The following is a 113618-nucleotide window of genomic DNA, read 5'->3' as shown; positions in this document are numbered from 1 at the left end:
TATAAGCGTACAAACTAAACTAAACTAAAATAAATAAATGAATAAATATATATATATAGATAAATAACTAGCTAACTAACTAACTAAATAATAATAATATAATTAAAAAATAAAATAAAATAAATAATAATAATGATAATAAAATAAATAAATAAAGAGACAACAATGATGATAAATAAGCAAATAAATGTAATATATATATATATATATATATATATATATATATATATATATATATTAGCCCACGAACGAAGAAGAAGAAAGAAGAAGATAGAAAGCTCATGCTGTGTTGTGCTGACATTAATTTTGCTCCAGAAAACCTCCACTTAACCATGTGACGATACGCCCTGGTTTAAGATCAGAGAGAAAAGACCATTGTCCACATACAATGAGCGAGAAAAAGTCCAAAACCCATCATGCCATGTTGTGCAAGCTGTCATTAATTGCTCCAGAAAACCTCCACTTAACCATGTGACGATAAGTCCTAGTTTAAGATCAGAGAGAAAAGACCATTGTCTACATACAATGAGCGAGAGAAAGTCCAAAACCCATCATGCCATGTTGTGCAAGCTGTCATTAATTGCTCCAGAAAACCTCCACTTAACCATGTGACGATACGCCCTGGTTTAAGATCAGAGAGAAAAGACCATTGTCCACATACAATGAGCGAGAAAAAGTCCAAAACCCATCATGCCATGTTGTGCTAGCTGACATTAATTGCCTCAGAAAACCTCCATTAAGATAATGTGACGATACGTCCTGGTTTAAGATAAGAAAGAAAAGACCGTTGTCCACATACAATGAGCGAGAGAAAGTCCAGAACCCATCATGCCATGTTGTGCTAGCTGATTGACATTAATTGCTTCAGAAAACCTCCGATAGATAGTATGACGATATGTCGGGGGTTAAGATCAGATCAGAAAAGAAAAGCCATTGTCGACATCCAACGAGCGAGAGAAAATCCAAAACCCATCATGCCATGTTGTGCTAGTTGACGTTAATTGCTTCAGAAAACCTCCAATAAAATATGTGACGATATGTCGGGGGTTAAGATCAGAAAGAAAAGCCATTGTCGACATCCAACGAGCGAGAGAAAATCCAAAACCCATCATGCCATGTTGTGCTAGTTGATTGACGTTAATTGCTTCAGAAAACCTCCAATAGATAATAATTATGACGATATGTCGGTGGTTAACGTCAGATCAGAAAAGAAAAGCCATTGTCCACATCCAACGAGCTAGAGAAAATCCAAAACCCATCATGCCATGTTGTGCTAGTTGACATTAATTGCCCCAGAAAACCTCCAATAAAATATGTGACGATATGTCGGGGGTTAAGATCAGAAAGAAAAGACCATTGTCTTCGTCCAATGAGCGAGAGAAAATCCAAAACACATCATGCCATGGTGTGCTAGTTGATTGACATTAATTGTTTCAGAAAACCTCCGATAAATAGTATGAGGATATGTCGGGGGTTAACGTCAGATCAGAAAAGAAAAGCCATTGTCCACATCCAACGAGCTAGAGAAAATCCAAAACCCATCATCCTATGTTGTGCTAGCTGACATTAATTGCCCCAGAAAACCTCCAATAAAATATGTGACGATATGTCGAAGGGTTAAGATCAGAAAGAAAAGACCATTGTCTTCGTCCAATGAGCGAGAGAAAGTCCAAAACCAATCATGCCATGTTGTGCTAGCAGTCATTAATTGCTTCAGAAAACCTCCGATAGATAATATGACGATATATCGGGGGTTAAGATCAGATCAGAAAGAAAAGACCATTGTCCACGTCCAATGAGCGAGAGAAAGTCCAAAACCCATCACGCCATGTTGTGCTAGCAGTCATTAATTGCTTCAGAAAACCTCCGATAGATAATATGACGATATATCGGGGGTTAAGATAATATCAGAAAGAAAAGACCATTGTCCACGTCCAATGAGCGAGAGAAAGTCCAAAACCCATCAAGCCATGTTTTGCTAGCAGTCATTAATTGCTTCAGAAAACCTCCGATAGATAATATGACGATATATCGGGGGTTAAGATCAGATCAGAAAGAAAAGACCATTGTCCACATCCAATGAACGAGAGAAAATCCAAAACACATCATGCCATGGTGTGCTAGTTGATTGACATTAATTGTTTCAGAAAACCTCCGATAAATAGTATGAGGATATGTCGGGGGTTAAGATCAGATCAGAAAGAAAAGACCATTGTCCACGTCCAATGAGCGAGAGAAAATCCAAAACCCATCATGCCATGTTGTGCTAGTTGACATTAATTGCTTCAGAAAACCTCCGGTAGATAGTATGACGATATGTCTGGGGTTAAGATCAGATCAGAAAGAAAAGACCATTGTCCACGTCCAATGAGCGAGAGAAAATCCAAAACCCATCATGCCATGTTGTGCTAGTTGACATTAATTGCCCCAGAAAACCTCCAATAAAATATGTGACGATATGTCGGGGGTTAAGATCAGAAAGAAAAGACCATTGTCTTCATCCAATGAGTGAGAGAAAATCCAAAACACATCATGCCATGTTGTGCTAGTTGATTGACATTAACTGCTTCAGAAAACCTCCGATAAATAATAATTATGATGATATGTCGGGGGTTAACGTCAGATCAGAAAAGAAAAGCCATTGTCCACATCCAACGAGCTAGAGAAAATCCAAAACCCATCATGCCATGTTGTGCTAGCTGACATTAACTGCCCCAGAAAACCTCCAATAAAATATGTGACAATATGTCGAGGGGTTAAGATCAGAAAGAAAAGACCATTGTCTTCGTCCAATGAGCGAGAGAAAGTCCAAAACTCATCAATCAATGTTGTGCTAGTTGATTGACATTAATTGCTTCAGAAAACCTCCGATAAATAATAATTAAGACGATATGTCGGTGGTTAACATCAGATCAGAAAGATCATTGTCTACAACCAATGAGCGAGAGAAAGCCCCAAACAGCATCAAACTGTTGTGCACGTCCACATCAACTGCTCCAGAAAACCTTCGACAAATAATGTGACGATAATGTCGGGGGTTAACTCACTCAGTACGGCCAGTCCTCTCTTCTCCTCTACACAGACCCCTCGGATGTCCAGTGGGTGTCTGAATGACCCAACCTTTAGCTTCCGTCGTCAGAATTGTGGAATCTTTGTCAACATTCACCTCTTCAGTATAAGAGCCTTCCGTTTGCAATATTTTGATGATGGTAACTGGGGTGAAACGCTGTTAACGTCGTCTCTTTCGCCGTTCGTATGGAGAGAGTTAATTAAGATCAGAGAGAAAGCTGTTTCCCACATCCAGTGCGCGAGAGAAAACCTATTGAAACAGCATCATGCAGTGTTGTGCTGACAATAATTTATTGCTACAGAAAACTGCGGCCTCCCAAAATAAACATTGTTACGATGTGTCGTGGGGGGAGGCGGTGGGGGTGGGTGGGTGTGGGGGTTAAGATCAGAAAGAAACATCCCAAACTCGTTTTAACATTAGCAGTGGTGAGAGAGAGAGAGACAGAGAGAGACAAAGACAGACAGACAGAGACAGAGTACGAATGTCTATTTTGATGAAGACCTTGGCCCCATACCTGAGGTGTTTGCACATGTATAACGCAAGATATAGTGTGTGTGTGTGTGTGTGTGTGTGTGTGTGTGTGTGTGTGTGTGTGTGTGTGTGTGAGTGTGAGTGTGTGTGTGTGTGTGTGTGCTTGCCGTGTTGAGTGGTCAGAGAGAAGATCCAGTTTCAGTTTCAGTTTCAGTTTCTCAAGGAGGCGTCACCGCGTTCGGTCCAAACCATATACGCTACACCACATCTGCTAGACAGATGCTTGACCAGCAGCATAACCCATCGCGCTGGTCAGGCCTTAGGGTGCGTGCTTGTATATTTGTGTTCCTATCAGAGTGGGTTTTGTTTTGTTTTGTTTTTTGTTTTGTTTTTTTTAACAGAATATTGCCAGAGGACAACACTCTCGCTGCCATGGGTTCTTTTTCAGTGCTGCACGCGGGACCTCGGTTTATCTAGACGCAAACTTTGATTTTCCAGTCAAACTTGGGTAGAAAAGGCGAGAGCGGGATTCGAACCCACATCCTCACGGACTCTCTATATTGGCAGCTGAACGTCTTAACCTTCTTCTTCTTCTTCTTCTGCGTTCACTCGTATGCACACGAGTGGGCTTTTACGTGTATGACCGTTTTTACCCCGCCATGTAGGCAGCCATACTCCGTTTTCGGGGGGTGTGCATGCTGGGTATGTTCTTGTTTCCATAACCCACCGAACGCTGACATGGATTACAGGATCTTTAACGTGCGTATCTGATCTTCTGCTTGCGTATACACACGAAGGGGGTTCAGGCACTAAGCAGGTCTGCACATATGTTGACCTGGGAGATCGTAAAAATCTCCACCCTTTACCCACCAGGCGCCGTCACCGTGATTTGAACCCGGGACCCTCAGATTGACAGTCCAACGCTTTAACCACTCGGCTATTGGAGCGTCTTAACCATTCTGCCACCTTCCTCCCAAGAAGATCCACGAGGTTCGTATAACAGTTATGTGTCAATGTTTTCTGCGTCCTTTCTAGCGCTGCCCAGGGTTTGACAGTAGCGTGGGAAGGGTAGTGACAGGAGCAATGACAACGACAAATGATTCAACGAACCAGGTCACACGCCCATGTCATGGGGAAAACACACACACACACACACACACACACACACACACACACACACACACACACACACACACAATGAATGAATGAATAAAATTATTGTCGAGAAAATATGTGTTGTGTGTATTATAATGACAACGAAAAACAAACAAACAAAAAACCACAAAATATCAGAATTATCATTCAGTTAAATGGACCAAGTAACGTGCCCATAGTTCATGGGGAAAAACAGAAGCCCTCGTTAAAAGAAAAAGAAAAATGTAGAGAAATTATATTGTGCATAATCATAAATCCATGACAAACACAAAAAAATAATCATAATAAACAGTTGGTAGTTTTCTTGACATTTGTTGAAAAGTTATCTCATAACAATCACGTTTCTGATGAAGACATCGTGACATTAATCTATTCTACGTATCCTTTTATTCAAACTGAAGATGAGTTCGTGATATGAAAAGCTCTGTGGAAGAAAAAGTAAAACAAAACAAAAACAAAAACAAGAAAAACTCATGCAAATTTTCTGAGTGTTCCTGCATTTGGAGATTCCATAAACCTTGTAAAATGGGACTGCCCAGCACCTGGGGCCGTATTCAAGACAAAATTCATTTTGCCTTCAGGCAAGTTATCTTTGACGTGGTTGGGACCTGCGGGTACAGTTTACCTTGAAGGATAAGTTATCTTCGTATTCAAGACACACGCAGTTGGCTCAGACAGCTAACCCATCGTCTCTTTTTTTTTTTTTCTTTTTTCTTTTTTCAGTTTTAAATCCTGACATTCCCGTCTGCGCATGCTCTCAGTTTCACTTCTCTTTGCACCACAGCTCAGAACATTGTCGAGAGAGTTTGCAAAACACGTGCTATCCGTAAAGCACACCTGTTTTTCCTTTAAAGAAAAAAAAGAAAGAAAGAAAAATGCTGCAAATGGATCCACCATATTTACCTCTCCCACGCTTGGCAGGTAGTAAGGGTACATTGCTCTCGGGGTTTGTAGACAGGTGGGTAGACTCTCGTGTTCATGGATACTGGATATTGCTTACCCTTGGGTAGTTTGCCTTGCCTCAGTGCAGATTACCGGCAGGTACATACTTATCCTCAGGCACGATGTTCTCTTGAATATGGTCCCTGGTGTCATCAGGTTTGGGTTTTTTTGTTTGTTGTTTTTTTGTGGTTTTTTGTTGTTGTCTTTTTTTTCTTTTCTTTTTTTTTTGTGGCATCTAAAACATAATTTTTCATTCTCTTGTTCACTAGGACAGAAAGGGCAGTCATTGTCTCAGACTTCAAAATTCATACCATAACGATTTTTTTCTCTCTTGTGTTTTCGTTTTCATATAAGTTATCACTAGTATTACTCTTGACAATATTTCTTCGGAACATTTTTGGAAGATCACATCTTGATAAATGTCTGGAGTCACAGAACTCTTGAATGAATGAACTGTAAGTACTGAATCTATCTTTGGAACTGACATGTACAAAGCATTTTTGACAGAACACATCTGTGAGACTGTGGTGTGTGTCCATCGAGATCGATAATGACCATCGTTGTCATCCAGCTGGGGGATGGGGGGAGGGTGGTGGTGGGGTGGGGGGGAGGATGCTCATGAATCTATCTGTGAATGCGCAGATGGCTGAATAGTCCAATCTGCGCACGAAATGTTCGCTGACAGTTGGGGCAGACAAAGACAGGCATACCATTGTCAGGGAGCTTGTTTGCCCGTGACTTTCTGGCCTGCCTCTTCTGAACAGCTGCAGCAGTCCTGTTGGCCTCGCACACATCTGTGAGACTGTATGAGTAAGGTCAAGAACGCGTGCGAGCGAGAGAGAGAAAGAGAGAGAGAGAGAGCGACTGACAAAGAGTTTCAAGTGAACAGAACAAAATCAAAATATTTTCTTCACCCATTATCGTCGTCATCACCACTGTGTATGTGCACATGTGTGTGTGTGTGTATGTGTGTGTGTGTGTGTGTGCACATGTGTGTGTGTGTGTGTGTGTGTGTGTGTGTGTGTGTGTGTGTGTGACGTGTTCTGTGTGTGTGTGTGTGTGTGTGACGTGTTCTCTGTGTGTGTGTGTGTATGTGCTTGTGTGTGCGCGCGCGCGTATAGATGCGTTTCTTCCTCCAAAATGTATGTCATGTATGTCTTAACTAAACACTAGGTTTGGACATTTTACATTATACTGAGTACAAATACCAAATGCTAGTTATATTTGTATTAATTACATGAAGAGGTTTCTTGAAATAAACGCTTTTTCTTTTTCTTGTTTTGTCTTGTCTGTGCGTGATGTGTGCGCGAATGTGTGCGCGCGCGTGCATACCTGTGGGTGCATGCATTGAGAATGCGTGTGTGTGTGTGTGCGTGCGTGCGTGCGTACACGAGCGTGTGTGTGTGTGCGCGCGCGTGCCCGCGTACGCGAGCGTGTGTGTGTGTGGTTGTGTGAGGCACACAACCTGAGTAGAAATGCACCCGATTAGGAAGCGACTGGTCACGGGTCCGAATTTCCCCCGCATCCCCCCCCCCCCCCCTCACTCCCCTCCCACACCCCCTCCACTAGACTTTGGCTGGTGTTCTGGGAGCTAGTCTTTCGGATGAGACGATCGATCCAGCTAGGTTCGTCCTGGTTGCAGAATGTATTCAGAGAACGTATAAGAACCCATTGCAACGAAAGAGTTGCACCTAGGAAACAAATTAATACTGACGAAAACCAACAACTCTTGAACAGTAGAGCAAATTCACTCGTAGACAGAGAGGGAACGTGTGTGTGGTTTGCACACTGAAAGACGCGCACTACGTGCGGGAAATCTCTTGTGACAGAAAGTAATTCAATGCAATGCAATACATACAATACAATCTGTCATTCATCAACACCAACTCAATACAATACAATGTAATGCAATGCAATACAATACAATACTATGGAATACAATACAATGCAATGCAATCTGCCATTCATCAACACCAATACAATACAACAATACAATACAATCTGTCATTCATCAACACCAACCCAACACAATACAATGCAACGCAGTGCAATACAATACAATACAATGCAATGCAATACAATACAATACAATGTCAATCATCAACACCAACCCAACCCAACCCAATGCAATACAATACAATACAATACAATACAATACAATACAATCTGTCATTCATCAACCCAACAACCAACCCATCACTAGCAACAAAGCAAGCGAGTAAACCAGAACGTCTGGAAATTAGCAGGCAAGTAATCTAAAACAATAATTAATAAATAAACAAATAGATAAAACACACAAGTAAGCTTTAAAACGTTTTGTATTTAGTGAAGACCACAAACAGCACCAAAAATACACGCATGTCAAATGTGAAAACACACACACACACACACACACACACACACACACAAAACATAAAAAACAAATACACATATATCTGTTTATTAGATATTGATACGATGGAACAGCATTATATCTGCAATGTGCATGCAATGTAAGCGTTCTTGAATTCTCGCGTAAGAGCAAGCAGACATGACAAATGCGCACAATGATTTTACCAGAATTATTAATCTTACAATGATCAGTTTAAAAAATAAATAAAAACCTGTGAAAATATATGGCTCAAGGTTGCAGCTGGGGGATGGGGGGGGCGGGGGGGGGGGGGCTATCACTGGTAATTCCTGGTTGTTCTTGTTTGCTTTTGGTTTCTGTGTGTGTGTGTCTGTGTATGCGCGCGCACGCGCGCGTGTGTGGCAACATTTGCAGCTGAAGCTCTTGACTCTTGAGATCCAGACTGAGTGTGTCATGGTTTGTGCTTCACGGAGATTCTGTGTTGCACAGCTAGCATGAGTGAGAATCAGTTCTTCGTACAGAGGATGTAAAGCGAGATAATGCTACACACCGTCATGATTTACACAGTTTGTCATCATGGTCTGTTCTAAAGCACCTTTCTCATCATAATTCTGTTAACAATAAAGTTTTGAGTAAAATACCAATAATATCATCATGAAAGTGTGCATGAGACGATGGGGAAAAAAAAACTATAATGATTTTAAAGCCCACTGATGACAGACATTAAACAAGTGATCACGAAAGTGTTCTTTGTTTATTATTATCATTATTATTGGTGTTGTTGTTGTTGCTGTATTATTATCGTCATTATTATTATTGTTATTATTAACATCATCATCATTGTTTATTTTGCGTGCACATACAAGGTGTGTAGGAACTAAAAGGTCTGTGTCGCCACCAGCCCGAGCGAACAAGCGGTCTTCAGGACCAACTATAATATGTTTGCCGTTAATACCTCTGTGTATTTGTATTTGTATTTCTTTTTATCACAACAGATTTCTCTGTGTGAAATTCGGGCTGCTCTCCCCAGGGAGAGCGCGTCGCTACACTACAGCGCCACCCATTTTTTTGTATTTTTTCCTGCATGCAGTTTTATTTGTTTTTCCTATCGATGTGGATTTTTCTACAGAATTTTGCCAGGAACAACCCTTTTGTTGCCGTGGGTTCTTTTACGTGCGCTAAGTGCATGCTGCACACGGGACCTCGGTTTATCGTCTCATCCGAATGACCAGCGTCCAGACCACCACTCAAGGTCTAGTGGAGGGGGAGTAAATATCGGCGGCTGAACCGTGATTCGAACCAGCGCGCTCATATTCTCTCGCTTCCTAGGCGAACGCGTAACCTCTAGGCCATCACCCCACATGTGTGTGTGTGTGTGTGTGTGTGTGTGCGTGACCAGTGTTCCTTACAGACTGCATGTATCAGAGTGCGCGCGGAGCGTGGCTGGCGCGCGCAGGCTGGCTTCCACGTGGTCCATGTTTGTTCTGGATTAGGTTCTATAACGTGCCCTCTATATGTATCTTTCGCTACATGCTTTTCCACATTCTATCAGTGTTAATGTTTTACACAAACCTTGGGTTGGCTGCCTCTCAAGGCATGGTCAGCGCAATGGACTTGTGATGCGAGGATCAGGCATTTGCTTCGTACAGACACCCGAAGAGCTGATGATGGAAGTTCGTTGTCTTTGTGTTCTCTTATTCGGCGCAACAGATTTCTCTGTGTGAAATTCGGGCTGCTCTCCCCAGGAAGAACGCGTCGCTACACTGAGAGCGCCACCCATTTCGTGTGTGTGTGTGTGTGTGTGTGTGTTTCATGCGTGCAGTTTTATTTGTTTTTCCTATCAAAGTGGATTTTTTTTTTCTAATACAGAATTTTGCCAGGAACAGCCCTTTTGTTGCCGTGGGTTCTTTTACGAGCGCTAAGTGCTTGCTTGGGACCTCGGTTCATCGTCTCATCCGAATGACTAGTGTCCAGACCATCACTCAAGATTTAGTGGAGGGGGAGAAAATATTAGCGACTGTTGCCAGCATTAGCCTTCCAACACGCCATTGTAAAAGATCCCACAGCCTCCTTCCAACTAGTCATTGTAAAAGATCCCACAGCCTCCTTCCAACTAGTCATTGTAAAAGGTCCCAGTCTCCTTCCAACTAGCCATTGTAAAAGGTCCCACAGCTTCCTTCCAACTAGTCACAGTAAAAGGTTCCAGTCTCCTTCCAACTAGCCATTGTAAAAGGTCCCACAGCCTCCTTCCAACTAGCCACTGTAAAAGGTCCCACAGCTTCCTTCCAACTAGACATTGTAAAAGGTCCCATAGCCTCCTTCCAACTAGACATTGTTAAAGGTCCAATAGTCTCCTTCCAACTAGCCACTGTAAAAGGTCCCACAGCCTCCTTCCAATTAGTCATTGTAAAAGGTCCAATAGTCTCCTTCCAACTAGCCATTGTAAAAGGTCCAATATAGTCTCCTTCCAACTAGCCATTGTAAAAGGCCCCATCGCCTCCTTCCAACTAGTCATTGTAAAAGGTCCAATAGTCTCCTTCCAACTAGTCATTGTAAAAGGTCCAATAGTATCCTTCCAATTAGCCATTGTAAAAGGCCCCATCGCCTATTACGGCCAGTGACTTCAAACCCACTGTGACTAGAGCTCGGTATAGTATTAAGGCGCGGCCCAATTATTCTCTCTCCTTCCACCGTTTTAACCCTTCCCCAACCGAAGTCAGGTACCCACCCATTCACACCTGGGCGGAGTGAGGAAAATCGGGAGTAAATTAAGCGTCTTTCTCACGGGCACACAACACCGTGTCGAAGCAGCAGGCCCTTGACAAACCCTGGCTGATCACTGGTGAACGCTGGATTAGAAGTCCAACGCCTCATCGACTCGGCCACTCCTTGACCACAGTGTATCACCACCACAAAATGGCTGCACCCACAGCTCCCTAGCAGGAAGCAGGGCACTGTCTGAAAAGACTCTAGAGACGAGAGCCGGTGGTAAAGAACGAGTTAACCTTCATGTCTCTTCGCAGTTATGGATATCAGACCAAGCAAAGCATCCCAGTAGTACTTTGATATGATATATGGTATGATATACGATACGATACAATACGGTATGATATATGTTGAGGATACTTATACTAGCGCCTAGCCTCGGTCAGAGACCATGCACTCTAAGCGCTTTACAAACACGGGGTTGTCTGCACAACAGGCTGCCCACCTGGGTTGAGCTGACTGATGGCTGTCATTGGATGCTCATCATTCGTTTCCTGTGTCATTCAGTCGGATTTCAGGTACACACACACACGCGCGCGCGCGCGCGCGCGCGTAATATTTTACATGCATGACCGTTATGTTTATTCACCCCGCCATGAAGGCAGCCATACTCTGTTTTCAGGGGTGTGCATGCTGGGTATGTTCTTGTTTCCATAACCCACCGAACGCCGACATGGATTACAGGGTCTTTAACTCTCTCCATACGAACGGCGAAAGAGACGACGTCAACAGCGTTTCACCCCAATTACCACCATCAATATATTGCAAGCAGAAGGCTCTTATACTGAAGAGGTGAATGTTGACAAAGAATACCACAATTCTGACGACGGAAGCTAAAGGTTGGGTCATTCAGACACCCACTGGACATCCGAGGGGTCTGTGTAGAGGAGAAGAGAGGACTGGCCGTACTGAGTGAGTTAACCTGAGTCTTTGAACTTCTGCGTGCGTACACACACAAAAAAGGTTCAGGCACAAGCAGGTCTGCGCATAATTGTTTGTATGTTGATCTGGGAGATCGAAAAAATCTCCACCCTTTCCCCACCAGGCCCCGTCACCAAGATTCGACGAACCCGGGACCGGCAGACTGAAAGTCCAACGCTTTAACCACTCAGATATCTGCCATCTGATCATACAATCATCTGTGCTATCTGAACAAAGCAAATAAAAGTGCCAGGGAGAATGCTGAATTTGTTCTTGGTGTTGGTGTTTAATAGACAAGAGTTGTTAAATCTTTTCCATGTTTAATAATAACGACAACAATGATACCTAAGTAATTAAAGCAATATACATGAATAACCAGACCAATACGTATGTATACATACACACAGAAAAAAAAAACATGGAGTGCAGTGACTTCAGTCAAAGAGCAGGCATTATACAAAAAAAGAGAATGTCCAGAACAAAATAAATGCCACCATCGGTACCAGTTTTGAACTCTGTGGTTTGCTTTCATGAACCTCAGATCCATGAAGCACTTTGCTCTGTCTCTGCTACACACACACACACATGGACTTCTTCATAGGTTCTTTATGATACAAATACCAGATATGTTCCCTCCCCGCACCCCCCCCGATATAAAGCATACATGGTCCCTTTCTTTTTAAAGACAAGTAACACAACACTTATGATGTCAATAGTAATAATACCACCAACTTACCAACAAAAACAACAAAAAATTACATGCGGCAATATTATTAACATTCACTAATTAACTTGCAGAAAAAAAAAAAAAAAAAAAAAACAAAAAACAAACTGTACTTTTTCTTTCAGCTTGAATACAAGCTTCGCATGATGACACTTATAAAAAAACAAAACAAAAAAAAACAACAACAAATAAATGAAGACAAAGCAAAGTCTCATAGTTCCGTAGATAGATCACTTCACACTCTGACAAACACTGATATTTCAGATTCAGGAGTGAGAAACTCAATATCGATCCCAAAGTATCTTTTTTTTATAAAAAGAAAAAAAAGAAGAAGAAAAAGAAGAAGAATTATTACCTACACAAAATACAAGCAACACAACACTTACAATGTCAATAATAGTACCACCAACTTGTCAACAACAACAAAATAACAGGTGGAAACATTATCAAGATTCACTGTTTACTTGCTGAAAAAAAAAGTGCTTCTTTTTCAACTTGAATGCAAGCTTCACATGATCACATTTATATGAAAAAATAAACAAAACAAAAAAAAAAGCAGTCCCATAGTTCAGTAGATCACCTTACACTCTGACAAACAGAGATATTCCTGAACCAGGGCTGAAAAACAAAACATCAATCCCACAGAATCTAAAAAAAAAAATATATATATATAAAATATAAAAAAAAAAGAAAATCAGACAGAAGTAAGAGTCCAAATAACCTGCTGACTAGCTGACCTCACTGACTGACTGACCAACTGACCAACTGCTTCCACAAGAGCAGACGACTGGCGCAATAACTCTCTGATAAACAAACCCGCACAATAACAAAGATGTGTCACAAACGGGCGGAGCAAGAAACGGCGATCAGAAAAAGAAGAAGAAAGAAAGAAAGAAAGAAGGAAGGTGGACAACGGATATGCACAACAACTGAGCAGGAGTATTCCTGCCACCACCACTCCCACCCCGCCCCCACCCCCCCCCACACACACCCCCACCCAAAATGCTGTCCTGTCTTCAACAAAACAGTAAGGCGGAGATTCCCTGGTCAACATTGCTTGTTCTGATATGTGCTTTATTCATCTTTGTAGGATGGTTGAATAACTGTGAATATTGATCCTGTAGAAACTGAAACACACACACACACACACACACACACACACACACACACACAAAACGCACCTAGAAAAAAAGAAAATTAGCCACAAGCATGGTCACACTCATGTGCATGTGCTGGTGCACTGCCATAGGAGAACGAAGAAGAAATATCATGGCTACATATGTACACTTCTGAACAGTGGCACCGTCACAAAACAAGTGGGTACATTATCTGCACATTACATCAATTCAATTATCATCAGGTTTTATACGCTCTTATGTTGTTCCAATATAGAGGCACTCACATAAGTATTCACAGTATGCCAAAACTAGGCACAAATAACAAACAAAAACAACCCGCCCCCCCACCACCCCCACCCCCAACCAAAAAAAAAAAAATCAATGATATGTATTTCTGTCATCATGATGTTTTTGGATTAAAAAGATATTCTTCTGCTCCAACAATGATGGAAATCATTGAAAAGAGAATGGAGACATTGATACAGCGTTCACATTAGCATATATGCCACATTCACACAACCGTACATACCACATTCACAGAGCTATACTACAGCTTCACACTGATCATGGTATTCACTGATCCTGAAAGTGATAAACGATAAAACCATGACGAGCACACGCACTGTATTCATAAGAGATCGGTATATCCACAAATTACAGCTAAAACCATGAGAAAAATAACCTGCGTAGACTCTATACACAGATCAACAATATTAAACAATTGATAGAAAGAGAGAGAGAAAAAAAAAATATATATATATATATATATATAAAACACCACCATAAGCACAAAATAAAAGCATTGACTCTATGCATTGATCAACAATATTCAACAATTCATAAAAACACCAAGTAAAAAAGATTATCTATATACATACATACATACATACATACATATATATATATATATATATATATATATGACACCACCAAAAGCTCATAAACTGTATTCATGACACTCACAGATTCACCAAAAAAGTCCCAAACAATAAGCCAGCAAATTCCTTCCATTCACAGCTGTGGACACTGGCGGACACACAGTCAACATTGAAGCACACAGGATAGGTCAGTAGCATGTGTCAGTACACGTTCCTCAGTCCCTTCATACACTTGAATACCTGCTGTTGGTGAGCACTGAGCAGCTGTTGAACGTCTACATTAGAGAATGACTACCGTGTTCTACTTCCATGAATAAATCATGCTAAAAATGGTCTTGATTTTGTAATACACAATACTTTGGCATTGTGGCTTTGCATAAATCACATAAACCTTAGTCATTGTCTATACTTCTCAACAAAAATTAATGTGTGCTTGTGTATACATGTGCACAGTGTAACGCATCAATTCGAAATATTCTGTTGTTATTGAGTGTCCATATTTAACATACTTAACCCTTTCACCACCAAGTTTCTGTGTGAAAAACGCCCCCCCAGCGCAAAATGTTTTTAGAAAGGACGCTCTCAGTCAAAGGCTTCGGGTTCATGTCAGAACAGCACAATGGACTTGTTCCCTTCAAAATCGGTCAGGGTGCAAAGGTTAGTCATTGTTCTACTGGCGGTAGACTGACTGCAGCTGTCAAGCTTTGTTACAATGTGAACAAGAGAGGCAAGGCCTTCAAGACTCACTTGTGATAAATTAAGTCCCCTAGCATTAATTACAGAGTAATTTCCCATTTTTACTATCTGCACCAAAACGTTTGCAAAATAAATAAAAATTCCATGCTTAGCAAAAGAAGTTCCTGTTTGAACAAAAAATGATAATAATGACTCCTCTTGTTGTTGTGTCAGAATAAGAGGTCAAAGTGCCAAGTTTAGAGAATACAAAAAATATAAATATAACAGTAAATGCAGTTTGCATATAATTAGGCTTCATTTTTTTCTTTTTCTTTTTTTTGTGCCCATCCCAGAGATGCAATATTGTTTTAAACAAGATGACTGGAAAGAACTGAATTTTTCCTATTTTTATGCCAAATTTGGTGTCAACTGACAAAGTATCTGCAGAGAAAATGTCAATGTTAAAGTTTACCACAACACACACACACACGGACACACACACACACACAGACAACCGAACACCGGGTTAAAACATAGACTCACTTTGTTTACACAAGTGAGTCAAAAATGGTCTCATCAACATGACCCCTCCATGTCGACAAAAGTCCCCTATGCTGGTGCACTGTCTAGTCAACTAAAGTCGCCTACGGTGGTGAAAGAGTTAACTATAGCATGATACTGTGCCCCTTTCTTCCAAATGTTATTGAAGCATGTTTATGGCTGTGATTGCTGCGTGTGTAGATTACCTCGAGTTAATATTCAAGTACTGTTCATGTGCCTTACACCCCAACTTAATTTGACTTATTGGAGAAAATAAAGTATCTTGTATTATTAGTGTTGTGAGAAGGTGTGTGTGTGTGTGTGTGTGTGTGTGGGTGCGTGTGGGTGCGTGTGTGTGTGTGTGTGTGTGTGTGTGTGTGTGTATGTGTGCGTGTGTGTGTGTGGGTGGGTGCGTGCGTGTGTGTGTGTGTGCGTGTGCATGCATGCGTGTGTGCGTATGTGTGTGCATGTGTGCACTTGTAGAAACCACAGTGATTGATCTTCTCTGCTATCTAATAACGACTGACCTGTGACCAGAAGAGACAGACATATGAACAACTGCGTGACCAAAACAGCCATCACCATCAAAACTCGCACTGAAGACTGATGTGATTTACATCAAACAGACTTGCTGAGATTCTACAACTGGTTTGTTTTGCATGTGTGTATGAGCACACACATATGCACATCCTCTCTCTCTCTCTCTCTCTCTCACACAAACAGCAGACCTATTTGACTAGACAGAAGACTGGCACAGTGTGGAGACAGACAACAGTTATCACCACTTAACACTTCGAATCCCCCTCTCCAACCCACCCCCCTTCCCACCCACAACCCTAATAACCCTCTCCTACAACTCCAGTTGAGAAACAAAAAAAACAAAAAAAGCTTCTGAGAAAATCAATCTTCTTCTTCTTCTTCTTCTTCTGCGTTCATGGGCTGCAACTCCCACGTTCACTCGCATGTACACGAGTGGGCTTTTACGTGCATGACCGTTTTTACCCCACCATGTAGGCAGTCATACTCCGCTTTCGGGGGTGTGCATGCTGGGTATGTTCTTGCTTCCATAACTCACCGAACACTGACATGGATTGCAGGATCTTTAACGTGCGTATTTGATCTTCTGCATGCATTTACACACGAAGGGGGTTCAGGCACTAGCAGGTCTGCACATATGTTGACCTGGGAGATCGTAAAAATCTCCACCCTTTACCCACCAGGTGCCGTCACCATGATTCGAACCCGGGACCCTCAGATTGACAGTCCAACGCTTTAACCACTCGGCTATTGCGCCCGTCAGACAACCAGACAAAATATATCATTTTCTTTCAGAGTTCCAGAAGAAAAATTCCTTTTCCAAATGCGATTCTATTCTTAAGGATACACACCAGCATGCACACCCCTCACCCACCCCCACACCCTCCTTTCTTAACATAAGACCATTTTCTGAGTTGAAATGAATAAATGATATATCAGCATAACTCGAATGTGTAAGTATGTGTGCATGTGCAAATGCGAGAAAAGAAAGATATGCATGTCTCTAAGTGTATGCATCCACGTATACCATATCAACATAATGTCACAAAAGCAATCTAATCTGACTTTCCTAAAATTTTGTTTCACTGTCTTGCCTTCCTTTAGTAAGTCTTAAAAATAAAAAAAATCATGATATTAATGGATACTTCTATAGCACTGTATCCAGAAAGCTACTCTAGGTGCTTTACAAAACACATTATATCATACAAACCACATTGTAAGTCTTAGCTGATAACTCTTGTGTTTTCTCCCAAATGAATCAGAATCCTGCAGATTTCTTGGCAGAGATTCCACAACACTTTGGAATGGTCCAGTCCTCTGAAGGTTTTCACCTGTGTACTGCACCACACCTTGCCTCAGTCACAAGGTGTTAATAACTGTACCACAAAAGCTCTGATATACAGACCAACTTCAAACAGCTTAAATGACTTATATACTGCTGGCAAACTGCGATTCCATCAGTATTTGTTACACCGCTTGGGAATTGAACTGCAGTGATATTGGTAATAAAGTACAAAATGAAAATCTGACATACAAAAATAGTTGATGCACATGATACATGTGTAATACAGAAACATAAATTTGTGGAAGTATACGGTTAAATGTGTAATTATATAAAATCAACTGAGTAGTACAAAATAAAAACCAAACATAAATCAGGGGAGATACCCATGCTATGTGTGTGAAGTACTGTGTAACAAATGGTTTACAGAACAAAAAAAATATTAGCCCTGGAACTGCGTACGTCTACTTGTTGCCTTCACATTATATAATAAATACCACCTCCACCAACAGTTCTAAGACCGACAGTTGTAACAAAAGTCTTGACATACAAAAATCACCATTCAATGACAGGCAGTCACTGCAAAAACATGACGACTATCTGTGCAACACTGACTGAATAACACATACCCACAGTGACTGTCATTATGACTGGTGCTATCCACAACACATGTCATCACCACTGACCGCTCACTGCTCAAAATATGATTGCAAACATCACTTCTTCTTCTTCTTCTGCATTCACTCGTATGCACACGAGTGGGCTTTTACGTGTATGACCATTTTTACCCCGCCATGTATGCAGCCATACTCCGTTTTCGGGGGGGTGCATGCTGGGTATGTTCTTGTTTCCATAACCCACCGAACGCTGACATGGATTACAGGATCTTTAACGTGCGTATTTGATCTTCTGCTTGCATATACACACGAAGGGGGTTCAGGCACTAGCAGGTCTGCACATATGTTGACCTGGGAGATCGTAAAAATCTCCACCCTTCACCCACCAGGCGCCGTCACCGTGATTCGAACCCGGGACCCTCAGATTGACAGTCCAACGCTTTAACCACTCAGCTATTGCACCCACTGACATTCACTGCTGGAAAAAAAAAATTGATTGCATGACTGATGCTCAAATGTTTGTTACATGATGGGCACTCGCCCCTAAAAAAAAAATTACTGTTACATCACAGACACCCACCACTCAAAAACTGATGAACACCACTGATACTCACTGCTAAAAAATAAACTAAAAAGACTGTAAAACATCATTGACACTCACCACTCAAAAACTGATGAACACCACTGATACTCACTGCTAAAAAATAAACTAAAAAGATTGTAAACATCACTGACACTCACCACTCAAAAACTGATGAACACCACTGATACTCACTGCTAAAAAATAAACTAAAAAGATTGTAAACATCACTGACACTCACCACTTAAAAAATGATTGTCACATAATTGGCGCTCATCAATAAAATACTGAATAACACCACTGAGAATCAATGCTAAAAAAAAAAACTGAATAAAAAGATTGTAAACATCACTAACATTCACCATTCAAAAATGATTGTTACACAACCAACCACTCAAAAAATTATTGTTACATGATGCACACACAACGCTAAAACCATAAGAAAAGATTGTCACATGATGGACACTAATTACTGAAAAAAAAAAGACTGAAAGATGACTTACCATCCCCACATCAATGACTGCTCTACTGCAAAAACGACGGTCATCATACGGACATTCTCACAAATGATTACTGTAGGATTGACACACAAAAGACTACTGTAGGATCAACAATCACCACAAAAACGACTATTGTAGGATTGACAGTCCCCATACAAATGACTGCTCTACCGTACAAAAGACTGTCACCAGACTGACAATCACCTCAAACATGATTATTGTACAACTGACTGTCACCACACAAATGGCTATTGTAGGATTGATAGTATCCACACAAATGATTTTTCTATCACAGATACAAGACTGTCAGGTTGACAAACACCACACAAGCGACATCTGTAGGACTGACAATCACCACAAAAGCGACTAGTGTTGGACTGACTATCACCACACAAGCGACTAGTGTAGGACTGACAATCACCACACAAGCGACTAGTGTAGGACTGACAATCGCCACACAAACAACTAATGTAGGACTGACAATCACCACACAAGCGACTATTGTAGGACTGACAATCACCACACAAGCGACTATTGTAGGACTGACAATCACCACACAAGCGACTAATGTAGAACTGACAATCACCACACAAACAACTAATGTAGGAATGACAACCACCACACAAACGACTAATGACCAATCAATAACCATGAGCATGGCGTTGTTATGTCTACAATCATCAACACAAATGTTGATTGCATAACAAGAGTTGGCTAACGTCACAACCACAGCAACCTTTTGTCACAAGCTTGCTATGTTCAAGGAATGCTGTCAAGTCTCTAACAGAATAAAACCACACAGAGCCAGTGCATGGCACAGCTTGGTCCATACACAACCGCACCGCTTTCTATATGTGCTGATCAAACAATCTGCAGTTTCACATCAACAGAATACTGAACCGCAGTATTTCATCAGTGGTCAACAGCCAATACAGTGTGTACTGTCGATCAGTGTCAATAAACATCACAAGTCAACGCTGACTTCATTTTATATCATGGTGTGTGTGTCACCTCCTCACAGTCACAATGTCACCTGCTTTATTCATAATCTTTTCAGTGTCACAATATCAACGAGCAAACAACAAATGTCACAGTCACTAACCAACACATCAATAATAGCCTACATGAAAATAGGCGGAGCAAATGAAGTCTCTCAAAGGAAAGTAATATATTTGAATTGATTTATCTCCCTTTTTTTGGAGGGAGGGGGTTGGGCAGGAAGGGGGGGGAAGAGGGTGGGGGGGAGTTATTTGCACAATCCTTTAACTAAAAATGTAAAAAAAAAAACCTCAAAGGATTACCTTTCAATTAAAAAGAAGAAGAATTCATTCGTCAACATTTTACATTTGAACAAAATACAACAGGATATGTTGGTATCTCAGGCACTTGCTATAAAAACAGCCTTTTTTAAGGCATGTATATTCGTGTTTTGAATAACAGCTTTGTGGACTTTTCTTATGTCAAAAAAAAAAAAAAAAAAAAAATAGAGACAGTCAACACAATTTTCATAACAAAAGTAGCCAAAATATTTGGGTTTGGTTCAGCACACTTTGGCTCATTTCACACCAATTCACCAGAAAACCAAAGGGCCATTTTAAAAATGAACTGGCTGGGAAAGAACACACACCTCTTCCTCCCCCATCCACCACCCAAGCTCTCAAAATATTTGTAATTTCATTTGTACTTTGTCTGTCACACTCTTTTGTATGTGAAGCAGTTTAGGTGTGTGTGTGTGTGTGTGGTGTGTGTGTGTGTGTGTGTGTGTGTGTGTGTGTGTGCGTGTGCATCTGTGTGTATGTCTGTATGCGTCTGTGCGTATGTATGCATGCATTCAAAGTCATGTCAGCCCAATTCAAAGCTCTTAACCAATACATCATTGTCATATAATACACAACATAAATGTATACATATAATAAAATATATTTTGTAATATCACTTTTAATGCTATGAAACAGAAAATGTGTTTCTTTCACTTGAAAAAGCTAGACTGTCATACAGATCTAATGCCACACTGATTTGAGTGAGAAATATGCACAGAGATCTAATGTCACAATGATTTCAGTGAGAAATATGTGGACTATCCTGCTGATTGCTGTGGAATGTAATGCAGAATTAAATTAACAGGTGAGGTAAGTGCTAGATGTAGAATAACCATGTAAAGATAACTAACGATCTACAGCAACTTCATTAGATATGTAGAATGTCATATTGAGTTTTGCCCACAGATGTAGAATATAAACCATCTCTAGATGACGAAGGATCTACAGTGGGTTAGTCATACTGAGTTAACCCCATGGATGTAGAACAACGAACCATCTCAAGTTATGGATAAGGAATATCATAGTGAGTTTGGCAGATACCAAATTAATAGACATGGCGAGCATTAACCATATCAACCTTGACACATGGAATATCATTAAAAGGTGTGGATTGTCATAGTGACCTACCTGACAGATGTGGAATATCTGACTGAACATCAACCATTGGGTACTTGTTACTCTGTATTTCTGGTGCAACAGCCTCAAATACCACCCCCTTCTGGGTTTTACCCTGGGGTTTTTCTGGACTAGCCTCATATGATGCTGGAGACGGTTGTGACTTGTTGAAAATTTCCCCCCTTTCTATGGGTTTAACTCTTTCACTGCCCAGTGTTTGTGTGAGAAAATGATGCTCTCAGCCACAGGCTTTGGTTGTGTCGAGACAACACAATGGACTTGTTCACTTCAAAACTGGGTCAGGAAGTAAAGGTTAGTGATTGCTCTACTGGTGAGGGGGGGGGGGGAACTGGCTGCAGCTGTCAAGCTTTGCTACAATGTGAAAAACAGTCCTTTTAACATGACTCCTAGATGTCAACGAAAAGTCACCTGTAGCGGTGCACTGTCTAGTCGACTGAGGTCGCCTATCACGGGTGAAAGAGTTAATCAAGATACTGACAAAGGAAGGCGTGCGAGTTCTGGACAAGCCTTTCCCTACCCCACCCTCTCCCTCCAGTCCTCCATCTCCTAACTATTACTTATCCAAAGCTAACACAGAGGAGCTTTACTCTGACAGCCTGTATTGATACTGGCTGAGCCAACTTTACCCTCAGAACTTTACCCTTAGGGGTCAGTTCAAGCTAGCTGAAATTGACCCCCCCCCCCCCTACCCATTATAAGGGAGAGGGGTAGCTTAAAAAAAACAACTGGGGAGGTTCAGTTCGGACTAGCTGAAGTTTGCCCCCAAGGGTCATTCCAGGCAATTCTGACGAGCGCAATGGCCGAGTGGCTAAAGCGTAGGAATTTCAATCTGAGGGTCTGGGGCTTGAATCTCGGTAACGGCACCTGATGGGTATAGGGTGGAGATTTTTCCATTCTCCCAAGTCAACATATGTGCAGACCTGCTAGTGCCTGGACCCCTTTCATGAGTGTATGCACGCAGAAGATAAAATACATACGTTAAAGATCCTGTAATCCATGTCAGTGTTCAGCGGGTTATGGAAACAAGAACATACCCAGCATACAAGTCCACGAAAACAGAGTATGGCTGCCATCATGACAGGGTGAATAAACAAAACAGTCATAAACATAAAATGTTACATGTCTGTCTCAGTGTGTATGTGCGTGCCTAAAATCTGACTGAATGATACAGAAACAAATGATGAGTGCCCAGTGGCAGCCGTCAGTCGGCTCTACCCAGGTAGGCAGCCTGTTGTGCAAATGACCCTGAGTTTGTAAAGCACTTAAAGCGTGGTCTCAGACCCAGGATAGGCGTTATATAAGTATCCATATCATTCATTTATTCATGTCTGCACAGGGTTAATCTGGGCAAGGCAGATTTGACCCCAGAGTAAAAAACCAACAGGGGAACAGACAAGACTGCTACACCAGGAGCAACCATCAGAAAAATCCTGAGGCTGCTGACATGAGAAGCCTGAAGTCTGATGGCGATCTAACATGCTGAGCCATGAGAAAGCTGAAGTCCGATAGTGATCTAACATACTGAGCCAATCAGATAAAGGTCGGCAATAACCAAATTGCATACCACATGTGTAACAAATTGCAGATATTCTTTTAACCTGATCACAGCAATTCCAAAAATATAGAATATTATCAAAGTAACAGAGGAATGTTGATAAACAGGACAGAAAACAGTACATGTCGTAACAGCTGCAGACCAGAAAACAATAAAGCCAATAAAAACAGCAAATACTTTAAAGATGATGTTCCCTGACACAATGCAAACGATAAAATCCCATATCTGAAAGTAACAATGTCCATTTACAACACCTTTAACTGCAGCCTGTTAAGACATTCTCCATCTTCCTCTATCCCTAAGCATCACACACACACACACACACACACACACACACACACACACACACACACACACACATTCAGCTAAATAATTTTCACAACAGGCGCCATATCATCTTAAATCACTACATAAAGTATTGGCACTTAAAACCCAGTGGCCTGACGGACTCTAACAGTAACATGGATAAATATAAATAGTTTCTCTTTCCATATGTACATGTTGGCACCTACAGCAATGCTTGACAGATCAAAACAATGGTCTGAGATAAACTGGTATAAAGTGGTCTTCTTTCTGTATATAAACACCAACACACTCACACAAGCTGCTTTCTTTCCATACGCATATACCTACCCACTCACACAAACTGCTGTCTTTCCATGTCTACATACCAACAAACACACACACACACACACACATACACACACAAACTGCTGTCTTTCAATTTCAATGTGTATCTTCACCTCTCAATACAATGGATCACGAGCAACAACCTAAAATGCACCCACACAAATGTACCAAACCCTAGAAGTCCTCATTCGGTGCAGTGGTACCTCCATGAGATGTGGATTGGGTACAGGAGTACTCATAACCTCCAGAACATGAGGAAAAAAAAAAACTGCCTGAGGAAGCAGTCAACATACAAAGACATTCTCAAGGAGACAGGATTTCTTTGATTCAACCACTAAGTGAGACGTAGCATCCAGGATAAGCTGACAGTCACAGTGATGAATAAAGACAGAAACAAACATCAAGCTGATTGATCAACACATGAATATGTCATGTTATGTCACTGAGAACGTCTTGGCATGAAGGATATGTCACAATGTGGAGTGATGGCCTAGAGGTAATGCGTCCGCCTAGGAAGTGAAAGAATCTGAGCGCGCTGGTTCGAATCACGGCTCAGTCGCCAATATTTTCTCCCCCTCCACTAGACTTTTGAGTGGTGGTCTGGACGCTAGTCATTTGGATGAGACAATAAACCAAGGTCCCGTGTGCAGCATGCACTTAGTGCATGTAAAAGAACCCAAGGCAACAAAAGGGTTGTCCCCGGCAAAAAAAAAAAAAAAAGGGTGGTGCTCTCAGTATAGCGATGCACTCTCCCTGGGGAGAGCAGCCCGAATTTCACACAGAGAAATCTGTTGTGACAAAAAAGAGAAATACAAATAGAGCTGTGTGTCAGGGACGAACCAGAGCTGGGACACACAAGCAGAAACACTCCGAGGGAAACGCTTCAAACGTCTTCCAACCAACATAGGGCAGAACCAGCACCTGTCACAAAGCAGCTGCCATGGCAAAGTGGTTAGTGTCACAGACTAATGACGCAGGCTGTATTCCCAGCGGAGGTGGGGGGTGGGGGGGTTTCCGGCCCGCAGCCCGCTCTTACCTGGAGTTGAGTGTGCTATGGGCTTAAATGGGAAAACTGGGGCCACGCAGTCAAGTATCATCCACTTCATGGATGAGTCTTCACAGATGAGTGTGTTGCTCTCATTTCCTGACCCACACTGCAACAGTGTCTGCATCTCTTGGGCCTGGTTAACATGGGGATACCATCATGACAGGAAGCGTAGAGTACAGCCTTATCCTGTAGTCCCAAACCTGAATGGACCTCCATAACAACACTGTCATCATCATCATTGTCCTCCTCCTCCTCCTCTATCATCTGTAACGAAAACGAAAAAGTACCTGTCATAAAAATCACCCACTCCCCCCACCACTACCATCTACGCCAAACATGTTAGAAACATGTATCTGGGCACTGTCCACACCTAACATGCTAGAGGCAAGTATCCAGCCCATCTTTTCTAACTGAGTGCCGCCACTGACATGGAGTCACGAGAGATGTGTCATGGGATTTCTGATCAGGGGAAATGTCCATCAGTTCACCTAGGACAGCTGTCCCTGTCGTCTGAGGGACAGACGTGCCATGGGTCACTGGTTCACAGGAATCAAGACATGCACAAACACACTGTTTCTGACAAATGCAACCAATGGCATACATTAAACACACTGTGATGTATACACACACACACACACACAAACACACACACTGTTTCCAACACACACAACTAATGACATACATTATACACACTGTGATGTATACACACACACACACACACAAACACACACACTGTTTCCAACACACACAACGAATGACATACATTAAACACACTGTGATGTACACACACACACACACACACACACACACACACACACACACTGTTTCCAACACACACAACCAATGACATACATTAAACACACTGTGATGTACACACACACACACACACACTGTTTCCAACACACACAACCAATGACATACATTAAACACACTGTGATGTACACACACACACACACACACACACACTGTTTCCAACACACACAACGAATGACACACATTAAACACACAGTGATGTATACACACAAACTGTTTCCAACACACACAAACCAATAACATACAATAAACACACTGTGATGTATACACACACACTGTTTCTGACACACACAACCAATGACATACAATAAACACACTGTCAAGATAACATAAGACCCAAGAAGAAAGGAATGCATGAAAATGTGTACATGCAACACCTTTCACCAACCCCACATAATATACACACTCACAGCACCAGACAAAAAAAAAACAACAAACAAAAAAAATCATCACAAGGCACAGTCACAGATCCACATGATAAAAAACAAGAGAGGCAAAGCCTTCAAGACTCACTTGTAATACACTTTAAAAAAAAAAAATCCAAGCTTTTTATGTATTGAGTATAATTTCAAAATGTAATGTTTAAGATGAGAAAGATCAGTTTAAAGCGAATTAAGTCCCCTAGCATTAATTACAGAGTAATTTCCCTTTTTTACTATCTGCACCAAAACGTTTGCAAAATAAATAAAACTTCCATGCTTAGCAAAAGAAGTTCCTGTTTGAACAAAAAATGATAATAATGACTGCTCTAGTTGTTGGGTCAGAATATCAGATCAAAGTGCCAAGTTTAGAGAATACAAAAAATATAAATATAACAGTAAATGCAGTTTGCATATAATTAGGCTTCTTTTTCTTTTCTTTTTTGTGCCCATCCCAGAGGTGCAATATTGCTTTAAACAAGATGACTGGAAAGAACTGAATTTTTCCTATTTTTATGCCTAATTTGGTGTCAACTGACAAAGTATTTGCAGAGAAAATGTCAATGTTAAAGTTTACCACGGACACACAGACAGACAACCAAGCACCAGGTTAAAACATAGACTTGCTTTGTTTACACAAGTGAGTCAAAAATCATCACAAGGCACAGTCACAGATCCACATGATAAAAAAAAAAACAACTATGTGCAAAGGACTATCACAAAGCATGCTTCACAACACTGTGGCAAACCTGGCAGTGAGAATCATAGCCTGTAAAAATGGAAAGACGACACAATACTCAAGGATGTTGGCAGCGGGGGGGGGGGGGGGGGGGTTCACACAGCACACCAACAGACAGAATGCAGGATGACAAACTACAAGCTGTGCAATACAGTCACCTGGCACAAAAGGTAGAGCAATACATGAGATAACTGACTGATCGGGGTATCATGTCCCGTAGCACAAACCTGGCCTTCCACCCTGACTCGACGTGGTAAAAAATACCCCCCTCCATAATAATGACCCCAGCAATGTGGTAAAATCAATGTGGCAAGAACAACTCCGCATCACATGACTCTGATGACATGGCAAAAATAACATCTATGATGTGGTAGAAATGACCCCCTCTAAATGACCCCATAGCCCCCTTTCATAACCATGGCGATGTGGTTAAAAACAAGCCCCTCCACCTGACCCCAACGTCATGGTAAAAACAACCTCATCACATGACTCTGATGATGGAGTCAAAATAACTCCCCGTCCAAATGACACCTGTGATATGCTAAGAATAACCCCCTCCACTTGACACCATGATGTGGTAAAAACAAACCCCCACACGGCTCCAGTAATGTGAAAAAAATACCCCCCCTAAATTAGCCCGATGACATGGCAAAAACAAACCCCCTCCACCACATGACCCCAGCGATGTGGCCATTACCCTACTGACCCCCGTGACTGAGAGATGCGACACAAAGCGGAAGGGTGCGTTCAACAATCCCGTGTCCCTCCATCAACGTAGTAGTATAAAAAGATGACGGTTCATGTCCATGACCGGGGGAGGAGCAGTAATGCGATGACACAGCGATGTGACGACACAGCAATGCGATAACACAGTGACGCAACGACACAGCGATGCGACGCAATGCACATGACAGCCGATGCCGATGATGCAGAGAAGCGACACAACGCCTGTGCCAGCCACTGCTGATGTGCACAATGCGGATGGCAGTTAACGCTCCACGTTGACCCGAATGACCCAGTCTGCACTAGGGTTGATGTGGTACAGCTGTAGCATCCTGGTCTGCGGATCTAGGCAACGCTCCCCTGCAGCACCACATCAAAGTCAGACAGGATTACTAGGATGAGACGAGACAGGATAAGACAAGAAAGAACAGGATACAGGATACAGGAAAAGACAAGACAGGACAGGATAAGACAAGACAGGACAGGATAAGACAAGACAGAACAGGATACAGGATAAGACAAGACAGGACAGGATAAGACGAGACAGGCAAGGATAAGACAAGACAGGACAGGATAAGACAAGACAAGACAGAACAGGATACAGGAAAAGACAAGACAGGACAGGATAAGACAAGACAGGACAGGATAAGACAAGACAAGACAGAACAGGATACAGGATAAGACAAGACAGGACAGGATAAGACAAGACAGGACAGGATAAGACAAGACAGGACAGAACAGGATACAGGAAAAGACAAGACAGGACAGGATAAGACAAGACAGGACAGGATAAGACAAGACAAGACAGAACAGGATACAGGATAAGACAAGACAGGACAGGATAAGACAAGACAGGACAGGATACAGGATAAGACAAGACAGGACAGGATAAGACAAGACAGGACAGGATACAGGATAAGACAAGACAGGACAGGATAAGACGAGACAGGCAAGGATAAGACAAGACAGGACAGGATAAGACAAGACAGGACAGGATAAGACATGATGAGACAGGATAAGACAAGACAGGGCAAGATGAGACCAGGTGAGATAAGATGAGACAGGATAAGACATGATAAGACATAATGAGACCGGATAAGACAAGGCAGGGCAGGACAAGACATAAGACAGGACAGAATAAGACATGATGAGATAGGATAAGACAAGACATGATAAGACAGGACAGGATAAGACAGGATACGACATGATGAGGCAGGATAAGACAAGACAAGACAGGATGAGGAGGATGAGACCAGGTGAGATAAGACGAGACAGGATAAGACATCATAAGACAGGATAAGACATAAGACATGATGAGACAGGATAAGGCATGAAAAGACATGATGAGACCGGATAAGACAAGACAGGACAGGATCAGACATAAGACAGGACAGGATAAGACATGATGAGACAGGATCAGACATGATAAAACATGACGACAGGATAAGACATGATGAGACCGGATCAGACATGGTAAAACATGACGACAGGATCAGACATGATGAGACAGGATCAGACACGATAAAACATGATAAGACAGGATAAGACATGATGAGACAGGATAAGACAAGACAGGACAGGATAAGACATGATGAGACAGGATCAGACACGATAAAACATGATAAGACAGGATGAGACAGGATAAGACAAGACAGGACAGGATAAGACATGATGAGACAGGATCAGACACGATAAAACATGATAAGACAGGATAAGACATGATGAGACAGGATCAGACATGATAAGACAAGACAGGACAGGACGAGACCAGGTGAGGTAAGATGAGACAGGATCAGACAAGACAGGACAGGATGAGGAGGATGAGACAAGGTGAGATAAGACGAGGCAGGATAAGACATGCTAAGATAGGATGAGACAGGATAAGACAGGACAGGACAGGATGAGACAGGCTGATATATACAAAGTGTTAAAATGTTATACAGTATATACCCATGAAGATGAGCCCACCTCCAGCAAACTGGTATGTGACAATATATGATGTAGACACCTATACAGCACCAAATCCTCGGTCAGAGAACAAGTTCAGAGTCATCTGCACAACAGGCTGCCTACCTGGGTAGGGCCAATATACAGCTGCCTTTGGGTGATCATCATTCATTTCTTGTGTCATTCGGTCAGGTTTCAGTGACACACACAAACATTCGCTCACACAGACATGTAACATTTTTTTTATGTGAATGACGATTTTGTTTATTTACCCCGCCTTGCTGGGTATGTTCTTGTTTTCAGAACCAAATGAAAGCTGACATGGATTACAGGATCTTTAACCCTTTGAGCCCTGAGTTCCTGAGCAATTTTAACCCTTCTGCCTGAGCTCCTGAGCCAAAATTTGCAAACAATTGGTATTTAATGTGTCACTGCAGATATAAAAAGAGTGCCCTGACCACCACTTTACCGGTGGTAGAGAAAAATGACATAATGCCTAGACACCGGTTGAGCGGTGCGTAAACACTTGTGTCGTGTTTTGCTACTGGTTGACTTATATTGAAATCGATCTTTTTTATCCAAAGCACATGCACAAAACACAGTGAAAAGGCGCGGCCATGTTGGTACTACGTTCGCTGACGTCAGAATATTACGGTTTTTCTGATTGACTCTTCAATATAAGTCAACCAATACACGACACAAATGTTTACGCACCGCTCACCTGTCTCATCATGTACTCAATAGCACATACCTATATTTCCTCCAATCTCATACAGGTACGCCTTGTCGTCAGCAAACTGGGCAGTGTGCGGGTTGTTAAAGGGATGGGAGCTTCCAGACTTCTTGGTCTCCTGCTGGTGAGCATCACTGAAAACGTAAATCCATTCACTTCTTCAATCAATCAATTAATCAATCAACTCACAGACCAAAGTGATTCACACAAAAAAGCATGAATTGAAGTCATCTAGGAGGGGTGTACGGGGGGTTGGGGGGGGGGGGGGGGGGAAGAAGAGAAACAATACAAATGCAAGACAATTCAGAAAACCTTCATTTATCCTTTCTTTGAATTAAAAATGTGGAAGAAAAGTGAGAACAAATAATTCTGCTGTCTCTGCAGCACATGTCTGTGCAGCCGTGCAGGCTCAGTACCATTGCTCTAACCTGACATAAACATGTAAATTTATCTTGTTGAGATAATAAAGTATTCTGTGCCTTATACCCTGTCCATTTTTCTTTCCCCTCTTCTTTCTGATGAAGCAAATCTATCAGTCAGCATGCTGCACCTCCACACAGCAGCACAATGCCTACCTGTGATCACGCTGCGAGGAAACACAGTAGTCCCGTCGGAACTTGGCGACGATGTCGCCAGCGGTGATGTAATCGTCCAGCTGAATGAGGCAGGAATTTTTGGTCAGGTCAGGGGCCTGCACTCTGATCATCCCTTCCTGGTTCTCCGACTGAACAAACATGACATCACTTACATTACCTCCCTTCCTTGGCTCTTCTACTGCACCCACACACACCGTCACTCACTTGACCTCTCTTTCTGGATCTCCAACTGCACCCATACACACCATCACTCAAATTATTTTAACTGATATGGATACTTTGATAGCACCTATCCTCAGTCGGAGACCAAGCTCTAAGCGCTTACAAATACAGGGTCATTTGCACAACAGGCTGCCTGCCTGGGTAGAGCCAACTGACCGCTGCCACTGGGTCCTCATCATTCATTTCCTGTGTCATTCACATTTCAGGCACGCACACATACACACACAGACAGACATGTAACATTTTACTTGTATAACCATTTATTTATTCACCCCGCCATGTGGGCAGCCATACTCTGTTTTCAGGGGTTAGCATGCTGGGTATGTTCTTGTTTCCATAACCCACCGAACACCGACATGGATTACAGGATCTTTAACTTGCGTATTTGATCTTCTGCATGCGTATACACATGCAGAGGGTTCAGGCACTTGCAGGTCTGCACATATGTTGACCTGGGAGATTGGAAAAATCTCCACCTCTTACCCACCAGGCGCCGTCACTGAGATTCGAACATGGGACCCTCAGACTGAAAGACCAACGCTTTAACCATTCAGCTATTGCACTATAACTCCATTTCTGGCTCTCTGACTGCACTCACACACACCACACTCACATCAGGTATTTCTGGATCTCTGACTGCACCCACACACACCATCACTCACATTTGGTCTTTCTGAATCTCCTACTGCACCCACACACACCATCACTCACATTAGGTCTTTCTGAATCTCTGACTGCATTCACACACACCATCACTCACATCATCTCTCTTACTGACTCTTCTACTGCACCCACACACACCATCACTCACATTAGGTCTTTCTGAATCTCCTACTGCACCCACACACACCATCACTCACATTATGTCTTTCTGGATCTCTGACTGCATTCACACACACTATCACTCACATCATCTCTCTTACTGACTCTTCTACTGCACCCACACACACCATCACTCACATTAGGTCTTTCTGAATCTCCTACTGCACCCACACACACCATCACTCACATTAACTCCCTTTCTGGCTCTCCGATAACACCCACACATATCATCACTCATATTACCTCCCTTCCTGGCTCTCCGATTACACTCACACACAGCATCACTCAAATTACCTCCCTTTGATGACCTCCTGGCTAATGACATTATAGTGTTGCCTCCCTTCCTGGCTGACTGCACTCACACACACCATCACTCAACATTAACTATTACTTACCTCATTCAATTCAATATTCTGTCAATGTGTGGTGTGAGGTAAACGCATGTATGTGTATGTGTGTGGAGGGGCTGGTGAGATGGGTGTGGGGGGATGGGTTTATGTGTGCAAGCATAAGTGACTTGTAGTGTATGTGATTAAAAAGGATGTGTGTAGGATGAACTGGTTAGTAAAAAAATGGATATATGCATCACACTCAGTGTGTGTGTGTGTGTGTGTGTGTGTGTGTGTCTGTGTGTGTCTGTGTGCATGTCTATGTGTGCGCACATGTGCATGTGCATGTGTTTTAACAACTGGGCAGGTTTCAGTTCAATTCTTGTTCTACAATCAGTCGATGCTGTGCAGACAAGACAATCCATGTACTAACCTCTGAGGGAGATTTCTTGTATGCTTCTGATTTGTCCTTCCTCCTCCATGGCCTCTGATACACACACACACACACACACACACACACACACACACACACCAAATGCCCAGACACACACACACACACACCAAATGCCCAGACACACACACATACAACACACACACATACACAACACAAACCACACATACAGGCACACACACATACACAGAGTTCATTGTTAAAAGAAATATTTCTTTGATAGTACACTAATGACCTAGAGAAAAGAAAACATGTTTTGTGAGTCGAGCCACCCACCCACACACACACACACACACACACACACACACACACCAAATGCCCAGACACACACACACATACAACACACACACATGCACACATACACACCACAAACCACACATACAGGCACACATACATACACAGAGTTCATTGTTAAAAGAAATATTTGATAGTACACTAATGACCGAGAGAAAAGAAAACATGTTTTGTGAGTCAGGCCATAACATGATATAACCCCACCCTTCAATTCAAAAAACAAAAGAGGGAAATAATAATATAAAAAAAAGAAGACAAACACAGGAAATAAATGAAAATGCCAACTTAAAGTTAAAATAAGGTGAAAATAAACCCAACAAACAAACCACACATATTTGCAATGACATAAGCATATATGTGCAGGCACACATGCACACACACACACGCACGCAAACACACACACATGCATTAACACTCGCATGCACTAACACACACACACACACACACACACAGAAATGCAAGCTCATGTCAGCAACAAATTCTAAGCCTCATGTCTCACCATTCTGGCCTTCCGACTGGCTTCAGTTTTGTACTGATGACGCACTTGTGTCAGAAAGGAAGAGGGTATCTGCAAGTGACATTGTCTAAGTTACACAAAAATATGCGTAAAAAGTCATGTAGTTGTGTTGGGTGAAATCTGCTCACAAAACAGTCATGAGTCACACAAAAAAGTGTGTAAAGTTTTATTGTTATGGCATAAAACAGTTACGCAATGAAAGATACATGTAAGTAAGCCATCAAGTTAAGGCATAAATATAGGGCGGTATCTGCAATCAACAGTCTGACTTACACAGCGTGCGTGTGCTGTTTTCTTCACTTCTGCAGCCCTGCATGTGTGTAAGTCTGTATGTATGAGTGTGTGTGTGTGTGTGTGTGTGTGAGTGCGAGTGTGTGTGTGTGTGTGTGTGTGTGTGTGTGTATGTGTGTGTGTGTGTGTGTGTGTGTTTCCTGTTTGCAATTAAAAGAAAAAAAAGAAAAAAAATTCTGGACAGAACACATACAGTGACACTAACTACACCATCGACGTGTTTACTGCATATAGATGTTGTACAGTGGGCACTGAATGAACTGGAACGAAAGTAAAAGAAAAACTGAATCGATCGCTTCTTTCAGTTTCAGTCCACCTGAACATTGCAGACCAGTTAGTGCACAGAGAGAGAAAACAGCTATGTGTTGCTGTGTGCTTGAAGTGATAGCAACATCTTCTTTACCGCCAAATTAAAAGAATTCCTGAAATAATCAAGATTTTTAAAAACACAAACAAAACTTGATTTAAACGGTGTTATTACGTCAAATACAATCACATATTTATCGCGTAAAGAAACACACAGCTTTCAATATCAAATCTGGTCAAATGACGTAAGATGCACCATAGCAGTGGGGATGAGACTGCATCCTCCTGAACAGAACATAAATGGTTCAATCCAGCTTGCGTGCTTTTTTTTTTTCTACCAGGTTTATAAATACATATATATTAATATATATATCTAATACAGAACACTTTTTAACCATTTTTTAATTCTTTTTTTTCTCTTGTCATGATTCCTTTACAGGATAAAGCGAGTAGCACAAGTGAGTCTTGAAGGCATTGCCTCTTGTTTTACTATGATTCCAGACCTCTGGGACACCTGTTCTATTCTGTGTGTAGACAGTGTATCCACTCACCATCCAGAGGACGTGCCTGTAGTGGATGAGCATGGCCACCACACTGGAGGTGTTGGCCGCCTTGGTCAGCTCCAGCTGTGTGTGTATGTGTGTGTGTGTGTGTGTGTGTGCTTGTGGTGTGTGTGTGTGCTTGTGTGTGTGTGTGTGTATGTTTATTTGTGTGGTGTGTTTTTGGTGTGTGGCATGTGTGCATGCATGCATACATGTATATATGTTCATGTTCTTGTGCATGTGTTTTGTTCGCGTATGGGAAATGGTATCAGGCATGCTACATTCTCCAAAGTGTGATTCGGGTTCAACCCTTCAAATGGGGGGCTTTGGCCTTAAAGAATACAATTCTATTGCACAGGGAGTCCCAGAGTCTTGAAATCACAGTGATTTCTTTTATTTTAATTTTCTTTTCAGAGTGATGAAGATGACTCAAGACTACTGAGCAATGTATCAAGTCTTTAGGGAATAACAGAATCGACTGGATGTGTAAAAAAAAAAAATAATGGAGTTATTTTGAAAAAAAAAATTAAATAAAACAATAGGGGTCATTTTGAACATGTTCTCATTTGAATACATTCTATCAAAACGTTACTCATAAATGTCCATTTTTTTCACTGTGAATTCCAGACCTCTGGGACACCTGTTCTACTCTGTGTGTAGACAGTGTATCCACTCACCATCCAGAGGACGTGCCTGTAGTGGATGAGCATGGCCACCACACTGGAGGTGTTGGCCGCCTTGGTCAGCTCTAGCTCTGTGTGTGTGTGTGTGTGTGTGTGTGTGTGTGTGTGTGTGTGTGTGCGCGCACGCGCACACTTGTGGTGTGTGTGTGTGTGTGTATATGTTTATTTGTGTGGTGTGTTTTTGGTGTGTGGCATGCGTGCATGGTGTATCCACTCACCATCCAGAGGACGTGCCTGTAGTGGATGAGCATGGCCACCACACTGGAGGTGTTGGCCGCCTTGGTCAGCTCTAGCTCTGTGTGTGTGTGTGTGTGTGTGTGTGCACGCACGCGCACACTTGTGGTGTGTGTGTGTGTGTATATGTTTATTTGTGTGGTGTGTTTTTGGTGTGTGGCATGTGTGCATGGTGTATCCACTCACCATCCAGAGGACGTGCCTGTAGTGGATGAGCATGGCCACCACACTGGAGGTGTTGGCCGCCTTGGTCAGCTCTAGCTGGCCCGTGGTCTTCATCTTGCCCTTGGAGGCCGGGGCCACAAACAGGTTGGGAGCCATGATCATGGCCACGTTGCTCAGGCCCATCTTGTTGATGTGGGCGTGCGACACGATGTTCCCCAGAAACTCCAGCAGTCTCTGGACACACAGGACATGGGAAGGATTTAGTTTCCAAAAGAAAACAAAACAAAAAACCCCACAAGGGGCTGTATGAAAAAAAAGTAACACACAAAACCATGTCAGATTTCAATCAATGGGCGTGTAACACAATGTTCCCAAGAAACTCCAGCAATCTCTTGACGCACAAGTTAAAAAAAACAAACAAACAAACCAAAATAACACAAGGGGGCTACATGAAAAAAAAAAACAAAGAAGAAAGGTGGCAGGATGGTTAAGATGCTTATCTGCAAATACAGAGAGAGAGAGAGAAAGAGTGCGTGCGTGCGTGCATGTGTGTGTGTGAGTGAGCATGAAGAAAAGGGAAATGTACAAAGAAAGGACAAGACATGAGGAATTTATCTTACAAAAAAAAAAAAAAAAAAAAAAAAAAAAAAAAACAGAAGAAGAAAACCCACACTGTGTGAACACCTTGCAGGAACACAGCCTGTGAAGAGTTACCTTCAGTAAGTCCTGGTGCTCTGTTGGCAGCAACAGAATGAGCAGGTTCAGGGCCTTCAGCTGCTCCAGTTTCTTGTTGATGTCTGCAACACACAACAGCAAGTAGATGGCAAACTGATGGGCACAACAGCTGAATGGTTAAAGCGTTGGACTTTCAATCTGAGGAGTCCCGGGTTCGAATCTCGGTGACGGCACCTGGTATGTGCAGACCTGCTAGTGCCTGAACCCCCTTCATGTGTATACGCACACACAAGATCAAATACCCACGTTAAGGATCCTGTAATCCATGTCAGCGTTTAGTGGGTCATGGAAACAAGAACATACCCAGCATGCTCACCCCGAAAACAGAGTATGGCTGCCCACACGGCTGGGTAAATAAACAAAACAGTCATACACGTAAAATGTTACACATCTGTCTGAGTGTGTATGTGTGTGCATGCCTGAAATCTGAAACGAATGATGAGCACCCAGTGGCAGCTGTCAGTCAGCGGTACCCAGGTAGGCAGCAGTCGGCTCTACCCAGGCAGGCAGCCTGTTGTGTAAACGGCCCCGTGTTTGTAAAGCGCTTAGAGCTTGGTCTCCGACTGAGGATAGGCGCTATATAAGTATCCATATCAAAAGAATGGTTGAGACACTTATCTGCCATTACAGTACCCATGAGAGTTTGGGTGGGAATCCGGATCTGCTCTTTTCTCTCAAATTTGACTGGAAAATCAAACTGAGCGTCTAGTCATTTGTACGAGGTAACAAACCAAGGTTCTCTGTGCAGGACACACTTGGCGAACAGAAAAAGAACCCATGGCATCATAAATGTTGTCCTCTGGCAAAATTCACTGGAAGAAATCGAAAGTGATAGGTACACTAATATAATTCATATGCATGCCCTCTAGGCCTGACAACTGTGAAGGGTTTAGCTGCTGGTCAGGCAGATGTAGTGTTATGTATATGGATTTGTGAACAGCATTTTGAACGACTTTAATCATACATTTGGTGCACCATGGAAGCTGAGGCCTTATAGTTTGTAAAATACAGAACCACCTTTCCAGCACATCCGTCCTGCTGCTTCATTCAGTCACACTGTAAACATCAAAAAGATGGCAGCATCCATATACCATTACATCATTCACATGACCACCTGCTTTGCATTACCACTTGCGTTTCCTTCAAAATCATCACACCCAACTACTGCCAACATTTTTGTCACGGTTCTGACAAATGCATGTCACGAAATCAAAATTCATTACGCTTTTTTGATTGCTATATTCTAAATTATGCCTATTTTCCTTTTCTTTTTTCTTTTCTTTTTTTTTTTACCCTTGTTGTTGTTGTTGTTGTTGTTGAAAACTGCTGCATTTTGTAACGAAACTGCAAAACAACACCAACAAAACCTGGAACAAAACCCCAACCTCCCAACACCTTACACACACACACACACACACACACACACACACACACACACACACACATACATACAGTATGATACAAACACACATACACACACACACACACACACACACACACACACACAAACACACACACATGTATGCAGAGCATTACAGATGCTGACAACCCCATCATGCAGAACAGTGTTCACACACACACACACACACACACACACACACACACACACACACACACACACACACACACACAGGGCATTACAGATATCGATAAACCCATCACACACAACTAAACAGACAATGCCGGTCACTTACGTTCCACCTGCGAAAAGGCCTCCAGGTACTGGTAAGAGAGGATAGGGACAGGCAATTCTCTCAGGAACTGTTTGAGCAGGGCGGCAGAGTCGTGGGGCATGACGTCTGTCCAGCAAAAGGTGCCCTGGTAGAACTTCTCCTCAATGTCCTGTCGCAGGTTCTGCAACAGTGTTATCACGCCATACAACTTCCCCTCCGCATTGTATTGTATTGTATTGTGTTGTATTGTATTGTTCTTCTTCTGTCACAACATATTTCTCTGTGTGAAATTTGGGTTGCTCTTCCCAGGGAGAGCATGTTGTTACAATGAGAGCGCCACCCTTTTTTTTTTTTTTTTTTTTTTTTTTTGTATTTTTTCCTGTGTGCAGTTTTTTTGGTTGTTGTTGTTTTTTTTCCTATCCAAGTGGATTTTTCTACAGAATTTTGCCAGGGACAACCCTTTTGTTGCCATGGGTTCTTTTACATGTGCAAAGTGCATGATGCACACAGGACCTCGGTTTATCGACTCATCCGAATGACTAGCATCCAGAGCACCACTCATGGTCTAGTGGAGGGGGAGAAAATATTGGTGACTGTGCCATGATTTGAACCAGTGCGCTCAGATTCTCTCGCTTCCTAGGCAGACGTGCTACCTCTAGGCCATCGCTTCACTCAATGATACTTTATACAGCGCCTATCTTCCGTCAGAGACCAAGCTCTAAGCGCTTTATGAACACAAAGTTATTTGTATGACAGGCTGCCTACATAGGTAGAGCCGACTGAAAGCTGCCTTTAAGCGCTCATCATTCGTTTCATGTGTCATTCAGTCAGACTTCAGTCATGTGCACACACACACACACACACACACACACACACGTGTATATGAGAGTGGATTTTTTCTTTAGAATTTTTCCATGTATAACCCTTTTGTTGCCCTGGGTTCTTTTACGTATGCTAAGTGCATGCTGCACATGGAACATCAGTTAACTGTTAAGGTCAAGGCCACTACTGAGCTGAAGGTGAAGGTATGTCCAGCCAAAGTCAGCACAACAACAGGTAGCCACACTTTCTCTCCACATCCACAGAACTTCTGCTGTATCTATCTGCCTTACCGTCCATATACCAGTCTTCTCAAACTCTTCATTCTTCTAGGAAAAAATTCTTAAATCTTCCAAAACGCAAAACGAAGTGGGGAATGTGGTTTTAGTTTCACTGCCCCAGAAATTTGAAACTTGCTGCCATCCAGTCTGCATTACATTGAATCTCAAGACATTTTATTTTATACCCAACTCAAGTGACTTTTTATTTTACACCTGGCTCCAGTGACCCAGAAGCTCTACGGCTGTGTGGAGGACCTGCAATGTAAAGCTGCCTTCATCGCAGAGACTGAGGTGTCTATCTAACGGACAAGGAGAAGAAGAAAGATTTGTTTCACCAAGCATTTGTTTTGATGGCAGTTCATGAGTGTGTGGTGTTGGTGCACGATTTGTGTGAGTGGAGTGTGTACAGCTCTTTGTGTTGCACTGTGCAAGATTATGCACTATTTCACAATGATTCACTAGGAAGAGTTTGCAAGCCCGCTTCCGCGGCGGACCTTTCATCGCTTGCAGAGTGAGAGGTAGGTCATATGATGTCATGGGCAGCCCACCACCGTAACTAGCTTTTCTGAGTTTGCACTGCCCTTGTTCGCACAACTTTTCGGCAAAGTTTATAACTGGATCAGTTCGTATATGTAATGGCAGAGATGTGACAAGAAACACGCTCAAAGTAAACATGGAAGACTGAAGAAAATAATGGGTGTAATTATAACACCAAATGTATCTGGTAAACTTGCAAACACAGTCAACAAAATTGTTCAAAATTCTTTAGTCAGGACAGCAATTTCCATGATGAATTTTTTGCCTTTCGGTGGTCTGGAAAAAAACAGGAAATGGGAGATGTGCATGCAGTTTTCACTCAAAAATACTGACGGATCACCCACGAAAATCAGTTAAAAATGAGTTTGCAAACCCTCCCTATTAGTAGTAGTAGTTTTAGTAATAATAGTAGTAGTAGTAGTAATAGTAGAAGTACTGTATCTTTTTTCATTGTTATTAATTAGTATTATCATCATTATTATTTTAATTATCATAATCATTATCATCATGGTTATCATAATCATCATCTTTATCATCATTACCATTATTATCATCATCATCATCATCATCATCATCATCATTATGTGTACAGACTGACAGCAGCCATGAAAACATCTGACCTTCACCCTGGTGACGGACCCTGGGACACGAAGGATTCCCTCCATCTTCAGTGCCTCCTGCTCCAGGTGATTCACCAGCTGCACACACACACACACACACACACACACAATGAAGCCGCCTTCTGCTCACCCTCACATGCTTTGAGTAACTCTTTCAGCCCTGCGCCCTGAGCAATGCTCTGGCGTCAAGCTTTGTTTCAACACAACGGTTTCCATGTTCGTACATAATGCATAAACTGTAAACAAAGGGAGGTAACTTCTACAGCATTTCCAGCTGTGCCCGAACATGTCAATTTGGAGGGAAAACCATTTGATTTCAGTTTATTCCCTGCGTTTTCCCCTGGTTGATGTCAGTATATCACCTGCGTTTTTACCCTATCAGTGTGACAGGGAGCCCTGCTGAGGCTGTAAACTCAATAGGACTGAATGAGTTAATTGTCCAACAGTCCACATGAACCAAAAATACAAGCAAAGACAAGAATGCATCAGCAACCATAAAGATTATACTGTGCTCACACATTTCGCTTTCAATACAACCATAAAGATTATAATGTGCTCACACATTTCACTTTCAATACAACCTTGCTTATATTGTGCTCACACGTTTCACTTTCAATACAACCTTGCTTATATTGTGCTCACAAGTTTAATTTTCAATACAACCTTGCTTATATTGTGCTCACAAGTTTCACTTTCAATACAACCTTGCTTATATTGTGCTCACACGTTTCACTTTCAATGCAACCTTGCTTATATTGTGCTCACAAGTTTTGCTTTCAATACAACCTTAAAGCTTATACTGTGCTCACATGTTTGACTTTCAAAACCTGGCTTATATCGTGCTCACACATTTCGCTTTCACTACAACCTTAAAGCTTATACTGTGCTCACATGTTTCGCTTTTAATTTCAATGTGAAATAACTTATTCATAAACAGCAAAAAAAATAAATAAATAAATAAATAAATAAAAATCAAACATAGAAACAAATACACATTAGATAACCAATAATGCTGCTATCAATATCACATGAAAATTTAATTCATTGTCACACGCTCATGCTCAGACGATACTCACAAAGGTGATAGTGTTGTTTTCAGTGTCTGGTGTACTGTACACACAGTGGATACAGGTTTTTTCGTCACAAAATTTTAAAACTTCTTACAAACCTCTAAAATACCAAAACCCAAATTTTCTGCAAAAACTATCGCACTGGAAACCCCAGTGAAAGGCATGGTATTTTGACTATCAGCTTATGCCACTCTAAAGAATATTCATCTGCTTCACAGACGAGAACCATGATTCCAGTTGGAAAAATAGTTCTGTGACCAGTTTTAAATTTGATTTCTGACAGAACATCTTGTCTGTGCTTCATCCCTGACACAAACTATGTTTGTTTGTTTTTTGTTGTTGTTTTTTGTTTTGTTTGTGGGTTTTGTTTGATTGCCTGTTTTGTTTCAACTATATACAGTCAAAAGGAGAAGTTTGTACTATACTCCATGTTTGGTGATACATATACTTACCATGTCAAACTGATACAAACTAGGCCTATCGGTTTGCTCTGCTTGGCCAAATTTCGCGCAGTGAAAAGACGACCCATCTTGCCTGGTCCGCTCTTAGCCAATCAAACTACAAGCACTGAATCATTCCGTGTCGAATTTTTTTGACAAATCTCAATAATTTTGAAAGGACTTTTCAGGACTTACGAAAGCATGAAATTATTTTTTTACAAATTCTTGAAAACTTTTAACCAATTAAACCTTGGGGAATTTACTGCCTCAGTAGGCTTCAATGACATATTGATGCGGAAAAAAAACCGCATAGAAAATGTACTGTTTTTCCTCTAATTTACATGAAGACATATCATCCAGAAATACTGCAGAAGTTAGTTCCCTTCCCTTATGGTTTATGCATAACATATAGGAACATGAAAACCATTTTAATGAGATGAATTTCTGTGCCAAAGCAATGCTGGGGTGCAGGGCTCACTAAGTCAAAACTTGTACGAACCCTGGTGCTCTGTTCAATGTCTGATTCACAAACTACATAACACAACAATATAAAGGATTCTGTTCAATAACTGTGCAAAGAGTGGTGACAGTGTTGGTATGGACTGGTTCCAAATGCATCTTTAAAGTTATTGTGGGGAAGCCGTTTTGCCATTTGTGTCTGGCTGGGTGCTTGCAAGTGTCTATGCAAATGTGTGCATGTGTGTGCATTCATGAGTTTGTGTTGCACGGATGTGTCTTCTACAGAGTGTCGTGTACAGGTGGGTGGGTTGTTCAATGGAGCTACTCTGCGCAAGTGTATTCTAGCACATATTTCTGTGGTGGGGTGGGGGATAGAGATATGGAGCAGGGAGGACGGAAGAGGGAAGAGGATGAAATGTAAAATGCTTTGAGCAGTACTTCTTGAAAAACGCACTACATAAATATCCATTATTATCATTATTATTTGCATCATTACCATACCAATGTTGTGTTCAGCTCGTTCATTATCTGACTGCCTGCATTACCAAAGACCATTAAGAGAGAGATAAAACTGATTTTTGTTTCCAAAGAGACGGGCTCAATAGCCGAGTGGTTAAAGCGTTGGACTTTCAATCTGAGGGTCCCGGGTTCGAAGCTCGGTGACGGTGCCTGGTGGGTAAAGGGTGGAGATTTTTCCGATCTCCCAGGTCAATATATGCGCAGACCTGCCAGTGCCTGAACCCCCTTCGTGTGTATATGCAAGCAGAAGATGAAATACGCACGTAAAAGATCCAATAATCCATATCAGCATTCGGTGGGTTATGGAAACAAGAACAAACCCAGCATGCACACCCCCGAAAGCAGAGTATGGCTGCCTACATGGCAGGGTTAAAACGATCGTACACGTAAAAGCCCACTCATGTACATACGAGTGAACGTAGGAGTTGCAGCCCACGAACGTGGAAGAAGTTTCCAAAGTGCTGTTCCAGTAAATCTGTATGGCATTTTTATTCAACTAGAGAGATAGGGAGTGAAGACAGACAGAAAAATTGAGACAGAAAGAGAAAGAGAGAGTGAGCGTGACAGAAAGAGAAAGAGAGAGAGAAGAGAGAGCCAGACAAGCACACACAAAGAAGAGAGAGAAGTCAATCAATAAACTGTCAATCAATCAATTTATAAAAACTACCAGCAAGGCCTGAGCAGTGCATTGGATTCATGCAAAGGTCTGGAATCTGCTGCTTTTTAAAAAAATGTTTGTTGGTTTGGTGGTTTTTGTTGTCTTTTTTGTTTGTTTTTTGGGGGAGGGGGGGGGTTTACTAGCAGATGTGGTGTAGCATGAATGGATCAGTCCACACCCTTTGACACCTCCAAGAAACTGAAACTGAAACAAGCGGCAGCAAAGTTCAGAGCAAAGGAAGGGGGGGAGGGGGGAGGGGTGGGGGTGGGGACAAGGCCCGACTGACCTGCTGGAAGAAGATGGGCACTCTGGTGCCCGGCACTCGCTTCTGGTCCTGCTCCAGCAACACCTGGATGGGCACGCCAAACAGGCCGTGTTCTGCAACACACACCCAAAAACAGAGAATCCGTGAGGGTGTGGGTTTGAATCCCGTTCTCTCACCCTTCCTCCCAAATTTGACTGGAAAATCAAACTAAACGTTCAGTCTTTCGGATGAGATGATAAACCGTGGTCCCGTATGCAGCACGCACTATGCGCACTGAAAAAGAAGCCACGGAATCAGAGTGTTGCCCTCTGGCAATATTATGTAAAAAGAAATCCACTCTGATAGGTACACAAATATGTAAGCATGCACTCAAAGCAGATGGACTAGTTTCGGTGAAACGACAACAGATGAGGGACACAAGATCTGGTTCTCTGGGGAAGAAAAGAAACATGAGTACGGGGTGGCCTTCATTGTACGGCAGAGAAAGAGCTGGTCCAACAATGTCAAGGAATGGACCAAAATGACGATGCCAGATCTCTTCACGACAACTGCCAACAGAACGGCGCGGCGAGCTATGACATCTTCCTCATGTCCCCCCAACGACCCCAGCGGTTGAGGGAATGAGTGAGTGAGTGAGTGAGTGAGCACTCAAAGCCGGACAAGTGCACTGGGTCATGCTGCTGTCAGACATCTACCTAGCAGATGTGGTGTAGTGCATATGGATTTGTCCAAATGCGGTGACGCCTCCTTGAGAAACAGACACAAACTGAATTCTCCACTACGATGGTAATTAATTAACAGCTTAGTCTTTTGTGAAGGACTATAACTCTACAAGTTCTGCAACACACATGATTTTAATGTATTATGCAATGAGTTTTTTTCCGCTGCAACAGGATTTCATTCATAGCTTAGTCTTTTGTGAAGGCCTGTGACTCTGCAGGCCGTGTTCTGTAACACACATCATTTTACCGTATTATTCAATGGTTTCTCTGCTGCAACAGGGAATGGTTTACAGCATAGTCTTTTGTGAAGCACTGTGACTCTATAGGCTGTGTTTTGCAACACAAACTATGTTATTATATCAGTCAATAGTTTCTCCACTGCAACAGGAGCTTGTTTACAGTTTAGTATTTTGTGAAGGGCTGTGACTCTAAAACTAAGAGGCAAGATTGCACTGGCTCTTAGTGCTGCAGCCTTGGGGGCTGGTTGGCCTTTGGGAATCAAGGTCAACTGTCCTAAAGCCCTCTAGGCTGAGAAAGCGGGGATGTAACTTGGGCAAGACACTCTCCTCTTTTATCAAATTCTAGCCCAGACAGTCAGGAGAGCATCTGCCTCCTATGCTGTTCTGATAGTCATGATTAGAAGCGACTGTCATACATTATACTGTATTGTATCGTATAACTATTTGTCACAAAAGATTTCACTAAAGTGTGGACTTCAGGCTGCTCTCCAAGTGAAGTGCATTACTACCAGGTTGCAGTGCCACCATTTGTTGTTTGTTTCTTTCTTTCTGCCTGCAAGTGTATGTATTTTTCCTATGAAAGTGGATTTTTCTACAGAATTTCGCCAGGGACAACCCTTCAGCGCATGTTCTTTTACATCATAAACACTTAGGAGTGGTTAGACAGCACTGTATTCTGTCACAGCACACAAACTTGGGATTGGTTAGACAGGAATCCAGCACAGACAGCCCAGTTGTTGTTTTTTATTGCTCAGTATATGTTGCCATCTGCAGGTATGATGAGCAAATAACACATAATTATTGACATAGATACCATAACCCCAGGTCTAGGATGCATGAGCAATCGTTTCAGTGTGAGGTTTGCTTTGCGTTATCCCTTTAGCTTCTGAACTATCTGTAATTTTTGCAACAAAACAAAAAACACACCATCCTCTAAAAAAAAAAAAAAAAATCACAAAAATTAAAATGATGCTCAAAAGTACGTACAAGTATATGTTTGTTCGTTTTTTTAAGGAAAATGAATGGAGAATATAATTATCAAAGTTGACAGGATGAGATAACTCCAAACAAGGGAAAGATAACAACTAAGTGTTTAGAAAAAAAAGAATACACAAAATATCTTTTTTCAAAAAGAAGAAAATTCATGTCTGTGTATTTTCTGGGTGGAAATGGTGCTAAAATATTAGCAAATGTATTTGACACAACAACCAAATGCAATTATGTTGTTTTCCTCCACAACGATGTTTTCTAAACATAAACACTATACATAAACATTCACACGCATCCAAACACACCCCCACAAACATAATCACACAATATTTCAACAAAAAAGCTCACTATAAACAATATTTGGCTTGAAGCTTACATCTGGAGGGTTTCACAGTAAATGGAAACCCCAAAATGAAGGTGTAAAGCTTAAATATGGGGGGTGGGGGGTGGGGGGTTCTATGCCCACTTCCAACACAACCCCACACCCTACCTGTCAATGTACTTTACAACACAGTTTCTGTGAACACAATCACACAATGTGATACATATGTGGTTGACAGTATGTCTAGTGTTCGGTTCTCCAGTTTTTTGTAATTTTTTGTTGTTGTTTTTTTAATATAAAAATGTTGTCAGCAAATAAACAGAGTGAAGTCATGTTGTCACGATAAGACGTGAGCTTATTTTTGTGTACATAACAGGGGCTGGAGGGGGTGTGCAGTGAGTGAGAGAGAGGGAGAGAGTGTGTGTTGTGTGTATGTGCATGCTCTGAATAATCTACTATGTGCATAAAAAACAATGTCAACCATACCACCATTAAAAAAAAAAAAAAGCCTTTATCAAAAACAAACAAAATCCGCATCAATGCACAGGTCGCTTAGAGTTGTTAATGCCTACAGTTAACGTTTCTCTCTCTTGAAACATGCTCCCGAAGTCCAGATGGTTAAAAGCGCACAGTAGCAAGCCCTCTCCTGCAAAGTTCACTTCACGTGTAACACACCCTGGGAACACTGTGTATGTTCACAGCACACTTTCCACCATTTCACACCTGGTTTTTTGACTCACTTGTGTAAACAAAGTGAGTCTATGTTTTAACCCGGAGTTCGGTTGTCTGTGTGTGTGTGTGTGTGTGTGTGTGTGTGTCCGTGGTAAACTTTAACACTGACATTTTCTCTGCAAATACTTTGTCAGTTGACACCAAATTAGGCATAAAAATAGGAAAAATTCAGTTCTTTCCAGTCATCTTGTTTAAAACAATATGGCATCTCTGGGATGGGCACAAAAAAATAAATAATGAAGCCTAATTATATGCAAACTGCATTTACTGTTATAATTATATTTTTTGTATTCTCTAAAATTGGCACTTTGATCTGATATTCTGACCCAACAACAAGAGCAGTCATTATTATCATTTTTTGTTCAAACAGGAACTTCTTTTGCTAAGCAAGGAAGTTTTATTTATTTTGCAAACGTTTTGGTGCAGATAGTAAAAAAAGGGAAATTACTCTGTAATTAATGCTAGGGGACTTAATTCGCTTTAAACTGATCTTTCTCATCTTAAACATTACATTTTGAAATTATACACAATACATAAAAAGCTTGGATTTTTTTTTTTTTTCAGTGTATCACAAGTGAGTCTTGAAGGCCTTGCCTCTCTTGTTTTTGTTGTTGTTGTTTATTCTTTTCGTCTTCTTTTTTCTTTTTTCTTTTTTTACTGCTTCCCTCACACTGATATGCCCTACTGATCAACACCTGTTGCCAGTCATGAGACATGAGCTTATTTTTGTGTACATAACAGGGGCTGGAGGGGGTGTGCAGTGTGAGTGAGAGAGAGGGAGAGAGTGTGTGTTGTGTGTGTGTGTATTTGCTTACATACATTCATGAATATGCATGTGCATGCTCTGAATAATCTACTATGTGCATAAAAAAAACAATGTCAACCATACCACCATTAAAAAAAAAAAAAAGCCTTTATCAAAAACAAACAAAATCCACATCAATGCACAGGTCGCTTAGAAGAGTTGTTAATGCCTACAGTTAACGTTTCTCTCTCTTGAAACATGCTCCCTAAGTCCAGATGGTTAAAAGCGCACAGTAGCAAGCCCTCTCCTGCAAAGTTCACTTCACGTGTAACACACCCTGGGAACACTGTGTATGTTCACAGCACACTTTTCACCTATTTCACACCTGGGTTTTTCGTTGTTGTTGTTGTTTATTCTTTTCGTCTTTTTTTTTTTCTTTGTACTGCTTCCGTTCACACTGATATGCCCTACTAATCAACACCTGCTGCCAGTCATGAGACTGTTCACCTTGAAACACCTGTGCCCTGGTAATGATATCAATCGCTGGAACACCTGAAAGAATTTTCCCTGTATTAATCAACAGCACTCCGCTGCAAAGCTACTGATCCCCTGTATTAGTAATGACCTCTTTTGTCTCTTAGTAATGACGTCCACTTTGTCTTCGTATGTAGCCCTTTATATATCCACTGGTGAAGGTGGCAGAATGGTTAATATGGAGTGGAGTGATGGCCTAGAGGTAACGCGTCCGCCTAGGAAGCGAGAGAATCTGAGCGCGCTGGTTCGAATCATGGCTCAGCCGCCGATATTTTCTCCCCCTCCACTAGACCTTGAGTGGTGGTCTGGGCGCTAGTCATTCGGATGAGACGATAAACTGAGGTCCCGTGTGCAGCATGCACTTAGCGCACGTAAAAGAACCCACGGCAACAAAAGGGTTGTTCTGGCAAAATTCTGTAGAAAAATCCACTTCGATAGGAAAAACAAGTAAAACTGCACGCAGGAAAAAGTACCAAAAAAAATGGGTGGCGCTGTAGTGTAGCGACGCGCTCTCCCTGGGGAGAGCAGCCCGAATTTCACACAGAGAAATCTGTTGTGATAAAAAGAAATACAAGTACAAATATGCTTATCTGCCAACACAGCGTCCGTGAGGATCTGGGTTCCATTCCTGCTCTCGCCTTTTCTCCCAAGTTTGACTGGAAAATCAAACCGAGCGTCTCGTCATTCAGATGGGATGATAAACCCATGTTCTGTGTGAAGCAAACACTTGGCACACTGAAAAGGAACCCATGGCATCAGAAGTGTTGCGCTCTGGCAAAATTCTGTACAAGAAATCCACTCTGATTGGTACACACACTCAAGGACTCATTGGGTTATGCTGCTGTCGGGCATCTGCCTGGCAGGTGTGGTGTAACCTGTATGGAATTTGTCCAGGCGCAGTGACGCCTCCTTCAGATACTGAAACTTGCTACTGGTGAAATCATTATCTGTCACTGACTCTTTTGTCCATTGTCTATAACTGTCTACTGACTCCTATCCATTATCAAGGGCCTTTGACTATTATTCTTGTCTATACGTCTCTAGACATGAATAGTCATTTTGTCTGTTACTAATTATCCTTTTTCCAACAATAACCCCTTTATTTCAAATTGTCCTTTTCCCATTAATGACTCCTCTGTCTAATACAAATGGTCCTTTCCCATTAATGACCTATCATAAATGGTCCTTTTCCCATTAATGACCCATCTGTCTAATATAAATGGTCCTTTTCCCATTAATTAACTCTCTGTCTATCATAAATGGTCCTTTTCCCATTCATGACCTCTCTGTCTAACACAAATGGTCCTTTTCCCATTAAAGACCTCTCTGTCTAATACAAATGGTCCTTTCCCATTAATGACCTCTCTAACACAAATGGTTCTTTTCCCATTAATGACCTCTCTAAAACAAATGGTCCTTTCCCATTAATGACCCCTGCGCCTAATACAAATGGTCCTTTTCTCAAAAATGGCACATGACCTTTTTACTAATGATCATTTCTCCATTGACTCCTCTGTCTATTACCAAAGACTCTTTCCCCATTTATGATCACTTTGTCCATTGCAAATAATGATTTGTTTATCAGTGACTTCTCTATAACTACCGACCCTTCTATCACTGAAGATCATTTTGACTGTAACTAATGATTTTTTTTTTTTTAAATGATGATCATGGTGTCTCTTAGTAAACACCCCTTTTCCACATTAGTAGTGACCCCTTCATCTCTTGACCTCTCACCTCTCAATCGGGATTTCCTTCCAAATCTGTGACCTTGAACATACACAGCATGGCCACACCAAGCATAACAAACTCAGATCAGTCATCATCAAACACAGGTGAGCGACCATGCATGCATTAATGAGAAATTCACAGTGTCTGTGCTGAATATGGCCATCATGTGTGGGGAGTGATGGCCTAGAGGTAACGCGTTCGGCCTAGGAAGCGAGAGAATCTGAGCGCACTGGTTTGAATCATGGCTTAGTCACCGGTATTTTCTCCCCCTCTACTAGACCTTGAGTGGTAGTCTGGACACTAGTCATTCAGATGAGACAATAAACCGAGGTCCCGTGTGCAGCATGCATTTGGTGCATGTAAAAGAACCCACGGCAACAACAGGGTTGTCCCTGGCAAAATTCTGTAACAAAATCCACTTCGATAGGAAAAACAAAAAAAAAACTGCATGTAGGAAAAATTGTTCAAAAAATGGATGGTGCTCTCAGTGTAGCGACGTGCTCTCCTTGGGGAGAGCAGCCCAAATTTCACACAGAGAAATCTGTTGTGACAAAAAAAGAGAAATACAAATACAAATACAATACATGCAGGACTGAACCTGCATTCTGTTTTATACAAAAACTTGTCATGTTCATACAGAACAAGTAATTTGCATGAAAATTTATTGTTCTAAACAAAGAGTTGCTGTGGTTATATTTATGAACCAGTATAGTGCAAGAATAATGTAAACAGTGCTCTCCCCTTACTGAGCAATTTTGACGAATCAGGAACTACCACTACTACTACTACAACTCCTACTACTACTTCTTTTACCACTGCAACTACTAATAATAATATAAAATAAATAATAATAACACAAAAACTGCAGGAGGTACAGAAGAGAAAGTATATGTTCTGTGAAGGAAAAGGAAAAAGGATTCTGAACATAGGGGCTTTTTTTCCACAATCATTTTGACCTCAGAGAACTATTCAGACTGTGAATACCACTCTGGCGAATCTGCAAACAAGACAAGTTTTATACTCCAGACACATCAAGCTAACTGTTCAATATTTTTGTGCTAACTAAACCACACTCAGATAAATGAAAAATCGGAACAGATGCTGGGTGGGACATTAGCGGATGGCTTTGTGGCACTGGGGAAGCACTTTGTCTGCACCAGCGACTGACGGTGTATGGGCAAAGAACTGACTAATGGCACACACACACAGGACCTGTAATCATAACCATCAGCATCATCCCCACTACTACCCCTATCATCATCATTATCATCATCATCATCGACATCATCATATTCATCCCAACCGTCACAAGACGTGACGCTGTGTTCACCTTTGGGTTTCTTTTTCCGTTTGTGCCGGGTGTAGGTGATGTCGTAGAGGTCAAAGAGCGCAGTCAGTTCAATCAGGGCCAAGGATCTGATCTTTGGCATGTCCACGTCAGAGAGGTCACCAATCAGTGTCACTCCTAGCGGGTCGTTTTTGGCTTCAAACAGCTGTAAAACAGCATCGTGCAGACTTCAATTAAAGAGTGTAGAACTTCATTTTTACCTTCTTTAAAATATCATTATACAATGTCAGTGGATTAACTTTTTTTTTCTTTTTTTTTTAAACATACATTTTGTAATACCACAGAATGGCATATACATGTATTATACATGCTGGATTATTAATTCAAGATTAAGAAGCATGCTTGCTGACATGCTAAGAAGAAAATTGGAAATCAAGCATATATTGTACTTATATGTACATTTGTACATATATGCCATATTATAAATATCATCATCATACAAACATATCCACATAATGTGCATACATACAAATATACAATCATAAATAAATACATCTACATATATACAATATAAACATCACTGTATACATATATCCACATCATGTACCAAGTTTCCGAGATGTGTAGCACAGAACTTTATCTGTTGTACTCCATATCAAGTTGCCAAAATTCATGAAGTACCGACCTTTTCTCTTCCTCAGAAATAACTTTCTTTTCTTTTTTTACATTTACAATCTTAACACTGCCAGCAGAGACAGGAAAGGCCTACAACTCACTGGCAGATCTTCTGACTTTGGATCAAGGTCAGGCTGGTCTTTGCCTTGCTGAGACTGAAAATCAAGAACAAAACACTTTGCCTCTGACCCATTGTCCCACTGTGCGAACATGCATGCACACACATACACACATACACACATGCACACGCACATGCACACACACACACGTGCCCGCACACACACACATGCACACACACATTCAACATATCCACACACAGACAGCACACATATTTACATGTCAACACACACACACACACACACACACACACACACACACCACACACACACACACACACACACACACAAATGTATGCATGTACACATGCCCACACACTGACAGTGTACGTATTTACATTTACATTCATACACATACAATTTTTTTTTTCTCCATGCATTTCACAGTGCCATATTATCTACATGAAGGGAAAAAATAAAAACATGCACAGACATGAGACAATGCAATTTGCATCCATGCTCATGCACAGATGAGAAAAAAAACAAAAGGCTTTAATGCATAGACACATACAAACATGCATTCCCATGCATGTACAGATGAGAAACAAAGCGAAATGCATCCACGCCTGTACACACACACACACACACACACACACACACACTCCCATGCATGAACACAGCGACCTCCTACCTTTTGAGAATCTTTCTGCTCCAGGTGAAAGTCAATGGAGATGTCAGCATCAGAGATGGCGGGAAGAGAGGACCCGATGGAGCGGTTACTAGGGGTGCGACTGTAGGGCTTGTGCAAGGACCCTCGCTCTTTGAAGCTGAGGGCTTCCACCCCTGCACACACCAGTTTCAGTTTTCTCAAGGCGGCATCACTGTGTTCGGACCAATCCATATACGCTGCACAACATCTTCTTCCATGCAGAAGCCTGACCAGCAGCCTAACCCAACATGCTAGCCAGACCTTGTGTGCAAATACATGTCAATACATGGACGGGCACAATAGCCGAGTGGTTAAAGCATTGGACTGTCAATCTGAGGGTCCCGGGTTCGAATCACAGTGACGGCGCCTGGTGGGTAAAGGGTGGAGATTTTTACGATCTCCCAGGTCAACATATGTGCAGACCTGCTAGTGCCTGAACCCCCTTCGTGTGTATATGCAAGCAGAAGATCAAATATGCACGTTAAAGATCCTGTAATCCATGTCAGCGTTCGGTGGGTTATGGAAGCAAGAACATACCCAGCATTCACACCCCCGAAAACGGAGTATGGCTGCCTACATGGCGGGGTAAAAACGGTCATACACGTAAAAGCCCACTCGTGTGCATACGAGTGAACGCAGAAGAAGAAGAAGATGTCAATACATGCACATTTGTGTATCTATCAGAGTGGGTTTCTCCTACAAAATTTTGCCAGAGGACAACACTTATGTTGCCATGGGTTCTTTTCCAGTGCGGCAAGTGTGTGCTGCAGTCAGGACCTTGGTTCATCATTTCATCCGACACTCGGTTTGATTTTTCAGTCAAACTTAGCAGAAAGGGCGAGGCCGGGAATTCAAAACCAGAGCCTCACAGACAATGTATAGTGTATTGGCTGATAAGCGTCTTAAGGCCAGACACAATAGTACAAAAATGTATGAAATAAACTTCAAGTTTATGGTTTTCTGTGACATGGTATGCAAAGATATTGGACTAAACATGTCTAAAAAGGTCATTTTGTGCCATTTGTCATGACGGTTTCCATGGAAACGAATCCAAAATGGCCGACAATAAAAAAAATTTAAAAGCTTATAACTTCGGTACCTTCATAGATATGTCATTTCTGTTTGTTTTATTTGATTTATTTGTATTTGTTCTTTATTATAGTGCAGTGGAATTTGAATAAATACTTTTTTGTTGTTGTTGTTATTGAAATGTGTATAAATTCCTTGACATAATTTTTTTCAAATGAGTGTATATTCATTCTTTTACTAGTACTATACAAACCACTGCGCTATAATAAAGATGAATACATAAAGAAAGAAAGTACCAAGTCTGAACATGCAATCTTTTAAAGTTTTTGAGCATTAGCATTTTGAAAAAATGGTATTACAAGGACAAAACACAAAACTGAGAAAACAGGAAAAGAAAGAGATGTGCTTGTACTCACAAGAAATCACACATGTTGGTGCTGTTTGAAGCTTTATTTAAGTGAATATAGTACCCAGGTGAAACCGGATATAAAGATTAGATGTTGAAGAAGCAAATTATGCGAAAAAACGAAAATCACAAAAAAAATCATGATTCTGGTCAAAATTTCACTACTGTGTCTGGCCTTAACCGTTCTGCCACCTTTCCCTGCACGAAGCAACAAGGTGTCTAATGACGGTTCAAGGATTCTCACTCCAGTGGGTTCTGAGGTCACTGTTTCACAATGTAACACATTTAGCGGGAATCAGACAGCATAGTACTGCTAAGCAAGCCATGGATCCTGAGGGGTGTGGCTGTGCTGTACGACTTGTATTGACCAGTGAGTGTGTTTGAAGGGAAGGGAGAGAGAGAGGGAGGGAGTGTGTGTGTGTGTGTGTGTGTGTGTGTGTGTGTGTGTGTGTGTGTGTGTGTGTGTGTGTGTGTGTGTGTCTGGTTTTCCTGTTTCGATGAAGCCAATACAGATGTCTGATAAGTCAGGAAAAGAAAAAGATGTCTTAGCCACAGGTTAGGTTTTGGACCACAAAGTATACCTGATGTCGCAAAATAACAACCACAACAGTTACAATATTCATCAGTTGTGCTGGTGTTGCAACAAGAGAAAGACAGACAGAGACAGAGAGAGGGAAACACAGACAGAGAGAGGGACTGAGAGAGAGAGAAAGGGAGAGAATGAGAGAAAGAGAGAGCAGGAAAGAATTCTTCAATGACAAAATAGACAGTGAAACATGTGTCCAAAGCAGCAATAACAGAAACACACACTGTACTGAATTATCACTTCTTTTTTTTTGTCACATAAGATTGTACAGTTTGAAATTTGGGCTGCTCTCTCCAGTCTTTTTTTCTGCACTTACCTTCCATCAACTTTGGTGGCTCTGTGCTGACATTCTCAACATTGTATTCTCCCTTGTGAGGAAGGAGGGATGATCTATCTGGGACCATAGAGTTGTCTTCCCCTGATGACATGACAGGTTCGTCCACCATGCTGCCGGGACTGGGCGGTTCCTGCACAGCGACACCAGCGTAGTGTCACACTGATGTGAATTTTGTCAACAATAACCCCTGTTACATAGCAACTTCCACACTACTGAGACCTGGAACCTTTTGTTTTTTTGGTCAGTACTGACTCCTGAGACATTCTTTCTTTGTTAATGCTAACCTTTTAATCAGTACTTGGTTGCAAATTAACCTTTAATACATTAATACTAAAATTTCAACTCATTAATTCTGATCTTTGACAAATTATCAGCACTTGGGGTGCAAACTAGCCTTTCATACATGAATATTAATCTTTTCAGTTTTGACTCATTCAGTCTGATGTTTGACACTAAAAACTGATCTTTGATACATGTGAACTTTCCTAGTGTTGACATTTCCAAAGCATGGACCTCAGGCTCATTATAACTTCCATGGTATGGAGCCCTGACATACCCTTGATAAACTGTCAGTGTCTACATCACTGATCCTTCCTTCAATAGCAAGCGAAATGCAAGAGCCATCACACCTGTGAGCGTGAAGGTATCACTCCTGCACAAAAGTGACAGCAGGAACATGGCCACACCAACCCTCAACTTCTATCACTACTATCAATCTGTTTCAATGACAAAATAGACAGTGAAACATGTGTCCAAAGCAGCAATAACAGAAACACACACTGTACTGAATTATCACTTCTTTTTTTTTGTCACATAAGATTGTACAGTTTGAAATTTGGGCTGCTCTCTCCGGGGACAGCATGTATGCTGCAGTGCATAAGCACCCTTCTTTTTTTTGTCTCAACATACTCTCTACGATCGGCTTCAGATCCACTCTGTTTACACATATCCAGACTCAAACATTCCACTGTTGGATGCCGTTCTTTCTCTGTCTCTGGACCTTGCATTTGGAATGAACTTTCTCTTTCGCTTCTTCAGGTCTCTGCACTCAGTTCTTTCAAGTCTGGCCTTAAAACCCACCTCTTTGCAAGATAGCCTCTCTTCCTTGCCTTCAGTTTTAGAGTTATGCATGTGTGTGAATAACTTGTGTGAAAGCGCTTAGATTTGTCTCTGCACAAGATTCAGCGCTATATAAATACCATCATTATTATTATTTAACATGTATTTGTTTTACTAACCAAGTGGATTTCTCCACAGAAGTTTTGCCAGGGGCAACCCTTTCATTGCCCTGGGTTCTTTTAATTGTTCAAAGTACATGCTGCACACAGGACCTCTGTTATCGTCTCATCAAAAAAACACACACATAAACACAGTCACAGTCACAGACACACACAGGCACACATACAAACACACACACACACACTGACACAGACACAGACACACACACAAACACACACACACAAACACACACACACACACGCACTCCCTCTCTCTCTCATACACTACCTCTCTTCTTTCTGTATAATAACACTTCTAGTGAATAGATGTTAAACTGAAGATCTCTCTCACTCACACACACACACACACACACACACGCACGCACAAACACATCATGCCCCTCCACCCTCAGGACACATACAGGGGAGCTGTTGTCAGGGGTGGGAAAGATGTCCTTGACATGCAGCTTGCCCGCTTTCTTCCTGCGCAGAGTGGTGCTCAGCGAATTCACGCGGCGTTTCACAGCATCCGCCTGGTGGGGGGTCAACGTGGAGGTCACCGCCTCCAGTTCATCGTCACTCAGGTCACGCCCATCTGCCGTCATCACATGTGTATCCACATGACACGTTACCATGCCAGCGCAAGCATGTAACAACTTAACACATAACACTGACATCACCCACATCATTTTCAATAATATGATGTAGAAAATGTGACCAAAGAAGCGTCTGCTTCTATATAAAATATACTGTTTTTAAAAACTTTCAGCCAAAAAAATATGCCCCCACATTCACACTAAATCTGCCTCTTGATTTTGGATAATGAATTGCAGCCACTTTCACATTTGATAAAGATGACCACAAAAGTGTGTTGGTGACAGAAACATAGCTTATTTCATTTACCACAAAAACAAAAAAAAAAAAACAAAATCCATTGAGAATAAACCCAAATCTAACCAACACCTTATTGGATACTGAAGCAATAAGGAGACAATCACTGTGTGATCAGCTTGATTGTGGCTACCACTGACTTTGTTGAACCTAGGAACAGTAACAAAACCACTGCCTTGGGCAGAGGTGCCATCCACCATCTCCACTGATTTATCTATGCTGCTAATAATGAATATCAGGCACTTACACCAATCCATAAACAAACTCAAGTGGTCAATTTAAAGGTGTACATTTAAAGACGTTCTGTAAAGCTAATGCCTCCAGAGACAGAGAAAAAGAGAGAGAGAGAGAGAGAGAGAGAGAGAGAGAGAGAGAGAATGAGATCGTGTCTACCTCGCCTCTTTCAGACATTGTGCATGAAACTACCCTGTATGTTATTTTATATGTTGTATGGCCTTGACAATGTTTGAGCATGACAATGATAAGAAGACAGATTACAGGGGGAAGAAAGAGAGAGAGAAAAAAAAAAAAGAAGACAGAATAAAGAGATGAGAGAAGAAAAAAAAGAAAGAAAAAGAAAAGACAACAGAAAGGAGAAAAATTATGACGGAAGGAACAAAAAAAAAAAAAAAAAAAGAGAGAGAGAGAGAGAGAGAACAAAAAAAAAGAAGAAGTGGGAAAGAGCCTTCCAAGGATGCTGAGACTATCCTGCTCATTTGCAGAAATTTTACGCATCCACTGATTTCTCAAAAAAAAACCAAAAAAAAATGAATATCAGAATTTCACTACTTTTTGTCAAATTTATTATTTGGTATGCATCACCATTTTTATCAAGTGTGTAACATCTGCTGGCAGCAAAAACAAGTGTAACTATGAATGTTGACATGGGATGAAGAATGATAAATTGTAAGGATCAACTCATCCATTTAGCTCTTAATCTTGTCTTGTAAAATCAACACATGCTCCATCCATTATGGATTATAAAGGTGAAAAATGAGATCAAGTGGTACATCTCACCTATGTGGATGACATTTTTCTTTTATGCCAATGCACTGGTGTACTTCTGTGCAAGAATAAAGAAAATATGGATGCCAAACCTAACACTTTTAATTATTTCCAGGTTTGTCAGACTCATTTTGATTTTAATACTGCCTTTCTTTTCAGCACAAACAATGCAAATGGCTGACCTTGCATGCTATGACTGGTTTAGATCATGTGCCACAGGATTCAAACACGATTAGTCATTTTCCGCGGTAACAGTCCATTACACGGAAATTAAGAAATGACAAAAATTAAAAAAAGCAAACATTTGACAAACCCACCAAAATACTGACTAAATGAAACAATGTCATCAAATATTCACCAAAATACTATTGGTCAACAAAACATATTCATTTCAGTCAGGTCACTTCACCATACTTAAAATATGGCAGATCATTATAATAGATGGCACCTCTGGATGTCAGCTGTACTCACCACTGATCACTGGCCCACCAACTTATCTCTGTCCTGTGTCAGTTATACTCATCATGGAACACTTGACCAACAACTAAAACAAAATTCTGCTAATTACAGTTATGCTTACATATACTAACATGTCACAGAAGATAATGTGTGAATATGCAATAATATATGAAAACATAGACTTTGATCAAACATACCTTGGTTAGTTTGAGTTCACAATGTCAATATCACAGCGGCTATTTATTCACTCCCAATGCAAGTTTGTTAAAATAAATAAATAAATAAAATAACAAATCCACTTTAAAAAGCAACAGTCAAGAACTGAAGTAGTGAAAAAGGTATCTTCAAAGGACATTTTCTATCAATTAAATGAAAAAAATTTGTGGAAATACTCAAAGATTTTTCATGTTTTACAAAAATGAAAAGCTACAAAACAACATAAGAAAAGAAACTGGAAGCTTATTGTTCAAATACAGAGGCAGAAGGATCTCAAAATACAAGACAATCACAAAATTATTTTTGCGAACAAAACAAAAAGAAAAGTTTGTGCTTGTAGCAATGTTACGCCTGCAGCACAAACATGGTAATACACTAACAAATTACTAAAGTCTAAAGACATAACATGGAAAGCAAATAATGTCTAAAAGCAGTCTTGTGATCAGAATCTAATATTGTGGGCTATGAAATACAAGAAATGATGATTTTCCAACCTCTCAGCTGAAATTTCAATATCACCACAAAGGAAAATCAGAAACAACTGACTGAAATAGTGCATGATTAAGGATATTTCTACCTGACCAAGCAACATATTTCATAAAAGGTTTACAGTTTATGTACTGGTGCTCTGTGATCACAAATTATGTGGAATAAAAGTCAGCACTGAATCTGATGAAAGGTTACATGAAGTAGAATATGTAAAACAGACAAAGGCCAACTAGACTTAAATTTCATTGGTGTACTAGACGTAAACTGTTTTATACAGGCTTTAAAATGAAGTTAGCTGAGAAGACACAACATTCTTCTACACCATAGATGGAAGTAAATGATTATGTTCCCATATTACATTATCTGACAGTTGGGAGCTGAAATGAATGTTGACAACATGAGTATTAACCCAAAATGATGTCAAAAGTGAAATGAGAAATCTACTGCTGAAATTTAATGCCAAGCAATTTTCAAATAAGATACAGTACATATAAGAAATACCAATCAAAATGGTTTCAGGTCAGAATTATGCACAGAACTCGGTCGACAACTGCAGATTTGTCATCACCGGGAATGAAAACAGACAACAGCTGTAGTAGTTGCCACAATGGGAAAGAAGGCTTGGAACAATCACCTGAGGGATGTGTGCACATCAACAACGTTTGGACACTTTAAACATAGACTGTGGGAGTGCATAATACGAGTGAAAATGTTACTTACTGCACCTTCTGTGAATTACTCTTATGAAAAAAAAAACCAAAAAAAACCTTGGGTCTGACTAATATCTTCCTTTATTTTAGCGTTTGTGATATCTTACTTTATTCCAGCGTTTGCAAAGTACAATACTCATCAATACAAACTGAAGAAATGCCTTGATGTAATATATTCAAGAGATCTCTGAAAGCATGGTTTTTGGGTTTTTTTTCAATAACTCAAAACCAGTAAAGTTCTTTTCCAACAGGCAATTAAAAAACATGTTCATCAAAATCTGTATTAAAAACATAATAAAAATGTTAAAAAAAAAAAATTAAAAAAAACACATTACAATATTTTCTAAATGAAGGCATAAACAGTCAACAGATATTAATACTCCTCATAACCAATTTTTAACACAGGCCTAAGACAGAAAAAAAAGTTTAAGGTCATTATTATTTTACCCATGTCTTTATATGAACTCATTCTGTCTGAGTGTTACCATGTTTTGTTTGTTTCCTCTTTCTTTGATGTCTTTTAACATGTATGTTTTTAGACAACAACATGCTTGTATCCATGTATGTGGGCACGTTGCAGAATTATTTATTCACTGCCATTTGTTCCAAATGAATGCTATCTGACGAAGTACGAAAAGAACATAATAGGGTTTCTTCTGTTCATATCAAGTACATTTGTATCATGTGTGGTTCCCTGTGGTATGTCTGCTAACAAAAATGAAAATAAAAGTGAACAAACAAACAAACAAAAACAAAAAAAAAGAAAAAGAACACTGAACCAGCCACAAAAACCACTGTCGTGAGTCAGTTATACTTACTGATGAACATTGAACCAATCCACTCTGGTCAGTCAGTTATACTTACCGATGAACATGGAACCAAACCACTGCCATAAGTAATTATACTTACCAATGAACATTGAACCAAACAGTGTCATGAGTCAGTTATACTTACCAATGAACATTGAACCAAACCACTGCCATGAGTAAGTTAAATACTTACCAATGAACATTGAACCAGTGTCATGAGTCAGTTATACTTACCAATGAACATGGAACCAAACCACTGCCATGAGTAAGTTATACTTTCCAATGAATATTGAACTAAACCACTATGGTGAGTCAGTTATACTTACCAATGAACACTGAACAAAACAGTGTCATGAGTCAGTTATACTCACCAACGAACACTGAACCAAACCACTGCCATGAGCAAATTATACCTACCAACGAACACGGAACCAAACCACTGTCGTGAGTCAGTTATACTTACCAATGAACACTGAACCAAACCACTGTCGTGAGTCAGTTATACTTACCAATGAACATTGACCCAACCATACAACCACTGCCATTTGTTGATATTTACCAACGGCTACTGAACTGACAACAAAAACCACAGGCACATGTCATAACCGTACATAAATGCACCAGTGAACTCTGAACCAGTGCCAAAAACCACAGTAATGGGTCAGTTATGCCTTAAGGGCCATGAATACTGAACAACAGCCTTTATCCATACACCATTTATACTTACCAATACCAGCCAACACTGAACCAGGCAACATCAAAACCACAGGGATGTGCCATTTTGCGCTTGCCACGGACCATGTGGTATGGGGAACCAACAACAAAACCACAGCCACGTGCCATTAGCACTTACCAATGACCTTGTGGGACACTGAACCAACAAAAAAAAAACCATAGGCACGTGACAGTTATACTTATGAATGACCTCTGAACCAACAACAAAACCATTGCCACATGCCAGTTATACGTACCATTGTACTTACCAGTGAACAGCCAACCAATAACAAAACTATTGCCATGGGTCAGCTGTGCTTATCGACAGTTAACTCTGAGCCAACAATAAAACATAGTCACATGTCAGTTAAACTTGTAACAAACACTGAATCTACAATAAAAACCATAGCCATAATTACCAGCTTTACTCATGAATGAACTTGTTGGCAAATTACTAGCTGATCACCCTTGATGAAACATTGCTGAAGGATCATTTTTCATCAAAGAGCTCAATTTTTCAATATACTTACCGCCAGCCAAACTTGTTGAAAGTTACACTGTACACACGTCAATGATCAAAATTTACTGCTGAAAGTGTTAACAATGCCATTGGCATATGTCATTTGAAGTGTTTGTTGATCATAAAACTATAGCCACATGTTATTTGTACTTACCACTGAACTTCCTGACAGCCGCATGACCACAGTCACATGCCGTATAAGTTTTAGAAAAGCCAAGCCACAAGCTATTTGTACATAACACTGAAATTGCTGACAATAGAATTAAAGCAACAGGCCTCTTCTAATTTGTGCTGCCAGAGAATAAAAAACAATAAAACTATAGCTGACATAGTGACAATAAAACCACAGCCACAAGCCTTTTTTTTTTTTTTTTTTTTTTTTTTGCTGCCCCATCATCTGTACCATTTTAGTGTCATTACTCCCACACTGCTCATTTCGAGTTCCCCCAAACACAGCCACACCCAAACATGTCTGTCACAGTCCCAGCGTTGGCAGTGCACAGAGAACCATCAATGTTAGGCTGCCAGGAGGCCACACACCAGAGGAGACCCTACATTGCTGCTGAGTCACTTTGGTAGTGTTCAGTATTGTCTGTTCTGATTTATCGTACTGAGGACACCACATCCAAAGGCCTCTGTTGACAACACTAATGGCTCTGCCGCAAAGCCAGACAGAGTGAGCGTTCCCCACAGAATGGAGACTGCCACCATGTCCCTCCATAACAGTCCCCAAATAATATGCCTACACATAAGACCTTTACAGCACTCAACCCAGCATGGAAGTGGACAGGTATTGAAACTGATGTCACCATGAGAGCAGGACATGAAAGGCCACATAATTTGAGACATTTTTTTTTTTATATTATTATTGATGATGAAGAAGGTGGAGGAGAATGGCGATGATGATCATGGCAATGCTGCTATGGAGGCCCATTTCAGTTCAGGACTATCTGACAAGGCTGTACTCTAGGTTTCCTGTCATATTGATATCCTGGCGTAAACCAGACCCGAGAGATACAGCCACTTGCAGTGTTGGTCAGGAAATTAGAGCAACACACCCAGAGATGCATCTGTAAGTGGATGATACTTGGCTGTGTGGTCCAAGTCTTCTCATTTAGGCCCACAGCACACTTAACTCTAGGTAGGAGCCAGCTGCGAGCCAAAAAAATCCACCTCTGATGGGAACTGAACCCACATTCTCCCAGCTGTCAATACGTGACTCTAAGTTCTAACCGCTTTGCCACAGCAGCTGGTTGCCAAAAGCATATTCTAACTTGTATCTGTACCGAGAGGATTATCGGTAGAGGTTGGTTTTTAAGATCTCCCAGGTCAACATATGTGCCTGACCGCTAATGCTTTAATCCCATTTGCATCTTCACAAATGCAGAACATCAATTAACTGCTCTGTCAGTCATGAAAACAGGAACCTGAAAACAGAGCATGGCTGCCTATACATGGCATGCAAGAAATGATCATACACATAAAAGCCCACTCATTGCTACAAGTGAACAAGAAATCTGCCACCCACAAGCACAGAAGAAAAAATACCAAGAGAGAACAAAACAAAAACAAAACAAGCTATGGCTGACAATTAAAAAAAAAAAAATTAAAATGACCACAGCCGCAAGCCATTTTTACAGTTTGAACTAGCAAAGAACTTACAAGCGTTAAAACAACAGCTTGGTGCCATCAGTACTTACCGCTGACTTTGCTGACAATAAAACCGTAGCCAGCGTCTTTCAGCCACTGGGCTTCCACCTCCCCTTCTGAAACACATGACCATCGTCATTTCAACAGCAGTCCACCTTCAGCACACCAAGTCATTTTTCCTTCTGTTCTTACTTCATGGGTCAGTTCTGAATCTTTTTAAACAGCAAATTCAGTTGTTGGGATTTCAAACTGATTGAATTGGCTAATTCTTCTGTCACTGTTGGGTTTGTTGTTTTTTTTTTTTTGTTTGTTTGTTTGTTTTTTGTTTCCCTTTTTGAAAAGCCTCAACTGAAACCTGTGCCCAAACATTGCCCTGGTGTCGAAATTTGTTTCATTGAAATGGTTTCCACATTCCTGCATATGCATAAACAGCAATCAAAAGGAGATAACTTCAACAGTATTTCCAGCTGTGTCCACACTTGTCAATTTGGAGAAAGAAAAAGGTCAATTGCAGTATAATTTCTGTGGTATTCACAAGTTCAGTGTATCAATGTGACAGGGACGCCTGCCGAGGTTGTAAACTCCCCTGGGATGAATGGGTTAATGTGCTTGGAAACGTAAAGGAAGTTCACTCCACTGTCTTAATTCACCCTGTGACAACATTTACAAGAAAAAAAGAACTCATGTCATGATTATGTAAAGGGGTGATTTTGAATTATAATGTAACAGAGACATACGCACATGTGAGCATCAGTTAGGAGTTTGTGGATGAAAATAATCCACACGTAATGTTCTAAGTTTATGGGTGAAAATAACCAACATATGATCTGTACTAAGTTTACGGGTGAAACTAAGCCACGTAATGTTCTGTTCTAAATCTACAGGTGAAAACAACCCACACATGTTTCTTCATCGCACACACAAACACTGATACAGACACAGGCAGGTTCAACAAGACAATCCAAATTTGTACAATGTGGCCTGTACTCCTGTTGCGCAACACATTTTACAACCACAACCAAACAGTGTCAAAACCGAGATAAGATAAATTTACGAGGCAGCCCAGATACACAGCCATTCTTGTCAGCTGAAGCCAATACCTCATACAGGATGAAAACTGGGGTGTCTGCACAAAACTCAGGTGTCTGCACAAGGGGTATCATCTAGTATCACCATACACTGTGTCATGTGGTGTCTTTGGACTGTCATTCAAGAGCTTTTTTTCCCCCCCTAACATTTTATATTCAGACTGGTTTACAGATAAAAGTATAATATTGTGCGCTTTGAAGTTACTACAGCAAATTGTTCTGAACGTCAATCATTCCACATCAAGATTAATACGGGTACAGTAAATATTCATTCAAACATTGATCTATGAGATATTAGAATGCCCAGTTTATAACAAAATAATAATAATGGCAAAATTTCAAATATCCATTCACACTGATACCATGTGGTTCAACAGCTTTTTCAATGCAAACATGCATTTTCTCTAATTACTTAATCCCCATCCTTCACTGCCACATGAAAGGAAGGCACATGTACAAAGAGAGAGACAGAGGAGGAGGGGGAAAGTGAGGATAGACACATGAGAGAACAGAGAAGGAAAGGAGGGAGATGCCGGAAAGAGAAAGAGGGGAAGAAAACGATGAGAAAAGAGAGGTGAGAGAGAGACAGTAGCAAGGGGGAGAAGGAAGAGGGTGAGAGCGAAGAGAAAGGAGAAAGAGATACTAAGAAAGACAGAAAATAGACACAGACGAATAAATTTGACAGGAAGGGGACAGAGAGAGGGGGAGAGCAGAAAGGGAACAGGTTTGTGTCAGCATGCATGCTGTTAATGTTGAGCAGTGTGTTTCCACATGTGCATGTACACATGCGTGCATGTGCATGTGGTCACAAGCATGGACAAGTACTGCATGTGTACTTGCTCATGCAACCTGTCTTAATCTGCATACTGACCGTCAGGTGTTTTGGACACCTCCTCCTCCTCCATCTCCCCATCCTTGTTCTGCTCAATGTCATGGCACTCCCTCCAGTAGTCATCCAACACCTCTCCCTGACCTTGACCCTGACCTTGACCCCGACCTTGGGCTGTGGCAGAAGCCATGGCAGGCACAGGAGGGTTCAGGGTGAGCTGCTGCAGAAATGATGACGCCCCTTCCAAGGTCAGACCATAATGCTCTGTGTGTTGAATGGGTCTGAGTTGGGTGCGGACGTCAAACTGATGATGTGTTCCAAGAATCCAAGTACACCTTTCTTCAGTGGGTCTTCTTGTGGGTGGTCACTAGTGATGTCTTCATGCTGACCAGTCTGGCCACTTGGTAAAAGAAGCTTTGTTCTGTCTGCAGTGATGAGTAAACCATTCACAGAACACTGTGTGCTGTGCTTGATCAAGGAAGCTGTCCCAAACTGGTCTTGAAACAGTCAGTGCCAAGGTCTGGAGGTTTCACTCTCTGAAACACAAGTCAGTGAAAACATCACCTTCAGTTTCAGTTTCTCAAGGAGACTCGCTGCATTCAGACGAATCCATATATGCTACACCACATCTGCTAGACAGATGCCTGACAGCAGCATAACCCCATGCGTTTGTCAGGCCTAGAGAGCATGCACATATAATTGTGTACCTATCAGAGTGGACTTCTTTTTACACAATTTACCAGAACAACAATACTTTTGTTGCCATAGGTTCTTTTTCAGTGTTACTAGTGTGTGATGCATGCCGGACCTCAGTCTACCATTTCATCCCCAATGACTAGACACTCAGTCTGATTTTCCAGTCAAACTTGGGAGAAAGGGCAAGAGCAGGATCCGAACGCAGACCCTCACAGACACTGTTTTGGCAGAAAAGCGTCATTCCCATTCTGCCACCTTCACCTTGCTCATAACATCAGCAGGAGCAGTAACAGCAGCAATTAACAGTTACAACTGACAGCGCTCCAATAGGTTATTTTGCTGTAGGTACATAATATCCTGACCCAGTGACACTGAGAACAGGAAGAAAACTTCTCAAAACTTCAAACCAAGTCAAAACAAAGATCATGAACACATACATCTGAAACTGTTGCTGAACTGATATTCATTAATACATGCATGTGTACACACACACACACACACACACACACACACACAGACATTAACATGCACACACACACAGCACACACACACATATGCATACACACACCACACACACACAAATAAGTGTCATAACACTGATTTTGATAAGCATATCCCATTCCTGCAGTAAATGAGCACTATAGTTATACACTGACACACACAAAACTGACATTGCTGATATCCTCATTTCCAAGGTGTAACACTATGACTATGGTCAACATACTGTTCCGATGCCAATGTGTTATCTTTTATAGAACAGCAGTGTGGTCACTATATATTACACTGCTGCTCACTGTTATCGCATTCCACACTACTGCTGAACATACCAGTGATACTACACATTTCATTTTACAGAAAAGCACTAAGGTCACTTTTCAATGCACAATTGCTGGTCTGCTCCTTTTTTTTTTTTTTTTTTTTTTAGAACACTAGTCACCACACCACACAGCTACTGACATGCCCATTTACATGCAGCATCACTATGATGACTATAGTACTACTGTTTACATGCTCCCTTCTACAGAGCAGCACTATGATGACTAGCAATATAACGCAACTGTTGATGTGCTCACTTCTGTAGAACAGAACAATTATGACCATAACACTGTTGCTGATGTGCTCACTTCTATACAGAAGAACTATCAGGACCATAACACTATTTTTGAATGCTCACTTCAATGGAGCAAAACTCTGATGACCATATGCTACAGTTGACGTTTTCACTTCTGTAGAGCAGAACTACAAAGACTGTAACACAACTGCTGATGTGCTGACTTTTGTAAAGAAGAACTCTGATGACCATAACACTATTGTTCATGTGCTCACTTTTATACAGTAGCACTATGTTCACCATACACTGCATGACTGGACAAACTGGGTCACTGTACACTATACATAACAACTGATGTGCTCTGGTCCAATAAGAGCATCACTTAAAGGTCACTACAAATGCTCTTCTACCATACCAAGTGATAAATGCACTATTTACTCAGTGACTACCAATGAGTACATTTTCACAGAATATCACTGCTGTCACACACAAAACTATGGTACTGATTATATATGCTTGCTTTTTATAGAAAACAGTGACATGACCATGGATAATGTCAAGCAGCAAAGAACAAACAGCTCAGTCATAAAGTATTATTCTACAACTGTTACTTGCTGCACAGTGCACAATTTATACCGTATACCTTCATCTGTGTGCACAATACAAAATTTCTATTGTTTAACTTTTATCTGTGGCCACTGACAGAGGCCATGATATGTATACCCTGTGACATTAAGCACAGCACATTGTTTCTGGCATTACAGTACAGTTCTAGCTGGCACTTACTGAAAGAGCTTCCTGGTCTATTTAGCTACGCTTAGACAATACACAGCACACTGTTTCTGGCATCTTAGTTCAGTTCTAGCTGGCACTGACTCACTGAAGGAGGATCCTGGTTTGTTTTGCTGCACTAAGAGGACTAAGGTAGACAATGTACAGCATGCTAATTCTTCTGGAGTAGCCCTCTATCTGTGACTGACTGAAAAACATCTCTGATCTCTGCATCAACAATAACAATGCAGAGCAAGCTATTTCTGTCCCAGGTAAAGAAAACATTGTCACAAGCTACAACAATCACACTCCACAATACAGTCTCTGTTCCACTGAAAAGAACGAACGCAAGTTAATCAATGCAACCACACAGAACAATACTTCAGATTCAGAAAGGGAGCACTAATGTTGTTCTCACCAATGTCTACACCATGGCTTTCCGTACAGCTATCAGAACTCCGAAACTCAAAGCAAAGCACACTGCCTCAGCTCTCCATCACCAGAGAGCCTGCACTAACAATCGTGACATCGTTATCTTATTGTGCTAAATATGTACAGCTCTATCTATTGACGACTTCGCCAAGCCACTGACAACATGAGTCGTGACTCAGCACAAAGGACCAACTGATCATTGATTTGCATCTCAGAAACTGCACCCCTGCAAATCAGAATACATATTCGTCTGTTTGAAAACCACAGTAAAAAATCAATAATAATTTTTTTTTAAACATATTTCAATTTTTATCAAGTTCTGTCTCCTAATTTTTTTTTTTTTTTTTAATAAAAAAGAAGTTAATTTCCTAATAATCTGACTGTAGACTTTCTAAATAAGTGACGATGATGACGATGATGATGATGATGATGATGACGATGACAGTGGTACTGGTGAATGTATGGTGTCAGTGATTGTGTAAATATTTCCTGAGAAGTCAATGTGGGGAAATGCAGTTTATGTTATTTGTTCATTTCAGTAACTGTGTCTGTGCCTCTTATTTCCTTCCTCCTTTTTTCTGAATCATAAACAGATGAATAAATAATGTTACAAGTAAAATAAATAACTCAAATAAATAGGTAATACACATGCAAAAAAAGAGAATTTTTTTTTTTAAAAACACCACCATCCTCACCACAGAAAATAAGGTTTTCTACGTATTTCAAATTCTGGAATGAACAGAATTTGGTGACTACATGAATATCAATTTTGAATGGATTTTGTCTGCGACATTTACAAGTATACCACTACTTAAACAAACTTTTCCTTTCCACTTCTGCTTCCGCCTTTCATACATATACCTACACAAGTACTTTCACGTTCTCTCTGTCCCTCCCTCTCTCTCTCTCTCTCGGTCTCCCCCTCCTAAGACTGTGGCAGGTGCTGTCAGGGTGGTAGATAAATAGAACAAGATGAAAACAGGTCCATCAAACAGTGACAGCCGTGTCAGCGCATGTTTGTCTGCTCTTTGTGGCACCTACAAGCCTGCCTTCAGCTAAAACCCCACCCAAATCAATAGGGTGCTCAGCACAATCTCTCCCAGCATCTGGGCGAAAAAAGCAATATCGCTCAGGAAACCGAAAAAAAAAGTTGCCAGGAGCCAATACAACAACCCAACATGAGTATAAATGGCAGACACGAACTTCAGTAAACATTCCATGCCATACACATTGTAGAGCACCCAGTCAATCAGTCGGCAGCAACAGTCAATACACGAACTTACATGTACAAAAACCGAAACATTACACTGAATAGGCCATAGCCATCAAGCTAAATTAACCCTAGTAGCAGAATGGTACTGGTCTATCAATGCACTTTTTTCCACCTGGTTACTTCACAACATCCACGGAGACAATCAGAATTACAGGCTGTAAAATATGCCTGGTCGTCTGTTTTTCTGTCCCATAGGAAACTGCTTTCCAAACACTCCTACCAGTTCTAGACAGGAAACCCAAATCATTTTGTATTCATAATTCTGGAATTAAAAAAAATATATATATATATGATGCTGACAAACCCAAAACCGACAGCTGCGGAACATGTAGCATGTAGTGTTCAATGCTGTGATGTCAGGTTTTCCAAGCCCAGTGTCTGTGCCCTTCTGGTCTTTACAGGCACGCAAGTACACTGTCTTGTTCAACAACCAAACTGCTAGTCTTTCCAAAAAGAAAATGTCACAAATTCCAGACACAACTACAGTATTCAACAAAGACAAGCAGACAGTAATGAATTATGACAGGACAACCAGACAGCACTGTATTATGACAGGACAACCACAGTGTATGTCAGGACAACCAGACAGCAAAATATCATTATCAATGACTGTATAATATACTAATAGTAATTATTAGGAAACTCCAGTCAAAGACAGTACCATGCTGGGACAACCAGTAATAATTATTGACAGGATGACACCTTGCCAACCCCAAAGTGTCCTGGACAGACTGATGGTAATCAACAAGAAAGTCAGAAATAGTATCAGGACCCTGCCTTGCCTTGCCTGTCACTTGACATCTTCTGATGCTGTAGCACCAGTGAATATGCCACCACTCTCCTCCACCTGTCTCTGTTCACCACTCTCTGGGAATCCGCCAGATTCATGACTGTTCATTCTTAGATATTACCTTCCTACCTCTTCCTGTCTTCCTTGTCTGCAGCTTCCTCTAAATGTCCCATGCAAGATGGTCTCTGCAAGTCCTGCTGAGTGGGAAACCTGTCCATACCACATCATTTTCCGTTTGTTGACGACTGTGAGAAGGTCATCATGAGGTCCTATTGCCCGCTGGATCTTGCTGTGGGCCTCTTCGTTTGTCACAATATCTGTGTAGTGCATGCCCAAGATCTTCCTGAAGCATCTCATTTCTGGTGCCAGAATCTCTCTTTGCATGTGTGCTGAGTGTCCGGTTTCACAGGCATAGAGGAGGACTGACAAGGCAAAGGAGCACAGTAGGTGGATTTTCTGCGCAGGCTGATATTCCTTTCTCTCCAGATGTTTGGATCTTCTCTCGCATGTAAAATGTCATGGGCAAGATTATGACAGGAATGTAAAATCCCTTAAATAATATAATAAATATCCTTGATAATATTATGCAAAATATCCTTGATTATAACACTGTGACATAATTGTAAAATGTAAAAAGTAAACTGTCCTGGGCAGTATTATGAAAGTAATATAAAATGTGTTACATAATATGCACTACGTACGCCAGTCAGTTAGGCATTCAGCTTCCAATCCTGCGTTAACTAGTGGTCAGGGTTTGAAGCCCAGTTTCGGCATGGTGTTGTCTCCTTGAGAAAGGCACTTTACTACTTCGATTGTCCTCATTCCACCCAAGTGTGGTTGTATTTCTGACAACAGTTGGGGAAGGTGAAAGCAGTAGGAGGGGACTAGGCCCCACCATCCTACGCCAAACCCTACATACAATGGACATAAATTCATTGCCCCGATGTCTGTAAAAAGGGTTGTGGGACCTTTAAGCCCAACTACGTTATATGACAGGAATGCAAAGTGTCTTGGATAATATCATGGCAGAAATGTAAAAATGTCCTGGACAATATTATGACAGGGATTTGTAAGATCTTTCACAGTACTGGCAGCAAATCCCACTGTTATCAATACAGGAAGCCCAAGAATCATCAGGAGTTAATATCCTATATATATATACTGCAAATAAATGTATTGAACTACTGTCTGTGGTCTGTGACAAAAAGGTTGTCCACTGCCTAGAAAACATATATATATGCATACACACATGGTGTAAATTAATACACACCTCACCTATTCTAACCTTTTTATCTTTTTGTTTTCGATAACAAGCAAATAAAAAATAGAGAAAGGCAAAACAAATGACAAGCAACAATGTCCATCCAATGTCATTATAAATTTACTGGTTCAGACTAATAGAGATTAGACAAAATTGTCAGATACGTTGTGTAACATATTAAACAAATCGATTTCCAGAGGCTTTACATTAAATAACCAAACACAGGAGTCATGACAGATTTTTTTTTTTTTTTTGCCTCAGCCACACCCAAGAATTGGAAACTGCATAAAAATCAATCCAAAAATGAGTGAGCAATTTCTGCCCACATGAACAAGCCAAAATACAAGTATTATAACCTTACAAAATTGACCTTGAGTAAAGTTCTCTCAAAAAGCATGTAGCTCAGAGAACTCTTATTTTTCATAATGCATCTGTGTGTCAAGTTGTTATTGTTTTTGTTTGTTTGTTGTTGTTGTTTTTTTGCGGGGGTGGGGGGGGGGGGGGGGTTGAGTGAACCAAGTGGTTCTTGAGACAGAAGCACAAATGCTAAACTGGACTTCTTAATTTGGTGACCTGAGCTATAACTCAGATCAAAAGAGTTGTCACATTCTCAAGAGAGCATTCAAAAGCTATATCCACTGGACCAAGCTGTCCTGATAAGTGATATTAATGCAGGGTTTATTTTCTTGTAAGGAAATTACTACCCATGAACACACACACACAAAAAAGGAGAATGGGAAAACAAAAAGAAAGGAGTGAATGATGGACATAAAAGGGAGAGGGGGGAGAGGGTTAAGTTAAGTCACTGATGTACTGACTCCCCCTCCACCCCCCATCCCCACCCCCTTCCAGACAAAAATGCTGTAGGATCCATAGGATTGATGGAAGATGGTCTGGCAACTGACAATGGCCTGAGGCCTCACACACACATACACACACACACACACACACACACACACACACACACACACACACACACGTGTACTGTATATAGGCTGACAGCATATTGATTTTGGTCTTCTCTGCCTCTCTCAGTCTGTCTTGTCCTTCTGTCTGCCCTGAGCTCCACCAAATCCCACCACCATTCCACAGGGCACAGAGCCTCCCATTCCCTTTGCTCTGTCTCGGACTCCCTGTTTATCATCTCTTTCTTTAGAAGTAGAAAAAACAACACCAATGTTTTGTTTTGCTTCAAGCTGAAAGAACAACTTATGATAACAGAGCTCACTGTTATTTAAAAAAAAAAAAAAAAAAATTAAAAAATTAAAAAAACAGCTCTTTTTCAATGATGTTTTAAGTATCTACTTTAAAATTCTTTATTATAGCAGATTCAATACTATTTGATTATATATAAATATTATAATCTATTCATTCTTTTTTTCTTTCTTTTTTTTTTTTTTTTTATCAATTTTAGATGCAAAACTAGACAACCCTCTGTTTTTAATAGTTCAATAATCAGTTGTTGGTGTTTGTTTTTGTGTGCTTTTTTTTCAATGAAATTTCTTGTGAATTTTATATATATATACAATAAAGAGACTTAATTTGTTTCATCTATCTTTTCCATCAAGATGTGTGCTAAACTTCATATACATGTTCTTTGTTGTTTGGATTTGTGATTTTGTCTCTGTATACCTATTCATGGCATGGCTAAGCCAAAAGAGACCAATGTTCTAAATTAGACAAATCTGCTGTGTGGATCAAGATATATATATATATATATATATTATATACATACATATATAAGTTGCTGATAAGTACACTGCAAGCAAGAAAAAAAATCACAAAAATCTAAAGACAGACAGAAATGTAAGACTAACATTCTATAATGACAGAGACAGAGATAATATTATAGACTGACAGACAGATAGATAGATAGAAAGATAGATACTAAGACAGACAGATATATAGATAGATTGATAGGTATTTACTGATGGACAATGAGATAGATAATAGAAAGACGGATGGATGAACTGACAGACGGACATACGTATGGACAGACAGACAGACAAACAGGCAGACAGGTATGTTTCATATTATATAATAAAGAGTGCTGACAAGACTTCAACCTCACCAGTCCCTCCTTCAGTAAACAAAAAAAATTGAATGGCTGTCTGTGTACAGATGTCAAATAAGAGCATGTAAGGTACACAGGCAGATGTTAGCAGACCTGTCCTGTTGATGCCTGTATCTTACAAAACAGATTAAAAAAAAAAAAGAAATGTGCTGAAATAAATTATTTCAAAAACAACAACATAATCTGTTCTTTTATTACATTGAAATCTTTGAAAAAAATGTAATAAAATGAGTAGTATAAAATATCAATGTAATTCATAAAATTTAATCAATCTCATATAATCATATTTAATTCAGAAAGTAACAGAATTACTCCACTGTTGCGCCACCACATTCCAGTACAAAAGTACTCTTATCTAGCAAACATCACAATTAAATATTTCCAGAGAGGTTTCATCCAACTTTACAAAAGTCTGGTTTTCACAAGATAGAGTACTATGGCACTATGATTAACAAATCAGTCTCAATACACATTGTACAGTGTTAAAAGTTTGTGTTTTTTATATCACACCGGAATTAACATAACAATCAGGTCTTTAAAGTAGATTCAGAATTAAAAACTTGCAAACAATTTTGACCTGGTAACAAAACATAATTTGTTGATGTGTCTTTTGGCAATGTGCTTTTTCAATTGTTTGTTTTTTCATTTCATAATTTTCATGATCAAATTTTATCCTAGAATGACAATAGATTAGATTTGAATGGGAATAGGCGATTCTGAAAAATACTTAATGATGGGCCGGGCTCCAGGAGTTGCCTATAATTATATAGGCCATAGTAGGGTGCACGGACAACTCGATCCTGGTGTGGGGTCTGGGAATAGGATCTTTTAAAACACTTTTTCAGAGGCAAATTCTGGCCTCCTTTGTATGTTTTCTGAGTATTTTACTCATTTATATGTATAGAAAGGATCACTCATTATCTTCTCTCCTTTTTCTCTTTTCTTTTTATTTTTTTTATTTTTTTATTTTTTAATAAAAAGACTGCACAATAGTTTACCCTAAACTTTCTCAACAGTGTGATTCATATGGAAGATTCCCATCGCTGCATTTTATTTATTCACACACACACACACACACACACACACACACACACACACACACACACACACACACGCACGCACGCACACACACAAACACACACACGCACGAACACGCACACACACACACACACACAACATGACAAAAATGATAGTGCACGTAACAATGAAACAGTTGTCCACAAGTTTGAGTCATGCACGGACCACAATTTTTACTCCCTCTCCAAAGGATCTTAATTGTTAGTCTGGGTACTACAATCTTTCAGATGAGATGATAAACTGATATGTACAACAGCCACTATATATAAGAACAAGCAAAAGAACCCAAGGCAACAAAGGAGTTGTTCTTCAGAAATTTCTGCTGAACCATCCACTCCAAAAAACACTATAGTATGTGCATTGTACTGTATTGTATTGCACTGTATTGTATTGTATTGTATCATATAGCTCTGTCACAACTGATTAGCCTGTGTAAAATCTGGGCTGCTCTCCATGGGGAGAGTGCATTGCTTCAGCTAGCTCATCGCCAGTATTTCTTTTACAGCAATCAAATTTATTTGTTTTCATATCAAAGTGGATTTTTCTTTATTTTGCTGGGGACAACAATTTTGCTGCCATTGTGTTCTTTTGTGTTTCCAAAGGGCATGCAACACACAAGACCTCAATTTATCATCTCATCCAAAAGACTGTAGCATCCAGACCACCAATGAAGTTCTATATATAATGGAAGGAGAGAAAAATACTTAAGGGAGGGATTTGATCCCATGTGCTCAGATTCTCTTGCTCCCTATAGGCAGACGTGTTACTATATATATATATATATATATATATATATACTAGACCATCACTCAGCATAACAATAAGCAGACAGATGAATAAGACAATATGTGGTGCTGGATTATGGCAAACACTGCCAAGGGAAAGCAACATTAATTCCACACAGATAAATCTGCTGTAGTTCAAGTATAATAAAAAAAAAAAATTATCAAACAACAGTCAACATTCACACACACTCTCTCAATCAGTCATACAATGACCATGGTATACTAAATAATAAACAAAACATATATCATTTCAATCAAGCCATCCCACGTAAACAATAAATTTATATCATATTATTTTAACTTAAAGCAGTATTTTCCCTACACATGGTATATGACTAGACTTTGAGAGAGAGAGAGAGAGAGAGAGAGAGAGAGAGAGAGAGAGAGAGTGTGTGTGTGTGTGTGTGTGTGTGTGTGTGTGTGTGTGTGTGTGCGCGCGCGCGCGCGCTTTACACTTACAGAAACAAACTTGCGAGTGAGAGAGAGAGTCAGACAGACAGACAGACAGAGAGACAGACAGAGACAGAAACACACAGAGAGAGAGAGAGAGATTCTGCATTAATGTTGATGTTTCTGTCGTGTTAATCAGTAGATGTGAATTCTCAAAAATCGAAGCAGCAAACCGCAATCCCAGTCTGTGGCATACAATGATGGGCCTACCGTTACATGCTGCGGAAAATCGTGGCCATTAGACAAAAACTAATAAATTCAGAAAAGACAATTTTCGTCTCCCATTTGAAAGAAGATCACCTGTTTAGTGTTCTGATGAGTCGTCCGCAGGAGCTGAGCAAACACCGTTGTCACACCTTGATATTGTCTGCTTGGATTAAAGCCCTAACCTAAACATCTGTCAACTTCCTGTCGTCTGCCATCACAGCGAAGAGCGCATGCGTCGTAATGCTTAACTTTCGGAATCCCTCGGCTTTCCATGCTGTCTTTTCGGCTGCACCATTGACCTGTTTTCTTATCTGTGGGCTGCACACGATCTCCGACACTGATCGTTTTGACCACGGAACAGAGTTGAGAGGTAAGAAACCTTATTTAGGATTAAAAATTCCTGCACCTGTTTTAGTTGACTGAACGGAAGGCTTATAATGATACAGGGTCATGAAAAGTTTGTTCAATTTTCATCAGCACACTGATGTTGGTCGTTAAGTGGAAGAAGAAGAATGCTTGTTTTCAGGCCGTATCTGCTCATATTGCAGAGTCGGGGACTCCCGCACCCCGCTCCATACACTCATTTCTAGGCTACGTTTCGCAGCTTCCACGACACACACACACACACACACACAGTGACACACACACACACACACACACACACACATTGATAAAATGGCGCTCCTCGGCACAAATGTTCAGGTTCAGGTTAGGGGCGATGCCAAGCATCGTAGCCTTGCGGCTTTGTATGCTCCGTAGGTTTTCATTTTGTTTTTTGTTGTTATTATTATTTTTGGTTAGGTGCACCCAAGCCCAGGTTCACCTTTGACCATCAAAGTCAAATATTGTTTTCTTTATGATATTGTGGTCATCAATAAGCTTTTTAAATGTAGCCGTGTACGGGAGTGGTATATAAGGGGATGGTGTCAGTGGTATATAACTGAATGATTGATTTACTGTATTTAAAGGATAGGGAACATATAGAGGCCAGTCACAAATGTGTTTTTCCATTGTTTTATTTACAATAGTTATAAGAAGAGGAGAATAGAGAAAACAGTACACTGATAAGGACACAACAAAAACATGTCATTAAACACAACATGTCAGCATAAGTGAATAGTAAAGCACATGTATACACATTACATGGAAAGGCTATCACTCGGTTTGGGATAAGCAACAACATAAGATAATGCATATGTGAGAAGACCAAACCCTGACATCAAATGACATTTCTAATACATTTAGACAGTGCAGTTAAAGTGATTGTATCTATGCTGATTTAGCAAAAGTACACTGACAGTATAGATTAGGTAAAACTTATACTGTGTCAAAGTGACTCAAATGAATTAGTTCATCATGTAGCACTATACTGGAGTAAGCCGTATAGGAGAGAACAAGCAAACAAAGCTGTTAAACCGGGAATGGCGTCACACTTCTGCACAGGTCTTTGAAGACCAGCTGTTAGTTGCGAAAACAGCATATGCTATAGCTGGTGTGGTCAATGAAGCTAGAAAATTCTTCCACCAATGTTTTGTGGCAATTATCGAGGGTTTTGTGAGAGTGGATTGTGTGGGTAGGTTGATAATGTTGATTCTTAGATATGTATTAGATTCATTTTGCCATAATTAAAAACAAAAAGTAACAAAAAACTTTGATGCAGATTCCCTGACAGACATGCAACTGAAGCTTAATGTTTGTAAACGCTTAACTGAATTTTGAATGGAGGACAGTTCCATCATAATGAATTCTTTTGTAGGCCTGAAAACTGTGAAACAGATTGAAAAATCAGCAATATCCACATTTCTTCCCCTCCACTCCTCTGTGTGACTGACGGAGTGAACATCCACGCCTTGTTTTGAACACTGCTCATTCCGTCTTCAGGGGAAGAATTGTGGATATTGCCAAACATTCACTCAGAATTAGATAAATGGTGTCTGTAAATGCACAAGATTGTCCATATACAATCACAACTTGGTTTTATTTATGGTATTGTTTTTTCCAGAAAAGGAGATGATAGCTGTTAAAATTGGACTGTTATATTTATCCATAGCAGATTCTGCAGAGCTGAACCACATTGTCTTAAGAATATTGGCCAACACTGGCGGGTTTTTGCCCACAGTTACACGCATCTGGCCTGTTTTTGTCCAAATCAGCCTGCCTTCATGAGACATTTTGTGCAGTTCTGCAAGACCCATCGAGACTGAAACAGCATCCCACTTGCAACGATGAGCTGCTGCCAGAACACAGGCCAGACCCAGCCACCCAAGCAGAGAGATGAAGCAGCAGAGAAGATGGGTGAGGGTGAAGAGGGGGTGTGGGATGCGGTGAAGCAGTACTATGGTGGGCAGGAGAGCGATCCGTGTCAGACAGGGGTGAACTGCACGCGGCTCTCCGGCATGCCACGGCACCTCAAGGAAGCACTGAGTGAAGTCCACGAGGAAGTTTCCAGCAAGTAAGTGTCTGGCTTATTGTACATGTGTATACATTATCATTACATTAATATGATTAACACATACACAACTTCAAGACAGCAAGTCACACTACACGTCTGATTTGATTTCATAAACATAGGATGATACATTATTTACACGTTCACACATACAAGATCCCGCATGCTTCCTCACACACCAGATCTGTATATATATATATATATATATATACATACATGCATGCATGCATCCATCCATCCATACATACATTCATGCATGCATAGTCTAGCACACATTCATTCATTCATTCATTCTCACTCTCTCTTGCTCACTCACTTTATGGTTTTTTTTCTCATATTCCAAGTGAAAACTATGGTAAAGTATAAAGCATAAGAATGGACCCATTTCCCTCTTTCCTCCACTTTTAACCATACCCAACCATAGTCGGGTACCCATTCACAACTGCATGGGTGGAGTGTGTAAATTCAGAGTAAACTGCCTTTCTGGAGGACAAAACACCACACCAAAATGGGGCCTCGAACTCTGATCACTGGTAGTCACAAGTCCAACGCTTTTATCAGTTCTGCCATGGCACTCCCTGAACAATGATGGTAATTCACTGGCTGGCTAAAGCTGCTGCAAACAAGGTGACTTCACTGAAGATGTGACACAAGAGGAGCAGATACATGATACATGTTGTGAGATGGGTTCGTTCATTCTTTTAGTTTAACCCTTTGAGCCCCGAGTTCCTGAGCAATTTTAACTCTTCTGCCTGAGCTCCTGAGCCAAAATTTGCAAATAATTGGTATTTAATGTGTCACGGCAGATATAAAAAGAGTGCCCTGACCACCGCTTTATCGATGGTAGAGAAAAATGACATAATGCCTAGCCACCGGTTGAGCGGTGCGTAAACACTTGTGTCGTGTTTTGCTATTGGTTGACTTATATTGAAATTGATCTTTTTTATCCAAAGCACATGCACAAAACACAGTGAAAAGGTGTGGCCATGTTGGTACTATGTTCGCTGACGTCAGAATATTACGGTTTTTCTGATTGGCTCTTCAATATAAGTCAACCAGTAGCAAAACACGACACAAGTGTTTACGCACCGCTCAACCGGTGGCTAGGCATTGTCATTTTTCTCTACCACCGGTAAAGCGGTGGTCAGGGCTCAAAGGGTTAACATCTTTTCACAGTAAATGATAGTTGACAAGACGGGTCATGTGACAGGTATTACGGGTGTGGCGTGGTCATTCCTGAAGCGTTGGAAGGCTGTAGCATCCTTGACCTTGGCTCTGGGACTGGACGGGATTGTTACGCCATCAGTAAGCTGGTGGGTTCCACTGGGCATGTCACTGGCGTGGACATGACAGATGAACAGGTGCGTGACTTTATCTCTGTGTGTGCATACATGTAGGAGTGTATTATGTTTAAAATCCAATTATCTGTGTCTGGGTTTGTTGTACAGTGTGTGAATAATCTCTTTGTGATTTGTCTACTATGTGTGAATAGTTTTCCCCTGGTGGTTTATAACCTGAGGGCACAAAAGCTTGTATGGGAGTCCTTTAACTCATTCAGCCCTGCGCCTGCCTGAGAGGTGTGTGCTGCTGATTGCCGTTCTCCGCCTGAGCCCACCTAACAGGCAGATGAAGAAACCTGTCTTTTTAAACCAGTTTGTCAGCTTATTATTGTGCATGAAACTGCTTGGTAAGGGAAGTAACTCCAACTTAGCTTCCTTTCTCACAGAGAAATTTCACACAGAGAAATCTGTTGTGATAAACAGAAATACAAAATAGAAAATACAAAATGATTTGTCCAAAGGCAGTGACGTCTCCTTGAGGAACCGAAACTGACGCACCGAACTTGGAAGCAAGTGTCAACGGATTTGAGTCCCACATAAGGACCAGGCTTTCTACTGCCCCCTCCACTAGGCCTTGATTGGTGGTCTGGGTGCTAGTCATTTGGATTAGATTGTAAATTGACGTCCCATGTACAGCTTACACTTTGTGCAGTGAAAAGGGCCCTTGGCAACAAAAGGATTGTCCCAGGCAAAATTCTGCAGAAAGATCCACTTTGATTTTGAAAGTAAAATACAGACAGAAAGAAAAAGAGAGAGGAAAAAAAAAGTGAGGCATTGCACTGTGACTGACATTCTCTCGCCTGAATTTTACATATTTTTTTTTCATGTGCGCTAAGTGCTTGCTGCACGCCGGACCTCTAGTTTATCATGGATGGATGGATATGGATATTTATATAGCGCCTATCCTCGGTCGGAGACCAAGCTCTAAGCGCTTTACACACACGGAGTCCTTTACACAACAGGCTGCCTACCTGGGTAGAGCTGACTGACGGCTGCCATTGGGCGCTGTTCATTCGTTTCCTGTGTCATTCAATCAGATTTCAGGCACGCACAACTACACACTCAGACAAACATGTAACATTTAACATTTTACGTGCATGACCTTTTTTTTGTTTATTTACCCTGCCATGTAGGCAGCCATACTCCGTTTTCGGGGGTGTGCATGCTGGGTATGTTCATGTTTCCATAACCCACCGAACGCTGACATGGATTACAGGATCTTTAACGTGCGTATTTGATCTTCTGCGTGCGTATACACACAAAGGGGGTTCAGGCACTGGCAGGTCTGCACATATGTTGACCTGGAAGATCAGAAAAATCTCCACCCTTTACCCACCAGGTGCCACCGAGGTTCGAACTTGGGACCCTCAGATTGAAAGTCCAACACTATTGCGCCCGTCATGTCATCTAAAAGACTAGTCCTTCAACCGCCACTCAAAGACTAGTTTAGGAAGTAGTAAAAATTGCAGTGTGTATATGTGGGACTCGAACCTGTGGACACTCGCATCCTAGTCAGGTGCATTATCACTAGGCCACCACTCCCAAAGCAGGTACTGTACAGACGCAGTCCTTAAAAGTTATCTTTTCTGTCTTTTCCATGTGTAACAGACAAGCAGCTGTCTATTACTGGAACATAACTGGTGTGTTTGTCTTTCTGTAGTATAGTGCATATACATAATTATACATGTATTTTATGTGGGGGAGAGAGAGAGAGAGAAAGTTGACCGTAATCTTCCTGAAAGCCGTAACTAAGAGTGGTGCTTGCTGTGTCAGCTGGCGGTTGCACGGAAGCATGTCGACTACCACACCAAGAAGTTTGGCTTCACTCAGCCCAACGTGGATTTCATCAAGGGGAACATTGAGAAACTGAGTGAGGCGGGACTGAAGGAGAACAGTTTTGACATTATCATGTGAGTACGCTTAACTCATTCGATACTGCCTGCTTCGTTGTACTGTCTGTGCTGGCTGTTTGTATGGGTTGCAAGGAGAAAAAAAACCAATTAATGGAAACCTGTGAAATTTTGTGTTAATATAAAGAACAGAATGGACAAAGTTTCAAAGCACTCACTTTATTATTGACTGATTTATCATATTTTGAAGAGAGAAAAAAAAACATGTTTTTTTTTCAAAACTGACATATAGGGGGTGAGTTTTTCTGATTTAGCAGAAATTTCACAAATGTGATCTTTTGTAACCATAGACACTTCTGTTGTAGCAATGGAATGGGCGATGTCTATCCACAGTGGTTATCCACTATATAATCAGTATCAATGTCACCTGCACATACAAACTGATACACACACACACACTCACTCACTCACACACACACACACACACACACACACACACACACACACACACACACACATAAACACACACATGCTGTACCGGCTGTTAGCACAAAGTACTAAAACTGTCTTTATTTTCTTTTTCCTTTCATTTACTTACTTACTTGTTTTTAACAGTGCATGTGACTTTTTTGTTTGCTTTTTCTCTGTATGAAGACAGTGTTGTATCGTTTTCCTGATTTGCAGTTTAGGTGGCGCACAGTGGCAAATATTGTTGACTTCAGATGTTGGTTTTGTATGTCCGTCTGTATGTATTAAATGTTAAACTCGAATAAAATATTTATTAAAATAAAAAAAACTGTCTGGGAGAGGGTGGGGGTGGGGGGTGGGAAGAGAAGTCTTGGTGCCAGTCTTGCATGAGAAACCCCTGAAACCGTTCCTCATTCAAGTCTTGGCCTTCATTGGCATCAGCAGCATGCACAGGTTTGTCTGGAAAACCTTCAGCAGTGGAATTTTCTCAGGCATTTCACAACGCAGGGAAGCTAAGCTAGTCAGGATGACAGAGCAGCAAAAGAAAGTTGTCGGCTAAAAGGACTTGCATATATCAAATTTTTGATGAGGTTTAGTCAGTGAATCCCCATCTCTACACTCTCTCTCTCTCTGTCTCTCTCTGTCTCTCTCTCTCTCTCTCTGTCAAAAAGTAATATAATTGTTTTTAGAAAAGGTGGGTATTTAGGAATTAGAGAAAGATGGACGTATGGCGGGGTTATAATGCCTGTAGTGAATGCATATAAATACCTAGGAATATATTTTTCAACTAAGTTAAGTTTCACAGCTGCATGTAAGGATTTATCAAGTCGAGCTAAACACGCATTACTTTGTATTATGAAAAAAATAACTTTAGAAAATCATTCTTTTGAGTTGCTTATGAAAGTATTTGATTCTCAGATACAACCTATTGTTCAGTATGCAGCTGAAATTTGGGGTCTGTCTAATGCTGCAGTATTTTGTGAGAATGTACATTTATTTGCGTTGAAAAAGTTTCTAGGAGTAAGTATGAAAAAGCCTAATGATTTGATCTATGGCGAGACAAAAAGATATCCGATATATATCAATTCTGTGACGAGATGTATCTCTTACTGGTTAAAATTAACACAAATGGAAGATTTTAGGTTGCCAAGAAAAGCATATAATAAATAATAATAATAATAAAATAAATAATTATGTCATATGATTTGCATGTAAGGGGTAAGAAAAACTGGGTATCAATGGTGAGAATTAAGTTATGTGAAATGGGATTTGGTTATGTGTGGTTACAGCAGGGAGTAGGGGATATAAATGGATTTATCCGTACATTTCGAAATAGATTAATTGATTGTAGATGGCAAGTATGGTCGTACCACATTCAAGATAGCGATCGATTTGAGTTTTATAGGCAGTTTATTTCTGTGCATTCACTTCCGGTTTATCTGTCAATGAAGATGGATAGGCATTTGAAATGTATTATGACAATGTTTAGATTTGGAATTTCCGATCTCTCTCTTCATCGTTATCGTTATAGTAAATTGAATGATCACGATATTATTTGTCCCTTGTGCAGGTGTGCTGAAGAAAATGAACTTCATTTCGTGTTACGTTGCCCTGCCTTAAATGACCTTAGGCTACAGTTAATTCCACAAAAATATCATAGACATCCATCTCTGTTTCGACTTTCCTTGCTAATGTCATCAACAAATGAAACCATTGTAAAACAGTTCGCTATATACTTGTATAAGGCATTCAAAATCCGCAGTTTGATATGTGATTAATTGTGCTTTTTGTGTGTGCATGTGCATTGCTAGAATTGTAGAATGTTTTCTGTTCCACATTGTTCTGGAATGTAACAATTTGTGTTCACTGATCCCCTTCATGAGGGGCTACGGCCTTTATTGAATAAAAATGTTCGTTCGTTCGTTCGTTCTCTCTCTCTCTCTGTTCTTCTCTATCTACTTTCTCTTTCTGATCGAAGGAAATATTAATGCATGCACTTATGTTGTTCATCTTTCTTTTTTTTTTTTTTTTGTATTGAGTATTTGTTATATTTTCCCTTTTCATGTGGGCAGGATGAAAACAAGCCATCTGTGCTTATTCCTTTTTTCCCTCAATAAAAAAGGTTCATTCATTCGTTCTCTCTCTCTCTCTCTCTCCCTCTCCCTCTCTCTCTTCCTCTCTCTCCCCTTCTCTCTCCCTCTGTCCCTCCCTCTCTCTCTCCCACCTCTCCCTCCCTCCCTCCCTCCCTCTCTCTCTCTCTCTCTCTCTCTCTCTCTCTCTCTCCCCCCCCCCCTCTCTCTCCCCTCTCTCCCTCTCTCTCTCTCTCTCCCCCCTCCCTCCCTCTCTCTTTCTCTCATTCTCTCTCTAACAATCAGTCCTTATTTGTATCTTGTTAAGAATGTCCAACAGCACAAAACATTTTCAAGATTTAGAATGGGTATGTCACCTCTAAATTCATACTTTTTACAGTATAAACCCAGCCAGGACAGAAACCAATGGTGCCCTTTTTATTTTTTATTTTTATTTTATTTTATTTTATTTTTTTGGCAGTGACATGTCCCAAGTATAATGAAATAAGAAGTGAATTTATTCTACCAAAGTATTCTCGAAATCCATGTATGTTTAAATTCTGCTTAGTTATGTCTAGTTACTGATGAATCTGTCGTAGTTAAGCTGTCTAGTTTTGTTCACAAAGCAGTGAATGGGCAGATGGAAAATACAAAAATGTAAACATTCTTCTGTACACAGAACATGTCAGTCACTCATGTTATGGGCCAGAGGCCTGACATAAAAATATTTTTGACTTTGACTTCTCTCTCGCTCTCTCTCTCTCTATATATATATATATATATATATATATATATCTCACACACACACCCTCTCCCTGTCTCTCTCTCGACACACCCCCTCACCCTGTCTCTCTCTCACTCTCTGTCTCTCTATATATATCTCTCTCACCCCCCTCCCTCTCTCTCTCTTTTCCTTTCATTTATGTGTGTGCTATTTGTAATAGATGTAAATTAGCAAGGACAGATTGGAAGAATAGGCAATGCCTAAAATCTTAATCCTTGAATAAAAACGTTTTGAGTTCTGAGTTCTCTCTCTCTCTCTCTCTCTCTCTCTCTCTCTCTCTCTCTCTCTCTCTCTCCCCTTGCACTCTCTTTCTGTCACCACTTACTTTTTTCTTCATCCACCTCCTCTCTCTCTCTCTCTCTCTCCCCCTTCTCATCTTTCTCCTCCACCTTCTCCTTCCTTCCCCTTCTCCGAATGAATGTTGTCAGGTTTTCTTTCTTACAAAGATAGCTGCCCACATGTTTCTCTGTGCTGCTCATGTTTCAGTTCCAGTTGTCTGCTTTCATACTGTTTTTAAGGCCAGACACGGTAGTACAAAAACGTATGAAATAAACTTGAAGTTTATGGCTTTCTGTGACATGGTATGCAAAGATAATTATTGGACTAAACATGTCTAAAAAGGTCATTTTATGCAATTTGTCATGACGGTTTCCATGGAAACGAATCCAAAATGGCTGACAAAAAAATTAAAAGCTTATAACTTCGGTACCTTTATAGATATGTTATTTCTGTTTGTTTTATTTGATTTATTTGTATTTGTTCTTTATTATAGTGCAGTGGTATTTTGGAATTTGAATAAATACTTTTTTTTGTTGTTGTTGTTGTTGAAATGAGTATGAATTCTTTGACATAATTTTTTTTTCAAATGAGTGTATATTCATTCTTTTACTAGTACTATACAAACCGCTGCACTATAATAAAAATGAATACATAAAGAAATAAAGTACTAAGTTTGAACATGCTATCTTTTAAAGTTTTTGAGCATTAGCATTTTGAAAAATGGTATTACGAGGACAAAAAAACAAAACTGAGAAAACAGGAAAAGAAAGAGATGTGCTTGTACTCACAAGAAATCACACATGTTGATGCTGTTTAAAGCTTTATTTAAGTGAATATAGTACCCAGGTGAAACGGACTATAAAGATTAGATGTTGAAGAAGCAAATTATGCGAAAAAACGAAAATCACAAAAAAATCATGATTTGGGTCAAAATTTCACTACCGTGTCTGGCCTTAAAAGCAGGAGCTGTGTCTTCACAGCCACATTTTGTCACTGCAGCTTTGTCTTTGTGTTTGTTTTACAGCTCCAACTGTGTCATCAACCTGTGTCCTGAAAAGGGCTCTGTTCTCAAGGAGGCGTTCAAAGTGCTCAAAGTCAGTGTTTGTTTTGTGTGTGTGTGTGTGTACTTGTGTGTGTGTGCGTGTGTGTGTGTGTGTGCTTGTGTGTGTGTGTGTGTGTGTGTGTGTGTGTGTACGTGCATGTGTGCATCCTTGTACATATGAGTGTCTTATAGTGCTGTTAGAGATGTGTGCATTCATGTAGATTTGTGTCTGGTTGTCAGAATGTGTGTGATTCTGTGTTCTCTTTGTATGTCACTGTGTGATGGAACAGTTTCGGATGTATTCAATGCCTCAAACATATTGATTGCTCAGAGATGGAAAACCTACAGCAACAATGTGTTGCTTGCTGGCTGCTCTATTAACAAGGCCTGCGTGTCAAAATATTCGGGCCAAAGTTCCGGTGAAGACATTCTCTGCACATGTGATACTTGGCAAGGTGGAGAAAGAGAGGGAGCAGAGGGAAAAGAAACCGGTTTGGGTAGGGGAGGGGAGGGGATGGGGGGAGGGGCGGTGTTTTGTGAAGGGTTGAAATGAAAAAGGGAGGACAAGTCACTGGGTCAACGCTGACATCTAGGTCACCCTTTCATTGACACTGTCAAAGGTTTGGTGGAGAGAGTGTTTCCACTTGTCTGCCCACACACACACACACACACACACACACACACCAAATCCAGATCATGTCGCACATCTGGTTCAAGACACGCATACACACTCACTCACACAGGCACACCATACACACTCTGTCCCCATGCCCATAAATCATATTCATTCTACTTCCCCGCAAATACACACTCACACCTGTCATGTCTGTTTGAAATACATTTTTCAGGGTTTTTTTCTTGAGACGCCATACATAGCTGGTGAAGCATGAAGATTTCATTACTCTTCTTCTTCATTCATTGGATACAATTCCCACGTTCACTCATGTGTACACGAGTGGGCTTATGCATGAATGAGCAATGTACTAGAAAGAGACTTTTATAGGTGCTTGAATTCAAGTCTGAAACCTCGTCAGTTGACTCTCTGAGACTTTGATCCAATTTGCAGACTAATTCTGAGTTTAGCTGTCAGGCTTTTATCAAATTAATTTCGGACCAGGTATTGTTCTAATGTCAAGTGCATATGCTTTAGTAACCTGAAAATTAAGCATATGATTTTTGACTGCAGCTTGATGAAGCCTTATGTACACGAAAATGTGTCTTCACAAATGACTGAGAACATTGATGTTTTTGACTTTTTGCATTTATCATCAGTTGCTTTGCTTGTCAGTTTAATGACTTCTCTTTTACGAAGTCCTTTAAGTAATTTCCTGTAATTGTATTTAGATTTTTTTTTTTCAAATTTCACCCTCATTTCACCCTCATTTGCCCAGTTCCCCCCAAACCTCCATTCATTCACATCTCCCACCCCTTCTAACCGATAATACTCAAATGTATTCATAAATACTTTAACAAAATGCCTTCAATCACTGATATGTGTGACGGGACATTAAACAAAATTCCTCCTCCTGTTTTTACCCTGCCGTGTAGGCAGTTATACTCCGTTTTCAAGGGTGTGCATACTGGGTATGTTCTTGTTTCTATAACCCAGCAAACGCTGACATGGATTGCATGATCTTTAACACGCATATTTGATCTTCTGCTTGCATATACACACGAAGGCAATTCAGGCACAAGCAGGTCTGCACATATGTTGACCTGGGAGATCGGAAAAATCTCTGCCCTTTACCCACCCACTTAGCTGTTACACCCGTGATGTGGCTCTTTCAACATGACTATATATATATATATATATATATATATATATTATGTGCTTAATCAAATCTGTCATAACTTTCTCTTTTATAGTTGGTGTGGGAGTCTTAGTTTATGTTTGTATGATAGTCATATCCAACTATGACCATCAGAACAGCAGTACAGTAGATGCAACTGTTCTGTGTGTGTGTGTGTGTGTGTGTGTGTGTGTGTGTGTGTACTTTATCAAATCCGTCATAACTTTCTCTTTTATTATATATGCTGGTGTGGGAGTCTTAGTTTATGTTTGTGTGATAGTCATGTCCAACTATGACCATCAGAACAGCAGTACAGTAGATGTAACCGTTGTCCTGACTATCTGGGCTAAGAATTTGATTGTAATGGAGAGTTGTCTTGCCCAATTTACAACCATTTTCTCTCAGCCAAGAGGGTTTCAGGATAATCAGCGCTGGGGAGGTTCCCAAGGCCCAAGGCTGCAGCACGAAGAGCCAGCACAATCTTGCCTTCTAGTTTGAGAGTCATAGTCCTTCACAAACGGCTATTAACTCACTCAGTATGGCCAGTCCTCTCTTCTCCTCTACACAGACCCCTCGGATGTCCAGTGGGTGTCTGAATGACCCAACCTTTGGCTTCCGTCATCAGAACTGTGGTATTCTTTGTCAACATTCACCTCTTCAGTATAAGAGCGTTCCGCTTGCAATATTTTGATGATGGTAATTGGGATGAAACGCTGTTAACGTCGTCTGTTTCGCCGTTCGTATGGAGAGAGTTAAATGAATTCCCACTGCAGTGGAGTGTAAAGAATAAGGATATGCTGAAAAAGATTTTTGGCTTTTTTGCAGCTAGGTTGTGGGTGTGAGACAGAGCTCACTTACACAGCAAGATACTTTTGCAGCAAGGTTGTTGGTGTGGGACAGAGCAGCTTATCAGAGTAAGACAGATGGCCACACATGCGTTTCAAGCAACAGCAGTATTACTCTTGCAGATCATTGAAACAAACACTCCTGTATACCGAAATTCAAAACAAATGGGATTAGATGCAACCTTATTTTCTAAAATCAATTTATCTATTAAACATCTGTAATTGATAATGATTATGTTACTCCAAAAAACATGTATGATGAAGTGTATGTGCAAGGGACATGACACTTTCATTCAAAATACTATTGAATACCACATTGTCTATGTTTAATTACAATATGTTGTGTAATGTCTATTCTCTAATTGTGATTAGTGCATGTGTATGGTTGTGATTAATGTGTCATTTACTCTAAGTTCACATTTAAGTATTCTGTCTCTGTCTCTGTCTCTGTCTCTCTCTCTCTCTCTCTCTCTCTCTCTCTCTCTCTCTCTCTCTCCCTCTCTCTCTCCCTCCCTCCCTCTCTCTGGATTGTTTTCTCCTGGTAGAAGAACAGGCTGTATCTAAAATCAAAATAATTGAGAAATAAAGTTTTTGAGATCTGAGTTCCCTCTTTTGTCTCTATACATCTCTCAGTCCCTCTCTCTCTCAGTCTCTGTCTATCTGTCTATCTATCTCTCTTCTCTTTGTGCACATTGTTGTGATACACAGAGGACAGGAAGTTGGATAGAATTACTTTATTCAGTTTCATATCTGAATTGATGCTAACCACCTTCCTCTGTCTGTCTGTGTTTTTACTGCCAGTTGCTGGAACAGCCAGTGTTGCAATGTGTTGTTGTTGGAACAGCCAGTGTTGCGATGTGTTGTTGTTGGAACAGCTGACGTTGCTATGTGGTGTTGTTGGAACAGCTGACGTTGCTATGTGGTGTTGTTGGAACAGCCAGTGTTGCTATGTGATATTGTTTGAACAGCCAGTGTTGCAATGTGATGTTGTTGGAACAGCCAGTGTTGCTATGTGGTGTTGTTGGAACAGCTGACGTTGCTGTGTGGTTTTGTTGGAACAGCCTGTGTTGCGATGTTTTGTTGTTGGAACAGCCTGTGTTGCGATGTTTTTTTGTTGGAACAGCCAGTGTTGCGATGTTTTGTTGTTGGAACAGCCGGTGTTGCTATGTGGTGTTGTTGGAACAGCCGGTGTTGCTATGTGGTGTTGTTGGAACAGCCAGTGTTGCTGTGTTGTGTTGTTGGAACAGCTTACGTTGCTATGTGATGTTGTTGGAACAGCTGACGTTGCTATGTGAGGTTGTTGGAACAGCTGACGTTGCTATGTGGTGTTGTTGGAACAGCCAGTGTTGCAATGTGGTGTTGTTGGAACAGCTGACGTTGCTATGTGGTGTTGTTGGAACAGCCAGTGTTGCAGTGTGTTGTTGTTGGAACAGCCAGCATTGCGATGTGTTGTTGGAACAGCCAGTGTTGCATTGTGGTGTTGTTGGAACAGCCAGTGTTGCAATGTGGTGTTGTTGGAACAGCTGACGTTGCTATGTGGTGTTGTTGGAACAGCTGATGTTGCTATGCGGTGCTGTTGGAACAGCCGGTGTTGCTGTGTGGTTTTGTTGGAACAGCCGGTGTTGCTATGTGGTATTGTTGGAACAGCTGACGTTGCTATGTGGTGTTGTTTGAACAGCCAGTGTTGCTATGTGATGTTGTTGGAACAGCCAGTGTTGCAATGTGATGTTGTTGGAACAGCCAGTGTTGCTGTGTGGTGTTGTTGGAACAGCTGACGTTGCTGTGTGGTTTTGTTGGAACGGCCTGTGTTGCGATGTTTTGTTGTTGGAACAGCCTGTGTTGCGATGTTTTGTTGTTGGAACAGCCAGTGTTGCGATGTTTTGTTGTTGGAACAGCCGGTGTTGCTATTGTTGGAACAGCTGACGTTGCTATGTGGTGTTGTTGGAACAGCCAGTGTTTCAATGTGATGTCGATGGAACAGCCAGTGTTGCCCCTGTGATGTTGTTGGAACAGCCAGTGTTGCTATGTGGTGTTGTTGGAACAGCTGACGTTGCTGTGTGGTTTTGTTGGAACAGCCTGTGTTGTGATGTTTTGTTGTTGGAACAGCCTGTGTTGCGATATTTTTTTGTTGGAACAGCCAGTGTTGCGATGTTTTGTTGTTGGAACAGCCGGTGTTGCTATGTGGTGTTGTTGGAACAGCCGGTGTTGCTATGTGGTGTTGTTAGAACAGCCAGTGTTGCTGTGTTGTGTTGTTGGAACAGCTGACGTTGCTATGTGATGTTGTTGGAACAGCTGACGTTGCTATGTGAGGTTGTTGGAACAGCCAGTGTTGCAATGTGGTGTTGTTGGAACAGCTGACGTTGCTATGTGGTGTTGTTGGAACAGCCAGTGTTGCAGTGTGTTGTTGTTGGAACAGCCAGCATTGCGATGTGTTGTTGGAACAGCCAGTGTTGCATTGTGGTGTTGTTGGAACAGCCAGTGTTGCAATGTGGTGTTGTTGGAACAGCTGACGTTGCTATGTGGTATTGTTGGAACAGCTGACGTTGCTATGTGGTGTTGTTTGAACAGCCAGTGTTGCTATGTGATGTTGTTGGAACAGCCAGTGTTGCAATGTGATGTTGTTGGAACAGCCAGTGTTGCTGTGTGGTGTTGTTGGAACAGCTGACGTTGCTGTGTGGTTTTGTTGGAACAGCCTGTGTTGCGATGTTTTGTTGTTGGAACAGCCTGTGTTGCGATGTTTTGTTGTTGGAACAGCCAGTGTTGCGATGTTTTGTTGTTGGAACAGCCGGTGTTGCTATTGTTGGAACAGCTGACGTTGCTATGTGGTGTTGTTGGAACAGCCAGTGTTTCAATGTGATGTCGATGGAACAGCCAGTGTTGCCCCTGTGATGTTGTTGGAACAGCCAGTGTTGCTATGTGGTGTTGTTGGAACAGCTGACGTTGCTATGTGGTGTTGTTGGAACAGCCGGTGTTGCTATGTGGTGTTGTTGGAACAGCCGGGTGTTGCTATGTGGTGTTGTTGGACACCCGGGTGTTGCTATGTGGTGTTGTTGGAACAGCTGACGTTGCTATGAGGTGTTGTTGGAATAGCTGATGTTGCTATGTGGTGTTGTTGGAACAGCCGGTGTTGCTATGTGGTGTTGTTGGAACAGTCGGTGTTGCTGTGTGGTGACGGGCGCAATAGCCAAGTGGTTAAAGCGTTGGACTGTCAATCTGAGTGTCCCGGGTTCGAATCACGGTGACGGCGCCTGGAGGGTAAAGGGTGGAGATTTTTATGATCTCCCAGGTCAACATATGTGCAGACCTGCTAGTGCCTGAACCCCCTTCGTGTGTATATGCAAGCAGAAGATCAAATACGCATGTGAAAGATCCTGTAATCCATGTCAGCGTTCAGTGGGTTATGGAAACAAGAACATACCCAGCATGCACACCCCCGAAAACGGAGTATGGCTGCCTACATGGCAGGGTAAAAACGGTCATACACGTAAAAGCCCACTCGTGTGCATACGAGTGAACACAGAAGAAGAAGAAGATGCTGTGTGGTGTTGTTGGAACAGCTGACGTTGCTATGTGGTGTTGTTGGAACAGCCGGTGTTGCTATGTGGTGTGCAGGAAGGGGGAGAGCTGTATTTCAGTGACATCTACACGGACGCCGACCTCTCTCCAGCCATTAGGCAGCACCGCCGTATGTGGGGTAAGAGTTGGTTTTTTGACTCACATGTGTAAACAAAGTGAGTCTATGTTTTAACCCGGTGTGCGGTTGTCTGTGTGTGTGTGTGTGTGTGTGTGTGTGTGTGTGTCCATGGTAAACTTTAACATTGACATTTTCTCTGCAAATACTTGTCAGTTGACACCAAATTAGGCATAAAAATAAGAAAAATTCAGTTCTTTCCAGTCATCTTGTTTAAAACAATATTGCACCTCTGGGATGGGCACAAAATTTTTTTTTTAAATGAAGCCTAATTATATGCAAACTGCATTTACTGTTTTTTGTATTCTCTAAACTTGGCACTTTGATCTGATATTCTGACCCAACAGTCATTATTATCATTTTTTGTTCAAACAGGAACTTCTTTTGCTAAGCATGGAAGTTTTATTTATTTTGCAAATGTTTTGGTGCAGATAGTAAAAAAGGGAAATTACTCTGTAATTAATGCTAGGGGACTTAATTTGCTTTAAACTGATCTTTCTCATCTTAAACATCACATTTTGAAATTATACTCAATACCTAAACAGCTTGATTTTTTTTTTTTTTTTTTTTTTAAGTGTATCATAAGTGAGTCTTGAAGTCTCTCTTGTTTTTTTGTTTTTTTTAAATCATATTCACGCTAAAGATGATAGGTGTGAACTTTTGGCCAGAGTGTTAAGTATTTCCAGAAAAATATTGCTACAGATAATGTATTTGGAAGTTTTCGCCCAAGTGTTAAGCATGTAATTGGTATGGCTCCATGCTCAGTTTTTATCAGAGACTGACTTGAGCTTACAGTTGGGCCAAACAGCAAAGTGAGAGTTGTATGATCAGTGGTTTCTTCACTGCAGTGGGAATTCATTTACAAGTTTAGTCTGTTTGTGAAGGACTATGCCTCTCAGACTAGGAGGTAAGATTGCACTGACTTTAACTCACTCAGTATAGCCAGTCCTCTCTTCTCCTCTACACAGACCCCTCGGTTGTCCAGTGGGTGTCTGAATGACCCAACCTTTAGCATCTATCACCAGAATTGTGGTATTCTTTGTCAACATTCACCTCTTCAGTATAAGAGCGTTCCGCTTGCAATATTTTAATGATGGTAATTGGGGTGAAACGCTGTTAACGTTGTCTCTTTCGCCGTTTGTTAATTCCGCAGCCATGGGGGTGAGTTGACCTTTGGGAACCATCTCAGTGTTGACTGCCCTGAAGCCGTCTTGGCTGAGAGAGTGGGGATGTAATTTAGGCAAGACATTCTCCACTATGTTCAGATTCGAGCCCAGATATTTGGGACAGCAGTTGCCTTCTCTGCTGTACAGATGGCCATAGTCAGACACAAAAGACTATCATGCAGTATGTCATGGCCTGGCTTCGCTGACGAAGATCTAGGAAGGGCGTTGTCCACGTCTGATGCAGGCACGCTCATGGCTGACAAGGCCAATGCGGGAAAAGCAGTCGGCCGCAGCGGTTGCAAGGGAAAGTCTGGTCTGGGTTCGCGGCTGCAGCATCGTGGTTCTTCCTCCTTCTGCGTTTGTCCTCAAGGCTGGCCCTGCGGTTGTTTTCGAAGGAGGAGACAGCTTGGTGGATGGTGCGTCGCCAGGTCTCTCGATCAGCGGCTACTGCGGACCACTGGCGATGGTCAATGTGACAGGCACCGAGAGCTTTCTTCAAGGAGTCTTTGTATCTCTTCTTGGGTGCTCCTCTGTCACGGTGGCCAGTGGCCAGTTCGCCATACAGCGCGATCTTGGGCAGGCGGTGGTCCTCCATCCTGGACACGTGCCCTGCCCAACGTAGCTGGGTCTTTAGCAGCACTGCCTCGATGCTGATAGTCTTTGCCTGCTCCAGGACCTTGACATTTGTGATGTAGTCACTCCAGTGGATGCTGAGGATGGTGCGAAGGCAGCGCTGGTGAAAGCGATCAAGCAGTCGTATGTGGTGCCGGTAGGTGACCCAGGTTTCGGAGCCATACAACAGGGTGGGCAGTACAACAGCTCTGTACACGCTGATCTTTGTGTCTTTCTTCAGGTGTTTGTTGTTCCACACTCTCTTGTATAGCCTGCCGAATGCGCTTTTTGCCCTTGCATGTCTGTTGTCGATCTCCTTGTCGATCTTGGCGTCAGACGAGATGGTGCAGCCCAGGTAGCTGAACTGGTGGACCGACTTCAGCTCTGTCTCACCGATGTTGATGTGAGGAGCGTGGAATTCTTCCCGTTGGGCAGGCTGGTGGAGAACTTCCGTCTTTCTCAGACTGACTTCTAGGCCGAAGAGCTGCGCAGCCTCTGCGAAGCAGGACGTTATACACTGCAGGGCCGCTTCTGTATGGGCGACGAGGGCAGCATCGTCGGCAAACAGAAGCTCTCTGATGAGTTGCTCCAGTGTCTTGGTGTGGGCCTGTAGCCGCCTCAGGTTGAATAGGCTGCCATCAGTGCGGTATCTGATGAAGATACCGTCGTCGTCGCCAAGATCTTCAGTGGCCTGTTGGAGCATCATGCTGAAGAAGATCGTGAAGAGGGTCGGCGCGAGGACACAACCTTGTTTCACTCCATTTCCAATTGGGAAGGGCTCCGAAGGTCGTTACTGTGTCTGACCTGTCCACGCTGTTCCTCATGTAGTTGGATGACCATGCTGAGGAATTTTGGGGGGCATCCTAGACGTTTCATGATCTCCCACAGACCTTTTCTGCTCACGGTATCGAAAGCTTTCGTGAGATCGACGAATGTCGCATACAGTCCTTTGTTCTGTTCCCGACATTTTTCTTGTAGCTGTCTGAGAACGAAGACCATGTCAGTGGTGCCTCTGTTGGCTCTAAAGCCACACTGACTCTCTGGGAGATGTTCTTCGGCGATAGTAGGCACCAGCCGATTTAGGAGGACTCTGGCGAGGATCTTGCCCACGATGGAGAGCAGAGTTATCCCCCTGTAGTTGGAGCAGTCCGACTTTTCTCCCTTGTTTTTATACAGGGTGATGATGACTGCGTCACGGAGGTCCTGTGGTAGTTTGCCTTGCTCCCAGCAGCAGACAAAGAGGTTGTGGAGTTTGGAGTGTAGTGCTGGGCCTCCATTCTTCCACGCCTCCGGCGGAATTCCGTCAACCCCTGCTGCCTTGCCACATTTCAGCTGTTCAATGGCCTTGACAGTCTCTTCTAGGGTTGGTAGCTCGTCCAGTTGTAATTTCACTGGCTGTTGTGGGATGCGGAGAATTGCCGAGTCTTGAACCGTGCGGTTGGCGCTGAAGAGGGCCTGGAAATGTTCTGACCACCTGTTCAGGATCGTCGTCTTGTCTGTGAAGAGCGCCTGGCCGTCTGCGCTGCGCAAAGGACTCTGGACCTGGTATGAGGGACCGTACACCGCCTTCAAGGCTTCATATAAGCCCCGGTAGTCACCAGTGTCTGCACAAAGCTGAGCCCTCTTTGCCAGGTTGGTCCACCACCCATTTTGAATCTCACGAAGCTTGTGCTGGAGGTTGCTGCATATGAGCCGGAAGGTTGCTTTCTTCACCGGACAAGACGGTTGTGCAAGGTGAGCCTGGTGGGCTGATCTCTTCTTCGCCAGCAATTCTTGGATCTCCTGGTTGTTTTCGTCAAACCAGTCCTTGTTCTTTTTCGACGAGAACCCTAGGACTTCTTCAGAGGACTGCAGGATGGCTGATTTCAGCTGTGCCCATAGTGCTTCTGGAGAGGGGTCTGTGGGGCAACTGGGGTCTTCAAGTTTGTCCTGAAGCTTCGCCTGGAATTCAGCTTTCACTTCAGCTGACTGAAAGTTGCCGACCTGGAATTTCTTCCTAGGAGCTCCTCCTTTCTTTGGTTTGGGCTTGAAGTGGAGCCTGAGCTTGCTGCGGACGAGGCGGTGGTCAGTATGACACTCCGCGCTGGGCATCACTCGGGTGTGTAGGACATCTCGTACGTCTCTCTGGCGCATCAGGATGTAATCAATGAGGTGCCAATGTTTGGACCGAGGATGCATCCACGTTGTCTTCAGGCTGTCCTTCTGCTGGAAAATGGTGTTGGTGATGGTAAACTGCTGCTCTGCACAGAACTCGAGAAGAAGGCGCCCATTGTCGTTGCAATTACCAACGCCATGCTTGCCAAGGACTCCTTTCCAGGCTTCTGAATCTTGGCCAACTCTGGCATTGAAGTCGCCAAGGATGATGACCTTGTCGTCAGCAGGGGTGTTCTGAACGAGGTTGCGCAGATCAGTGTAAAACTTGACCTTTTCTGTGGGGTCCGCTTGGAGGGTTGGAGCGTACACGCTGAACAGAGTGGCATGCTGTTTGTTCCGTAGTGGGAGGCGCATGGACATAATTCGGTCTGAGTGTCCTGTTGGCAGGTTTTCAAGCTTGGAGGCAATGGTGCTCCTGACCATAAAGCCTACGCCATAAAGGCGTCTCTCGGTCTCTGGCTTGCCTGACCAGTAGAGGGTGTACCCAGCGCCGTGTTCCTGGAGGCTGCCTTCCCCTGCAAAGCGGACTTCGCTGACGGCAGCAATGTCAATGTTCAGTCTCTGAAGTTCGTGTGCGACTAGAGCGGAACGCCTTTCTGGGTGGTTGCTGTCTGCAGAGTCACGCATGGTTCGGATGTTCCAGCATGCTACCTTTAGTCCTTTTGCACCTAATTGTGAGGCAGGTGCCGGCCTTTTCTTCTCTATTGTTGTTCGACCGCGTTTGGAGATGCCCGTTGACGGCAGCTAGCCAACTGGGGGGTATGGAGATGAGCATTTGTTTGGACCACCTTTTCTAGGCCCCTCTCCGTGTGGAGCAAGCAGTGCTGTCCCTAGAAAAGGCTGCTTGGTCGTTCAGGGTGCTGCCGAGTGATGCTGTCACCTCCGGGTCAACAATCAGGCGACCAATATCCTGAACCGCCTGCATGCAGGATTGGAACTGCGGCTTCCAGTGACATCTTCCACCTGCCGTTTTCGCCCCTTTCCCATCGCTACAGGGCTTGGAATAGTTGGTGGCGCGGACGTGGACGTGTCCTTCAAGCCTGCGCAATGGAATTTTTAGGTGGAGTGCAGTGTGCGCAGTACTGGCCCCACCCTTTACACCCGTGCTTCATCTGCCATAGCCTAGCAAGCTGGGACGGTGACAGTGAGGTCCTGAGGTCGTAGGTTTTATATCAGACTGTCCTTGTCCTAGCCTCTGGCTCAAAAACCTTCCTCGGAGGCACGGGGGCGCGGCTACTGAAAGTCGGGACATGGCCATGGACCCAGGGTCAATGCATGTCGAGACTGTCCTGCATTCCTTAACACTTCATGGGTTTTACTTCAGACTTTTCCTTGTCTTAGATGGACTGCCTTCCCAGGCTATCGAGCTCCATCTGCCCACATGTGACAGGTAGCACAGGGTTACATGGTACCTGTGGCAGGTAGAGACCTGACCTGACCTCAGGTCATGCAGTATGTAATTGTGAAAAAATAGACATTCCAGAAAGTTATTTTCACATTCAAGCTACTCATAACAAGTATGAAAGTTTTGGCCAGTATTAAGTGTCCAAGTGGGTGGAAATAGACATTCCAGAAAACTTCTCATATTCACGCAACAGATAATGTATGTGTATCTGGATGTTTTGACCAGTGTCAGAGGGAATAGGCATTCCAGAAAATTAGTTTCATATCCATGCTACATATAATTTGTGTGAAAGCTTTGGCCAGAATGCTGATTATATAACTGTGGGAAATAGATATTTCAGAAATTGATTTATTATTTATGCTACATATAATGCCTGTGGAATTTTGATCAGAGTGTTACATACCTGATTGTGGGAAAGAGGCATTCCGGGTGACTGGTGTTGCAGGTAAAATAGTCGCAGGTGTGTCGTGACAGGTAAAATATACACAGATGTGTTGTGACTGGTGAAATGTACACAGGTGTGTCATGACAGGTAAAATATACACAAATGTGTTGTGACTGGTGAAATGTACACAGGTGTGTCATGACAGGTAAAATATACACAGGTGTGTTGTGAGTGGTGAAATGTACACAGGATGTGTCATGACAGGTAAAATATACACAGGTGTGTTGTGACTGGTGAAATGTACACAGGTGTGTCATGACAGGTAAAATATACACAGGTGTGTTGTGAGTGGTGAAAAGTACACAGGTGTGTCATGACAGGTAAAATATACACAGGTGTGTTGTGACTGGTGAAATGCACAAAGGTGTGTCATGACAGGTAAAATATACACAGATGTGTTGTGAGTGGTGAAATGTACACAGGTGTGTCATGGCAGGTAAAATATACACAGATGTGTTGTGAGTGGTGAAATGTACACAGGTGTGTCATGACAGGTAAAATAAAGGCAGGTGTGTTGCGACTGGTGAAATGCACACAGGTGTGTCATGACAGGTAAAATATTTATACACAGGTGTGTTGTGACTGGTGAAATGTACACAGGATGTGTCATGACAGGTAAAATATACACAGGTGTGTTGTGACTGGTGAAATGCACACAGGTGTGTCATGACAGGTAAGATGCGTGTTGCCATGACAAGTGCAACATACTCAGGTGTGTCCTGACAGGTGAATGCCTGGCGGGCGCCCTGCTTTGGCAGGAGCTGTACCAGTTTGCCCAGCAGATCGGGTTCAGTCAGCCACGCCTTGTGTCTGCCACCAATGTGGACGTCAGCAAGTTCACTGATCTCCTGGGTTAGTTCCCCTTGTTGCTGTTCTCTGTGGTCTGTTTTGTCATATTCATTCATTCATTCATTCATTCATTCATTCATCTTTCATCCATTCATAATCATTCACTCGGAACGGCAAGTTTTCTCCCTTGCTTTTCCCCACAGGCAGCTCATTTGTAAGGGTTTGGAAAAAAAAAAAATTACAAAAAATACAAAATACAGAGTAAGAAAAGGAAACTTTCAGTCCTGGTTTATTACATGTTGGACTATTACATATATAAAAAAAAAAAAAATTCTCGTCTTATTTTTACAGTTTTGACAGTATGTAGAAAATAATGCCAATTTTTCACCATGAATCACCATATCCATGCTCACATTCTGCAATTAATTCACTTTCTTCTTCGTCATCATCGACCTTTTCGATGTCCGACCCTTCAGTTTGTAGCGTTTCAAGTACTTAGGTAACACTAAAACGTTGCCGTCACTGCCCTGTTTGCTCCGCAACATTTTGACAACCCGTTTCAGATGCCATTTGCTAACAGGCCGGCTCGCGAGCAGGTGACCGGTCCGTGACTTTGTCAACGTGTGTGCGACACAGGCCACACATGACAGGCTGGCCAATCATTACCATTCGGCTGTGGAGTGACCCAGAATAGCACACTCTGCTTGGCTAACCACCAAATCACATGTACAGTGATGGATTTTTACTTTTGGAAAATGCTATTCCATTCGGTCGTCCGAATACGAATACATTTTATGTAGGAATGCGTGAGTATTCCTTCGTCCGGAGAGAGTTAATTCATTCATTCATGTTCTGTGTGATCTGTTTGGTCAGCCTTGGTCAGAGGCATTGATGATTGTTCTTGTTTTTTCTTCAGGCCAGCACTAGCCTGTACAGGTCAGTTATCAGAAACATTTTCTCTGTGGCATACCGAACTTTATGGTCCATTAGGCAATAGTATTTTTCCTCAACTTTGTCCGATGCACCTTGTTCTTATATATATTTTGTACTTCTGATTTGATGAGGTTGTCATTGTGTGTGTCAGGGGAGGCCAGGTTTGTATCGGTGACGTACCGCCTGTTCAAACTGCCTACCACTGCTTCAGCAGCCAGCACTGTGACCTACAATGGAGGAATCAAGGAGTACCCTGACTGCTTCACTCTGGACCATGCCACAGCTTTCAAGGTGAAAAAAAAACAAAGAAACAACTACTGATAAATCTTAAAATTACAGTCATAAATTTGTCATTGAGGACAAATTTTCACAAGCACACAAAATTAGGAATAGTGTATCACTTTCAACGTTTCATCTCTGAAAACAATGACATTATTGAAATGGTGAATGCAGTTGATTTTATAGCATTGGTGAATAGATACTTAGAAACTATCAGTGTATGAATGTGTGTGACTGTTTGTGCCAGTGTAGTTTTGAAAGATCCATATAAATCTTCCTTTCCTTGTGCATTTATTGTCTGAAGAACCAGTGTGCTTTATCAGGTTGCAGTGACGAAATTGTCTTTGAAAGACTCTCACTAAGTCAGGCTTAGCAACTAAGCGATGATTGTCAGTTGGGAGGGTTGGGGGGGGGGGGGCTTAGCAGGCGGTGTCCCGTGAATGTTAAATCAGAACAGACACCACCAGACTCAGCAGCAGGGCAGGGTCTTCTCCGGTGTGTGGCCTACTGATGGCCAAACACTGATAGCTCCCGGCTTGGGAGTGGGGAAATTATGCCACGAATGCTGAGGCAGCAAAAAGAGAAAAGTCTGAAAGTGAATTTCTTTCACTGACGTACAGTGGTATTGTGTGTGTGTGTTGTATTATTATTCTTTGTCACGATAAATTTCTCTTGTTGAAATTCGGGCTGCTTTTCCCAGGGGAGAGCGCGTTGCTACAGTGCAGCACCATTTTTTTTTTTTTTTTTTTCTGCCTGCAAGTATACATGTTTTCGCATCAAAGTGGATATTTCTACATTTGCTACAGATAACCCTTTTGTTGCCATGGGTTCCTTTATGTGAACTAAGTGCATGCCACACATGGGACCAAATGACTAGCATTCAGACTACCCCACAAGGTCTAATGGGGGGTCGGGGGGTGGGGGGAGAGAACATACTAGTGAGTGTGGGATTCGATCACGTGTGCTCAGATGCTCTCACTTCCTGATCAGACATATTACCACTAAGCCACAACTCTGTTTTGTGGTGAATGCCTGAAAGCACAAGTGGAGTGATGGCCTAGAGGTAACGCGTCCGCCTTGGAAGCGAGAGAATCTGAGCGCTCTGGTTCGAATCACAGAACAGCCGCCGATATTTTCTCCCCCTTCACTAGACCTTGAGTGGTGATCTGGACGCTAGTCATTCGCATGAGATGATAAACTGAGGTCCCATGTGCAGCATGCACTTAGCACACGTAAAAGAACCCACGGCAACAAAAGGGTTGTTCCTGGAAAAATTCTGTAGAAAAATCCACTGCGATAAGAAAAAACAAATAAAACTGCACAGAGGAGAAAATGCAAAAAAAAAATGGGGGTGGCGCTGTAGTGTAGCAATGCGCTCTCCCTGGGGAGAGCAGCCCGAATTTCACACAGAGAAATCTGTTGTGATAAAAAAAAAATACAAATACACATGAATCATTCCCACACTAGAGCACATGAACGTTTGCTGCAGTCTGTACATGAACTGATGTGTACATAGGAATTTAGGACAAGCTATGTCCAGAAGATGTTGACAAACACTGACCCTTATTTCACACATAATTATGTATAAGCTATATTCATACCAGTGCATGTCCAGCCTGAATGATCATGAATTCTCTGGGTTGATAATGTAAGGCAGCTTCACCAGAAACTGAGGGGAAAGTGTGTGGCCTTGTTGCCTGAAAAGAACTATATCTGACATGTTATCAGCAGAAAAGTCATAATCAGTCTGCAGTACTTGTTTGTTTGTTTGTTTCCAGAAAAACGAGGATGTTGATGTCGATGGGGAGGTGGCCACCATCTTGTCGTCGTCCCGTTTCCGTCAGTTCTTCTCTTTCAGCGAGTCAGGGCCCATCACTCCTGTCACTGCTGACCCCGTGAGTTATCTCTGTCAGACATTAACCCTCAAAGTGCTGGATATAATAAAACATACATACAGAAATCATGCTTAAAACAAAGGGATAGTTTGCCTCCGCTACCTGTGCTCTGATTTGGGGCATTTGTATGTTTATCAGTAAGAATAAATAGGTAAACCTATACATTTTTGGAAAGTAGAGTGAATGAAGAAACAGATAAAAGTAAGAAAAAGGCTGTACCTTGTATGTAGTTGGAGATATTCCATAGGATATAATTAACAAATTTTGCACACATGTTTTCCAAAAACGTCCACCACAATGTTTATAGGTATTTTCACATCTTTTACAGAGTCAAAATCTCAAAATTGGAATTAAACTGTACAAAAAATGTTATGGCTGCAGAATCATGATATGAATATAACTGAAACAATGAAATTTTAAGCATTGTATTATTTGTTTGAGACACACCCACTGTCGCCATGCACGCGCACATCTACAATACTTTATGCAGTCACAGGCAAAAACAGAAATAAATGTTTTCTTTTAGCTCATGTTGCTTTCAAAAGCAGCAAGAATGCTTTAAATCAAAATAATTTCCGGGTTAAAAACTGCTCCATTACATTTGTTCCGTGCATTGTCCATTAAACTGAATGTTCAACTTATAATAAAGAATATTGCCAGTGATGGCGTTTCTTTTTCTCTGAGTTATAAAAATCACCTGTGATTATAATAGGATCATGATTAATGATATGCCACAATGGTGGTAGCAAAATTGATTGATTGATATGTTCACTTATACATGTATAGCGCCTATCCTCGGTCAGAGACCAAGCTCTAAGCGCTTTACAAACACGGGGTCACTTGCACAACAGGCTGCCTACCTGGGTAGAGCCGACTGACCGCTGCCATTGGGCGCTCATCATTCATTTCCTGTGTCATTCAGTGAATTTCATGCAGGCACACATACACACGCAGACAGACATGTGACATGATCTGTTGCCTTTTCATTTTGTTTCAACAGATCTGTGTTCTGTTCACTGTTATCCAACAGATCTATGTCCTGTTCATTATAATCCTATAGATCTGTGTTCTGTTTATTGTGATTCTATAGCTCTGTGTTCTGTTCACTGTTATCCAACAGATCTATGTCCTGTTCATTATAATCCTATAGATCTGTGTTCTGTTTATTGTGATTCTATAGCTCTGTTTCCTGTTCATTGTGATCCTATAGATCTGTGTCTTCTTCATGAAGTTCCTATAGATCTATGCCCATTTAACCCCTAGGCTGCCTGCATGACGAGATAACTCGTCATGGCAAGCATGTATGCTTCGCTGCCTGCATGACGAGATAACTCGTCATCGAAATATTCTGACTTTTCCCTGCTTTGCATTCAGTTCGTTGACAAAAATGCTGGTAGCTTTAGCTTGGGGAATCTTTCTGGATTCTATTCATAGCTAGAAACACTATCTGCGTCATAAGGCAGTCCTTTATTTGAACGTTTTGGTTGGGTTACTGGCCGCAGTCTTTGCCTGGCTCCTCTCCTCGCTCGCTCAACAAAATGTCGGACTGACTCCGTGCTCAAGACATGCGCTCGTGGCGAACTAAATCAACCAAGATTACTTTCTTTAGCTAATGCTCAGAAAGAATTGGAGCATAAATTCGAAGGAGAAGACAGTGGTGAACATTTATAGGACGATTTGATAGAAAATAAAGGGAGCAATCAAGAGAGTGGCCAAGATACAACTATCAGTGAGTGATGCAGGCTGTTCAACTCTAGCAGACGAATTTTTAGCAGGGCACCGTATGAGCTATTTTCTTGGCACTCAGCCAACGCGGTCTGATGAAGTGACGGTGTGAGAGGGGTGAAGAGGAGGGGGGTGGAGACTGAGGGGGCGTGGCCTCACATCCATATTATCACTTGCAGAAGTCACAATGCATCTATTTCTTTTTCAGTTTTTTTATATTGTGGTTGTTCTAGTATGATTTTGTGTGTGCAGATATCCATTTGTCCAGAAAATGATATTTTTGTGCAAATTACCAGACTAATGTTTGTAATGAACAAGTTGAAAATGTGACAAAAAACAAAACACTGATTTCAAAACAACAGCATGTCACTTAAAATGCATAAAATGGGAAAACATCATGTGTTTTGTAGTCTTTATTCATTTCCCTTTCAGAAAATATATACTTTTATGGGGTTTCTCCAATAACAAAGAGCACAGAATTTTTTGAAAATTTATACCCGTTTTTTGGGAAAAAACCCTGGCAAATAGATTTCACTTAAATCTTATTTTCCTGGCAGTGAAAGGGTTAATTGTGATCATATAGGTCTGTGTTCTGTTCATTGTGGTTCTATAGATCTCTACTCAGTTCATTGTGATCGTGTAGACTGTGCCCTCTTCATCGTGATCTTTCAGTTCTGTGTCTTGTTCATCATGCTTCTATTGATATGTGTCCTGTTCTGATAGATCTGTGTCCTTTTCATTGCATTTCAATAGATTTGTGTCTCGTTCATCGTGATCCTGTAGATCTGTGCCCTGTTCAGATAGATCTGTCTTTTTCATTGTGTTTCAATAGATCTGTGTATAGTTCCTATTGTCCTGTCCATTGTGATCCTATAGATCTGTGCCCTGTTTCATTGTGTTTCAGAAAGTGGACCCCTTTCAGAAAGCAGAGAAGAAGAAGGCATGCTGCTAGTTCTCTTCCTTTGTACCACAGCGTGGACCAGGTTGTCTCCCTGTGCTCTGCCTCAGCACACTTCTTCCCCTGTTAGAGGGTGACTGTATTGTCCAGAACCCTTAACCCCTTAAGTGCCATGCGTTTGTTTGTTTCTTTTCTTTTCTTTTTTTTTCTCTTTTTCATAAGGCCAGGTGCTACAGTCAAATAACGACTTTTTCCCTCTCTAACTAACTATATCATCCCTTTTTTTTGTCTACGAGATGTATCATAACTTGTGGATCACAAAAAAAGTGTTAGATTTCTGTGAATACCTGTTTCTGTGGAAACAAATGAAAATGGATGCCAAACAATGTGTCAAAGAAATCAGGTTTGTGGTCCTTGTGGTGCATGCAAATATTTTTTGTAATGTGGACTTGATACAGAATGCCATTATCTTCATTTTCACGTGAGATTGTGTTGATTCTTCAATTATTGTATTTTTTATGAATTTTTTAAATTTTGGGTATTGCTGAATCCTCAAAATTTACAATGGGTAAAAAGATTGGAACCACTATGAAATAAAACCCAGAGCATATTTTCATACATACTCACAAAAAAACTTCAACAACATGCTACAAAACAATCATGCAAAGTCTCATGGTTGTAGGTTGACTCATCATTGAGCAAGTCCAAGGTATATTGTCAAGGCCAGAAACTTGACGACTTGCGTCAAAATTGAACAAAGTAAACACTTCGGTGATTCAGCAAGCAATCTTTATTGGCAATTATTTCATTGTTAAAAACATCTTCACAGTGGAAAAACTTCTGCATATGATAGAAGAGATGTTCAAGAATCAAAATCCATCAAAAAACCCAAATCATGAAAAATCATCATTTTGGTCTCTTTTGCAGTGCTGTGTCCCCGATCATGATAGTTGGTCAGCAGTGACATCTGTGACCGAGCACATTGTATGATGTCAGTTGTGTCCGTGTCTGACTATGACCATGAGAACAGCAAAGGAGGCATCTGCTGCCCCAACTATCTGGGCTAGAATTTTATCATAATGGAGCATGTCTTCCCCAGGTCTTTTAGCCTTCAGGACAGTTGGCGTTGGGATGATCCCCAAAATCCAACTCACCTCCAATACTGCAGCACGAAAATCCAGTGCAATATTGCGTCCTAGTTTGAGGGTCATATTCCTTCAATAAGACAAAGCTGTTAATGACTTCCCATTGCAGTGGAGAAACCATTGATCGTCCAGCTCTTTTCTTTTTGATTACTTGAGCACTTATCCATCAAGCTGATGAAAACCACTGGGACAATCACCAAAGGACCCCAACAATGGGAAAGTTGGGGCAGATGGAAATGTAGCAGGGGAAAGCCCCCATCAGAATAGATCTGGACCAGAACAGCCAACAGCAAGGAACTTTGTCAGAGATTGTTTGAAATTAGGTATTTATTGCGCTCCCTATTTATGACAGGTGCAAATTGTTGAATTTTATTGGATACCATCCCATGCTGGATTCCTGTATAACAATCAAGCAGACAGAGCAGCAAAAAGGGGAATAAAGAATTATATGGATAGTATATAAAAGTATATTGCTCATTGTCATACAAGGAAATAAGTAATATACTAGAAAGAGACTTTTACAGGTGCTTTCATTCAACTCTAAAACCTCGTCAGTTGACTCTGTCAGACTCTGGTCTGATTCGCAGACCAAGTCTGAGTTTAATTTTCAGACTGTTATCAAATTCATTACGGACTAAATATTGTTCTAATGTCAAGTGCATATGCTTTAGTAACCTGACAATTAAGCATATAATTTTTGATGAAGTCTTATCTGCATGAAAGTGTCTTCACAAGTGACTGAGAACGTTGATGTTTTTGACTTTTTGCATTCATTATCAGCCATATCGCTTATGAGATTAACGACTTCTCTTTTATGAAGTCCTTTAAGTAATTGCCTGTAATTGTTTTTGACTTTTTGCATTCATTATCAGTCATTTGGCTTTTGAGATTAACAACTTCTCTTTTACGAAGTCCTTTAAGTAACTGCCTGTAATTGTTTTTGTATCTGTCTCTTTTTAAAAAATGTTTAATTGTGGTTGTTCTAGTATGATTTTGTGTGTGCAGATATCCATTTGCCCAGAAAATATTATATTTTAGTGCAAATTACCTGACTAATGTTTGTAATGAACAAGTTGAAAATGTGACAAAAAACAAAACACTGATTTCAAAACAACAGCATGTCACTGAAAACATATAAAATGGGAAAACATCACATGTTTTGTATTCTTCATTCATTTACCTTTCAGAAAATATATACTTTTAAGGGTCTTTCTCGAATAACAAAGAGCACAGAATTTTTTGAAAATTTATACCTGTTTTTTGTGGAAAAAAAACCTGGCAAATAGATTTCCCTTAAATCTTATTTTCCTGGCAGCGAAAGGGTTAAATCATTGAAAAAGTGTTCAACATATAGTCAGATTTTATTCTGTATCTATAGATAAAGTGTTTCACCACAAAAAAGTGTTATCTGCTCTTTTATTATCATCATTACCAAATAGGAATAAATATATGTTATATATATATATAAATATGCATTTTTTCCCATTTGTCCTTCAAAGTATTCTAGACTTCCCACCAAAAACAGCTGAAAAAAAAAAAAAAAAAAAATCTCATAATTATAATGATATACAGAAATTACATATGCCACTATTTGTAATGTCTGTTTGTAACTCAGTCTTACTCAAGGTTACGTACATTAATTCCCTGGAGACAATATGAAATAAACAGAGCTTTACTTTTTGATTTTACATGAGTTTGTGTGTGTGTCCTTTGATGAGATGTAAGGGATGTTTGATGTATATTATTGTGATATTGGTTCACATGTGTTTACACACAATGCAAGTCCATATAATAGCATGGTCTTTCAATTGTCTGCATGTGTTTGTCCATGGTAAGCTTCAATAAAATCATTTTCTCTAGAAACGCTTACTCTATTGACACCAAATTAGGCTTTGAAATGTGAAAAAAAAAAAAAAAAAATCAGTTCTTTCCACATATTCCAGTTATTCTCATGTAACATTTGCAGATTATTTCCAAACTTGACAAATCAGGCAAATCAGTTTCATCCACTTAAACAGCTGGAGCCTTTGCACTTGCCACAAAACATTGGAGCACATGTCTTCTGCAAGAGCATGGCTTCAAAGTGCAGTCCTTCGCACAGTTGTATCTGACCTAAAGTAGGTCCTCTGGGGCCAGAGGAAGATCAGTCTGCTGTGGTTCCAGCCATTCAGATAGCATCAATTTGCCATCCCAAAAGCTCTGACTCCCAATTCACCAGTGGGTTGATCCATTCTTGAACTTAAAATCCTTTGCAACCTCTTTATTGAGGTCAGGTCATTAGATTTGCTACTGGTAACCTGAAATCCAGTACAACCTGTTCAGGGTCGGATTGCCGGCGACTAAACCGGCACTCCCACCGCTCCCCGGAATGGTGAGGTGGGTGGCTAGACACCCTTATGGAATTAAAAACGAGATCCATAAAAGGGCGTCGGCTCAGGAGAGCCACCGACGGCCATCTAGCTCCACTGTGCTGTGTGCATGCCACACGCAGTTGGCCCCCGGGGTGTTTCTACCCATGCATGCAAAGTCTGGATCCGGTAGAATCTGCGGAAGAAACCTATCGGTTCAACGGAGAGGAAGGCGGTTACAGCAACGCACTGTGGAGTGCAGAGAGCAAGATGAGACACCAAAAGGATATCTTGGTCATCCGCTGCATCCGTGCTCATCCTCCAGTTGTCTCGACTTAGTCTTGCCTCTGGAAATTGGTGGACCCGGACGAGAGAGTGAGGTCAACGTTGCACAACTCCTCTTCACTTTAAACAAACTCATCGCGCAAGTCATCAGTCATCCTTATTGAACACATTTGAATGAACGAATTGGCATGTCGTTAGCATAACAGAGCACAGGTATTGCCATTGTTGCGATTGCACCTCACACCACTTTCTACTTTTTCCAAGCATGTAGATTGCAGTGCTTTGCTGAAACGGGTGTAGGAGGGAGACTATGGATCTGCAGAGGTGGCACATGATGAAACCTTAATAATAATAATAATAATAATGGATACTTACATAGCACACTATCCAGAAATCTGCTCTAGGTGCTTTACAAAAACGCTTTTGTTAACATAAAACATTATATCTATGTTACATACACACACCAAAATGTGACTACACACACACACACACACACACACACACACACTGCATACATACATTTTAACATACATGTGTAAGTAACAGCTACCCTAACACATACGCACACATAGGAAGGCACAAACTTACATAAACACACGCACACACAATACACATTCATATACATGCATGTAGTTATGTACACATACATACGTATACACACGTAGTCCAGCACAGCTAACGCAAAGGAAGTGGACCTGCCACAATTGAACTTATTGCTGAGGGAAAAGGTGAGTTTTGAGACGAGATGTAAAAGATGTGAGGGAATCAGAATGACGGAGGTTATTAGGGAGCTTGTTCCACGTCTTTGGCGATTGAAAAGAAAACGATCTGAAAGTCATGAAAGTGTTGGTACCAAAGTTCATCAAGGGTATCTTGCATACAGCTATTGTAGAAGCAAACTAGGTGGGGAGCATGACATTCCTCCATCTACAGCGCGGAAGCGTCACAAAAGGGGATATGTGCTGAATGGAACCCCTTCTATTTCAGCGCCAATGGAGGCAACTGGGCAGTTGGCAACGCAGTTACTTCTTTTGCACTTACACAGCCAGTCACTAGATTGCATTCTCATTGGACCTTGCTGCCCACCTGAGGGCTGTATGCAGCAGCTTCTATCAGCTACTGGCAACTTCTGTTTTCCTTCCTGTGTTTCTCAGGCTATGTGCAACTCAACTTTTTCGGCTCTTCACCCCCCCAGCACTTGCAGACATTTATTGCTGTGTAAGGAACCGATCTACTTACCATTCTTTTCTTGATACACACAATAACAATGAAATGAAACAGAAATAATAATACATTATTTTGTTATCATTAATGATGTATTATAATATATATATATATATATAATTATTATTGATTGATTTATTTTATTTAAAAAAAACATTACTTTTTCAGTACACATTCCCATTTACTTGAGCATATCCATGTATGCTACATATATGCTTGTGTATGTGTTCTTTTTCGTGCATTGATCTATAGGCATGGTCACATTCTCTGACATCTTCTCTCATTGAAGTCTACATCCATCCGATGTACATATTTGTACACATCTTAGCATATAGTTTCCTCACTTTGGAGGACTACTACATATAGAGACACAACTGTCTGTCTTGTGCAAGCTTGAACATATGCTCCTGGCCACATCCACATCTCTGCTGTAGCTGGCCCCAAGGGACCCACACACACTCCCTCCTCACCCTCAGGGATAGAGCAGTCCAACTTAGGCATGCCACTCTCTGGACACGCATGCCCTTCATTCCTTCTAGGTTTGAAAGGCATCCCTTCTTCCCTTCCTTGCCTACAACAACCCTTGGTTTGCACTACTGTGGTTGTGACGACAGCTCCACATGGGCCCTACTTCCTAGCCGGCCCTTCCATGAATGGGTGTATGTCTCTGTCTTCCAAGTTTTATCAGGCCCAAAAACTGCCCACTGGGCAGGAGACAATCAGGTCCCACGCTTGGCATGGGGCACACTGCTAACTTGTTCCACCCGGAGTCCATCCCTTCCACTCCTCACTAGCAGCAGAAGGCCTGGGTAATAATTGCTTTTCTCTATACTCCGGAGAAATGGCATATTGATGAGGGCGGATGCGTCTCACAAAGCACAACGAATCGTTCGCTAGCCACAGAGGCGCACCTTTCTGCCCACTCATACCAGCATGGCAGATGCCGCATTCAAGCCCATTAGTTTGCCCCATCACCTTGCTTGAACAGAGATCCAGCATCGACTTCTCAAACAATTGGCATTGGAAAGCACTTTCTGCACTTGGTCTTCCCTGCCTGACCCTTTCAGCCTCGACACACAACCACTGCTGTGGTTACAGATGGGCATTCCTTCTCAAGCACTGTCTTTCCAATGAGACACTTTCAGGGCTTTCTAGCCTAGACAGGCTATCCCATCATGGAGCCCCAGTCTTCAGCCAATGGCCTGCCAGAGGATGACTTTGTTGTCACTTTGGAAGCAAGCACCATGTCTTTCAGACACACGGTTGCCCCACAAGACCCTGTCACATCCATCCGGCTTCCTTATATTTCAGCAGAACCTGCTTGGTGGACACCTTCATCCCTCAAGCACACAGCAGCTGTTTCCTGATTTACCCATGCTGATTGGTGTCTTTTAGGACCAGTATATGATAGTCAGTCGTGTACGACAATGGCCATCAGAACAGCCGAGGAGGTAACTGCTGTCCCGACTATCCAGGCTGGAATTGGATTATTGTGGAGAGTGTGTTGCCAACGTTGCATCTACTCTCTCGATCAAGAGGGCCTTAGGACTGTCGGCATTGGGACGGATCCCAAAGGCTAGTTAGCCCCCAGGGCTGCAGCACTAAGTCCCAGTGCAATTTGCCTACTAGTGTGAGAGACATAGTCCTTCACGAAAGACTAAGCTGCAATTAAGAAACCACTGATCGTACAGCTCTCACTTTGCTGTTGGCCCTACTGTAAACGTATGTCAGATCATTAATATAAATGGCCAGTACAACACATCTAAAGCCACTTTTCTCACTGCCCTGCCCGGCCCCATCCCAGACTTCGTGTGCACCACACACAGCCAGAGGCCTGCCATGGATCTGGCCCCCTTTCTCATTAAAGTACTTTAAGTGAAAATTTTTCCCGTCGAGACCCTCTTCCATTAGGAACTCCACCACGGAAAGACACTCGATAGCCTAGAGGCACATGAAGTGCACTCCCACAGCCTGATCCAACCCAGCCATTGCCTGCTGACAACTGGCAAAGGTAGAGTCACTACTACGTAGGATGGTGGGGGGGGGGGGGGGGGGGGGGGGGGTTATTCTACTCAAGTTATTGATGGGCGCAATAGGCAAGTGGTTTAAGCGTTGGACTTTCAATCTGAGGGTCCCGGGTTCGAATCACGGTAACGGCGCCTGGTGGGTAAAGGGTGGAGATTTTTTTCCAGGATCTCCCAGGTCAACATATGTGCAGACTTGCTAGTGCCTGAACCCTCTTCGTGTTTGTACACACGCAGAAGATCCTGTAACCTACGTCAGTGTTCGGTGGTTTATGGAGACAGGAAAATACCCAGTATGCATGAACCACGAGAGAGTCATCGGTAAGTCGATGTTAGTCTTGTAACGGAAAGAAGAAGAAGTACTTTGTTGCAGTTTCGCAGATATATCTATTACGATATGTCACTTTTTCATATCTTCTTTCTTTCTCCCCCCCCCCCTCCCTTCCCCACCCCTTCCTCCCCTTCATTTTTCATTTATTTTTGTAGATATCAATTTCTTTTTCTTCTTTTTTTCAGGCTCCATCTGCTTTATGCTGCGGACACCCTCACTCCCGTTCTCCTCCCTTCCCTCCGTCAGTCCATCATCCCCCATCCACTCCATGCTCCACATCACTCACTTGCTTCAAACAGTATTTTATTTGGAACATGTCACAATACAACACAGATATTGATGAACAGGACAACAAGAAAATCTTATATAAGGTCCTGTCCTGACACATGTAGGCTACATACTGAGTATGTGATGGATGTCATCATAACTTGAAGTTAAGACGTGAACATATATGAGTTTTGAACAAAAACTAAGCTGAGATATAAATAAAGTGAAGAAAATGAATAATAAACAAGTGGTGGAGGAAGAAGTCAATAGAGAGAGAACGAGAAGCATCAACGCTGGGGCACAAGCACAGAAAGACTTAACTTGACCGACAAACAAAGCGGCGCCCCTCCGTCCAACCTCTTCCTTCCTGCCTTCATTCCTTCATAATGACAGCCGGATTAATAATCAAAATGTCATTGTGCTCACTATACAGAAGTAAGGAGGGAGGTGTGGTCTTCCAACATTCTCCTTCCAGTGATGGGCTGGAGGTAACGCCACCGCCTAGGAAGCGAGAAAATCTGAGCGCGCTGGTTCCGTCGAATCACGGCTCAGCCGCCGATATTTTCTCCCCCTCCACTAGACCTTGAGTGGTGGTCTGGACGCTAGTCATTCGGATGAGACGATAAACCGAGGTCCCGTGTACAGCATGCACTTAGCGCACGTAAAAGAACCCACGGCAACAAAAGGGTTGTTCCGGGCAAAATCATGTAGAAAAATCCACTTAGATAGGAAAAAACAAATAAAACTGCATGCAGGAAAAAAAAATGGGTGGCGCTGTAGTGTAGCGACGCGCTCTCCCTGGGG

At 41.5% G+C, this 113618-nt stretch overlaps 2 protein-coding genes across 2 annotated transcripts; one reads left to right on the top strand and one right to left on the bottom strand.

The window, feature by feature from the left end:
* Window positions 1–27757: 27757 nt before the first annotated feature.
* On the bottom strand, window positions 27758–76489 carry LOC143291008 (rho GTPase-activating protein 18-like). The gene is made up of 19 exons (XM_076600595.1): window positions 76376–76489; window positions 65458–65951; window positions 63549–63614; window positions 56458–56630; window positions 54798–54948; window positions 52443–52594; window positions 51797–51850; window positions 51063–51225; window positions 43739–43830; window positions 40307–40384; window positions 38071–38230; window positions 36356–36438; window positions 35663–35875; window positions 34569–34643; window positions 33403–33471; window positions 32592–32645; window positions 30765–30913; window positions 30208–30323; window positions 27758–27869 (listed from the first exon to the last, which is right to left on the bottom strand). Exons 2-19 carry the CDS (start codon window positions 65603–65605, stop codon window positions 27775–27777), a joined length of 2091 nt encoding a protein of 696 aa, XP_076456710.1. The 5' UTR covers window positions 65606–65951; window positions 76376–76489; the 3' UTR covers window positions 27758–27774.
* A 41-nt stretch (window positions 76490–76530) lies between these two features.
* On the top strand, window positions 76531–108023 carry LOC143291237 (arsenite methyltransferase-like). Its single transcript, XM_076601021.1, has 10 exons — window positions 76531–76652; window positions 78463–78734; window positions 79942–80092; window positions 81845–81981; window positions 86546–86615; window positions 92811–92892; window positions 99398–99523; window positions 100545–100684; window positions 102451–102567; window positions 105197–108023. Exons 2-10 carry the CDS (start codon window positions 78508–78510, stop codon window positions 105242–105244), a joined length of 1098 nt encoding a protein of 365 aa, XP_076457136.1. The 5' UTR covers window positions 76531–76652; window positions 78463–78507; the 3' UTR covers window positions 105245–108023.
* The last annotated feature ends 5595 nt before the right edge of the window (window positions 108024–113618 follow it).

Source organism: Babylonia areolata, chromosome 16 (assembly GCF_041734735.1).
Source record: "Babylonia areolata isolate BAREFJ2019XMU chromosome 16, ASM4173473v1, whole genome shotgun sequence".
NCBI classification, from domain to species: Eukaryota; Metazoa; Mollusca; class Gastropoda; order Neogastropoda; family Buccinidae; genus Babylonia; species Babylonia areolata.
Note: the sequence above shows the minus strand (reverse complement) of the source record. Positions and strands in the feature narration are given on the sequence as shown.

Bases quoted from the DNA above. Each gene is read 5' to 3' on its own strand.
- LOC143291008 (XM_076600595.1), bottom strand. From the start codon at position 65,605: ATGGCTTCTGCCACAGCCCAAGGTCGGGGTCAAGGTCAGGGTCAAGGT. The intron at 51,226-51,796 runs GTGAGTTGTAGG...GCTGTTTTACAG, and splicing joins CAAAGTCAGAAGATCTGCCA to CTGTTTGAAGCCAAAAACGA. The intron at 27,870-30,207 runs GTATGTGCTATT...GTGGTGCTGCAG, and splicing joins TGAGATTGGAGGAAATATAG to GGGAGCGTTGCCTAGATCCG.
- LOC143291237 (XM_076601021.1), top strand. From the start codon at position 78,508: ATGAGCTGCTGCCAGAACACAGGCCAGACCCAGCCACCCAAGCAGAGA. The intron at 80,093-81,844 runs GTGCGTGACTTT...TTGCTGTGTCAG, and splicing joins TGGACATGACAGATGAACAG to CTGGCGGTTGCACGGAAGCA. The intron at 102,568-105,196 runs GTGAGTTATCTC...ATTGTGTTTCAG, and splicing joins CTCCTGTCACTGCTGACCCC to AAAGTGGACCCCTTTCAGAA.